Raw genomic sequence first — 143,252 nt, 5'->3', positions numbered from 1 at the left:
CCCTCTCCCAGAAAAACAGAGGCCAAATCAACACAGCATCTGGTGTTTTTTCGTTTCCATAGCTTGCCTGCCCCCGGGTGAGGGTATGACCACCGTTCACCTCCTCACATCCACCACAGGCTGCATGGTGGAAACCCCACATCCCACAACCTGTCCCTTCTCCAGCCCACACTCTCTCAATTACAGCGATGTTTTCTAAAGTGCATTCTGCGGCCTGAAGTCCTTGGGTTGGGGGAGAAACTTGGTCAAAATGTTTAGGAGATGCTGGACACTTTGCTTCCTCCTTGGGAGTTTGCAGTACATATTAGCATATTAAAGGCTCTGAGAAATCCTTCAGTTTGCAGAGCTGTTTAACTTGAGCGAACCTGGAGTTTCCCAAATTACTTAGCCACCAATTCTTTTCTTGGTTGTGACATCCAATGAACTAGCCTATCCTAGTCGGGCTTTGGGGAAAGTTACAGAAAGAATTATGTGTGTTTCACTCCAGGGCTGTCCCCAAAGCTCCTGGATAACATGTTTGCCCAGGTCTGGAGACGCAGAGTCATATCTGAACCCCAGAACTAGAAATGGATGAAGCCCAGATCTGGGGGAATGAAGAAGGCAGTCTAGGATGACAGAGGAAACCTCAGTTCCTGTGAGTTGACCTTTCCTACATGCTGGCCCAGAGGGCTGGGGACCTCAGGCAAGGCCCATTGGTTCCTGTGCTCTCAGTTTGCTCTCTGCTAAAGCTGGGTAAGAACCTGCTCTGAGGCTCTTTTGCAGATCGAGGGGGAGGCATATGTGAAAACATTTAATTAAAATGCGTATACAAGGGTGGGATTGTCAGTATCTCCAGAAGACCCACCGCTTCCTGAGAAGAATCTTGAATCCACAGTCAGGACTGGACAGGCCTGCCGGGGTTAGATACTCCAGCCACCCGTCTGCACTGACGGAGAGGCTGAGGGCCAGGATCTACGGACCAGAGGCTGGGGTGGTAGAAGGAATGAAGTGGAGAGCAGGAGTAAAAGCGGGACTAGAAAGGCTGGGGGGCTGGCAGAGCAAGGAGGAGAAAGATCAAGTCTCAGATCGGACCTCCCAGAGCTCGGGGAGGAAGAAAAAGTACAATAAGGTAAAACCTGGATGACAGATGAGGCCCCAGTCCTGGCTCTGTGGGTCCGCTCCCCACCTCGGTTTCCTCATCTTTACATGGATGAGGTTCCAGCTCTGGCTGCGGAGGGTACTCAGATCCACTAGGTGGCCCCCGTGTCCTGATGGCACTGAGGCTGAGGGATGGGGAGGGCTGGGAGTGAGCCTCTTCCCATCCAGGAGGAGCAGCTCTGGCCGTAACCCCTAGACTGAACAGACTCTGGGCCCGGGACCAGTGGCATGCCCGATGCACTGCCCGGTCAGCTGGGCCTCCAGTGCCCCCTCCCCGTGTGATCCACAGCATGTGGCCCTTGTCCTCCCCTGCCCCCACCCCGGCCCCTCGTCTGACATTCAGACGAGCCTAGAATGGGACACTGAGTGACTCAAGGGCCGTCTGTTCAGTTCCCCCAACTGATGTAGAGGCTGAGAAAAGGCCCGGGCGGGAGTGGGGGTGGGGGGTGGCTGGGGGAAGTTAGGTCACTGATGAGCTGGCAGCAAAGCTGACAAGTTAGGACCAGGGGGGTGTCTCCTCTTGGCCAGATGGCCAGTGTGGCACGGCTGCTCCTGGAGAAAGCCTCAGAACTCCCCGATCTGAACAGAGAGAACGGGGAGGGAGGAAAGGGCTTCTCTTGCTTGTCCCCTGCACCAACTCCAGGGAAGGTGCTGCTCTGGGTCTCTGAAGCCCTGTGGGTGATTCTACGTGGCCCAAGCCCCCAGGACTGACTGGGCACACACCCTGGCTCCCCACCTCACTCCTGCCCTCAACCCCTCCTGGGAAGAGGACAAGAGGCCCCTGCTGTCTTCTCTGCCAGGTCCGTGAGAGAAAGCTGTGACCACAGGCCTGCTGGTGGCTCGGGCCCTACGTGGCGAGGAAGGAGACCTCGGTGGGGGTGACAGAGGCCAGTGGGAAGGCGGGGGAGGCATCAGCCCCGAGGACCCGGTACAGCAGCTCCTCCTTCTCCTGCTGGAGCTGCAGCCGTGACTGTCTCTCCTTCTCCAGGGCCTCGCGGGCGAGAAGCAGGTCCTCCGAGAGCTGCCTGTGGACACAGACAGAGCCCAGGGTTGCCTGCGGGGAACTACCTGTCGGGGCCGCCATCCGCTGCAGCGACCAGCCCACGCCTCCAGGAAGCTTGCCCCAGGGGCCCCGCCACCCCATCTGCCAGTCCCCAAAAGGCAACTGCAACTGTCGACCAGGGAGCGTGGCCCTCACAGGCAGAGAGCTCTGGGTTCGGATGTGCTCCACCACTTAGACGTGTGACTCTGGATGAGGTATTCACTCTTGGCAAACTTGTAACATGGGAATGATGACAGGCCTGGCTCCTAGAGTAATTATGAGGGTTGGATGAGATAATGTGTAGTCAACCAATTACATCTGACACATGATCTGAGCTCTCATTTACTGATCCCTGACAACGGATTCATTCATTCATTTGGCCTCTTGAATCCTAGGCTTCCTGTTCCTTCTTCCTGGATTGGGCTTTCCCATGAAGCCCACTCAGGCAGGATGGGCACAAATAGATACTAATCAGCCCTGTGACTTCTGTTTCTGGGCGGAGCTGGTCCCTTGGGATTCCTGACCCGCCAGCAAAGAGGAGCCGCATTCCCCAGACAGGCCTGGGCCCACGTGTCAATGCACTCCCCCGGCCTCTTGGAGCCTCTCCCAGCTGGAGATTCACACACAAAAAAAGCAGTAGGGGTGGGAGGAGAAGGGGCGGGAGTCGCTACCTTGACACAACCATCTGGTTGCGGCCTCGGGCGTGGAGGTCCTCGTTCTCCTGCTGCAGGGTGGTGATTTTCTCCTCCAACAGCAGGTTTTTTTCTTTCTGTAACAAGTCAGAGAGAGCTCAGAAAGCCACCGACCTCACTCGGCACAATGTGTGCCGTCACCTCCCTCTTATCTGTGGCCACTGAAAACACTGATTCACTAGAGACCAAATGTTACATTTTGTGAAGCAATAAGATTACTTAGAACAATACAATTAAGGCGTGAACACAGAATGGCCAACTTTTCACTTTGCCAGAGGAGTATTAAAAAAAAAAGAAGACAGCCACTACTATCTAGACTCTCCATCAGTTCACAAGAGAAAGGATATTTTGGTTCACCAAAAGTCAGGGGTATATAATGTATGTAAACGTAAGTGTATCTGTTAACGCTGTTCCACAGAAATGGCTGAACAAAATTTACAGGGAACCTCTGAGGTCTGATTTAAAATTTAGGTTGTGTGGCACACAAGAGGCCAGGGAACTTCTTCCAGGACAACGTAACATAATTTGTTTGGATTCAACCCTAGGTTCCCAAGGCCTCCCTTCTCCTGGAGACAAAGCCACCTGTGTCCCCAAAGCCCACCCCTGCCCAGGCCTGTCCTTGCTGACTCTGGCTTCCCACATCTGTCTGATTTTCCTTTTTTTTTCAGCCTTGACTTCTTCCTCAGCCCCTGCCCGACCTGTGACATCTGCCAGCCCCTCCTGATTAGCCAGGCTACCTGCCCGTGTCACCCAAGTGACAGCAACATACGCAGTCAAGAAAAGTACAGGACCTGGATGAGAAGGAGCCACTGTTGGACCCGGACCAGCCTCAGCGGCTCAAGGACCAGCACAGGTGGCAGATCAAAGCTGGTATGGACCAGGCTGGGCCCTCCTCAAAGTACCTTCCCTCTGCACACTTGACGGAGGAAATGCCCAGAAAGCGGAAGCGTGAGGCCACCTCCCCCCAACCCACCCCCGGCCGCTGCCCTCCACGAACCACCGTCTCCATGAGGATCAGCCGCTTGTCTAGCTCGTGGATTCGCTCATTCTTCATCTCGATGACAAAGTGTAAGCTCTCCAGCTCCTGTTCCCAGAACTGGCTGGGGCTCCCGTACTCCTAGACAGGGACACACAGCGACCTCAGCAGACCAGCCAGCGAAGGGGGAAGGGGTGGTGGTGGTGGTGGGCTACCTCCCTCCTTCCTATTCTGCCCCCAACTGTGTTTGACTTTGACAAGTAACTTCCCTCTCTTGGCCCCTGGCAAGTGCTTAATGTGCTTTATCTTACTCTATTCTAACAGTGCATCTTGTGCTCGCGCCATCCCGGATGAGGAAACTGTCATTCACAGAGGTCAAGCCGCTGTGCTAAGTGGTAGGTTTGCTCTTTGCACTGAGTTCTGAGTCCAGAGCCTGAGCACTTGACCATCCCATATGCCTCTCTCTGATCTTTACCTTCCCCCTCTCAGTGACATGGGGACACCGTTTCTTCCAGACCCTTGGGAAGGTACGAGTGTCAGGTCTGAGCCCTGTCCTTGAAGAGGGTTTGGTCTTTCCTGTTATCCAGAGCCAGACCTCCCTGGACACTGAAGAAGGAGAGGCTGTGGGTGAACTGCCGCCTACCTGGATGTGCTTCTTGTAGTCTCGGCTCAGGATGGATTCCTCTACCCTCTTCATCTTGGCCTGGAAGGCCTCCAGCTGTGTGGTCAGTCCATCAATGGTCTCCTGGAGAAGGGAGTGGGATGGAGATGATGAAACTCTGGCCCATAAGGCTGGAGGTAGACGTCTCCACCCCCCAGGGAGGGGTCAGCATTGGGTTCTTCAGTCTGTCCTTGCTCTACCCAGCAAGGCGCCCTCAAGCTACTTCAGCCACTGCTCTAAACACACAGCACCCCCTCCCCATACCCTTGGGGACAATGTCGTGGTATTCAAGGCTGGTGGTAGTCTGGCATTCAAAATACATGCAAACACAGGCTCGGTGTCCTCACCCTGTCTCTTCTCTCACTGCTACCTCTACATGCCTTCTCCTGCAGCCAACATCACATTCTTCTAGCTGCCAGGTGCTTTCCTATCTCCATACTGCTCCCCTGCCAAGGATTTCCTCCACCTAAACCTTGCCCATTGCCTGTAGAATAGGGCACCCCCTTATGGCTCACAGACTCCCACCATTCCGTCCATGCCTCCTTCTCTGGCCTCAGCTGTCTCCCACTTACACTGTATACCCAGGCATCTTGGACGTGTTTCAGTTCCACAAGTACTCTATATCTTTTCCCTTTCTGCCATGCCTTTAAACACTTTTTTTTTCTGCCTAAGGCACTCTTCCTACCCTTCTTCATCCAAAAAATTCTAACCCAGCCTCAGATTCCAGCTTAGATCTCATTCCCTCTAGGAAATCCCTGACCCGCCAAACTGGGTCAGACGCCTCCTTTCAGGCTTGCACAGGACCCTGTGCGTCCACCCCCTGCTCTAACCACACTGTGGTACCAGGCCCATCAGGTCTCCACGATGCTCCCAACAGTTCCTGAAAAATAGGCCAACCTTAATCTCACACCAAGTCCTCCTGAGCTAATTGCATGGTGGTGAGCTAATTGCGTGGTGGCCACATCACAGAGATTGACACAGCCAACCCATCTCACCTGCAGGGTCACCTTGGCCTCCTGAAAGGAGTGGGTAAGGGCTTCTTTATCCTGCTCATAGGAGGCCTGGAGGACTGGAGGAAAAGGAGACCACTGTGAGCTCAGACCCCTGACATTTTACCCTAAAGCCTTCTGGCGGGACCCATGAGGGCCAGAGAGCCCAGGTGACGCCCTGGGATCAAAAGGGCCAGGAGTCTGAGAATGCTTTTATTCATCCTTCTATCTCATGGGCTTGGGGCTGTACCAGAACTGTAGTAGATATTTAATAGAGCTCATGGAAAAGGAAACAAAAGAGACCGATTCTGGGAAGAACTCTGAACCCTACCAGATTGTGGGTGCCACCCACACCTGGCTGAGGGTAAGATCCAAAGGTCTTGCAGCAGACTGTTCATCCCCGACCACAGCACGCTGAGGAAGGTGCACAGGGCCAATCACAAAATCACTGAATCATTCGTTGTCAAACTATGGCATAAACCTGCAGTTAAGTACATTAGATTTGGGGCCAAAAAATCTACCTGGTCCTAATTCTGCTTCTTTAAAACTGAGAAACCTGGAGGAGATCATGTGAAATACCTAAAATTCCTGTTGCCTTAACTGTGAAAGGGGTCAAAATAAGCCTGGCCTAGTTGTCTCTAACAATTGGAGGTGAGAAAAGGACACGCAAGGGCTCTCAGGCTGGGTAGCGCCGTGCAGAGCTGGACTTATCATTTCTCCAAATCCACAGAGTTTATTTTTCATCCTGCCTCCTCTACAAAGTTCCTTTTGGAAAATTCCAGCCTTGTCTCAGCTGAAAGAAGACAACAGGGAAATGACCAGTCACTGGGTGGGATGGGAAATGGGACAGAGAACAGGAAAGTGTAATACAGCCAAAGGCCCAGGTATACAAGGGGCCTGTGTCACAGCATGCACTGACACAAGGAAAGGAATGTCCAGTAATAGATATATGGTAGAGCTGTCAGGAATTGATAAGATCAGCTATATAAAACTACAGGCTTAATTTTTATAAATTATAGGCCTAATTAATTGGCCTATTAAGACAGGTTCAGTGCCAGGTAAGATGGAGGAGGCACACTCCATCCAGTCTACTGAATTTAGCTATAAAACCAGGACAGAATGAATGGAGCAACTATTTTCAGATTCTGAAAAGTAAATGGTAGCAGGAAGACTCAGCAAGATCAGAACTGGAAGTACCACTCAACCAGTATATTTCATCTAAACAAGACCCAGAATCTGATGTATTCAAATATACAAAATGTCCAGAATGCAATACAAAATTGCTCAGCATATAAATCCCAAATTCCTCAGCTTGCAATTCTAAATACTGAAGTATATAAAGAAGTGGGAAAATCTCAACTCTTCTGAGAAAAGATATTCAACAGATGCCAACACTGAGGTGCCACAGATGTTGGAATTAAGGGACTTTAAGGAAGCCATTATACAAATAAGGGTGAACCCTCTTTAAAAGAATGGAAAACTAGAAAGTGTACCCAAACATTAAAACCAGGAGGGAATTTTAGAACAAAAAAGATGAAGTAAAACACTGACTTGGTAGGCTCAGTAGAAGAACAGAGATGACATAAAAAAAGAGCTAATGAACTTTTGAAGATCAACAGAAATTACCCAGTCTGAACGAAGTGAAAAAATATTGAAAAAAAAAAAAAAATGGACAGAGCCTCAGGGACCCATAAGACAATACCAGGATGTCTGACATTTCTGTCAAAGACTCAGAAAGATGCAGTGCAGAAAACTATTTGAAGAAGGAATGGTTGAATGCTTCCCAGATTTGGCAAAACATAATCCTACGGATTAAAGATGCTCACTGAACACCAGAGTAAACCCAACAAAATCCACACTCAGACATATTTTTAAAAAAAGTAATGACAAAAATATCTGAAACAGTACCAAAGAAAAATGGTGTATTACATAGAAGAAATAAGTTTAAATGAGTTTTGGATTTCTCATTAGAAAGCTTGGAGACTAGAAGGAATAAGAACATTTTAAAACTGCTGAAATAAAAGAACTATAAGTTAAGAATCCTATCTTCAGTAAAAATATCCTTCAGGAAAGATGATGAAATAAAGACATTCTAGATGAAGAAACTCTAATAGAATTCATCACTAACAGACCTGCTCTAAAAGAATTGCTCAAGGAAATTCTTTAAACAGAAGGTAAATGGTACCAGAGGGCAACTTGAAACTTCAGGAATTTAGGAAGAGCAACAGAACTGGTAAACACCTGGGTAAATATAATAGACTACTCTTCTTCCTTTGGGCTCTTTAATATATGATGGTTAAAAGCAAACATTATAACACTGTCTGATGGGGTAGTCAATGTATATAGATGTAATACATAAGACTAAGTACAACAAAAAGGGGAGAGGATAGAGAGACCTATATGATAGTAAGGTTCATATATTCCACTTGAAGTGGTAAAATATTAGTTCTAAGTAGACTGTTATGCATATTGTAACTCTTAGAGCAATCACTAATGTGTACGTACACATACACAAAGAGATATAGTAAAAGAGAATAGCTAAGTTAAAAAGGAATAGTAGGGATTTCCTAGGTGGCACAGTGGGTAAGAATCCACCTGCCAATGCAGGGGACATGGGTTTGATCCCTGCCCCAGGAAGATACCACATGCCGCGGAGCAACTAAGCCCATGCGCCACAACTACTGAGCCTGTGCTCTAGAGCCCATGAGCCACAACTCTTAAGCCCATGTGCCACAACTACTGAAGCCCATGCGCCTAGAGCCCACGCTCTGCAATGAGAGGCCACCGCAATGAGGAGCCCGTGCACCACAATGAAGAGTAGCCCCCATTTGCCACAACTAGAGAAAGCCCGTGTGCAGCAACGAAGACCGAACACAGCCAATAAAATAAATAAATAAAATAAATTTATAAAGAAAAAAAAAGCAAAAGGAATAGTAAAAAACGCTCAGATACTCCAAAAGAAAGCAGGGAAGGGAAAATAGAGGATAAAAAACAGAACAAATGGAAAACAACTACCAAAAGGACAGAGCTAAATTCAACCATATCAGTAACAATATTAAATTGTCTAAACACTCCAAATGAAAGAAACCCCAGCTATGTGCTATTTACACGATACCTACTTGTTTTTGTTTGGTTTTGGTCGCACGGCGCGGTCCAACCAGGGATCAAACCTGTACCCTCAGCAGTGAAACCAGGGATCAAACCCGTACCCTCAGCAGTGAAGCGCAGAGTCCTAACTACTGGACCACCAGGGAACTCCCTACAAGATACCTACGTTGACTATGTCATAGATATGTTAAAAGAGTGGAAAAGCAACATTTAAGAATAAGGAAGATTCTCAGGGATGAAGAAGTACACTACATCATGATAAAGGGATTCATTCTCCAGGAAGACATAACAACCTTAAATATTTTTACATGTACCGTTGTTCTTCAAATTACATGAAGCAAAAACTGTCAGAACTGAAAGGAAAACAGACAAATACACAATTACAGTTGAAGACTTCAACACTCCTCAATATTTGATAGAAAAGGTAGACAATCAGTAAGAATATAGAACTGAACAATACTGTCAACAACTTGTTTCAAGTGATTCACTTATAAAATACTCCACAGCAGAATACATGTTCTTTCCAAGTGTACATGAAACATTCACAAGATAGACCATATCCTGAATCATAAAACAAGCCATAAAAAGTTATAAAAGGAATGAAATATAAACTATGTTCTCTGACCATATTGGAATCAAACTGGAAATCAGTAACAAAAGGAGAACTGGAAAATGTCCAAACACTTAGAAAGAAATATACTTCTAAATATTCAATGAGCCAAAGAGGAAATCTCAAGGGAAATTAGAAGATATTTTGAACTGAACAAAAATAAAAATATAAAACATCAATTTGTAGGATGCAGATAATGCAGTGCTTAGGGGGAAATTTATAGGACTAAGTGTTTATGTTAGAAAAGGAGATAGGTCTCAAATCAATAAGCTTCTAGTTTAAGAAATTAGAAAAAGAAGAGCTAACTAGATATAAAGCAAGCAAGCAGAAAGAAGGAAATAAAAAGAAGTCAATGAGATTGAAAATAGAAAAATATGGGGAACCGAAAAATCAATGGAACCGAAAGCTGATTCTTGGAAAGGATTAATAAAATTGATAAACCTCAAGCAAGACTGACAGAGAAAAAAAATTGAATGCACAGATTACCAATCATGGAAACTTAAGAGGAGATAGCATTATAGATACAGAAGATATTTAAAACAATACTAGGTCACTATGAACACTTCCTATGCACATAAACTTGACAACTTAGATAAAAAGTACCAATTCCTGGAAAAATTACAAAATACCAAAACTCATCCAAGGAAAAATACTATTGAAATTAAATTTGTACTTAAATACTTTTTGGAAAAGAAATGTCCAAGCACATCTTTTCTTGTGTTTATCTGCTGTCTGTATATCCTCTTTGGTCAAATATCTGTTTAAATCTTTAGGTTTCTCTGACAAATATTTAAAAATAATACAGTACCAACTCTATACAATCTTTTTCAGAGATGGAAGAGGAAGGAACATTCCTAACTCATTCCACAAGGCAAACTTTACCCTGATACTAAAACCAGATGGATGGTACAAGAAAACCACAGACCAGCAGCCCTTATGAACATGGACAAAAACATCTTCAGTAAAATATTAGCAAATCAAATTCAGCGATATATAAAAAAGACCAAGTGGGGTTTTATAATGCAAGTTCAAAATTTGAAAACTCAAATCAATGCAACCTACCAGTTTGAAAGTATAAAGAAGAAAAATCACAATTGTATGGATCATAGATCTAAATGTAAAACTTAAAACCATATAATTTTTGGAAGAAAACATAGAAGATCTTTGTTACCTAGAGTTTGGCAAAGAGTTCTTAGACATCACACCCAAAGCATAATTGATAAAAGAAAAAATAACTTGGAATGTATCAAAGTTAAAAGCTTTGCTTTGCGAAAGCCATTAAGAGAATGAAAACAAAACAAAACCAAGACACCCACACAGACTAGGAGAAACTATTTGCAAATACAAAGGACTTGTATCCAAAATATACAAAGCTCTCTCAAAACTCAACAGTGAGAACAAACAAGCTACTTAAAATTGGCAAAGGATTTGAACAGACATTTTACCAAAGAGGTTATACAGACAGCATATAACACAGGAAAACATGTCAACATGATTAGTCATTACTGAAATGCAAATTACACTCACAGTGAGACATCACTGCCTGTTTATTAGAACAGCAAAAAATAAAAAGTACCGACAAGTGCTGGTGAAAAGGAACCGTGGAACTCATCCATCACTGATGGGAATGTAAAATGATGGTCCCTTAGGAAAGCAGTCTAGTCATCTCTCATAAGGCTGAACATACATTTATCATATGACCTATCCTTTCCACTCCTAGGTGTTTACCCAAGAAACTTAAGAACACGTAGAAACCTGTACATAATTGTTTAGAAGAGTGCTATTCATAACTGCCTCAAGTTGGAAACAACCTGAATGTCCTGGGACAAGGGGATGAATGAACACTGGATCACAACTCAGCCATGAAAAAGAAGGCACTATTGATACACCCAGCCACTTGGATGACTCTCAAAGGCATCATGATGAGGGAAAGAAGCCAATGTTAAAAATTATATTGTATTATTTTGTTTCTATAACAGTCTCAGAAAGACAAAACCATGGTGGAGAAGACAGATCAGTGGTTGCCAGGGGTTGGGGTGGTAGAGGATGTGAATACAAATGGGCAGCCTGAGACAGTGTTGTGGGGGTGATGGAGTTATTCTATATTGGATTATGGTGATGGTTGCACAAATCTATACATGTGTTAAAGGTTATGAAGCCATACAAAGTCAATTTAATGTATAAGAATTAAAAAAATAAAACAAAAATAGAAAATCAAAGACAACAAAGGGTTATCAAATATAAAAAACCACCAAAAGCCTCTCCCAGTGATACTTCCCCCATGCTATGCTTTTAGTCATTCAACACACACTTAAGCAGAACCTAATAGGTGCCAAGCAATTTAAAAATAACTATGAAAGAATTCTGACGGATGGGAAGAACTCAAACAGGCAGTCCCTTCCCCTCTGGGCTTTTTACAACAGGAAAATTTTCTTATCAATATATTTACAATGCTAAAATTAATACCAAGGCAATGCTCTGCTTGGAGAATAAAGCTGTTTTCCTTGAGAGGGAGGGAAGGAAGATTTTAGAGATGATACTGAAATGAGATTCAAGGTAGGTTTTAGAGATACAGAAAGTGAATTAAGGTCAAATGATAGACTGGTTTCACAGGGTGTATTAGTATAAAATGCAACCCTTCAAATTCCCAGGGCAAAGGCTTAAATTCTATTTCAAAACATTTTGTGCTAATGGTGCAATATATTTCAAGATTCTTAAAATTGTTCAGACCTCTGTTCTAGTTATTCCATTTCTGGGACTCTAAGAATATAATGTAAAATGTGGGCAAATCTTTATGCAAAACACGTTTAGTGCAGTGTTACTTACAGTAATTAAAATCTATATGTCTAGACTCATAGGAAATAAGGAAAACCACGTACTCAATGGTCTAGACTTTACAAACATATTAGTAGCAGAAGAATTACTTGGAAATATGTTTGATACAATGTTAAATAAAAAACAGGATAGAAAAATTTGCATATAAAATAATCTTAACTGTATTTTAAAAAGATAAGTCTGGGGAAAAGGCATCAAATTCTGATGATTAAAGAAAAACTGGGCACTTGCCAGGTGGTGCAGTGGTTAAGAATCTGCCCGCCAATGCAGGGGACACAGGTTCGATCCCTGCTCCAGGAAGATTCCACATGCTGCGGAGCAACTAAGCCCGTGAGCCACAACTATTGAGCCTGTGTGCCACAACTACTGAAGTCCGTGTGCCACAACTACTGAAGTCCATGTGCCTAGAGCCCATGCTCCACAACAAGAGAAGCCACTGCAATGAGGAGCCTGAGCACCACAATGAAGAGTAGCCCCCACTCACCACAACTAGAGAAAGTCCGTGTGCAGCATTGAAGACCCAACATAGCCAATAAATAAATAAATAAATAAATAAATAAATAAATAAATAAATATTTTAAAAAAAAACTGGTATAACATTTTCAAAGTCAATTTCAAAAGCATCAAAAATCTAGATAACCTTCCCCCAAAGAAGCTATGCAAATGCCAACATGCACGTGGGAAGATGCTCAGCAAAATTAGTCGTTAGGGAAATACAAATCAAAACCATGATGAGATACCCCTTTGTACTCACTACAATGGCAATAATAATAACAGCAACAACAATGGAAACTAACAAGTGTTGGCAAGGGTGTGGTACAATTGGAACCCTTGCACATTGCTGTTGGAACTGAAAAGTCGTACAACCACTGTGGACAACAGTTTGGTGGTTTCTCAAAAAGTTAAGCACAGAATTACCATATGACCCAGCAATTCTACCCCTGGACATACACCCAGGGGAACTGAAAGCAGGTGTTCAAGCAGGTGCTTGTACTGGTGGCACTGGTTCACAGCTCAGGTACCCATCAACGAATGAACAGATAAGAGAGTGTGGGGTGCCCAGGCAATGGAATATTATTCAGCCACAAAAAGGAATGGAATAATTTTTTAAATGGGGGGGAAAGGAATGGCGTGCAAATGTACACTGCAGCATGGATGAGCCTTGGAAATGTTATGCTGGGTGAAGGAAGCCAGATGTGGAGGTTGTATGATTCCATTTACATGGGTGTCCAGAGTGGACAAAGCCATGAGACTCAGAGCAGATTGGTAGTTGCTGGGGGACTGGAAGGATGAGGATGGGGTTTGGGAGTGACTGCTTAGTGGGTATGGGGTTTGCTTTCAGGATGAGAGAGTTCTAGCAATGGACAGTGGTGATGGTTGCAGGGCACTGTGAATGGACTAAATGTCACTAATAGTAAATCTTAAGTGTATTTTACCAAAATAAAAGATATATGTGCATAAAGTCTGCCATACCAACCCTATTAGGATGTCATTCTAATGATAAACTCATGAATGTGCCAAAGATTTTACAAAATGGGGTTCACTGTGTAAGTATCACTGCTATTATAAACAATGGCAAAAGTTTGAAATTGCCGAAATGCCTAACCAAAGGGGCTCAATTAAATAAACAAGGGTAGGGACTTCCCTGTTGGTCCAGTGGTAAAGACTCCATGCTCCCAATGCAGGGGGCCTGGGTTCCATCCCTGGTCAGGGAACTAGATCCCACATGCTGCAACTAAGACCCAGGGCAGCCAACTAAATAAATATATATTAAAAAAAATAAATGAACAAGGGTACACTGGAATGCTATAACCTGTGCTACAGGAGTTGAATGACAAGATAGTAATATAGTTCAAAGCAAAAAGATCAATTTATCCCCTCCCCCCAAAGTCTGTGTGTACGTGGATGTATATTCTAGGTAGATGCACACAAAAGAAGTAAAAAGGATCTATATCAAAGGGGTAGCAGTGACTAGTCCTGGGTGGAATTACACACAATTTAAATTTCCTCAGTAATAAAATAATAAATACTAGCAAATATTTGCTAAGTATCTTGTGAAATATCAGGGACTGTTCTAGATTCCTTCATCTATCTATAAATTAAATTGATTTTCATAAAGACCCTATGAACAAGGGTGAACTAACTTCTTCAGGGTTACACAGCTGGTAAATGGTGGGGCTGGGATTCAAACCCAGAGACTGTGACTGCAGAGTCTCAGATCCACCCATTATGCTAGAAGGTCTTTTTGTTTTATCCATACATTCTAAATTTTCTGTGATGAGCACATCACGTGTAAAAGGGAAGAAAGTTATTTGAAAAAAACAGTCAAGCTACCCATAAACTGTAAGAGCCATCATCACTGTGGGGAAGGAAAACAGATATTTAAAAATTCTTCTCTCTGTCAAGGTTTTCCAAATTTCCCATATAATGAATACGAGTTGCTTTTAAAGTGGAAGGGAAAACACCTCTCAACTAAGATACGGGGTCAGATTTTACATGCCCAAAAGGACAAGTTGAAGGACCCTGCAGACTCTAGCTGTGACGTGACCAACTGCTTATGGACCAGAGGTGGGAGGCAGAGGCCAGTGAGAGTTCCCTGTGAACGCGGCAGGTGGAACAGAAGGCGTGCGTTCCACGCCCTCTCAAGTGCATCTCATCTTACCTCGGAGGGCCTCCGCATGCTCTCCCTCCAGGACTCTTCGCTGTTCGTTGAGCGCCTCTTCAAGCTCTAGCTGCCTCTCTTTCTCCACCTGGGGGCAGAGGGTCCCGAGCAGGATGAGACTGAGCAGGTTGAGGGCAGCATCTCTTACCCACTCACCAGTCCTGGAGCCTTTTGGAGGCTGGTGATTAGAATCCTACTCCCCGATCTGAGGGATGGGAATGACGTGCCCGGAGCGGGTACAAGGCCTCCAAGGCACAGCAGGTGTAGCTGACTCTGCCCTCTTTAGGGCTTAGAAGGGGGCTCCTAGAGAATTACCAGGGGAAAAGGCATTTTGGCGGCTTCTAGTCCTAACGCCACTGAAGGCAGGAAGCCCTCTGCTATGTTAGTGTTTCCCTACCTTTTATTGCATAGACTCAATATAATGAATTACATGCCAGCAGTTACAAATATGTGTTCAACAGATAAAGGATTCCTTTCTTGGCAAAAGGAGTAAGAGAAACGTACACCAACAATAAAACCAAAACGTGGCCTCACTCTGGGATTTAACAAAGTTAGCAGAACAGGAGGAAAAGAGAGGGGTTGGGACTTACCTGCTGTGCCCATTTCTTCTTGTCCTCTTCGTGTTGCTGGAGAATTCTGGTGAGAGCCTTCTGGTGCTGCTCAGCCTCCTCCGATGCACAGAGATGGGCAGTCGTGGCTACAGGTGAGGAAGGAAAAAAAATATCACAGAGCAGAGGCTGGGTCCAGGCCTAGCAGAGAGGGTGTGCGAGGCTGGAATTAAGGGGTGGGGAGCCTGGTTTCCCCCTCAAGAATGGTTTCAGTTGGGGGATAAACCTCCAGAGGCAGCCCCTTAAATCTCCCTACCTTTGGAGACCCTCCTTCATGAAGTACTGGAGCCAGGGGTCTTATTTTGCCCTTGGGATCTACAGCAGAGCCAGTAACCCACTGGACACATTCGGCCTAGAAAGGTGCTATCTGCTCTACCCCAGGGGTCCCCAGCCCCTGGGATCTGATGCTTGCTGACCTGAGGTGGAGCTGATATGATAATAATAGAAATAAAGTGCGCAATAAATGTAATGCACTTGAATCATCCCGAAACCATCCCCCTCCCCATCCTTGGAAAAACTGTCTTCCACAAAAATGGTCTCTGATGCCAAAAGTGTTGGGGACCGCTGCTCTACCCAATATCTACATTAAAAACAAATAGTGGCTGATACTTAATACCTGGGCAGCTTTTACTTAATATTACAGATTTCCAACTTTCCTTGAAGAAGCCAAGGAAGTGGCGGCGTGTGCTTAGTGTTGAGCAGGGGCTGGGCCGAGGAGCGGCTGCCACCCCCTCCGTCCAGGACGTGGCTCTGCCGTTTGCCACTGTCCTCACCTCTCCTCACAGAGGAGGCATGCCAGGGGCCACTCGGTCACACGCTTTACCTGCTGGACCCTGTGTCTACGTGTGTGACCCCTCACCTTCAGCATCCTCGAAGCTGGGGGTAGAGAGGCTGCTGTGAGTGGTGAGGAGATGCAGACAGGAAGCCTAGCCCTCGCTGAGGGAAACCCCAAAATAGGCCTGGTGACGCCACTGTGAGTCCAACAGGCTCTGGGTCTCACCTAAGATACGGACCCACCCTTTCTGGGTCTCAGTTACCCAATATGTTGAATCAGGAAATGATAATACTTACCTCATGGGGCTACGGAGGTGATTAAGTCAGGAAACAAGGGCAATAAAAACAACAACGGCAGGTAAAGAACACTGAGAGCTCACCACGCTCAGAAACATGCCCAGCTCCATCCCAAGCGTCTCCCAGGCATCACTCACTGAATCCTCCAACCACCCAGAGCGGTGGACGCTATGATTATCCCCGTTTCTCAGATGAGGGAACTGAGGGACAAAGACATTATGCAGCCCAAGGTTACCCAGTTCACAGTCGGGATAAAGGGCTGTGAACGGACCTACGCAATTTGATTCCACAGCAAACACTTCCGACTACCACCTTGCTGTGCCTGCTTGTGCGTGAAAAGCAGTCAACACAGGGAAGCAACCTAAGCGTCCATCGACACGTGAATGGGTAAAGAAGAGGAAGTACACACATACAAAGGGGTATTACTCAGCCATAAAAAAGCACGAAATTCTGCCATTTGCAACAACATGGATGGACTTAGAGGGTATCATGCTTAGTGCACCAAGTCAGAGAGAGACCAATACTGTATGTTACCACTTACATGTAGAATCTAAAAAATACAACAAATGAATGAATTTTTTAAAAAGCACTAAGTGTAGTGCCAGGCATTTGGAGGTGCTCAATAAATGCTCTCCATCGTTCACTAAATGTTCTCTAAATATTCCTCGGTGTGTGTGACAAGCATTGGAGGCTAATACTAGCATTGTTAGTATTATTATAAAACTAGTAGTAATATTATTACAGAACTCCATAGGCCAGGTTGGGTACAGGATATGTCAAGAAATGTGAGGAAAGAGGCTGTGGTCAGTCCATCAGATAGGAAGTCTCAGCCCTGGGTTCTGGCGGGGAGGCAGTGGTCATGATCAGGGAGTTCCAGGCTCTCGTAAATCATTTGGCTCAGGGTTCCAAACATCGGTCAGCAGTACCAGACTGGCCCCAGCCAGGGAGAAGCTTATTATAAAGATTTATCATCACTAACAATGCAGAGTCTTCCGCCCCATCCCAGAGATCCTTATTTAGTTGGCCTGTGGTGGGGCCGCAGAATCTGTATTTTTGAAAATTCTTCCCTCCCCCCGGGGAACTTTTATGTACAGTCAGATTGGAGAACCTCTGAATTCTGACCAAATTGCTTATCTGGTACTTGAACTTCATCTACAATATCCCTGACAGCCTTCAGGTGGTAATTAAACACTTTCAGAGATGGAGAGCTCATTCTCTTACGAAGTAGCTCTGATGATTTTAAACCAACAACCGCACAAAAAATCCTTTGAGGTTGAACTGGATTCTGCAGCCTGTTTCTGCTACATTGAGGCCCTCGTACTGATCTCTGGGTCACACAGAACAAGGCTCATCTTTCTTCTCCATAAGGGCACTTCAGTCACTTGCAGAGAATCGTTGTGTTTTATTGCAACATCCTCTGTTTCTTTAACTGCTCCTTGAAGGACAGGGTTTCCAGATTCCTCACCAGCCTGATCTCTCTCCACTGTACCCTTTCCAATTTTTCTGGACTCCTCTGAAAATGTACTTTCCCAAAATAAACTCAGCGCTCCAGGTGTGGTATCAATAGCAGGGAACAGGGAAGAACTATTGCCTTCCTGATTTTAGACATGATACTCCTATTAGTGTAACCTAACTAAAATCTCATGAGATAATTAAATAACCATACCATGTTTGTTGATTACAAAGCAGGAAACATCACAGATGTCAGGGAGGGCATTTATAGGGCTGGCTACTCACTTGTATCGCCATTGAGGGGACCCAGTTCCTGCAGCTCTGGTTTGGGTGACTGATCTGGTCCTTGGCGCCTCTGGAAGAAATGCCACAGCCATGAGGATGAAGGTAGAAGGTAGGATGTGAATGTGAGGATGGGTGCTGTGGTAAGATTCTTCTAAAGACAAAACAGGAACTCAGTTATGCCAAACCCTTCCCTGTGCCCAGTTCACTTAGGCTTCCTTCCTCACCGTCCCAAGGCAGCACTCTCCCTGCGGGGAAGGTTCCTCAGAGCAGAATTTCTCATCTTGGCCAGGGAAACCCTCAGCGGGGAGTTTGATGCTGGTTGACCTCTCCTTAGGTTCTTGTGGTTTGGCTCCTGCCACCAACCATGGGCTCCTTCCTGCCCTTCTCTTCCTTCTCCAGGGACTTGGTCAGACCTTCTGCTATTATCCTCACCCCAGTTGTGGTCTCTAAGTGTCCTAAAACTTCCCAACCCCCAGTTCAGAGACAATTCCCCTTCCCTCTCAGGACTTGTGGCTACCACAACTTCCAGCCAAGTTCCCTGTACCGAAGGCAGAGCATCAAAGTTCAAGCCATGGTTTTACTATGTTCCTTCTCTGCGAGAAGGGCTGTTTCCCCAACTAAAAGGAAGCAGCAGTACTTACAGATGGGGGTGAGATACTGCAGCCAGGAGGTACGAGGCACTGTGCTATCTCATCTATACTGTCTTAGCTAATCTTCAGAAGGATCCTGGGGAATATGAATGTCCCCCAGTTTAAAGATGAGAAGGCTGATGCTGGCAAGGTAGATCAGGGAACAACTGGCAGAGTCAAGTACTGGAGCCAAACCTAGTAGGAGCTTTAACCAACCTTGGCCAGTGTGGGTTGAGTCTGATCAAAGGAGAGAACTGATGCAAAAGGGCTTTCTATACCACAAAGCAGTGTCAGTGGCCCCCAGATTTCAGTTTCCATAAGTAATATTTTTAAATAAAAGAGCTTATATGGGTTGACAAGCAAGGATGCTGAAAAAATTATTTGCAGAGCGTCACTATCATTTCATAAAAGACATTTTAACCTTCCAAAATATATTAAGGAAAGCTCAAGACAGTTCTTCCAGGAAAGGCAAAGTAACACTTTAATGTGACACACACACTCACACATTTAATTTTCTCATTTCACCCCAGAAAGGTGAAAAGTTGGTCAAAGCCTGGCACTAGCTACTGGACCAGGATCTGGGGTAGAAAAAAAAATTGAGCCATTTTGTATACTTTTCAAAACGTTCTAGGATGTTACCTAGACTTATTGTGATCATTTCACAATGTACATAAATATTGAATCATTAGGATGTACACCTAAAATTAACATGTCACTTGTTAATTATACCTCAAAAAAGTGTTCTGATAAAAAAAATGATATTCTAGGCCTCATATTAAAAAACACTTCAATAGGAGCCTGTGAAAAGGCTATGAAGGACTTCCTAGGTGATGCAGTGGTTAAGAATCTGCCTGCCAATGCAGGGGACATGGGTTTGATCCCTGCTCCAGGAAGATACCACGTGCTGTGGAGCAACTAAGCCCGTGTGCCACAACTATTGAGCCTGTGCTCTAGAGCCTGAGAGCCACAACTACTGAGCCCGTGTGCCGCAACTACTGAAGCCCGTGCGCCTAGAGCCCATGCTCCACAATAAGAGAAGCCATCGCAATGAGGAGCCCGTGCACCACAATGAAGAGTAGCCCCTGCTCGCTGCAACTAGAGAAAGCCCATGTGCAGCAACAAAGACCCAATGCGGCCAAAAAATAAATTTTAAAAACAAACAAAAAACCAAAAAAGGCTATGAAAGCATTCAATAATGAATTATCATTGTAAAACTACTTTTTAATGTGATAAAAGATTAATAGAATAAAAATTATCAACAACTTCCTGAACTCAAGAATGAATCAAATGTTGCTAGAAAGCATACTTCTGGTTGAGGAAGGAAGAGAAGGGAAGGCTTCTAGCATATTCTGCTCCTGCCCCACAGTGCCCGGCACAGGGTCTGGTGCAGTGTGAAACCCTGGCAAACTAAGCAAAGCACAGTGCCTCCCCCAGGCCCTGGCCCCCAGATCTGCTCAGTGGCTGGCATGCCTGACACTCTCCACCCACCCTGTGAAGTCTTGGCCCTCCTGCCCAGGGGAGAGGGGACGCCTGGCTCAGGAACAAGCTGTCAACACAGGGCTCTGGGGAAGTGACAGGAGCCAGCCTCTCCAGCCTGGGCTGGAGGAAAGAGGGAGTTAAATGCCAACGGTTGTCTTGTCCCTGCTGCCACCACTGGTCACACTGATATGGTCAACGTTTTTATGGGAGTGAGATTTCCGGAATTCCAGTCTCGGTCTGTCCACAGACTTGGAGAAACCTCTTCCCTCCTCTGGGCTCCCGCTTCCTCCTTTGTGAAGTGGAGGTGAGGAGGTCTTGGTTTCACCCCACTATGCCCATGGTGTTCAAACCCTGAGTGTCTGATCTCAGCTCTTCTCAGCTGCACTGGGAGGAGACTGGAGCTTCACACGGAACCGCGATGTCAAAATCGAGCACAAGAACCAGGTCTCAGAACAGCAGAGATGGAAACAGGATGGTTAAGAACCGTGGGATTCTAAAATCACCCAGCTCTGGATTCAAATCCTAAATCCAACACTATGCGATGACATGGCCTCTCCAAGCCTCGGATTCCTCATGAGGTTATTTTAAGGATTAAATGAGATAAGGCACCGATAAGCGTAATCTAAGAGCTCAAACATGACATTTTGACATTTATCACTTTATGTTTGAAAAGCATGGCGAGAGCAAAGACCCACAGTGCTTTGCTAGATCTCTTAGGCTGCCACTGGCCTCAAGTAAGTTCACAAAGCTCATGAGAAACTGTCTTTTCCCAAATAACCACCACAGAAGGTGAAAAAGTCTCCTCCACTAACAGCTCCCAGACCTCAGGCAGGACATGGCCTTGTGCTTGAGCGTTCAGATCTTGACAGCACCCCTGTCCCCAGGATAACTCCTCCAGCATGACATTCAAGACTCATCATAGTCTGTCCTCACTCTACTGTCCTCCTCTCCATTTTCTTACTATTTAAATATTGGCAAACATCTTTTTCCAATTATAGTGGTAATAAATAATATTTATTCATTATTGGAATATTATATATACTTTCTTATATCTTTTTCAAATATGAACAGTTACTACATGGCATTAAATATATTGTAAATATATTAATTTTAATGACTTGAGTATGACATCCTTATGGGTGAATTCAATCATTTAATCAATAATCTACTTTTGAATGGTTTTTTTTATCCATACAACCTCCACCGGTTTTAAATAATTAATATTACAATCTAACTTAGTGCTTCATTCTCAAAATAGTTTGCAAGAATATGTTGACCACAAAGAATTTGCTTCTTAAAAAAAATAATGCCTTCACCTATCTCCTTCCACTCTCTAACATTTCTATGAACCTCTCACTTTGAGTAGTTTTCTGGTAGTTGTGATCTAATTGCAAAATGTTATTCCCTCCTACATGTGAATAAACATAAATTCAAATGTGAAAAAAAAAAATCCACCATTGAGGGAAGACCCCAGTGGTCCAGGAGTTAAGACTCCACACTCCCAATGCAAGGAGCTGGGGTTCGATCCCTGGTTGGGGAACTAAGACCCTGCATGCCACATGGCGTGGCCAAAAAAACAAAACAGAACAACAGCAAGAAACGAAAAACACCACTGTTGAATATTTACATTATTTCCATTTTTTAATTTCCAAATCATGCTTTAGAGAACATACTGATTTATAAGACTTTTTTACACATTTGAAATTACTGGCTCTACTCTCCAAAATGTTCTATCGTGAAATCACCCACTAATAGCACACAGAATGCCAGTTTCACTGCAACCTTGCCAACATGAACTAGTATCTTTTTTATTTTATTTTCTTAATGTTGACCAATTTGTTAGGCCAAAACCAAACCAAAACAAACTACTGTGCTCCTGGCCACAACACACACAACTGTGTGTTCAAGACCGTCCCAAGTTGCTCATCCCAGCATGACATATGGTCAATAATTTCTCAGGCCTCCAAGCTCAGCTCATATATTATTTCTACTTGGTCTCTCCCCAGGGCTGAGTTAGCTCCTGTCAGCTCTACGCTCCAGGGCCTGCTCAGTCACCCATGCGAGTAGCTACCCAGTTACCTGTGCTTCTCCTGCTAGTCCAAGGGGGCTCCTTGAGGACAGGGACCATTTTTAAAATTGACTTTGGATTTGCCCCAGTATCTGTTCTGATGCCCAGAACAGTATTTCTCGGAATTTCTAGGCCTCACAGAGGGTCTCCTGTATTAGAATCACGTGAAGTACTTGCTTCATATAGCTCCCAGGCCCAGTTCTAGACCTACAGAACCCGAGGGTGGTGTGTGTGTGCTGGGAAGCTCTGCTCGACCCATCCATCCAGGTGACTTTGAGGCTCCCCAGAGCCCGAGGACACACAGCCCAGGGCTGAGCGGGAATCGACAAGCAACTCCTGTATGGAACATTCCCACGGTGGGGCCTGGCTGCTCCCCCCTCAGAGGTCGTGCAGCAGAGTTCACCCTGAAGTGGGAGAGGATGGGAGCTGGGAGGGGGCCACAAAAGTTTTCCCTTCCAAAAGTAGAGCGGGGCAGGCCTCAGACTGGGAGGGGCATCCGGCCTGAGCTCTGGAAGAGAGATGGCAGCTTCCTGCGTCAATGGAAACTTGGGAGAAGAAAGGTATGAGGTGGCAGCTAGCAGTACGGGATGGAGGGAGAACCCAGGACTGGGGGAGAGGCCAGGAGGTCCACGTTCCAGCTTCACTGTGTGACTTCAGGGAAGTGCTGTCCCCTCTCTAGACCTCAGTTTCCTATGTGTGATGGGTCAGGGTTGGAACAGACGTCCTCTTCGGTCCTTCTGGGCTCCAGGGCAGCCCTTCAACTAAGGGGGCTGGAAACAGGGCCCTTCTGTCCTGGTAACATGCACAGTTCTGGGGCCCAGATTCTTGCTGTCAAGCAGACCAGAGCACTGCTCTGGGGTCAAGTGGAAGCAAACCTGGTCTAAGGTAGAACACGGCTCCCAAAGCAGACAGAGTCCAGGCAGAGCGGGAGGACGGCACCCAGAGCTGTGAGAAAGCCAGATAAGCTCGGACTGGCCTGGCGAGACCCCCTTGAATATGCTTGCATTTTGGAGGGTAAACTGACCAAATGGAAGGTGTCCAAGAGGAACTGACAGGATGTGGTAGGAGACAGAAACCAAATTACAGGAGGGACTGTTAACAACAGTTGATCAGCCTCAAGAACAGGCAAAAAATGAAAACAAAACCAAAAAGCTCTTCATTACGTCTTCAGATCTCTGCAGGACTGCCATGAGGTAGAAGCTGCTAGTGCGTGGTCCACAGCCTTGAACGTCAGGATAGTAGCCAAGGACTAGAAGTTTCAGGGAGAAGTTTCACTGCAACATGAAGAATCTCAGAACTGCCCCAAACAGAGATAAGCTGCCTTGTTAGAGGGTGACATGGTAGTGAGCTCTCTGTCACTGGTAGCATGCAAGAAGAGGCAAACTTCATTTTGCAGGTTGAACGGAGTGATCTCAAAGGACCCTCAATTCCAACAGTCAATAATTCTATAAAATATCCCTAATTTTCAACAAGTAAAGACCTCCAGTAAGCAAAGGATGTAGCGAGTGCAGGCAGTACGTAAAACCCACCAACATAAACAGTCTCAGGGGGTTCTGTTGAGTATTATTCAGGCGGCAGTACTTTGGGGTGAATTTTCATAATCTCATACTGAAGCAACTTCCCTCAAATTCTGAGCCTCACCAGGAAAGAATGAGGGAGGCAGAAGCCACTTGGATAGAAGCTGCTTAGCTATTCCTTCCCTTGGGAATCCTGCTAGGATGGAAGCCAAGCCCTGAGGATGGCTCAGCCTTCCCTGCAGACACGGCATCTAACCTTGCTTTAGGGACCATCATCCATCCTTTTCGTGGGCCTTCAGGTGTTGTGTATTTCTGATTGAGTGGTGTGACTTATGGCCTCATTGTTCTTGCTTAGCTTCGAGAATTTCGTAATCAAAGGACGCTTAAGAGTTCATCAAGCTCCTCCGCTGTCCCCATGAACCACAGCCCTGGCTTCCCTTGGCCGCATCGTTCTGTCACACCCACCTTGGCGAAGAAGGTTTACTGGGACCCAGGAGACAGGGTTGGAAGGGCCCCTGGGGACAGTTTATTTCAATCCTCACCTCCTATTTCCAAAGGGAAAAACTGAGGCCCAGAGGTGGGGTGGGCAGTGCTTGTCAGAGGCCACAAAGCAGAGAGCAGAGCCCTAGTGGGAATCCAGACTCGAGGCGGAGCCCCTCCCGCTTCCTTCGCGCACACGCCAGCTGGATCCAAGCAGCCAAATGTTTAGGGGATTCTGAGCCTCAAGGGGCTCATGTCAAACTCCTCTGCAGTATCAGAGCTGCCTTTCCGGCGTCAGGACTCAGCGTGGGTGGGGCTCCGGCACCACTAGTTTCGGGAGCTGAACAACCACAGGCAGAGCCCATTGGCTGAGGGTAGAGGCAGGAAGGAGGTGGGGGCGGAGGCCAGTGGGGGCAGAGGCCCAAGGGGCCCCCTCCAGGGCTTCGGGTGGAGGAAAGGCAAGGCCTAAATGTTCAGGGCTGTTGAGAAATGTTAGTGTTCACATCCAAACTACAGAGGCTCAGATGTAAGAACACCATGACCACAGGCCTCAGCTTCCTCATCTCTAAGGTGGGCAGAAGTATTTTGCTGAAGCAATGTCTGAAAGTGATTTCATTTTCACACAGCCAGGGACTCCAAAAATTCACTTCGACGCGTTCATTTTACACATTACGGTGTCAGCATCACCCAGTGCCTGCCTGGGGACACAGCAACATGACCACACAACCGAATGAAAGGTAGGCACGCCAGCCAGTACCTCTCAGCCGTGTCGGCAGGCCCCACCTATTCTCTGAACACCTGCGATGCCCCCAGAACACCCCAAGTCAGGGGCATATGTGGTCTCCAGCCCTCCTATCTGAGAAGCTGACGAAAGAGGTCTCAGGGGAGGACAGAACCACTTCCTTCCCAAGCACCTGCTGAGCCTGCCCGTGGCAGACAGTGAGTGCAGGGCCCAAACCATCGTTCACAGATGGAGAGGCTGAGGTCTAAGAAAGGGTTTCCAATATTCCATATCCCCTTTCTTTCTCCCTAGAGCCCACCTCTTCCTGTCCCATATCAGCCTCCCAGGGGGTCTGCGAGCTCTGATCACCTGGGAGGGCCCGGAGCTGGCAGAAGCACTCGGTACCATGTCTGGCATTCGGGTCAGCCTGGCAGGCAGAAGGACCATGAAGGAGTGGGACAGGAAATGGTGTCAGTGGCCACGGTTGGGGAAGAGACAGCCTGAGGGCATAGATACCCAGCCAGATATCCACTTATCTCGCCAACCCAATGGCAAACTCCCCAGTGGGAGTCCAGAGTCAAGCCCCTGACTTGCTACTTCTTGCTGTGTGACCTTGGGGGAGCACCCTCCCCTCTCTGGGCTTCTGTTTCCTCCTCTCTCTGGCATGGAGTTGGGCAACGGGATACATCAGGGCCCTTGTGGTTTTGGCATGCTGTGGATGCAAAAGAAGGGGCAGAGTGAGGTCATCCCAACACCTCATCCTCTATCAGTCCCGGCACGCTCACTGGCTCCAGGCAAGGCAGGACTGGCGGTTGGACACACTCAACTGTCAGCCCCTGCATGGAGAGGGCTTCTCTGCAGGACAAGGAAGGAGGAGCCCTTGCTCACAAGGGTCTGGGGGGGTGTCCTGAACCTTCATATCACCCTCTGTTCTTGAGCAGCCTCTCTGGGGAGGATGTAAAAAGGGGGGAGCTGTAATGCCTGGAGCAGAGGATGACAGAGCCCAGCAGCCACGTCCCAAGGTACACACGGCAAGTGCTCCCACCCTGCCAGAGCACTGCCAGCAGAGAGAGGCACCCATTAGTGAGGACAATGACACCTCCAAGGTGCTCGGTGGCGGGGAGGGGGGTTGTCGCTTGTAACAGAGAAACACTAGAAACCAGCCTCACATCCACCATAGGGCACTGGCTCAATACACTAAGGTATATGACACTAGGCAATGCCACGCGTATGTTTAAAAAAAGTAGGAAAGGTGGAAAGTCATTTGGTAGAATATCAATAGGCAAAATAAACTTTCTACTGTATGTAAATGCACAGGAAAAACTACCTAGAAAAGCACACACTAATGGCAGTCAGTCGTCATCTCTGGAGAAAGGACTAGAAATACTGCAGTCAAGGAGGGGGAGCTTCAGCTTTGCCTAATTTCTTAGAATGTTTCAAACAATAGTGTTTTCAGCTTTGACTTGCGTATGAAGAAATTAACAACAACGGGCAGAATAAATACCTCTCTTGGAACCTAAAAGCAGCCAAGGCGATCATTTTACAGGTGGGGAGATCAAGGCCTGGGGAGAAAACCAGCTGAGATCACACAGCAAGTTAGTGAGAGAGGCAGGAGTAGGACCCACTCTTGACCCCCTGCCCAGTGCACTTTCCTCTGCAGATGCTGCAGCTGGTGTCCAGAAGCATTTGGGCCTTGTCCAAGCACCTCCTTGTTTGCAGCACTCCCTACTCTTCTGCCAAGCCATGGTTGCAAAAGGGAGGCACTGTGTTCTGCCTGCCCATTGCGACTGGTGGCAAGGTGGGGGAGGGGTGAGAGAGGGTGAGGAGTAATTAACCTTAAAATATGTTTCCTAGGGTTGCTGTAAGAAACTACCACGATGTCGGTGACTTAAAACAACAGAAATGTATTCTCTTCCAGTTCTGGAGGCTAGAAGTCCCCAACCTAGGTATCAGGTGAGTTGGGTCCTTCTGGAGTCTCCGAGGGAGTTTCCGTTCCATCCCTCTCTCCTAGCTTCTGGTGGTCGCCAGCAACCCCTGCGTTCCTGAGCTTGTAGCTGCATCACTCTGATCTCGGCTTCTGCCATCACATGGCCTTTTCCCCATGTATCTGTGTCCAAATTTCCCTCTTCCTACGAGGACACCAGTCCTTGGATTAGGGCCATCATCCAGTGTGACCTCATCTTGACTGATTACATCTGCAAAAACCCTGCTTCAAATAAGGTCGTACTCATAGGTCCTGGATGTACATGAGTTTGGGGAGGTGGGGGGCGGACGCCATTCAACCCGTTACAGGGACTTTCCTGGCGGTCCAGTGGTTAAGACTCCGTACTTCCGCTGCAAGGGGCAACAGTTTGATCCCTGGTTGGGAAACACGATCCCACATGCTGTGTGGCCACAAACAAACAAACAAATAAAAACCCATTACAGATAACTTTTCTGATGTCAGAGCTGTTCCCTCAAGGAGAGGGCAAGGGGTAGGGTTGCACAGGGTGGTGGAGAAATGACAAAGTTTGTTGTACACTCTGAAAAAGAACTTCACTGCTGGCGAGGAAGGAAAACTATAAGTAGGTCAGTTTGTACATCACTTATCTGGGGGGGAAAGCATGGGTGTGGGATGGATGTATTGTGAGGCGTTTGGCCTAGATGTTTTGGAAGATTTAGGTTTGAAAATAAAGTGACAGGATAAATGATTTTTAGGGATTCACATTTACCTGGTGAGAGAAGTTGGATGGCTTGCCTTCAGGTGATGGATAGATTTAGATCTATCTATGCTAAAGATGGATGGATTTTCTCGTTTTCTCTTGCTCCTTCCCTCTGCCTGCCGTGAGGTCCCAGGAGCTCCCCCTACCCCTACCTGCAGGTCCTGCTCCCTGTCGGGCCTTGCCCCTGGTCATCGAGTCATCTTGGGTGGCTCACAGTGCTCTGAGGGTGGAGGACACTGAGAGGACAAAGTGCAGGCCTTGAGGATGGAAACCCAAGTGCACCCTGAGATGTCAGAGCCAGGACTCAGGCCATCTGCCAGACTCTTCCTTTTATAGGGGCCATGGACTTTTTCCAAGTTTGGTTTTTAAATATGAACACTCATGAATGTTATACTGAAGCCCCTCGGAGCTCTTTTTCAGGCAGATTTTAAACTTTTGCTTACTAGCCGACCTAGGAACACTGAGATGTCTGGTGGCAGTCCCTCCTGCCAGGAGTGTCACCATCTTGACTTATACAGCAGCCTGCTTGTGGACAACCAATTTGAATTTTTATCTTTTCAGCCCATTTTGTAACAAAAAAAAATACAAGTGATGACGTGAAGCACGGGCCCCCAACTCAACACCCAACTGAGGCAGCACTGGAAGTCCTGAGGGGCATCTCAGGCTCTCAGGGACCTATGCTAGCTACCTGGGAATTCAGCTACAAGGGAACAGAATTTAGAGACACAGATGTAGAGAACAAACATATGGACACCAAGTGGGGAAAGTGGGGAGGGGGTGGGGGGGTTGGAGGGGAATGAATTGGGAGATTGGGATTGCCATGTATACATTACTAATAAGAAAAAAATATCAAATTGTACACTTTAAATATATGCAGTTTATTATATGTCAATTGTATCTCAATAAAAGATCTTAAAGAAGAAAAAGAAAATTAGAAAAAGAGATGTGCAGAAAATGTGTTACCAAAGGTTGTGTCTCCAAGATAAGGATTATTAGGAATTATTCTGATGGGTTTTAGGTCACAGGGCACGGATGTCTCTTTATAATACAGAAGTCTGGCACTGAACCTCACAAAGTTGTCAGAGGTCCTATATATGGAAGCCTGTATTGGCTTTCACTAGGATGATTTTTCTGGTGGGGTGGGGGCATCATTTTTTGGGTTGAGCAAAAACCACCAGCACAGAGGCCACATACACACCAACGTCCCCGCAATGTTTGGGACAGAGGGCTAGGTGCCCGGCAAAGGCAGTTTCCTTTCACAGACCCTCTGTCCCACTGTCGGCAAAGCAAGGTAAGATGTCAGATTTGCCCCGCCTCTACTGACCAGGTGTCAGGGGCTCTGCCTCTTGTGCACCCCACTCGCTCTGATGCAAGTATCTGGCCCGCACCCACCTTCAAAACCTAGCCAAGGGACTCCCCTGGTGGTCCAGTGGGTAAGACTCTGCACTCCTCCTTCAGGGGGCCCGGGTTCCATCCCTGGTCAGGGAACTGGATCCCACATGCCGCAAGGAAGACCCAGGGCAGCCAAAATAAATAAATAAACAAATATTAAAACAACAACAACAATAACAACAAAAAAACCCCGCCAAGATTGACATGGCTCTCTGGAGACCTTCCCTCCCCCCACCTCTCCCCTCTGACAAAAAGGCACAGTCTTCCGGCTTAGCATCAAAACACAAAGGTGGGTAGGAGTGGGGAGTGTAAATAATCAAGTGTCCACACTGGTTAAATAAGCCTCAGAACATCCACAGAATGTTAGGTGGCCGTTAAAAACCACATTTCTGCGGACTACTTAACATGGGAGAATGCCCCCAGCAAAATATTAAGTAACTCGAATATAATCATTTAAAATATATTCCCAGGGACTTCCCTGGTGGTCCAGTGGTTACGAATCTGCTTTCCAGGGTTCGATCTCTGGTTGGGGAACTAAGATCCCACACACTGCGGGGCAACTAAGCCCGTGTGTCACAACTAGAGAGAAGTCTGCACGCTACAAGGAAAGATCCCGCGTGCCACAACCAATACCTGACACAACCAATAAATAAATAAATAAATATTTAAAAAAATAAGCTATATCCCCAATTCTGCAAAAATATTCACATATATCATGCATGTAGGAAAACAGTGGAAAGAATGACACTGAAACATACACAGAGGCTATCTCTTCACGGTAGGATTAAAAACTATTTTAAAACTTCTTTATACTTTTCCAAATTTTGAAATTTTGCCTCAAACATTATAAAAATCACAATCATTAGATGTCTCAAGTGAAATTCTAAGTACTTCCTAGTCCTAGATTTGCATCCCCTCTTCTATTTCTGCCACAATCACATCTGACCTCTGCTTGAACTTCTCAGGATGGGGAACTCACTACCCTTCTTCCTGGTAAGAAACAGAATCTGGCTCCCTTTAGCTTCCCCTCATTGGCCACAACTCTGCCTTCTGAAACAACAGAGGACAAGGCTGCGCGCCATGCCCATGCCGCTTGATAACACTTCAGAGGTTGGAAGGCAGTGGTCAGGCTCCAGGCTTCATCTTCCCAACCCAACAGCCTGCCAAGGATGTCACTGTCCTCCTGTCTTCCTCATTCCAGTCCAGGCGGTGATGTCCTCACCCACATGCTGTCTTATCAAGGGTGTGCCACGTACCAGTCAGTGTATTACGGACTCTATTACATGCATTCTTTAATCTTAAAACCCTATGACTCAGGAGCTAGCATCACGCCTATTTTACAGCTGAGGAAACTGAGGCACGGAAAAGCCAAGTCCCTTCCAGGGTCACTTACTGGATCCACGATGGAGCCAGGACTGGAGTGGCACCTGGTCCAGAGTCTGGAGAGCCAAGTTAATAAATGAATATGCGGACCCAGTTCTAAAGCCCATGCCCGTAGTGTCCATGGTTCTGTTTCAGAATTAGTTGTGCCCATGCCAGGCTCTCCCATGGAGTTTACTTCTGCATCTCTGCCTCTCTCACCTGGCCTGTTACCTGGAAACCCTCCAGAAGGGTTACTGACAACTGAGAACCTGGTGCCCGAGACCTGGCTCTGGCAGGAGTGCTGAGCCTGGGTCTCTGACGCTGCTCAGGGCTGTGGCGCCGGGGCCAGAGCCAAAGTCCTGGGGACACCAGGCACACACACACGGGGTTGAGCACGAGGCACTAGCTGTTCCTCCCCACCCTGGCGGGCCCACGCAGGCCCCGTTGGGGATGGAAGGCCCTGCATACCCCCCATTCACTCTTACAGGCAAGTCCACCTAGGGCTTGTTTCCTTAGCCCCTCCCCTTCCTGTTCGGCCTTCTCCCAAGTCCTCCCAGGGATGGGGCCACATCAGCCACGGTCTCTGCCAAAAAGGGTTTAGGAAGGACCACACAATGCAGGTGATTCTTCAGTATCCACACCCAACCTGCCACGGACGCCCACTCATTTTTCCCACCAGGATTTCAACATGTCCCCAAAAGTCCCAGTAACACTTGGCCCCAGGTCAGGCCTCTCAGTGGGGTCTAGGACAGCTGATCAGCTAAGGCCAGGCACTGTTGACCACAGGACTCAGCAAACCCTTAGGGCCTGGCCCCTGGAGGGACCCTGAGAAGTCCTAGTGGTCAAGCCCCTGTCCCTAGCCAGGGAAGTCCCTGCTGAAAGCCCCGGCCTCATTCCTTGCAGCTAGCCACCTCCACTCTCCACAACCAGCACTGCCACTCTGTACTGCTTGGGCTCGGCCTCTGCTCAGACTGTCCTCTCTGCCTCGACTAGGTAACTCCTACCAAACCTTCAGCACCCAGCCAAGGCATGCCCAGGCCACGTCCGAGAAGCCTTCCTGTATCTCTCACAGCCGGATGAGATACTCCTGCTGCACCCTGGGCTAAACCCGGGTCTGGCTCTTATGCAGCCCTCATTCACGCCCTCAAATATTTATGTAGCACCTGCTCTGGGCTCTGTGTGGGGCAGTGAGCCCTGGGAGGGGAGGGCAGAAAACTAGGCTCCACCGCACAGCTTAGCCACCAACTGACTATGTGACATCACTCCTCAGTGTCCTCACCAATAAAGTGGGGAGGAGTCCACAGCTCAGCCTAGCTTCCCCGCTTCTGTGAGGTCGGCAGGATGTGAATGTACTCTGTCAACTGCCATTCTGGGTGAGTCATTGTTGTCGTGACCTGAGCCTCCTGTGGTCTGAGCTCATTTTTGTACATCCCATCCTCAGAGGCCCCCCCTTCCCCAGGGGGATGAGGGGCGGAGAGCCTACTGGTGGTGAGCTTGGAAGCTCATGCCTTCTAGGGGTTGGCACCTGGATGAGAAACTGGGCAGGAGCACAACACAGAGGGAGGGAAACAGGCGTGAACTTCAAACACAATCAGCTTATAAATCCTGCCACTCAGGGGCAGGGGCCCCTGGCACTGCTGGGGCAGGAAGACAAGCCAGGCTGCTGTGAGGCAACAGGGTGAAGGCTTTAATGCCAAAGGGCTTTGGAATCAGCAAGAAGCCACTGGAAGCACCGAGTAGGGGCAGATAAAGAACACTGGGCTAGGGGAATGGATACCTGGGTTCTGCTCTAAGTTGCTCTGTTACCTCAGTCCAGACCCTTCCTTTTCCAGGCTTTAACCTCCCATTTTTATTTTGGGTGCATCAGCCCAAGTGGTACTCAAGGCCCTTTCCCACTAGGATAGTCTTTGTTGACTTTACTTGCCATTCACAGCTTGGGACACGGGGTCCAGTTCAGGCTGTGCCAGGGACAGACAGGGACAGCTGGCGAGGCTCTCAGAAAGGCCAGGAGGCAGGGGAACCCACGTTCACTCTGATCTCCTCTTCTGGACTATGGAGGAGTCAAGGCCTGGAACAGGGCTCCTCCTCCAGTCTCCTCCCGCCACTGCATGGATGGAATTCACCCTTGGCCCACTTTGAAGACTGAGAGGTTGACACAGGTGCAGAGATCACAGACTCTCAGACTCTTAGAGATCATCCTGCTCGTCACCCTCCCTCTCCATATAGAGGGAGAAACTGAGGCCCAGAGAGTGCTAATGGCTTACTTGGGGTCACACAGCATGTTTGTGGCAGAGGCAAGATTAACACTGAGGATCAATGCCCACCTATCACCAGTTCATTATAAGTCTCAAGCCAGGCTCAGGTTTATCTGCTCATCATCCCATTAGCCAGCCTTCTGCTTCCGCTGATGGAGACAAGCCTCAGTTTCCCCACTGGAGCCAGGGAAGACATGAGGGTTTCTGGGTCAGAACTAGAGGAGGTTTTTTGAACTGGGAATAAAGCAGGAGCAAGGAAAGCTGGGGAGGCACTGCACTTGGGACAGAAACTCTTCCCTCTGAACTAGGCACAGGGCAGGAAATAGAATCACCCAGGTTGGGGACAGTACTCATACTCAATAGGCTGAAAAGCTTGTGCTCAGGCACAAGCAGCAGAGACTCGAGTTCAATGAAGAATTACTAAATAGTGTCACAATGTGTGTGTGTGGGGGGGGGGGGGCGGCTTCTTGAGGTCTCAGGGGACTGATCATCAAGTTTATAGGACCACTTATTCCCACCTGGCTGGAGGGCAGGCAGTCATAGGAAAAAGGCTCAGGATTTGAGGGTCCTCCCTTTGCTCTCTGTGCCTCAGGTTGTTCTCTGGCTCCAGGCTCTGACCTTCTGGGCTTGTCAGAACCCAAGGGGCAGCTGATCCCACTGCAAGAAACCCGAGTAGAGTCTCCTGAGCCCTAACCCAGCTCGGAGGCCCCTTGGGGGAGGGACAGGAAGGGCAGCAGAACGCGGTAAATCTGCCCCCCCCCCCGCTGGCCCCTCCCAGCTACCCCTAGGACAGCCCACATGCACCGGCTTTGGGGCCTGAAAAGGCTCTAGACCAGCACTTTTCCAACTTTAAAGCATATTGAAATCACCTGGGCATCTGGTTAAAGGCTATTTTAGCACTTCTGGGGCACAGCCCGAGAGTCTGCATTTCTAACAGGTCCCAGGTGATGCCGATGATGTAAATCCGTGGACCACTCTGCGTGCGAGCAGCGGCCCTAGAGATCATCTGCCCCTTCATGGTGGGAAAACCCACGGCGCAGAGAGGGCAGATCACATGTCCATGGCCACACAGCGAGCAGCCCCAGACAGAAGCAAAAAGGCACCTGCCATAGGCACTAGACGTTTCCCCAGCCTGCCAGCCGGAATTAGCTGCCTTTCACGGGCCCTGGGGCCGTGTTTGTAAACTCTGCTGCCCCGCGCGGCTCAGCCCAAGGCCGGGGGAGAGAGCACCGCCCGGCCGAGCCTTCCCCGCCTCCCTTCGAGCCGGCCTCTAGCTGTTCTCCGCCTGGCATCCCCGGCCGACCGGAGGGAACCCGGGGCGCCGAGGGTCCCGGCGGCGGAGCGGTTCCGCACCCTCCTTTCCCTCCGAAGGCAAACTTCTCCGCCGGCGCCCTTTACCTTTTTGCGGGGTTTGCAGCAGCTCAGCCTGCTGTGTCCGCAGCCCATCCTCCTCCGGGGGCTCCCGGATGCCGCTTCCCAACTCCGGGGCCCCAGGGGACCCTGCCGTCCGGGCCCCGCTGCTCGCTGCGCGCCCGCCGGCCGGGGCTGCCGGCGAGACCCTGAAACTGAACCTGGAAGCGCAGACTTGAGCGCGAGCAGGGGCGGCCGCGCGCCGTAAATACCCGGAAAGCAGGGCCTTCAGCGAAGCCCGCCGGGCTCGCGGAGCCACCGCCTGAGGCAGGTGACCAGAATCTTTGTAAATGATAGAACACTCAGGCTAGGGCCGGAAAGATCGCTACGAACAATGGATTCCTTTCCAGGCCCTCAGCAGAGAAAAGGCCAGGAAAAAAAACTAAAGCAATTATTTAGTAAACACAACAGCGACCACTTATTGAGTGTTGTTTCTGTCCCGGGCTCCTTTGCACATATTGTTTCTATGTCTTGCCATCTCCTAGCAACAAAGGTATTAGTGTCTCCATTTTACAGGTGAGGAAAATCAGGTTCCGAGATGTGATTTGTCTGAGCTTACATAGCTAGTAAGTACCAGAGCCCAGATTAAAATCAATTCTAACTCCAGAACCTAAGCTTCCAACCATTTGCCTACAAATACATAATAATGTGAAGTTTAATTGTGATACCCCCGCCCCCCCCCCCCCCCCCCCCCCACTCCTGGGTCCATAGCTCCTTCCAGCTCATAAGCATCTGTAGGATTCTGCTCTATCCATTCTGATTCGATCTTACCCATCACAACATTTTTGTGAGGCAGACAGGCAGAGGCAGGGAGAATAAGGGAGGTAAAGTATGAGTCTGGGAAAGAGAAGTTTTGTTTACCTTTGCTCTGTTACTAGCTGAAGTTTCTGGGAGTGGCAATGCAGGGAAAAGACACCTAATGCTGAAAATCAGTGTGAGTGTGTATGTTAGGAAATTATACACAGCCCAGAGATATTTGGAAAGATGTGCTGATGAAAGAGACACAGTCCTGAGTGGGAAAAGAACGTGAGACCACTGAAGAACTTCCCCCTCCACAGAGTAGAAACCCAATTGCAGCAGGTTCAAAGAAAGGAAACTGAGGACACAGGTGATATTAGGTTTTGGGAAAGAAGAAAAATATAAGGTGGTGGTTCACAAAGTGTAGACCTAAACTGGCCACATCAACACTACCAGAGATCTTCGTTAGAAATACAGATTCTTAGACCTCACCCAGACCTACAGATCCTAAACTCTGGAGATGGGGCTTAGCAATCTCTAGCTTCCCGAGCCCTTCCAGTGATTCTGAGCCATGCTCAAGTGTGAGAACCACTGCTGTAGGATGTGCTAAACAGGTAAATGACGAAAGAGTGTCTACCGAAATTAACAATGATTAGGAAACAGTGCTTGTGAGTTACTAAAAACCCAAACCAACAAATGAGCAAGAAACCAGAACAAACTAAATACCCAAGAAAAGGAGCTTGGTTAAAAAAAAAAAAGATATATCCATAAAAATAGAATATCACCTAACTGGCTAAAATACTGAAGAGGATGAAGTTTTAAAATGTTATAAAATGTAACAAATTCATTCTTATTTTAAATCTTATTAATTAAAGTGTTAATAGAGATTACCTCTACGTAAGGGTGAGATGTCAGATATTCATTTTCTTTTATTAAAAAAAAAGAGTATACACTTACTACTATTAAGAAAATTATTGTTGTGATAAGAAAAACATTTTCTAAAAGCTCGGTTTTTAAACTTAGGCATGAGATTGAGACTAGTTTTTCATCACCATCAAGTGGGTAAGTTTGCAAAATCCCAGGAAATAAACAATGATTGTGATGAACTAGGTAGAAAAGCAAGGTAAAGGGCAAACAGGGCCAAAAATGTGTAGGGAGATTGTAACCAGTAATGCCCTATGTGATCGTGAACCTATTGTTTCTCCTTTTGGAGAGTTGCTCAACTCAACATTGAACAGTTGAACTTTCTAAAATTGATCTCAGCAGTTGAAACCAAAAACTTGGGCTGGTGGGTAGGAACCAGGAAGGCAAATTCTGTTTCCAGAGTCTCTGTTTTCAGGAGCTCTTGCCTCCCGCTTCTTTAAGCTTCCTGGGAGACCAGGATCAGATTTCCTGCATTCACACAACTGGCTTTTTGGTTATGGGCTTTGAAGTTTCCCTCTGAGAAAAAACCCTAAGGAGTTTTTTTTTTTTTTTTTTTTGCTTTAGCAACTTTGAATAAGTTGCTAATGAGATTTTTGGTGGTTGTTGTGCCAGTCAGGTTAGGTTAGGTTTTGCTGCAGTGATGAAAAACATACAAATCTCAACAGCTTATTATGAGTGAAGCTAAGTTTTGCTCACACTACCCAGCTAGCTTGGGGATGCCAAGGGCTCTGCTTCACAGAGACATCTGATACCATCCTAGGCAGCCATCCCAATGCCATGGCTTCAGGGTTTGCCAGGTCAAGAGAAGCCAGTGCATGGAGAATGGTGCATGGGGTCTTAAATTCTTCCACTCAGGAGGGACACATATTAAGTCCACTCACATTTTGTTGGCTAAAGCAAGTCACATGGTCATGCGCAACTTCAAGGGGATGGAGAAGTGTAATGTGTGCCCAGAAGGAGAGGAGAACCAGAAATACTGGTGAACAGCAGAAATGTCTACCATAGTTAGTGATCAACAACCAGGTATTATGATGTGCCCATTTCTTGGGCAAGTAGGGTAACTGACTTATCCTGGTCTGTTCAGGATTTCCCCACTTTCAGCACTGAAAGTCCCATGTCTCAAGCAACTCTTCAGTCCTGGGCACACTGGGATGGTTGGTCACCCTATGGACAAGGCACAGTGAAGACTCAGTTCTTGTCTTGAATTAGTTAATAATCTATTTTCTTTTCCTATACATAGGAAAAGATGGGAAACTTACAAAAACAGGTTATAAAGCAAATGTCAAGTTGCGTATTCCATGTGGGAAGTATTAGCATTAAAAGGAGATAAGAGACAGTGGTGGATAGGGATGGGTAAGGAGGACTTCCTGGAGAAATACGAATGCCAAAGGCCATTCATGGCAAAAGGAATCCTAGAATCTCAGGTTGGGATGGGATCTGACGCTTCACTTCTGTTGCTTGCAACTCAGATAAATCTCTTTTATAATTTCCCTTCTATAATTACCTTTCCTATGGTGTTTGTGCAGTCTATATTTGAATACTTCCAGTGATGGGGAAATCACTACCTATCTTTCCATATCTAGGGGGAAGAGGAGAGGCAGGAAGGAGTAATCACAAGAGGGAGGAACAGCATGAGTCAAGAAAGGGTAGTGTGTCGAGGCTAGGAGTGGGGAACGAGAAATTAGCACTGATGACTAGGTTGTGTGTAAAGGGACAAAAGTTGAGGATGGGGTGAGCAATTTGGAGGAAAGATTGGAAAGAATATGGGCGTGATCCTGAACACCTTTCATATGAAAAGTACAATATACTCACATAGAAAAAGTTTTGCCTAGAATTTCAGGAAGTTCAGGGCCCCCTGCAGCCCACACACTGGGGCTGTGTGTGGATCCCAGGTTAAGACTCTCTCAGTGCAGTGGTTGCTAAACATCATTCTAGTGCTGAAAGCTTTCTCTGCCTGAGTTCTGATTGAGCCCAATTGTTTCCCAAACATGTCTGCCTGCAGTGACTTTCTTCATCATCCATCCATGTGGGTTATCATCCTACCTATACATCAGGAAACACTGCAAATTCCCTCTCCTTACAGAAGCCCTGCAGCACCTGTTCTATGGCTCTCATTTGCGTGCTCTGTGAGTCCTCCCTAATGGACTAAGGGTTACACAGCTCTGCCGCCTCCCTCCTCACATCACCTGGTCCTTAGTAGGTCATGACAGAGACCTCCAGGCACCTTATTCAACTTCCATTCTTCCCTCTTCCTTAGTGATGGAATCTTCATATTCTCTGGGTCAGTGGTATGCTACTTACTCAGCTTCACTTGCATCAAGGGACAGTCAGTGATATGTAAGGGGACATTACTGGTTGGGGTTTCCAGGAAAACATTTTAATAGAAAAATGACTCAGCTAGGAGCAGGTCTCTCCCTTTCCTTGCCCCCACTTTTCCTGCCTGGAATACAGACATGATGGCTGAATTCCAGCAGCCACTTTATTACCCTGAGCAAGAAGGTGGAAGGAGCTTTGATCTCTGATGAACTGATGGAGCCCAAGTCCCAGCTTTGATCAACTACTTCCTAATATTTTCACTTAATAGAATAAACAACAAATTTGTTTAAGCCACTGCCACTGAGATTACTGCCACTGAGATTCTATCACTAGCAGTAGAATGCCATTTCTAACCAATTCATAGGTCACTAATTAAGGTTTGTTATACTAAATTTAATTAGAATAATTTACTACTGGAGATACTGTATGTACCCCAGCTTCAGTTCTGGAGGTGGGACATGAGGCTCTGCTGAGAAAGTTACCCTGGATTTGCCAGACTCTTGATGGAAATGTTGGTTTGGATAGCTTCCTCCTGGAAATATATGTAAGAGAAGGAAATGAGATGGGACCTAAAATTGTTGTGTTCTTAGGTTTCTATTGGAGTGTTTCTCAAGGAGTAGGAAGGCTCATGTGCCTCAGAATCATCTGGGTCCTTTCCCCATCCTTTTGCACATCTATTCAATCAGGCCCTAGAGGGCTGAGTCTGAGGAATTTTCACACTAAAATTTGAACCTTGTTGCTCTGGTGGTTGTGGTGGGTCATCTTACCAGGGAATCAAATTGCTACATTAACTATATTGAATTGCATTGAATTTAATTAATGGGGAGGTCCTTGGAAAGGAGAATTGAGTCTGAGTGATGCTAATTAGCAAGAAGCCATCCCTGCCTATTTTCCCATGAGACCTGTGGTTTGGGACTTGGGGCTGCCTTGGGAGAGGCAACAGGATTCACTTTACCACTTTCTTTATACCAAGGGTGAATTCACGCCACTAACCATTGGTTAATGCTTTTTCTATTCGATGAAGTTTGGATGGAGGTCCTCAAGGAGCTTCTATGGTGATGCAAAGTAGGAGGGTACAGAGCATCACCTAGGGATCCTAGGGAAAATTACACACCACCTCTTTAAGTGGGCCCTAGGGTCTGGAGGCTGCTGGTAAACATTTCTTTACATCAGCAGTTCTCAAAATGTGGTCTGGGCATCAGCATCATCAGCATCTCTTGGGAAATGGTTAGAAATGCAAATTTGGGGGCTCCACCCCAGACCAGCTGCCTCAGAAATGCTGGGTTTGGGGCTCAGGAATCTGTGTTTTATGAGTCCTCCAGGTAATTCTGATGTGTGCTTATGTTTGACCTGCTTTCAACCTTTATGTCCCCCCATCAGCCATTTTTTAATTGGCACAAAGATGAGAGAGGGACTGGGGTCCAGGGCTCAGCGAGTCTACGGGTAAGCCCCATTTACCATGTTTGAGACATCCTTGGCTGCGCTGAGTGTCTGGTGTCTAGGCCACCACTACCTGTGCCCTCCATGTGACACACAGAGGACTGTTGCATGGGTTCTGAGCCATCTGAGCCAGGCCCCGAGCCATCTCATATCTAGGGACTAAGGGTGAGTCCTTCCAGATAGTGTCCTCTGATGATCAGCTTGTTTGTTTAAATGTAATTAAATGATGGGATTCCCTGGTGGTCCAGTGGCTAAGGCTCCGTGCTCCCAATGCAGGGGGCGCAGGTTCAATCCCTGGTCAGGGAACTAGATCTCACATGCTGCAATGAAGATCCTGCATGCTGCAACTACGACCCAGTGAAGCCAAATAAATAAGTAAATTTTTTAAAAAAAATGTCATTGAATGAGCAGGACTTCAACAGTAGCTGGTGGCTTTCCAGGCCCAGATCAGGGATGGATATTGACTTGTCTGTCTGTAAGTCAGCCATCTACCTGTTCCCTCCTATGTGCCCCAGACTGTTTGCACCTTCTGCATGTTCCCACCCAACATCATGTTCTCAATTCCATTTGGTTCCAAACAAACTTACTGTATATTTTTAGTGCAATCTCTTGTTTCCAGCAGCCCATCTCATTTGAAAAATGAGTAATTTCCCACCTACATCACTTGCTGTGTGATCAAAATTTAAGCAACCTTTTTCAAACAGATAACTGCCTTAAACCCCTCCTGATGTCACCTTCCTTGCTCCACTCCAATGGGAGCATCTTACCCACAGGGAACCAACTGGAGTGAGAGTTGGAAGATGGTGAGGCAGGGACTGTTTTCCAAGTCAAAAACTGGAGCACATGATTTAGCAAAGGAATTTGTGACATTTACATTTTTTATTCTGATTTTTTACCTGATTCTATTCACTTACTCTTTGCCAATATATTGGAATTTCTAGGACATCTAAATAGTTTATGGGGACAAAAAGGCAGAATATTTGTAAATGGGATCAACCTAGAACACATGAGATGTATGATCCAGATCCAAGGCTTAAAACCTAAATGTCTACAAGGCTGAGTAGGTACAGAAATGAGGATAAGGCATAAGACAGGGGTGGGGTGTAAACTGGGGACCAATACCCCTCAAAAAGGAGCACAAGTGGATGTGTTGCAGTTGATGGACATTATAAGGAAATGAAGCCCCAAGCTGACCCGACTTTCCAATTTTTCAAGAGAAACTAGAAATCTGGGGCAGGGTGGGGGGGTGGTTTAAATGTAAAATTTCTCTCTCTCTCTCTCTCTCTCTCTCTCTCTTTCACACACACACACACACACACACACACACACACATGCCATCATACAAGCTAAACAAAATATTTGCAGGGGGTCACATGCTTCTGGTTTAAGTAGACAAATAATGTAACAAGGGGTATGGAAAAATACCATGGAAGCAAAAGGAACAGCGGACTCTATCTGGGAGGAAAGGGAAGGGCAGGCTTCCCCAGGGATGTGATATTTGACCTGAGCTGTGTAGATTAAGCCAGGATTCTTCTTGTCAAGAAAGTGGAGAAGTGTAACTCTGTGCGGAGATGGCTGTGTTAACTAACCATATTTTGCTGATCATTTTGCAATATATATATATAATTAAAAATTTAAAAAAGTGGAGAGAACATGTGTGCCCAGTGCACAGTACTGCATGGGTTTTCAGGGGGGCTCAGCTGCTCTGTGTGGCTGGAGGGCTGGGCAAGAGCAGGGAGGGAAGGAGACACAGATAGAGGGACAAGACAGCCTCCAAGGCCCTTCTTGCACCCACATGGCACGTGGGATCTTAATTCCCAGACTAGGGATTGAACCCGTGCCCCCTGCAGTGGAAGCATGGAGTCTTAACCACTGGACCTCCAGGGAGTTCCCCAGCCGGGACCTTCTTACTTTACCCTGTGGGCTATGACAGTGGCACCACCAGACTGGTGCTATTCACAGTCACTCTGGGGGCTCAGGTGGGGGGTGGACAGAAAGTGCTTTCCTGGAGCCGTTGAACACCTCCTGGAATGGTTCAGGAGGGAATCGGGGTGGTTCCCAAAGGCACTTTGGTCCAGAAGGTCTGCAGCCCCCATGCAGCTCATGTCCTGTCCCCACTGAGCTCGCAGCCTGAGATAATATGGTAACAAGGCAGGCACTGCAAGGAGGCAGCAGAGCATGGGTGCCATGGGGTAGGCGGAGAGCAGTTGCCTCTCCTCTAGGCCTGAGAGGTGGCTGTAGCAGCCGGCAGTGTTGTGGTTACCAGGGCCTTGGGTTACAACACATGTTTGTTTTTTGAAAAAACGTTGCAATACCTTTTAAATCAGGGTTTTGGAAAGGATCCAAGGACAGTAGCGAGGACCAGCCTCTGTGGTGCTTCTTAAAGAGGCAGCTGCAGAGGAAGGGAGCCTCGGAACATGCATTGCTGGGAGAGCCCCAGTTTAGGCAGGGCTTGGAGGCTGGGCAAGGCAGGAAGGAGATCAAGTCTTCAGGTCACCCCATTTTCCCTCTTCCCTCCTTAGAGCACTTTTGTATCTGAAGCACTTGAAGATGATCAGTGCTCTGAGCTGTCTTGGAAAGCTAGAAGCCACAGCAATGAGAAGCCTGCGCACGCAGCAGTGGGTAGAGTAGTCCAGGAATGTGGGGTCTACCTCCTTGGGAAGAAAGACCCTCCAACTGGTCTAAGATTCAGGGGTCTGGCTTGACAGAGAGTGAGATCCCCATTGTGGGAGGTATGCAAGCAGAGGCTAACACAGTGATAGGGCATGTTGGAGAAAACACTGCAAAGGCCTGCTGGGGTAGGGGTCCTGAGGGAATGGATGCTCAGATCCACTGTGATTGTGACTGGAAGGGGTCATTATTGTGGTCCCCTTGTGGAGAGACTGAAGTTCTTCTTCAAAGGAATCAAGATTGGCATTCAAGAGACTTTCATTCTGGTACATGTTGGTGGGAACATAAAATGGTACAAGCATTGTGGAAAACAGTATGGAGGGTTCTCAAAAAATTAAAAAATATAGTAATGTGACCCAGCAGTCTCACTGCTGGATATATATACAAAAGAATTAAAATCGGGATTGTGAAGAGTTATCTGCACTCCCAATGTTCACTGCAACATTGTTAACGAAAGCCAGGATGTGGAAACACCCAAATGTCCACTGACAGGTAAATGGTTGTATGCACACAACCAAAGCGCAGTTAGCCTTTAAAGAGAGAGAAATTCTGCTACTTGGGACAACATGGCTGAACCTGGAGGACATTATGCTAAGTGAAATAAACCAGTTGCAGAAGGATGCTGAATGATTCCACTTGTATGAAGTATCTCAAATAGTCTCAAAGAAGCAGAGAATAGAAAAGTGGTTCTAGAGATCTGTGGTACAACATAAGGTCTGCAGTTCTAAATCACTAAAGTATTGTGAACTTAAACATTTGTTAAGAGAGTGGATCTCATGTTACATGTTCTTACCACAAAAACAAAATCAGGGGCTTCCCTGGTGGCGCAGCGGTTAGAATCTGCCTGCCAATGCAGGGGACACGGGTTCCAGCCCTGCTCGGGGAAGATCTCACATGCCCCGGATCAACTAAGCCCGTGCGCCACAACTACTGAGCCTGCGCTCTAGAGACCGTGAGCCACAACTATTGAGCCCATGTGCCACAACTACTGAAGCCCACGTGCCTGAGCTCCACAACGAGAAGCCACAGCAATGAGAAGCCTGCGCACCGCAACAGAGTAGCCCCCCGCTCACCACAACCAGAGAAAGCCTGCGCATAGCAACAAAGACCCAACACAACCAAAAATAAGGAAATAAATTTATTAAAAAAAAACAAACCAAAACCAAAACCAAAAAAACAAAGGGGCACAAAGAAACTTTTGGAAGTGATGGACATGTCTGTTACCTTAACTTTGGTGATGGTTTCAGGGGTGCATGCACATGTCCAAACTCACCCAATTATATATGTTAAATACATACAGGTTTTTTTGCATATCATTTATACCTCAAGAAAGTTGTTTTAGAAAAGAGAGATACTTTCATTCTGATCTTTGGCTTGCTCTAGATTTGCATTTTGACCCTGGATAATTCACATACATTCACTTTTCTGGCCTCACATCCCCTACCCCACACTTCACCCAGTGCCTAGCATAGAGTAAGCTCTAGCAAAGATTTGGTTTTTGTTTGTTTTGTTTTTTAAATTTAATGTAGAATTTAATAAACTCCTACACTATATATACATACTCTTTTTTGGCCGTACCACAGAGCTTGTGGGATCTTAGTTCCCTAACCAGGGATTAAAGCTTCATGACCCTCCCCCCCCGCCCCGTCCCCACCCCCCAACAATGGACTCATGGATTCCTAACCACTGGACCGCCAGGGAATTCCCAACAAAGTTTCGTTGAGTAAATGAATGAATGGATGAATTAGCTGGATTGGGTCTGAAGTTGGACTGGGATCAGCAGGCTTCAGAGGCTACCTGAACCCCCTGAAATTACATTCACAACTGTGCATGCATGTCTGTAGCTTTAATCACTGTTGCCATCATTTATGGAGGATTTGTTATGACAAGCTACGGTCTGTACATATTTTATTGCATTTAATCTTCAAGAACCATGAGGGAGGTTGGAGGCGTTACTATTTGCACGGTACTAAAGTGTGAACGCAGGTTTGGGGACTGTAAGGACTTGCTTAAGGTCATATGCTGGAGTTGAACCCAGGTCCATCAGACTTCACACCATAAACTCTAAACCACCTTGGTAAATTACTACAGCTTCTCAAAGGGATCTGTGACCCCAGAAGATGAAGAGAAGACATTCTAGGACCCTGGAGCTCTATTTCTCTGCGGGACTGTCGGGAATGGGGAGAAAGGGGCGGAGGTGGAGGAGGAAGCCAGCCAGCCAGCCAGCCAGCCGGAGCAGGACAGCGCCCACGCCAGCAAGGGCTGCTATTTAGAGCAGCCCCAGAGCCCCCAGAGAGGATGATAAGGGGTGGGTAAGGAAGAGCAGTTGTAAGAAGAGCCCAAGGAGGGGGAGGGGGCTATCTCCTACCCCGCCCCTGCTGCCTCCAGCTCACCCTGTCTCCTGATGTCTAAATAAGGCTTAGAGGCACATTCTAGGCAGCTAAAAATAAACTCTGGCTCCCCCTCCTGCCCTTGGGCTCTGGCGACCTCCCCAGCCCCGTCAGGGCTCCCCTGGGCAGGACCAGCTCCTGGAGCACGCCCTTGCCGGAGCTGCAGAATCTCGCTTCGCTGAGGACCCCATGGTTTTGGTGGGAATGGCTCCCACCGCAAGAAGACCTGGACCAGAAGTCAGGACTCCAACTCTTGGCTCTGCCCTAACAAACCTGGGCAAATCCCTCTATTCTCTGAACTTTAGTCTCCCCACATGTCAAATGCAGGCGTTAGACACGATGTACAGTGCTGGCATTTTTGAATGAATTTAGAATCCCACCCTCTGGGGTCAAATTTCAGAGTGTGCCCACTGGGCTTCTTTAGGGTACATCTGTCCTGCAGACTCATTTTTATTCACTCAGTCTTTTATTAGGATCTGAATTCGCTGCCCATTCCTTAACAATCTGGAACACTCACATAAAAATCTGGATTTCCAGCTTCTCTTGAAAAATCAGGTCTGTCCATACTGGGCCAGTGTGTCAAGAAACAAGAACCCCGAATTGTGTAGCGGTCGCCCCCTGCTGGCAGTGTGAATGTACTACAGGCGGCAGCTGACACCCTCACTCATATTTCCGCCTAGCCTTGCAGGTGCGCGAGGCACTTGGCGCAATAGGAGTGAGTACTGTGAGCGCCGGTGGATTAAGTTTTGCAGCCCAAAGTCGGGACATTGGCACTGCTCTGCCCAGCAAATGCTTGTTGAATAAATGAATGAGATAGCTAATAGAATGCTCCTTCAAAGCCAATGTACTGACACTGAGTTGTGGTGAAGAAAAGAACATTTATTGCAGGGTGCCAAGGTAGGGAGTTAGGAGACAAGCCTCAGGTCCACTCCAATTTAGTCTTTGATTAGGGGTTTTTGTAAGGGGAGGAACAAAGAGGCTGGGATTAATCATCCTCTTGTGACATTTCTGTGAAATTTCTTAATCGTAATTTCAGGATGTCAGGATATCTCTGGTTTATGATTCTCTGCCCAGGTGGTCCATGGCTCGGGGGTCTATTAGCTCATCTTGCCCCGGAGAAACAACCTGAGTTTGTACCTTAATGATGATATCTATAATAGTAGTTTTGGTACATTAACCTGTTATCGACAGCAGCAATTTTAGTTATCTGACTCTAGCTGACTAGTGTTCAGTTAGCAGAGGCTTGAGGTCAGAGGGAACAAGAAAAGGAATAAAGTTTTGGCTAGAGAAGGAACTCAGTTTTGGGGGGACTCGGTTTCAGCTGCAAAGGCCCTCATGAAGGGATTTTCACCATGGTGCTGCCCAGCTGAAATCTGTTGCCAGCGCATTGCGAGCCTGCCCCTAGGTCCAGGTCCAAAGCCCTCAGAAGGGACAAGATCCTCATACCGTCCACCTCAACCCCACCCCTGCTGGGAGTCATCAGACAAATAAGGTTCTTAGGCATTGTACCTCCTTCCTGATAAGTCAGTAAGATTGTCCTTGGTTGGAAAATTACTGGCAAAACAAATCAGGGTCTGTTAAACTCAAATTATCTTTGAGTGCCACGTTGGAGGCCAGTGAAGGGGCAGGGAAGGAATCAGGAGGAAGGATAGGAAAGGTTGAGCAGAACTGTTCAAAGAACAGGCCTCAGGATAGCCAGCTTGGATTCACCCAGCTCCCCTTGGGCAGCTCACTGAAGCTAGACACTTCACAGAACCAGAGGATGCTGCATGTGGACTGACCTTCAGACATCATAGAATCCATCCTGCCTCAACACACAGTAGGGCGATGAGGTGTAGACTGAGAACCTGGGAGCAACTGAGGCTTTGTCCTTTCTGCTCTGTTTCAGTAAACAGATGGGAATGGGAAAGTTCACCAGATACCATCCTTGGGAGGAAAGTGACTCCATCTGTCTCTCACCCCTGCAACTCAGTGGTGGAGAGAGTGTCTGGTCCTGACTCTTGCTACTCTGTGGTCTTCTGGGTAGCAGCCTTGGCTTCATCAGCAGCTTCTTAGAAATGCAAATTCTTGGGCTTGCCCAGGCCTGCTGAATCATACTCTGCATTTTAATGAGATTCCAGGTGTTTTGCATGTGTATTATCACTAGAGAAAAACTGCAGCAGTCCAGCAGTTCTCCAGGTTGGCTGAACCTTGGAATCCTCTGGGGGTTACTTTTAAAAATGTTATTGCCTAGGTACCACCCTGGGGTGCAGCCTGAGCCTGGGCTGCCAGGTGATTTGTTTAAAGCTCTTCAGGTGATTCCATTGTGTAGCCAACATTGAGAACCACAGCTCTAGGCAAACGCTCTAATGAGATGAAAATCTGGGGGAATCAAAGCAACGCAAATGTGGATGGGGCTTCCCACCCTGGGCCCTCCCTAGGCACCTTCCCCAGCCCAGCCAGGCCTGCCCGACCAGTCCAACCCCTGCTCCCCAAGGCATTGTCAGGCCTCCAGCAGCTCTCGGGTTTCAGAAGGGTGAGGTGAGAAACGGGCTCCTGTTCTTATCAGCTTTGCAATTCTGCCCAGGGGTGTGGCCCTGAGCAGGGAGGCCCAAAACCTGGATTCTCATCCCATTTCTGCTGGGTGGCCTTGGGCAAGGTCTGTCCCTCTCTGGGCTTCAATTTCTTGATCTCTAAAATGTGTTAGAGGGGATTGAAATAACTTCTAGTGTTCCTTCCAGTTTTCTACTATATAGACAGACTCTCAAAGTTGAAAGGGACTTTGGAGATCATTTAGTTAATCTTACCTTCTTACAGATGGGGAAACTGAGGCCCAGTAAGGTTAAAGACATTATTTAAAGTGAGAAATACCATTACCAACGAGGGAAAAATTTTGACTTCAATCGAAAACTCTTCACTGTCTAGAGCATACCCTTCAACATGGAGGGTAGACGGCTTCTGGCTCTATGGAGACTCTGTGCCTGTCACTGAAGGTTGTCTACACCTGAAGTTGAAGATAACCCATGACAATGGAAAATCATCTTTGTGTATAGCAATGTCATTTTTGTCCTGTGGAGGTTAATTTGGAGGTTAGATTGACTTCCCTCCCCCACTACGGAAGAGGCCGATTTTGCCTCCACTTGTACTTTTATCTCAATATTCCTGATCCATACTTGTGTTTGCACTGATTGTAACATCTCACAGGTTCCCTCATTGAAGCAGTTAAAAATAAAATCCCCACTGCACGCTCATTTCAGATCTGTATGAGAGTTATGATTTAACCTTCTTTTTAAAACTTACCCTTTAGCGACTTCTCTGGTGGTGCAGTTGATAAGACTCCAAGCTCCTAATGTAGGGCGCCTGGGTTCAATCCCTGGTCAGGGAACTAGATGCCACATACCTCCTGCAACTGAGTTCACCTGCCACAACTAAGGAGCCCATGTGCTGCAGTTAAGATGCAGTGCAACCAAATAAATAAATATTTTTTTAAAAATTATTAAAAAATTACCCTTTAATAACAAGAATAGTCAAGATTTAAAACCAGAGGTCCAGGCTAAATTTGGGATTGAAACCCACAGAAACCAGGCAGTAACAAAAGTGAGAGATGCACAGCCTGTAGGGGAGGCAGAGGCTGCAAAATCCCATTAATGACAACTCAGCCTCAGTGGACTGTTGTGCTATGGAAATGCAGACAGCTCTTTCCAGATTCTCTGAATTTTTCAGGAAAGCTGGAAATCCATAATTTGATGAGAAGTCACCTGCTTTTATTATACACAGGCAACCAAGTAAAAACCAAGTATACACACTACTACAAATAAAATAGGTAAATAACAAGGTCCTACTGCATAGCACAGGGAAATATATTCAATATCTTATAATGAACTATAATGAAAAAGAATCTGAAAAAAGAATACATACATATATACATGTGTGTATGTATATATGTGTGTATATACGTCTGAATCACTTTGCTGTACACCAGAAACTAACACATTGTAAACCAACAATATTTCAATTAAAAAAAAAAAAAGGAAAAATTCTAAGAAACACCACACAAACAAATGGTGTTTGAGGCTTGTGTTGCAGTCTGTGACTTCTTCCCAAGCATTTGAGGTGACAAGCATTCTTCACTAAATCTGAAAATGAGCAGGACCCTGTGGGACATTCCTGGGTATGAAAACCTTTCCATGTCCCTCGTTTCTTGTTCGTAGAAAAAGGGCTTTAGTCTCCTAGACCTTCCCTAAGTTCCAAGGAGCAGATTCAATCAGTTACTAATCAGGGAAGTGAGGGAGTGCAAAAACAAAGGAAAAGCAGCCCCAAAATAATAGTTCAGCAATGAAACAGAGTCCTAGCTCCTCAGGGGATAAACACAACAATCTGATACATACCATTGCCTTGTTCTAAAGCAATTAAGGCCCCCACCCAGGTGGAGGATGGCAAGGACATGCTGAGGCCCCAGACTGGTCAAAACCAGAAGGTTGATGACTGAGATTCCTGGGACACCAGCCGGTGACCTCACCACCAACCAGCTGGAAGAAAGTCATGCACCCTGCAGCTGGCTCCCCAAATGCTGCCTTTAAAGACGATTCCTGAAAACCATCGGGAGGTTCTGGGCTTCTGAACAGAAGTGTCCAGTGTGCCTTGCTTGGCCCTGCAACACAACTTTCTCTGTTCCAAACTCCAATGTTTTGGTTTGCTTGGCCTCACCGTGTGTCAGGTACATGACCTTTGGGTTCAACAACAAGGGCACTTCCCACCCCAGGCTTTATGCTCACACTGGGTCTCCAACTTACCCCACCGGACACAAGCAAGGCTGAGAGGGCATCCTGGGCCAGGTTACTCCAGGGCTCAGACCCAGTTACTCCTCCAGGAAGCCCATGATGACGAACATTAGAGCAGCAACAATTTCCAAAGTTGCAACCCATCACTCCTAGAATGTGGGTTCTTCAAGGACAGGACTTTGTTTTAGTAATTGCCACTTTTATGTATGTGTGTATCTACTGTATGCCAGGTGCTTTATGTCAAGCTTGGTCATACATTTGAATCACCTGGAATTAGAACAAAACAAACCAAAACCAAAACCAAAATCAACCTTGGGTCCCACCTCCAGAGATTTAAATGTAGTTGGTCTGGAGTGTGGCCTAGGGATTGGGAATTTTAAAAGCCCTGCAGAGAATTGCAGTGTGCAGTGCTGGCTAGGAATGATGGCCTGATGATCCGGACCATTAAATATTTCACATTGGCTCTTCTCCCAAATATTTCTGTTTCTCCCAGATGGTCTGACTCAAGAATGCAGACCACCTGCACTTTGTATTACTTTAACCTGATTTCTTGTCGTTTGGTATTAATACTCTTGGATAGAATCTTGTTTATGTCATGTCCACTAAGAAAAGAAAACCAAACCAAACCAAACCAAACCAAACCAAACCAAACCAAACCAAACCAAACCAACAAACTCCAAAATGAGAGCTGCAAGTTTCAGTTTTATTTGGGGACTTACTGAGGACTATAGCCAAGGAGACAGCCTCTCAAATAGTCCTGAGGAACTGCTCCGGAGAGGTGGAAGGGGCTAGGGAGAGGTCAGCATGTGTGTACTTCTGGCGAAAGGGATCATGCCGTCAAGAACACACCTTGGTAGAAGGTCGCTGCTAGTCACGAGGAATAGATATCTTAGTTAATGGTTTCAGTGCTTTTCTAATTAAGGGAACATGCAAAAATCCAGGTTCATAAAAATTTTTCCTGAGAATATCTACCTATCTGAAGGCCTGTTCTGTCAGTTTTCCCAGAGCACAGAGTGTCTCATCTAATCTCCTACCTGACCTTCTTTCAGGCTGTACTCTAGGTAGAACTGGGTGGGAGGCAACATTCTTTGTTTTACTCTTTACTTGATGATGGCTTTTCTTGAACAGACCCTAGATTTTTTGTGTCTGTGTGTGTGGGGGGTGGGTATAGGAGTGGGGGCAGAGCCTTTATTTTGTTTGGCTTGAATCTATAAATATTTTTTGAATGAGTTAATAGCTTAGTACTGGGAGGTAGTTTCTTATTATTCTAGGACATTTTCTCTGTCTGATTTAACTTCATTCAGTGTGACAGTATCTAGGTCCATCCCTGTTGTTGCAAATGGCATTATTTCATTCTTTTTAATGGCTGAATAATAGTCCCTTGTATATATGTATAAAATGAATGTTTAATCAGCAACTACCTGCATGATCAGTTGGACTAATGGAGCTAATGATGTTTCTAGTCCTCGAACCAGAACAGCTCCAGTATGTTCAGTCATTGACAGGAAACAGTGGCCCCCTTGCAAGGGTCCCTAATCCAAAGAGCTGGGGGGGGCGGGGGGGGGCCGGGTGAGCGCCAACAGTTCCCCTGGCAACCAAGAAGCCCTTCTGATGTCATGCCTTCTATAACTAATAGCCTCCTCCTCCCCTGATTGCAGCTGTGTCCTGCCTGCTGCCAACCGTACACAGTGGCGGGCGGGGGTCACTCCAGGACCTTTGCCTCCGACTTGTAAGATTCCCTGTCCAATGGTTGATGTCTCTGTCCCTGACTCCCTCCGGGTTCTTTCTTCAGTCTTATGGCTGGGTGATTGCAAGGACTGGAGGGCTGCAGGGTGCAGCCCTACACCAATTCCTCCCCACTCGCCACAACTATAGAAAGCCCGCTTGCAGCAGCAAAGACCCAACACAGCCAAAAAGTAAAAAATAAAGAAATGAAATGGATAACCAACAAGGACCTACTGTGCAGCACCGGGAACTCTGCTAAATAGTATGTAACAACCTAAATGGGAAAAGAATTTGAAATGGAGTGGATACATGTATATTTATAACCGAATCACCCTGCTGGACACCTGAAACTATCACAACATTGCTAATCAGCTATACTCCAATATAAAATAAAAAGTTTAAAAAAAAATAAAGCGAACAATTAAAAAAATGAAAACAAATAAACGTTCACTTAAGAGGGGGAGGCAGTCCTGTGGAGAAGGTAAGGGTGAGGCCGGGCCAGGTTGGGCGGGGCATGTACAGGGAGCAGGAGAGCAGCCACTGTGTGCCGCCTGACCACACAAATGGGTAATAGGGTAGAGGGGCCTGGGCAGGTGCAAAGATGAAGAAGGAATGATGCTGGAAGGGAGCTGTGCAGCCTCCTTCTGGCTTCCCAGTGAGGCTCCAGGACACACCAGTGTGGGCATCCACTTCCCCCACCCCCCACCCTCACGTCTACCATGGAGCACAGTCCCAGGACACCTCTTATACCTCTGCGGGAGCAGCCTCAGGAGAAGTGAGTTCTGGTTTTGCTTCTGCTACGTGACATTGGACAAGTCCTCTCACTCAGGGGGCCTGAAATTGCCCTTGTGTGTATGAAGAGGTTGTGCTAGAGGAGAGAGAGAAGGGATTATCACAAGAAGAGGAAGGTGTGCAATTAGAAAAGTATATTAGAAGATCAGGTGAAGTCTGGAGCTTAGTTAATACATCAGTGCTAGTTCTTAGTTTTTATTAAAAAAATACCCTTATATCTTAATGTTAACAATGGGGGAAACTAGGAGAGAGTTTTGTGCTATTTTTGCAACATTTTCATAATTTAAAATTAATTCCAAAATAAAAAATTTCTTTAAAGGATGATTAGGTAAAGTTTTAACTTCTATTAATGTGTTCATTTATTCAACAAAGATTGATTCCCTAGATGTGTCAGGCACTGGATACACACTACTAGTGACCAAAAGTCATGATTCCACCCCTTGCAGGGTTTACAAGCTAGCGGTAATTTGGCAGAAGTAGTATCCCTATTGCTTTTTTTTTTTTAATTTATTTTCTTTATTATTTTTGGCTGTGTTGGGTTTTCATTGCTGTGCGTGGGGCTACTTCGGGGGTGCTCAGGCTTCTCATCGCAGTGGCTTCTCTTGTTGCGGAGCACAGGCTCTAGGGGCGCAGGCTTCAACAGTTGAAGCATGTGGGCTCGGTAGTTGTGGCTCGCTGGCTCCAGAGCTCAGGCTCAGGAGTCGTGGCTCCCGGGCTTAGTTGCTCCACAGCATGTGGTATTCTCCTGGACCAGGGATCAAATCCATGTCCCCTGAATTGGCAGGCAAATTCTTAACCACTGTTGCCACAAGGGAAGTCCCCCTATTGCTTTTTTAAAAATAAAAAACCGGACCTCAACTACAAAGTGTAGTAGCTTAAGGAAATCTTGGCTGATGAGGTATATATAAGCAAATTCTTGCTCTATCACTTCTTAGCTATGTGACCTTGGCAAAGCTAACCTGCCTTATCATGTATGTTTTCTGAGTGGTAAAGATGGGCAAAAAAATGGATTCCCTCGTAAGTGCTCAACAGCGCTTGGCATGCATTAAAGCACTTACTAAATATTAGTTATTATGATTATAATAATTATTAAAAAGACACAGTGCTTTCCAACACAGCTACGGGGAAGGGTAGCATCGACAGGGAGCATATTTTTAACAAGAAGTACTTCGGTTTGAAAATATGACGGCCCTTCCAGCTGTGAAGGTAACAGCGTGAGCTCGGAAACAGCAGCCCCGCCCCAGTTAAGCCCCGCCCCTCCCTCGAGCTCTGGTTCCCTTCCCCGTGGCGCGCTCATTTCCCCCCGCCCCCCCACTCAACCCGCCCCTTTTCTCTTCAGACTCCGCCTTCTCCCCGAAGGCGGGGCCTGTCGCCCACGCGCGAAGTGCGGGGCTAAAGGAGGAAATACTGAGGGGCGGGGCCGGAAGAGCTCTGTCCAATCCCCGGCCCCGAAATCTCAGATCCGGAGGGGGCGGGACGCACGGCGAAGTGGCTGCTCTCAGCTTTGCATCGCAATGCACAGCTTTGGATAACCAACACTGGCAAGCATTTAAAGGCGTCGTCGCCTCCTCGAACCTTGTAGTTAACCCGGCGGGGGACCCACCCTGGGGACACATCCTTTGCGATGAGCCCCTTGATGATGGCTCTGTTCCTGATCTGCCTGGGCTTGCTTCTCGCCGGCCCAGCGGCTCCTGCACGCCTCCTCTCGAACCGGGTGAGCGCCCTCTCCTTTAGCATCCCAGCCCAGCTCGGGATGTGAGGGTTGGGGTGGGACATGGGGGTGGCCTCTCCAGTCTCTAGGATTACTTCCTTGCAGCAGAGGCTCCCAAAGTCACTTACTGTGACTCTGAGCGGGCCCTTTTCTCTTTGCGGATTTCAGTTTCCCTATCTGTACAGAGGATGGGCTGTAAGGCCTTGCTCTGCTCCAGACTATTTTGGAAGGGTTAATCTCACTCCCCTCTGTACTCTCCTGCCCTCTTTCCAAACGTCTGAGTGAAGTTTTACAGAACTGCAGGACCAAGGCTCTACTCCCAGGCCCAGAGACTCAGCCCCGTTTACATGTCCCCTCTTTTCTGCCGTGAAAAGGCCTGGCACCCTTCCCCTCCCCTCTGTGCTGCTCTGAGGCGCTGCTTGTCCTGGAGGGTGGGTGGGTTTGAGAGGCTCTTCAGACCAGGCGGTCCAGGTCCAGACTTGCTCCTCTGGCAATGAAGATGCAGCCCTGCTCCTGGGTGTCAGTCATGGAGAGGCTTCAGCCTACAAGCTTCCCCCTTGTCTTCTCAGTCACCCCATGCTCCAGACCCTTGGGAAAGGGAAGTTCTGTCATTCCGAGAAGTAGAGAAGCCGAGTGCCATGGACTCTTTGCTGCATAGCTGGGGGCCAGACACTTAATATCTCTGGCAGCAAGCAAAGAGAGAGGCCCAGCCTAGGTCCCTTCCCTACAACTTCCTTGGAAATACTTGTCAGAGCCAAGAACAGGGTGGTGTGGGGGAAAGTGGAATAGGACTAGGAGGCTTGGCTTCTGATTCTTCTTCCTGTCTCTAATCCATGGGCATGGCATTTGGGCTCCTTAAGGCTTGGTCTCCTCATCTGTAAAATGGGCTTGATAAACCAACCTGCCTTTCTTGATGGTTGTGCCTGAAGGGAAATGCTTCCACGGATGGAAAAGCTCTTCAATCTTTAACTCATAAAGCGATAGAAGCCAGTGGGTTCGGCCTCACCCTGCTCCAGGGTCAAGGAGTCTATTTTGCCTATTGAGTGGAGGAGCAAATAGCTCTTGGCCTTATTGTCCCGGAGGAGTCACAGTTAGTCCCTGAGTGTAGGTTGAGAGTGTTTCTCTTGGCTCCAGGTCTGATCACTATGAGGTGGAGTCCGGCTAAAGCAGGAACTGACCCAACATCTCTGCTCTGCTATGTGTCTTGGCTGTGGATGCCATCCCAGACCAGAGGGTCTTATGTTGGCAGTTTTGGAGAAGCCATGAGACATCAGGGAGTTCACCTACCTTACCCAGCTGCACAGAGGATAGGGGACTCATCTGAGGACACATAGCAAGGGGCACTTTCCATTGTTATCCGCTATCATCCTGGTCTTCTCTGGGTTCATGTGATGTGGAACCCTGACCCAGAAACCCTGGGCCACAAGAAGGCTGTGGGGTGATACTGTGTGTTTGAGCATCAGGAAACTGGAGTTCCCCTTCCTCTTCTAGCATTAACCCAGTCTTGTGACCCTGGGCTGTGGTGAGCCTTAGTTAACAGCGGAGAATGTCCAGCCCCAGGCTGGGCACGTAATAGGTGCTTAATAGGCTCTTTGATACTGTCTAATGTCATTTATTGTGCACATACTATGTCCTATGTGTTGAGCCATGTGCTTTTCCCCTAATAAACTTTTTTAGGGGAGTAATTTTAGACTTACAGAAAAGTTGCAAAGATACTACAGAGTTCCTACACACTCCTCACTTCATTTCCCCTAACGTTAATATCTTGTATTACCATGGTACATTTGTCCAGACTGAGAAACCGACATAGGTACATTCCCTAGCTAAACTCTAGACTTTATTTGGATTTTACCAGTCTTCCCACTAATGTCCTCTTTCTGTTCCAGGATCCAATCCGGGGTACCACGTTGCATGTGTTGTCCTGTCTCCCCAATCTCCTCTGGTCTGTGACAGTTTCTCAGTCTCGTGTTTTCATGGCTGTGACAGTCTTGAAGGGTTGTGACCTGTACTTTCTGTGGCCCTTACAGTGGCTGTGGAAGATATAATTATGCCCATTTAATAGATGAGGAAATTGAGCCTCAAGAGGGGTCCGCTGACCCATGTTCTCAGCTAGTGAGAGTGGCTGAGGTATGATTTTAATCCAGGTCTGTGATTTGGACCCATATTTCTGCCTCCACGGCTGTGCCTTTGCCCTCTGCCATGTGCTGCCTCTTCCCATGTTAGCCTAGGCTGGGGTGACAGATATCTGGTGCCCGGCCTGCCCTTAGTGTGTATTGCTAACCCATCATATTTCCTTTTCCGGATGAGACCAGACTCAGCTGCAGAATTCGTTTCGACAGAAGCCTCTAGCCAGTCATCGAGAAACCACCTTTTTAAGTCTCCCCAGGGCCTGGGGAAAGGAGGAGCAGGGCACTCCGGACACTTCCTCCAGCCTGGAATCAATCTTTACTTGGAATCAGGCTGCCTTAGAATCTATGAAAGCAGCTCTAGAAAATAGCTAGTCTTCCCACCCACCCTCCAGCCCAACTCGTAATCCCAGGCATTCTTCCATTTGATAGTGGCCCCCCAACTGGGCTCCCCCGTTCTAAACTCGACCCTCTGCAATCTATTCTCAACCATAAACCAGGACGTGGCCCTCTCCTGCAATGGCATTCCATTGCACTTGTAGGAAATGCAGCCTCCTGATGATGACCTATGAGATCTTGCATTAATTAAATGACCCTGCCACCCCTCTAAGCTTCTCTGGGTGCCTTGTCCACTACATCTAGCCCTTGTAGGGCCCAGAGCAGCTGAGCGTCTTCCCGATGCAGGGCCTTTGCCTGAACATTCTTTCTTTCAGTACTTGCATGGCTGACTCCTCATCTTGTAGGATTATCACTTCCTCATCACCCTATTTAAGTGAGTCCTTTGTTACTCTCAATATGACCCTCTGTTTCTTCTGTGGCACCCAGCGATCTCAGGGGATAATATTTATTTACGTTAGACTGTAAGCTCCTTGCCCGCAGGGCAGGCACATTGCTAATTGTTTACCTCTATGAACAGCACTTGCCCGCAGGCCTGTGAGCACTGCTCCATAAATATTTGTGGAATGAATGTCGAAGGAAACATTTGCTGGTCCCTACCCTGTCTAAGGGGCTGTGGGGAATGCAGGGATGAATCAGGCCTTTCTTAGTCATGGCCTAATGCTTCATTCCATGGAACAGAAGCCCATTCCAAGAAGCTCAAGTAAAGGGGAGTTTATTCTAGGTACACAAGGAATCTCATGGAACTAATGGCAGGAAGTAGGGGCTGGGATGTCTAATGGTTATCATTGTGCCTGGCATTGTGTTATGAGCTTTATGTACATGCTCTCACCCTCGCAAGAGGTCTGAGAGGAAGAGAAATGACTCCAGTTAAAAGATGTGGAAATTGCAGTTCCAACTGGCCTATAGAGTCACATGATATGGAGGTCAAACTATGATTTCAAGCCACATCTACTGATTAAAGCCGTGATTTACCCCATATCTCACTCTAAAACCATGCCCCTGGCTGCTCCCCCTCACTGCCTATTTAGACAGGGGCCGGGGGCAGGGGGCGACTCTGTTCTCTTTTCCACAGACCAGCAGAGACCTTAGTTCTTGTCCCTTTGACTTGGTCATGGGTCTAGGTGTTCTGGCTCTCTGGCTCTATCTTAAAGCTTATGACCCCATAACAGCTCAAAGTCCAAAGTCCTCTGAGTGATTTTGCCTCTGTCTCACTTCCCAAATTGGGGGCAGAGAGAATCTCAGCCTAGCCTGGGTTAGGTATTCTCTTTTGGCCCGCCTACCTGTGGCTGTGATGACGGGGGTCAACTTGGGGATGTGGAACTGGCAGCTTTAACTTCTGAGATGGGATGTGCATGGTGGGAATGATGAAAGTCTCTCAGAGGGGGCCTTCAGGGGGCTGGGAAAGGTATGAGTGGGTGGGCAGAGTCTACACAGTGTAGGAAGTGTTAAAGACCATAGACAGGGTTCCGTGGGAGGAGGGAGGCAGTGGTCGTGTGTAGCTGGACGAGATGTCGGAATCAGGAACCAGGGGACCTCTTGGGGGATGTGGAGGAAGAGGAGGAGATACGGCTCAGCAGAGGGGAGGGGGATGACTTGGGGTATGGCACGGGGCAGGGCATGAACAATGGGAGTTAAGAAAGCACTGGTCAGGATTGGGGAAGTTTGTTCACCAGGGATTGTTCATCAACAAGTGACCCACTGGGGATCTTTTCCTGTGTGTCCTGGTCCCTCCCTGGGTGAACTGTACCTCCTTGAGGGTGGGGTGTTAGATGCTGTCATGTTTCCCACTGTGTTTTGTGTTCCCTGTTGTTCCTGTCCCTGGATTGGGCCTGGGGTGTGATGTGAGTAAGGTTCTGGGCATGGGCTGCAAAAGCGAATCCTCCAAAAGCTTCCCTTTAAGGAGATGCCAGACTAGCTAGAGAGGAGTGGGGAGCGGGAGAGGTGAGAGATCAGAGAAGCTATCTACCAAAGGCGAATATGGTTAGTCTCCTATTTTGAAGTTCAAGGTCTATGATATTGTGCTCTGTAGTTCACGGCACACTTTTGGGAGATTGCCTTTTAAGTCTTCTAGTTTAGTCCTGCCTGTGAAATGGGTAGGACCAGCATTATCCCAGTTTTACAGATGTGGAATTGCAGATGAAGCTCAGAGAGGGCAGGTATCTCACCCACGGACACACTGTCAGTAACCTGCTCTGTTACGTCTTCTAACCTATGAGTTGCTTTTGTCAACTTTTCTTTTCTTTTCTTGCTGCCTTATTGTCCTTGGCTCTCCCAGGTCAGTAGCTTTTCCTGGGAAAACTGCGATCAGGGGAAGGACCCTGTGGTGATCAAAAGCCTGACTCTGGAACCTGACCCTATTGTCGTTCCTGGGAACGTGACCGTTAGTGCTGAGGTCAAGACCATTGTTGACCTTGAAAGTCCTCTGAAGGTGAGCCCGGGGGCTGGGGGGGGGGGGTCGGGGAGGTGCTGAAGGAAAGGTGCTATGGGCCAGAGGGCAAGGGCCCTAAGGTATGTACGCTCAGGGAACTGAATAATTTTGGAATCCTGGAATCCCAGAGCAGCAAAAGAAGCATAGATTTGTTAAATGTCCTTTTATAAGGACATCTGTATTTTTCTTTAGCAATAACCTTTTCACTCATGCCTGTTGCCTGTTTTGGGGGTGGATATTTGCTTGTTTTCTATGTAGCCATTGCAACTCCATATACTGTAGTCCTTTCCTCGCTGGTTTGCACTGCTACCATATTGTATGCCTTCAGCTTGTCCTGGTGCAGATCTGTTCTGGCATTAGTTTCCTTTTGACTTGTTAAAAGGTTTTCTGATTTGGAATCTGTGTTGCTGAAACTACCCTTTGACTTGGTTAATCACAGCCCCTACCTCATGTTTCTCTGAGCGATTACTGAGTTAATAACACAGAGAGTGCCTTGCATAGGGCCTGGCACACAAGACCAGCTCTGTACATGTTAGCTCTTGTTAATATTTCCGTTAGTATCAGTCTCTTCCTGTGGCTCCTTTGACCCAGACAGAGTCCTGTATGTGCAGACAGCTCTCAGGCTCTGCTTTCCCTGCACCTCTTCCCAAGTCTTCTTCGGGCTAGGTCACTGCATTTTCTTTAGCTGTTCTTCAGGTGATTTTCTACCAGGGTCACATTTCTGTGCCACCTCCACTGAGTCTGGAGCAAAGAGCTGTTTGGTGGGCTGGCCACCATGCTTGCTCTCCTGTCACAGCCATGCAAACTGCAGACATTTCCAAGAACGCTGATGCAGTACAACTGACCTGGAAGGAAAAAGCTGGTGAACTCTTTTTTTCTTTCCCCAGCCTTTTCCTGGCTTCTTTGTAGGCCATTAAGATGGGTTCCGCTCACCCCTTTGCTGTTATAAATCTTCCTCAACTTAGGTCCCAATGAACCTAGTTGAAAATATTGTAAATCGAAAATGCATTTAACACGCCTCACCTACCAAACATCACAGCGTAGCCCCGCCTACCTCAACCACGCTCAGAACATGTACATTAGCCTACAGTTGGGCAAAATCATCTAACACAAAGCCTGTTTTGTGCTAAGGTATCCCACATCTCATGTAATGTATTGAATGCTGTACTGAAAGTGAAAACCAGGATGGTTGTCTGGGTACAGAATGGTTTAAGTTGTTTGCCCTCGTGATTGCATGGCTGACTGGGGGCCGTGGCTTCCTGCCATTGCGCAGCATCATGAGAGAGAATCGTACTGCATATCACTAGCCCTGAAAAAGATCAGATTCCAAAACAGGAAGAACAGTTTCTACTGAATGCGTATTGCTTCTGTACCATCGTAAAGTTGAAAAAGTGTAAGTTGGACCATTGGCAGCCTGTACTTTATTACCTGTCATAAATTTGGGCCATTGAGCTTTTTAAAATTGGACTCAGATTCCCATTGCCCCTTCCCTTCTTCCTACATTTCTCTTATGTATTTTTGATGTGGTTCCTTTATCTTTTCAGGGTATATGCATACTAGCTATTAAATAAAAGCCTCTAACCGCGTGTGTAGAAGAAAAGATGAGTCTCCTTTTATAGATAAGGGACACTGAGGCTCAGAGAAGGATATAACTTGCTCTGGGTCAGCATTCAAGGCTGGTGTCCTTATCTATCTAATGTTTCCTATTCCTGAGCTCTTTCTGACAGGGAGGTGGAATTAGTGCTTGGAGTTTTAGCAGGGGAGTACCCCAGGACTTTCCCCTTACCAGCAAAGACCCCTCCTAGGAGAGCTGCCCGGACTGTATGAGCACTGTTTGAGCCTGAAGGGCTCTTAAGGGCAGTGGCTTCTCCCCTTGTTACTGGGGCCCAGAAAGGAGTGACTGGTCCAGACCATGCAGCCTGTTAGTGGCAGGAGAGAAACCTCCTCCTCCTCCTCTGACCTTGCTGAAGTGAAATTTCTTCAATCAAAAGTCCCATTTAGAACCTGGATGAACTTGATGCCAGCTGCAATTTTTAGAAGTTGGATGCTCCAGATTCTGTAAGCCATGGGCAAGTTTGGAGTCTGTCCAGGGACGCCTTTTTCTTCTTTTGATGTGTTACACAGGATTTGGCATAATTTAGCAATCCCTTCTTTGAGTTCTCAAGTTCCAGCCTCTGAGACCTTGTTTCCCCATCCTCAGGAATCATAAATTGCCACCACATTTGGCATGTACACTTATTTTAGGCTTTTAGACACACGGCTTTCAGCCCTGATGGTTTAGGTTTTTTTCCCCCTCTAAAGTCCTGTACCTGCAGTGCCCCTGCCTGAGCCCTGTGACTGAGATACAACTGCCCCCTCCCCAGTCTCATCAAATGGCTCCCCTTCAAGTCAGTTGCTATCAGTGGGTCTTTATCTAGAGCTTGGTGTGCTAGAGGCCAAGAGAAAAGTCATTGTTTTCAAGTTGCAAGAAACTTTGGCTATTAGGATGTCAAAACTGGTAGGTCTCTTCAAGATCATGAGATTCAAATACTCCATGGTCAAGATGCAGGAGCAGAGGCCTGAGGGGGGAAGGGACTTGCCCAGGTGCCCTGGTAGGTGCGGGGATCCTGATTCCTTTACACCTCAGTGCCTCTGTCTGTCCTGTGGAGCCAGGTCCCATGACACGTGTTTTATTTAGGTTGAGCTGTGGAGGTGCTAAGGAAGTCCTGGAGTAGAGGGATTGATGGTCCCTTATTACTCAGCTTTGCATGACTTTTTTTTTTTTTTTTTTTTTGGCCTTGCCACATGTCTTGCGGGATCTTAGTTCCCCGACCAGGGACTGAACCCGGGCCCACGGCAGTGAACGTGCCAAGTCCTAACCACTGAACCGCCAGGGAACTCCCCTTGCTTGCTTTTCTGAGTCATATGAGACTGGGAACAAGGACTGGAAGATCAGTCACGGTTTGTAATCCCCAAATGGCAGGTATGGCTGTTGCCTTAAGTTTGGGGCGCCCCCACTGGGTACCTCCTGTGCTGTGCTTGTCCTGGCTGGGGGAGGCCTGGCTCTCGGTGGATGCAGCCCACAGGCTTCCAGTCTGGCGGGAAGAGCCCAGGCAGGACTGGGTCCGTCCCCGCTGTCCCCTCAGCTGGCTGTTCTTGTTCAGGGCAGAACTGGCTCAACCATTTTCACTGCAGTGTTGGCAAAACAAGGAGGGGTACTGGCTAAGAGGGGGAGAAGTCTGGTAGGAAGTAACTTTTGGATTTCAGGCACTATGCTAAGTGTTTGACAGGCATTGTCTCACTCAGTGGAACCTTGTGAGAGAGGCGGACCCTCTAAAACATCCCATTTTGGAGATGAGGGAATGGAGACAGAAGAAATTCCCCAAGGGCACAACACTAGGAAGTGGCCGAGGTAGCGTTCCACTCCAGGCCCTCGGCGCTTCCTAGCAAAGGGGTTGAAGCAGGCTTGGCAGGAGAGGAGAGGGGAGGGCTGGGAGGGGCCGTGCACGACTGGGGGTGGGGGGTAACGTGTGGTCAGCAGAGTGGGGTGAGGCAAATCTGAGTTTGTCCACTCAGGACACCCACTCAGAGTGGCTGCGCGGACTCCTCCCTTCCTCCTGGACCCGCATCCTGACAGCGGGGGCAGTTGGAAGCCTGAGTTCACAGCCTGAGGAGCCAGCCTGAGCCTAGCAGGCTCAAGGGGACTAGGTGCCCATACAGGATGTGTCTCTTAGAAACAAAAGCCCTGAATCAAGTGAGCCTGGAGACGAGGAGTCGTAAGATGCTGCCATGTTACAGCCGAAATGCTGTCTTCCTGGCATGACACCCATGAAAAACTAGACTTCCTCCTGCCCTCTCCTGACAGTTTTCCCTGATAGCTTTGGGGCGACACGAACACGGTCCCTAAGGGACAACTCATTTGGCTCTTAGGCTAATACTTAGTGAAAGCTTAGCCCGTGCCAGGCGCAACTGTCAGCCTCAACCTCCAGAACAGGAGCAGAATCGTGGCAGCACGGAGGTGGGGAGCGCTCACAGATCCCGTCCAGCTTCTCTCTGGGTGCGGGAGTTCCTCTGTAGCTTCCCCAACTGGGTCCAGGGAGCCCACCTCTTCTTGAGGTGGGTCCATCTGTGGCACCCTCACTATGATTGTTAAGATGTTCCTCATAGCAATCCCAAAATGATCTCTCTGTAAATTCTTATCGTTTTCAATTCTGTCTTCTATGGCTGTACAGAGAAGATAGGATCCAAGAATAGCAAATAGGTTTCATCTTGGTAACCAACTCCAATCACCTGGTGGGAGCTGCCTGAAGTCCTCTGAAGGAAAAGGTTCTGAAGCCAAGATTGGGCTCAGGAGGAAAGTCTAGAAGCAATTCCACAGTTAGCCAGGTAGCAGGTAGATGACAAGTGCATTTCAACTTCAACCAGTGGGCAGGTGACTACCTAAAGAACTCTAAGACTGTGTGGTTCGGTGCAGGGGGGCAGAAAGTCATATTTGATTATTAATGTCTGCCATGGGCACAGGAAAGGATAATACTGGGGCATGTGCCACAATATTGTCATTTCTGGATCAGAACATCTCCAAGATCCCATCCAATTAAAAACTCTGTGTTAAAATAAAATGCTGACCTTTTTAAGAGACAGAGGAACTGGTATGTTTGCCTTGGAATTTTACACTTTCTCCAACTCTCTCACCAGGTACAAATAACTGTGGAGAAGGAAGTGGCTGGCTTTTGGGTCAAAATCCCATGTGTGGAGCACGTTGGTAGCTGCACCTACGACGACTTCTGTTATTTGCTTGAAATGTTAATTCCTATTGAGAATCCCTGCCCAGAACCCCTGCACACCTATGGGCTTCCCTGTCACTGTCCCTTCAAAACAGTAAGTATAGGGAGGGGAGAGAATTCCCCCTGTGACTGGAGTAGAGACATGGGGTTTGGAGACAATCTCTTGCAGACCTGGATGTCTGTGGGTGTAAATTATTACGATCTATCCTGAATCACTTATCTTTTGGGGGCCTCGGTTTACCTATCTGTGAAATGGAAGACTTGAAGCTCGATCTGACCTCTGGTGCCCTTTTACTATCACATTCTATGCTCTACATGGCTCTTAGGAGAGTGGGAGGAGGGCAGTTTGTAGCTGCAATCCTAGAGGTCACTCCAGAAGACAGTCCCATCTGTAGGCTCCCACTGACCCGTGGTCCACTGTCTTTCCCACAGGGCACCTACTCACTGCCCACGTCTGAATTCCCCTTGCCTGAAGTGACTCTGCCCAGCTGGCTCAGCACTGGGAACTACCGCTCAGAGACCATCATAAGCAGCAGGGGGAATCGTCTGGGCTGTATCAAAATCTCCGCCTCCCTAAAGGGCAAATAAGGTGGCACCCGCCACAGCAGAAGGAAGGGGGTGTGACGAAGGCATCCTCTTCTTCTGTCTTACATTGGCCAAGGCCAGATTCCCCTCTCTGTCCTTTCTCAAGCCCCTTTCTACAATGATGACACGCCCGCGCTGAAAGTCATTTTATGCCACCTGCAAAACTTTTCGGTGTGGGCCTAACCTACGGGAGGATGAGCCTGGTGGTTTCTGGTAGCCCAGGATGTCTATGGGGCTGGCGGCTGCATTTTCCTCCTCGCACGCATGGCTTTCTCTCTAAGAGCTCAACTCATTTTCTAAACAGTCAAGGAAGGGTGCTAATATGTTTTGTGACCCCGTAGTTCACACTGACCCAATCTTGGTCTCCTCAAGTACCTTTATGATTTTTCTCATTGATTTTTTTGTGTCACTGACCTAAAAGCAGAGTGAGAGCACTAACAGTTCTCATTTTATTCCCACCCCCTCTTACAATGAAGGGTCTGAAGGAGTTGATCTCAGTCTATTCTCCATTTACTTCTATGATTTAGTGTTCTTTTCTCGACTTGCCCAGTTGACAGTGGGGCACAGTGTATCCTAGAGAGGCAGGGCGTGTGGTGGGAGAGAGACCTGAGAATGCTCTGTGTGTTTAAGAGAGTCTGCAAACTCAGGTGTCTGCAGGGCAAAGTGCAAGGCATCAGGGACTGATGAGGACCACAAGGAACACGCTGTTTCTGGGCACATCCTCCATTTTTCCCTTGTGTAACACAATTGATCCGAGGCAGCTGCTGCCCAGTCTCCAGCTGGGGGTATAATCAGGGATGTGGGGACTTGGGTGAGTTGAAAAGGGCACATCTGGTCCGTAGGGACAGCTGCTGTCTAGCTATAGCCAGTACGTACCACAGGAGAATGTGGGCCCGGCATTGCCAAATATCCTCAATTTTTTTTTTCCCTCGAGAAGCCAGAAATCCAGACTTTTATATGAAATCGATTTTTAAATATTGGCAATGAATTAGTTTTTTAAACACTGATCAGGCTGAAGGGGCCAAACTGACTTGTCAGTGGGGACGTCTGGTGGCTCATGAGTGGCCGGTTCGTGGCCTTGGATATAAGAACATGCACGCCTTGTTCTTTTAACCTGAGACAACTCCTGCAGCACAGTTTCTCCCTCTATGAGGCCAAATCCACAGTGCCCAGCCCTAGAAGACTCCTCCAGTGCCGGGGGAGTAGAGGTGGCCTCAGAGCTGTGAGCTCGGGGGTCACGAGGCGGCCTGCCCTGGCCCTGGAGCGCCACCAGGGTGAGCGGGGCAGAGGCTGAAGCGGTGGACTCACCAGCAGCCACTGCGGTGGCAGGGATCCAGCGAAGAGAGGGGGACTCATGTCGGTGCCTGGGGTTGTTCACTGTCCTGTGCTCCCATGACAGCTTAATGACCCATGACCAGCCCTGGCTTCTGGGCTCACAGGAAGCCTGGGATGGCAATAAATCTTTTTAACTTGCTGAGAATTCCTCCTTTGTCGTGGTTGCCTGTGTTTCCGTTGATCACATCTTGGGATCTCTGGAGCTTGTTTTCTGGGCTGTTTCTGCTGGAAGGGTCTGTGGCAGCGGCACAGGCGAGTGGAGGCGACACCAGGAGCCGACGCTTCCGTTTCTGTCTTACGTGCTGCTCCTTGTTTCTGCTTCATTCTGTCTCATCACCATGCAGCCTCCTTGGTTTGTTTTTTGGCCTTCCCATCGCAGTGTGACCTCTCCGGCCTTTTTTTCCCCCTCCTGGATCTTTGGGCATTATTCTCACTACACCACCAGGGAACCCCCTAAGTGAACTTTTTAATAAATGGTGCTGGGCTCCCCTGGTGGTGCTGTGGTTGGGAATCCACCTGACAATGCAGGGGACATGGGTTTGAGCCCTGGTTCGAAAGGATCCCACGTGCCTCGGAGCAACTAAGCCTGTGCGCCACAACTGAAGGCTGCATGCCCAGAGCCCATGCTCCGCAACGAGAAGCCACTGCAATGAGAAGCCTGCGCACTGCAACGAAGAGTGGCCCCTGCTCGCCGCAGCTAGAGAAAGACCCACGCACAGCAACGAAGACCCAACGAAGCCAAAAGTAAAATAAATAAATTTATAAATAAATAAATGGTGCTGAGCCAAATGGAAAGCCATTTGGAAAAACTGAAATTAGATCCATACTTAATGTGATGTGCAAGAATAAACTCCAAATGAATCCAGGATCTAAGTGTTAAAAATGAAACCATAAAAAAAATACTAAAAGGAAACATGGGTGAAACATCCAGAGGCAATAAAGATTGATAAATTTGACTACATAAGAAAAAAATTGCTTGGCAAGAAATACCAGTCAGAAAACTGGAAGAAGATATTTACAGCACATATCATAGACAAAAGGTTAATAATATTCCTACTATAAAGAATTAAGTGTCAAGGGATCAAAAACCTGATAGAAAAATTGGGAAAAGAAATGAACAAATTCTCACACAAAGGTATAAAAATGACCCTTAAACATGAAAACATGTTGTGACACACTTCAAGACCAGAAAAATATAAATTGAAACAATATTGACATAACATTTGTCGTTTCTTAGGTTGGTAAAAAATAAGTACACCACCACAACCCACTAGGCAAGGCTGTATGGAAACAGGTCCTCTTACACACAGCTGGTAGGAAGGCAAACTGGTTCAGTCCTTCTTTAGGGGAATTTGTCAGTGTTACTTGTCATGTAAGAAAAGAGTGTAAGAAAAATAGGCATGTGTCTGCTCATTTGTACATAAGGAAAAATGAGCCAGAAATGAATGAATTGCTTATTTACAGAGTGGAAAGAAGAGGGAAATGATAACAGGTTATAAAGGATGAAGAGGATGGGATACTTCTGAGTATATCTTTTTGTGTATCTAAGAATCATAATAATGTTTCTGATTCCTGAATCATGATCAACATCCACCAGGAGATAAGGGGAATTCAACATGGAATACTAACACTAACAAAATCTGTTTCAAATGAATAAAACAGCCACACTGAAGTGGGTAAGAAACAAAAATAACTGCAGTTACAGTATTCTGATGGGGTACGATAAAGCAACAGAAAAGTACCACACACAAATACTGTATGTACTCTAGTTACTCAATTTTTCACAGGAGTAGCAGTTAGCAATTCTGAAAGTATTTCATGTGTATATTAGTATTGAGAAAATCAATAAATATATTATGGATACTGAAAGCATGGGGGCATATTGAAAGGAACCAACTTGAAGGGGCTTTCAGTGGCCAAATCTTGGACAACTTGAGCAAAAATAGAATGACAGTAATGGGTTATAATCCACTGAATAAAAATCCATGTGTCCATACACATCAGAATCCCAATTAAATGTAGGAGCAATGGCAGAAATAGGGGGAAAAAAACATCATTAGGCAAATGCCATTGTAAGAATTATTGCAGACAAGAAACATCTATCGATCCCTGGGCTGGGAAGATCCCACATGCTGCGGAGCAACTAAGCCCATGCGCCACAACTACTGAGCCTGCGCTCTAGAGCCCGAGAGCCACAACTACTGAGCCCATGTACCACAACTACTGAAGCCTGCGTGCCTAGAGTCCGTGCTCCACAATAAGAGAAGCCCACACACTGCAACGAAGAGTAGCCCCTGCTTGCTGCAACTAGAGAAAGCCTGCACACAGCAACAAAGACCAAACTCAGCCAATAAATAAATAAATTTTTAAAAAAAGAAAGAAACATTTATGGATGCTAAAATTATTGGATAAATGTATGATGAGAAACAGGATTTCACATGGTCTCAAGATATCTCCTCAAAAGATACAATTACAAAGGGGAAAATATAGTGGAGAAACCGGGCAGATACCACTTAGCTAAATGATCACAGTTAACATCACCAGTAATAAGACATACTGACATCGTGCACCTCCCAATATGGTGCACTGATAAAGGTCAGTGACACTTCTCTGGTATTGCCCAAAACGTATAATCTCAATCTCATCACAAAAAAGATCACACAAACCTAAACTGAGAAACACTACAAAATAAATGGCCAGTCATCTTCAAAAGCGTCAAGGCCATGAACAGTGAGGAAAAACTGAGGAACATCACAGATCAGAAGAGACTACAGAAATTGTGAGAACTTGGATTTGGATGCTGGATTAGAAAAAGGACCAGAAATAGGATTTCACCAGTGTTAATTACTTAGTTTCGATAATTGTGCTATGTTTGGGTAAGATGTTAACATTATTGAAAACTAGGTATATGGGGACTCTATTATTTTTGCCACTTTAAAGTTTTTCTTCCAAAATAAACAGTTGTAAAAATATACTGCTGAAGTTTCTCTATGACAACTGAGAAGTGTTAAAATAGAAGCTTATCTGGGATTGCAGAGTCTGGGTCAGTAGGTGAAGTCAGGGAGGGTTTTCCTGAGGATGTGTTAACTGAAATCTGACACATGAGTAGGAATTAAGTAGGTGGAGAGAAAGGGAAAGAGTTCCAAATGGAGGGAATAGCATATGCAGAGGCCCTGCAGCAAGGAGGAGCTGCTTTTTGGAAACTGGACAAAGGCTGGTGCAGCTGCAGGGAAAAGGTGCTATTGGTGCCAGAAGAAGCGAGAGAGGTGGGGAAGGACTAGATCAAAGGGCCTGTGGTTCACGTGTGACTCTCCCTGACCAGCAAGTCCAACTTCCTAAGTTATAGTCCACCTGAAAATTTTCCCTTAAGAGGGGTCATGTCACTGTGATTTCACTTCCAAGTGGTGTCAGATGCCAGGTAGAGGTTCTGTGCTCTGCTCCCCGCCCCCGGCCCCCCCAGCCTTTTTTTTTTTTAACCTTTGAGCTCAGATCAGGAAATTGCTTGAGGGGCTCCTGTGTGGGTTTGAATCAGGCACTGTATGGACATCGTTTGCTAGTAACAAATCTCCTGAATCCTTAGAGCATTCCCTGTCAGTTTCATTCCCAGGGTCACGGTGGCTTACAAACCACTCATGTCACTTGTGTTCACTTGGTAGCCAACTCTTAATGCCTCAGTTTCTCATGAAAAACTTCTGCCACTACCCCCACGCAGGGCTTGTGTTGCTTAGCAATCTCAACTCTCTCATTCCCCTTTCTTTCAATGGGCTTGTTGAAGATCCGAATTCAACCTCTCCTTAAAGTGATTTTGTATATCATTCCCCTCAATGCCCCAACCACAGTCCATCTCAGCCATGTTAAGACAGATCACGTTTGCGGTGTCAAGAAATGCAGTGGCAGGACTTCTCTGGCGGTCCAGTGGTTAAATCTTCCCCTTCCAATGCAGGGGGTGTGGGTTAGATCTCTGGTAGGGGAGCTAAGATCCCACATGCCTCATGGCCAAAAAACATAAAACAGAAGCAAACTTGTAACAAGTTAAATAAAGACTTAAAAAAAAAAAAAAAAGAAATGCAGCAGGAGATGATTCTGAAGGTTCTGGGGGTCAGAAATCCCCCTACAGCCTCTGTATCCTCCCAAACATCTCTATCCCAACTACCAGGTCCGAGTTTTTGCCAAAGAAGCACATGGCAGCAGAAAATTCAGTATTCACTGCTGAAACTGGAAAGGCCAGTTTGGGTCCTATCAGTGCTGGCTGCAATCAGAAAGTGTGTTCTGTACCAATCATATGGGGGCCTGAGTTTCCTTGTCTGGTAGCTTACCGCCCCCCCCCCCCCGCCCCGTCTGATTTTGAATATCGCCCCATTCTGCATTCAAACCTTAGTGCCAGGGTTGGGTATCCACTGTCTGCACATTATTATTCAATGCCACGAGAAGCAGAAATTCTTGCATTTCTTTTTCCAGAGGTTCTTTTGCAACCCAAGGTCTGTTTCATGTGGTTTGTCATTGCTCTTAAAGTTGCATGCAAAATTTAGTATGTATGCATATATGTGAATGTTATGGAAGGAGGACCCATGGCTTTCATTAGCATCAACAAGGTGTAGGACCCCTCCAAAAGTTATAAACCACTGTCTTATATGCATTTTATTGTTCTATATTCTACAGTAAGGCTTCCATATATTCCCTAAAAGCCTTACCTGCTCCAGGCTCATGGTCTGAGTCCCCAAAGAGCAAAGATCTTACTACTGGCATATAGCTTTCTTACATAGTGGTAGGATGCTCCTCTCTACCTCCGTTTCCTTCATGATGCCATAGCTACTTCACATCTCCTCTGAGAGGTGGTTGCTTGACATCTGACCATGGAAAATGAATGGAGACGCATTGCAGGCTGAGAACTCTGCTAACCCTAGCTGGGATTCCTGTTATTTAGGCCATAGAAGGTGAGGTTGAAAGTGATGTTACCTGGAAAGACTCATTCTACTGTAGATTTATGCTTTGCATACCCTCCTGTATGGGTATTATAGTTCACCATAAAATGTTTTTAAAAAGTGGTGCTTGCATTAGAGTGCACCAATCATTAAAATTTTCCCTCATGTGAAGTTTCTTTAGTTATAAAATCAACACATTGCTAAAAATATAACACAGGTAAGCAAAACAAAAACAAAAAAACCCCCCAAACAACAACAAAACGTAAAATTTCACTTATAATTGAACCCAGTTGGAGAAAATTCCCATAACATTTTGTTATGCATATCCTTCAAAACTGTTTGACTATATGCAAATGACTGCTTTTTTAAAAGGAACCAAAATGGCATCATGCTTCACATTCTATTTTTCACATCTTTGCGTTATAATTGTTATATAATAAAACTGTACATACTGTACAATTTGATAGACTTTGACATATATACACACACGTGGGAAACAATCCTCACAATCAAAATAGTGAACATATTATCCATCACTTCTGAAAGTTTCCTCATATCTCTTTCTGTCTCTACAGATTAGGTTGCATTTTTTAAACTTTTACATGAGTAGAATGATAAAATTTCTACCTTTTTTAAAAAAAAATCTGGATTCTGTCACTGAATATGATTATTTTAAGATTCAACCATGTTGGGACTTCCCTGGTGGCGCAGTGGTTAAGAGTCTGTCTGCTAATGCAGGGAACAACAGGTTCGAGCCCTGGTCCAGGAAGATGCCACATGCCACGGAGAAACTAAGCCGGTGCACCACAACTACTAAACCCGTGTGTTGCAACTACTGAAGCCCGAGCGCCTAGAGCCTGTGCTCTGTAACAAGAGACGCCACCTCAACGGGAAGCCTGCGCACTGCAACAAAAAGTAGTCCCCGCTCTCTACAACTAGAGAAAGCCCGTGCACAGCTACCAAGACCCAACGGAGCCAAAAAAAAAACAAACAAAAACAAATAACAGAAACTCCTCTCCCCACAACATACACTTTTCTGAACCTGATGCTTTAAGGGCAGTTACTGCAGAATAGAGAAAACAGCTCCTTTTGCATTTATATTTTTGCTTTGTCTCTGTTTCCAGGAATGTCATCGGCACATGGCATCCTTTTTCCCTTTAAATGAGGCTGATAATATGAATGGTTGAACGTGGTTTTGGTTCAGAGGGACAAAAGGCCTCCAGAGAAATCCAAAAACCAGAAAAGACATAGCCTGAGAAGTATCAGTACTGACCTGTGTTATCTACATTTCTCTTGGAAAGATGAAGCCGCTAATTAATATAGAGATGTTGCGGTTTGATGAATGTACATAACAATCACAACAGAAGTCAAATTGGGTACGAGAGTAAGGGAGAACTATCAGAATAAAAATAGATAATTATGCATAGACACCTGTGGAGTTGGCTATGGAACGGTTGATGGGTTGGATCAACTCATAGAAGGCTTGGTACGTTCCAAATACACACCCCAAAAGGCCCAGGATGCTGATCATGATGTCCTTTGCAATGGTGACACAGCTCATGTCTTCAGGGTAAAAGGTGATGAGCTCCAGGAGGGGTGGGATGATGAGGGCCAGGGCACTGCTGCTCACGGAGCCCACCAGGGAGATGACCAGGTCCAGGCGGGGGATGCAGATGGCCGAGACACCTGCGGGGAGAGAATAAGTTTAGACTCACTGAACGTTTCTGCAGGAAGGGAGCCCACAAACAAAGCATTTCTTTGGAGACTTGTAATTCCACAGGTGCCTGATAGACCATTTGGAGAGGTGGGAAAGGAACCCACTGTGAACTGGAGCAGCAGAACAGGCACTGTGCCTCTGGACGCCCACCTCTGTTTTAGCTGCCAATATACATGCTCTCCTTTTATATTTTATCTATTGGGTTTTTCACATACAATATTGAAAAGGATCCTCTACCACCTATCTATTATAACCTTCTCATCACAGAGATGGGGAAATCTAGAGCTCTAGACGGAATGGGTCATGCCCAAGGTCACACAGAGCTGAGATGAGAAGTCACTGAAAAGCCCAGTCTAAGGCCCTTTCCACCCTACTAGGTTGCCTCTAATGTACATGAAAGAATTTGATGTACAGTAAGTGCTCGATAAATGCCTGACTCTTGCCCAGACACTGCATCTACAGTGAGTCTGTACTAACCTACACGATATAGTTGCTGTCTAGAAGCAAGGATGGAAACACAATGAGAGATGGCTCTGCTGCTGTCAGAATCTCAAGCACTAGTTTTCCTACTCTTAGAGGGAAACTGGTAATTAAGCAGGACCTAAAACATGCAGACAGCATTAGGCGGCTCACTCACATCTCTTCTCTTCCATAAACACTCTTAGATTTCCATCTTTTATACAAACAATGAACATATCTCACGGATTTTCTAGAGGAGCTCAATTTTGATAAAATTTGAATGAATAAATATATAATTTATGTGACTTATACAGCCATATGATTTTCCTATGAATAAATTAGGAAAAACCTGTTTCGGAAAGCACTCAGACTAGCTTGCTGGGTCTTGAAGAAAACATCATCTCTTTCTGAAATTGCTCTAGGACATCTAATCAAAGAACAAGAGAGACTTACAGACTCTCATGGTTGAGAATCCATCACCTCTCTGATCGGATGATCCTCATTAATAAATTGCTTACTGGAGGAGGTACAGAGAAAAGCCAGTGTTTGCTCTTTAGGAGAGCTCACGCAGACAGGACAGAGAGAAGACGCACTCAAGGAAAGCTTAATGCAAGGTGGACTGGAGGAGTGCTCTAGAAGAGTCAGATCTGGTCATGCTAACCCACTGCTCCGGGCCCTTCCACCGCTCCCCACGGCCTGATCTCCTTAGCACAAGTCCCTTAGGACTTGGGCCCTGCCAGATCCTCTGGCTTTGTGTCTTATCACTCCCTGCTGCTTTCAGTTTTCCAAAGAAGCCATATGTAATCACTTGCCTCCAATCTGTGCAGAGCCTGCTCCCTGCACGCAGCACATTCTCCACTCCTCCACCTGCCTCCTAATTATCTTTTAGGTCTTAACTGAAATATCACTCCAGTGGAGAGGACTTCCTGACCTGGGCCAGGCTAAGCTACAGGACCTTCTCAGGTGGTCTTATGGTAGCCTCTTAAAAAAATATATATATATTTACTTATTTGGCTGTGTTGGGTCTTAGTTGCAGCGCGTAGGCTCTTTGTTGTGTCACGTGAGCTCTTCGTTGTGTTGCGTGAGCTTAGTTGCCCTGTGGCATGTGGGATCTTAGTTCCCCAACCGGGGATTGAACCCGCATCCCCTGCATTGGAAGGTGGATTCTCAGCCACTGGACCACCAGGGAAGTCCCACAGTAGCCTGTTCTTAAAGTCTTAACTATCCTCTGGTGCGTCATTGTGTACCATCTTAAGGTTCATCATCATGTGCTATAATTATTTCCCTGTGTATACTTCCCACTCAAACTGTAAGCCTCATGAGGGCAGGAGCCATGTTTTTTTCATGATTCATTATTGTATCCCGAGCACCTAACACAATGTCAGGTACATAGTAGGTGCTCAACAAATGATTACCAAATGAAGGATAACCGAATTGACAGATGAATAAAAGAGGAAGAAGTGGTCATTCCACAGGACAGAAGTAGGACATGCCATTGAAAGTCAGCTGTCTCTAGTGATGCTCTTTCCCTGATACCAAGTGGCCTGAACTACTCAGTGTTTCTCTTCAACGTACACCCTTCCTATTGGGGATGATCTCAAAACAATATATTTACAGGTTCCTGATGTCTTGGTACAGACTGGGAACTCTCTGTAACACCTTAAGCCAAGCAGGTGTGCTGTTTCTGCTTACAGAACTCCAGTTATGTGGAGCATGGCATCTGATGGTATATTGTTTTGCTGGTCTGCTCCAAGACTTACACACTTTCTCCTGACCCTGAACTGAGATGGGATTCCCTCAGCTTTAAATGCTGACTCCTGGAGACTTTAAGATGAAATTTGCTCTCCCTCTTGTGCAATAATCACACAGGTGTTTGAGAACAGATAACAGAATTTCCCCAAGCCTTTGCTTCTCCAGGCAAAATTTCCCTAGTTCTTTCCCTCATTCCTTTTTTGATCTTTCTCTGTAGGTTCAGAGAAAGAGCTTCCCTGTTCACAGTGTTTCCGAAACATCTACAGTGGCACCTGATGTAGACTGAATAAATAAATAAATGAATGAATGAAAGGAAGCAGGAAGGAAGGAAGAAAGAGAGGGAGAGAGGAAGAGAGGAGAAAATGACTTCCGAGGCTTTAACAAAGTGGCCCCTTGGGGTTTTTCTCTATAGTTAAATACCACTTTAAGGCGACTTGACCTTAATTTATGATGGGAAGGAATATGGCACAATGGAAAACACAGACTTTGGTGCTACACAACCTGCATTCAAATCCCAGCTCTGTCACTAGCAGCTATTTATGATATGAGCATGTTACTTAATTTCCTGGGTCATAGTTCCTTCAATTGGTAATATTACATAGGCTGTCATGAGTGTTAGCTAATGTCTGTGCTGTGCCTGACATATATGAGACATATAGAAAAGACACTTCTTTTTCCCACAAACCAGCCAATGTATTCTTTCTATGTGTAGACAGTAGAGATTACTACAACATTTACTATGTGATCATTCTGTTAAGCCCATTTTTCAGTTGGAAAGTTGAGATTCAGGGATGTGAAATATCTTGCTTGGCCAGTAGCCAAGCCAGTGATGAGGGGTAGCTGTCAATGCGGCTCCCAGCCAGCTTTGGGCAAAGAGAGCCCCTTTTATCCTACTCACAGGTGAGACAGACCAAGGCTGTGCGGACAGACAGATCTGCAAACAACGCCCAGCTCTCTGACACCTGAGAGATGACGGCGGGGATGATGATCTCAGCTGGGACATGGAACTGGAGGGCATAGGTGAAGAAGATGCCAACGGAGTACATCAACTTGACTGACTGGTACAACCTGCAGAGAGGGGGACAGCACGTGAAACTCGATGTGGCTCCTGGGTAGGGCTCACCCACTGCTTGGAAGCTGGGACTTGATGAGTTATAGAACTGCCTAACTTCCACTGACTCAGCCTGGCCGGCCACCAGAGCCACGTGGGAAGCTTATTAAAAGTGCACATTCCTGGAGATTCTCATTCAATAGGCCTGTGGCTCAGGAATCTGTGCCTTTATTTCTTTTACTTTTCAAAAAAGGTATACCTACCTAGAATAAAATTCACAGTACAAATGACTGTACAAATACCATGACTCCCACTTTTGATTCCCAGTCTCTAGTTCCTCTCTCCACAGGCAACTCCTCTAACAATTTTGTTGAAGCCCTTCCAGAAATAGCATAGATACAAACTGACACACACACACACACACAGAGAAGCACCCTCTACACACCATTGATCTCTGGTTTTATTCATTAAATATTTCTTAGAGATTGTTCCCCATCAGTACACACAGATCTGCTTGATATTCCAATTTCATGGATCTGCTATAATTTTTTAACCAGTCCCCAGTTAATGGATACATTATTCCTAGTCTTTTGCCAGTAAACCATGCAGTAAAGAACCTGCTTGCACATACACCTATGCACATATAGTATACAACCCCAGAAGTAAACATGCTGGGTAAAAGTACATGTGATTTGACATTTTGATAGCTCTCAGAAAAGGGGAACTTCATACACTGTTGTAAATTAGTGCAGCCACTGTGGAAAACAGTATGGAGGTTCCTCAAAAAACTAAAAACAGAACTACCATATGACCCAACAATTCCACTCCTGGGTATACAACTGAAAAAAAATTAAAACACTAATTCAAAAAATACATGCACCCCCATGTTCATCGCAGCATTATTTACAATTGCCAAGATATGGAAGCAATAGATGCACACACACACACACACACAATGGCATACTACTCAGCCATAAAAAAGAATGAAATTTTGCCATTTGCAACAACATGGATGGGCTTGGAGGGTATTATGCTAAGTGAAATAAGTCAGAGAAAGACAAATACTATATGATATCACATATGTGGAATTTAAAAAAGAAAACAAATTAGCGAACATAACAAAAAAGAAGCACATTCACAGATCTAGAGAACCAACTAGTGGTTACCAGTGGGGAGAGGCAAGATAGGGGAAGGGGATTAAGAGGTACAAACTACTATGTATCACACAGATGAGCTACAGGATATATTATACAACACAGAGAACATAACCAGTATTTTATAATAACTACAAATGGAATATAACCTTTGAAAATTGTGACTCATGAAGTTGTACACCTGAAACTTATATAACATTGTATATCAACTATACCTCATTAAAAGAAATAAAATAAAAAATAAAATTTTGATAGCTGTTGACATATTGCCCGTTTGTTGTCCTGGAATATTGGAGTGCTTGCTTCCTACCATCCTTGGCAAAATACAGTGTGTGAACACATGCTGGTGTGTGCTGTTGTGTTTTATAAAACTGGCATTTCTATTACTGTGAGGGAGACAGAGCAGATTTTCAAATATATAAAATGCCATTTTAAAAATTTTCCTGTGAACTGTTTGCTCACACACATTTCTTCTTGGGTTGTTGGTCTTTTGCTCATTGGGAGGGGATATTTGTTCATTCCTTCTTTAAGGCTTTTCTGGAGAATCTCATCACCAGCCAGATTCAGCGGTGTGAGGTCCTCATGGCACCTGAGGCCTGTTTTTTTTCCAGCTGATATTTCAGAAGGAAAGCGCCCTGCCCAAGGTAGCTAGTGGCAGCCCGAATTACCCAGAATAGGGACAGCATATTAGGTCGATACCTTACGGGTGTAAAATGTCACAACTTCAAAGAAATTCCACATTTATTATCTCATCTAGTCATTACCGCAACACAGTGAAGTGGGTGGGACTGGTGATATTTTTCTCTCTTTACAGCTATGGCCTTGTGGGAAATGAACGCCCCACCATCCTACTCACTTCCAAAAGATAGAGGCTGTGGGGAGATGTAGCAATGATAATAGCTAACACACAATGAGCACTTACTGCGTGCCAGACACTTTTCTAAGCATTTTATGTGTATTAAGCCAATTCACCCCCAGAGTCACTCCCTGAGATAGCGTGGCGGTCATTTGCACTGCTCATGGTCATTTGCACCAAATACTTCCCAGTCTTTCAGACACGTGGTAGAATTTCACTTCCCTGCCCCTTGGAGTGAGGTGGGGCCACTTGCTTTGACGGATGAAGTGTGAGCAGAAGAGATGTATGTCACTTCCCAGAGAAGCTTTAGCAGCTTCATGGTAAAGGGTATGATTCAATGTACCCTTCGCCATGGCAACCACCAACATTTCAGGGAGCAGCTGTTCCATCAGTCTGGGTCTAGGAGTGGGGATGGCGCAGAGCTGAGCCCTAGCCATCTCATAACGGACATGTAGCACGAGCACACAATTAAGCATTTGTGTATGTTCAGCTATTGAGATTTTGGAGTGGTTTATTTTACTACCAGAGCATAACCTATCCTGACTGACACAAATAGGCAAGAGTACTATCCTTATTTTACAGAGGATGGAAATGAGGTCTGCAAGATTATCCGAGGTTGCATGAGAACCAGGGTCGAATCCCATTGCTATGGTGTAGACTCTGTGCTCTTAAACACTTGGTTCTACTGACTGCTTAGTCATTCTGTACCCATTAGTGCCAGCATAATGACAGTAGCTAATACTCGATGAATGCTACATGCCAGTCCCCAAAATGCTTCCTGGATGGATGAATGAGTGCATGAGTAAGTGAATCAGTGATTAAATACAAGAACTCCAGTCCAAGTTCCAAGTGGGACACAGCAATAGTAGCTAAGGCCCATTTCTGGAACTGGGGGCCTGAGTAGGGGTCCACAGGCAGGACCCTCAATCACTACTCCAGAGTCATACTTTTTGTTGTTGCTGTTTCTGTTTCACAAGCATTCCCAGATCAGTCTTTTTGAGGGCCTTCGAACCACAGAGTCAGACAAATTCAGTTTCAAGTTTTAACTTCTCATGAGCAATGTGAGCTGAGAAAGTTACTTACAGCCTCTCCACATATCAACTTCCTCATCCATTCAATGGCATCGATAATAGAAATGCTAACCATAGGGCTGTTGAGAGAATTAAATGAGATAATACACCATGCCTGGATTATTAAACGTACCTGTTACCATAATACTAATACTAGCAGTCAGTATTTGTTGCCACATTCAGTTTGCCACATTCTGTTGCTGAGGCTCAGACCCTGTGACTCCCCTCTCCTTCCCCGTCACCCCAGATGGTCAGGGACGTACCAGCAATTGGGCAGGTTGAGGGTGATGCTGGCCTGAGTGTTCGACCCAAACTTCATGTAGCCCAGTGTCCCCAGGCAGATGTAGAGGACGATGACAAGGGACATCCCCAAGTACAGAACAAAAGAAAACTGCTGTGGATGCTTCATCTGGTTTTTGAGAGACAGAACCTAGAGATGAAAGGAGATTGAGAAAGAAAAGGTAGAAAGAAAGGTAGCAGGCTCTCCCCCAAGCACAGACATCCCTCTCCATGTGGCCCAGTGTCAGCAAGGGGCCACCTTGCATCTTCTCCCACATTTTCTACAGCCAGGAGTGCCTTGCTCCATCTGGGCTGATGGTAAATTCTCACTCAGTCTTCAAGGCTTGGTGTGGTGTATGGAGCAAGTGGCGCCCTGTAAATGAGTACTGACTTTCCCTTCCACCTGAAGAAGATCATATTCTGCACTTCTCATAAACACTACTATTGAAACACCTAGAACAATGACTGGCTTTCATAAAGAGCACTGGGGACCATTCCCTCCAACCCCACAACCCATCTTACCATACCGACGCCTTCAAACGTGAAGATGGCTGTTCCGAAGAACAGCAAGAAGGTCTTCCAGCTTGCCATCAAGGGCAGGTTCCTGGGATCTGGAATCTCCTGAAAGGAAGTAGAAGAAGGGGATTCATTTTGTCAAGGTGTGAAAGTCACCCCAAATCTGGTAGAGAGCTGGGCTCTCCCGACATCAACAGAGACAGTGTTAGAAGCACCCGTGAGGGATCTACAGCTGAGTCAGCCTTCTCATATTTTAAAAAGGTTACTTATTTTTTTTGTCGTAAAATACACATAGCATAAAATTTACCATTTTAAACACTCTGAAGTGTACGATTCAGTGGCATTAAGAACATTTCACATTGTTGTACAACCATCACATTCCACCTCCAGAACTTTAGCATCATCCCCAGCTGAAACTCTGCACCCGTTAAACAACAACTGCCTATTACCCAGCCCCCTGGGAACCCCTATTCAACTTTTTGTCTCTATGAATTTGACTATTCTAGGTACCTCATATAAGTGAAATCATATAATATTTGTCTTTTTGTGACTGGCTTCTTTCACTAAGCGTATTGTCCTCAAGGTTCATCCATGTTGTAGCATAAAGCAGAATTTCATTCCTTTCTAAGGAGTACATTGTATATATTTACATTTTGATTTACATCTTTACATGTGGTGAAAATGGAACCCGGGGAGGAGAAAGGAATTGCCCCAGGCAACTCTGCAAGTGAGCGGTACAGCCCAGATAAGAATTTAGGTCTTCTGTTTTCCAGTTCTCTAACACCCCTTTCCCATCACTTCTCTCAGAGCCATGAAGTCTCCTGGCTGGCACAGCAGCTATCACAGATCCAGAGGGAATGGTTATTTTAATAGCCTCCTGTGGGCAGCATAATGTCCACATTCTAATCCCTGGAAGCTTGAATATGTTACATTACATGGAGAAGGAGAATTAAGTTTTCAGACTGAATTAAGGTAGGTAATCAAGCAAATTTTAATTACTTAACTTATTTATTTATTCACAGTATTACATATTTTACTTGAGAAAAATTATTCCTAAGAGATTCATGTAGTCCCTTGAGATAAATGGGAATTTCCAAATATTTCAAATCCAAGTTCGGGAATACAATTGGGAGAGTATGAAAATGACAAAGGGAAAAACTCTTGGATATCGGAGTTATCACAAAACTTAAAGGTGAGTTACATGAATTGTACAGAGTCAAAATCAAAGTAGAAATTCCAAGAAAAATAGAAGAGCCGTGTTCCACTTCCACAACTGGATCAAAGACTGGCAACACTGGGCTCAGGCTTTGAGCTCTGCTATCACGGGCCCTTCTTAAGCCCTTAGGACAATAGGCCCTTTTATAGTTTCCTTTCCAAAGAGCAATTTCAGACCCCTCTTTAAGTCTTTATTTCTCAGCCTGTAGATGGAGGGGTTCAGCATGGGTGTGACCACAGTGTACATCACTGACGCTACTATACTTGAATGTGAGCTGAGAGTAGCAGCAGAGCTAAGATACACTCCTATGGCTGTACAATAAAATAAGGAGACAACTGAGAGGTGAGGCGCACAGGTGGATAATGTTTTACACTTCCCCTGAAGCTAATTTTAAAATAAGGAGGTTATCCCGGGTTATCTGGGTGGGTTCAATGTAATCACAAGGGTCTTTAAATTGGAAGAGGGAATCAGAAGAGAGAACCAGAGAGATGGCAGCATGAGAAAGACTCAGCCTGACATTGCTGGCTTTGAAAAGGGAAGTGGGGCATGAGCCCAGGCATGAGGGCAGCTTCTAACAGCTGGAAAAGGCAAAGAAACAGATTCTCCTCACAAGCCCCCAGAAAGAAGTGCAGTCCTGCCCAGTGAGACCTCCAGAACTCTATGATAATTCTGCGTTAAGTCACCAGATTTATGGTAATTTGTCATGGCAGCAGCAGGAAACTAATACAACCCCAGAGACTTTCAAAGAAATGAAACTATAAGGGTGGAATTTCAGGGCCTGTACTGAGAGCAAAGCATGGGCTTGGGAGGCAAAATGACTGTAATAAGTGGAAAAATTACTTTCTGTTTATCAGTTGCCTTGTCTGTGAACTGAGGAAACAGTAGTACTACTTTCAAAATAGCATCATTGTGAAGATTTAATGAGTTGATCTGTGTAAAGAACTTGGCACAAAGTAAATCAAATTCCTTTATCGTCTACGTATCCCTTGTCAACCTATCACTCTTACAGTTTTGGTTGGTTATTTGATTGAGATTTATTGCCCCAAGTGCTTGTAACCTCCATGAGAGCAGATGCCCCGCCAGTGGTACTTACCACTGAATCCCCCACTGCTTGCACAATGCCTGGATCATAGAAGCTATTGATAACTATTTGCTGAATGACCCACTGTTGTCCAGTGTGACGATAATGATGACGGTGACCAGCTTTTATAGCCTCTGGGGCAGGTGTTCACAGACATCACTTTGGCAGGGGCTGCTCAGAGCAGGTGGTCACCTTCCTCACTCTCATCTGGCCATAACGACAGGGACCCTCCCCACGTGTCTCAGAAGCTCTGGACACGGACCCCCTTTGGTGGTGGTTTTGGGCACGGACCTGCACGATATGCTCAAAGATCAGCGCCATGCTCCCCAGGGTGGTGATGCTGGCCAGTGTCGAGAAGACGGACAGCACCCTGAGGTTCTGGATGAACACCAGCAGGATCAGGAAGGGCAGGATTGTCAGCATGTAGACGCGAATGTCCAGGATGGGCGTCGGCACCAGGATCTTCCTGGGTTGGCAGGTGTTGGAGGTCACGTGGGCTTCTTCTACCATCTGACGTGGAGCACGGTGATGGGCAGCATAGTTAGAGGTGCCGCAATACCGCACGACGCCCAGTTAAATTTCAATTTCAGGTAATTAACAGATAATATTTTAGTAAGATATGTCCCAAATATTACATAAGGACATACCTGTAGTGAAAAAATAAATCTGCTGTTTATCTGAAATTCCAATTTAACTAGGTGTCATATATTTTTATTTCCCAAATCTGGTAACCCTAAACGGTAGTACCCATGATTGTGACAACCAGAAACCCTCAGAATCACCAAATCTCAAGGCTGAAGGGTCTTTCATCATCTAGCCCAACCTCTTCTTCTGTCCTGAATGGTTTTCTTTCATACATCGAGAGAACAGGAATTGATTACACATACCTTTCTTCAACTTTAGGTAGTCCTAAAAGTTAGAAAGTTCTGAATATTGAGCAAAATCTGTCTGCTTGAATATTCCATCTATCATGCTCATCATAATTCTGGCTGAGTGCACAAAAACAAGTATGTCTCCTCTATTCCATGAAACTGAGAAAGGATGCTATAATTGATTTGTAATGCCTGTTAGGAATGCAATGAGGGCAAGGTTGCAACTTGTTTGCCTTAATTTCGTCATCTTCTACATGACAACCTTGAGAAAACTAAACAAAATCTCACCAACATTTTTCAGGCTAAAAATTCTCAATTATTTCTGATTGGACATGATTGCAAGCCTCTCTCTCCATCCTGGTTACACTTCTCAGATGTTGCTTTGGCTTCCCTTTGTTCCGTTTAAAGAGTGATTTCCAGGTTGGAAAGAACTTACAAGTGTAGTCTGATTAGGGAGTGGAAATGAAGCTGTCTCTTCCCACAATCCCAAAACTGTACTTTTGCTAATGCAACTCTAGCGGCAGGAGGTCTGCTTTCCCCTACTCTGCCCAGAAGAGGTCTCATTACCTGCTGTAAATTGTCTGCCATAAACATAAAATAAACACTGCAGAAGCCCAGTTGCGTGATGATTAATAAGAAGCTGACCGTGTACCTGAGAAGGAAAAGAAGAGGCAGACAGAGGAGAAAGAAATTATTGTTAATGCACTTATTTTTATTTTTTGAGACAATTATTTCTTTTGTTATTATTTTTAGTATTTCCCCATTTTTTTAATTTTGAAAAATTTCAAGTCCACAGTAGAAGGTGAAAGACTAGTATGATTAACATCCATATATTCTTTAACTAGATATGCTGATTGCTAATGTTTAACCCTAACTGCAGTGTGTTTATCCACACACACACATACACACACACACATGCACGTGTGCACTTTTCAGAGCTACTTGAAAATTAATTGCAGATATTATAACATGTCAACCCTAAAGACCATAACATACCTCCTTTAGGACTATGATATCCAGAAAACAACTTCCATATTGTCAAATATACAATCTGTATTTTAAATAACCCAATTCTCTCCAAAATATCTTTTACAGCTGTTTTAAAGGTTTTTTTTTTTTTGATTCAGGATCTAATCACAATTCATATGTTGCTATGTCTCTTTAGTCTTTTTTTCAGGTAGAGCAGCCCTGTATCCATTCACCTTTTTTTTGTTTCCCATGACACTGACTTTTTGGGAAGAGTCTAGGCCATCTGTCTTGTAGAATGTCCCACACTGTGGACGTAACATGACTGTTTCTTCATGATTCGGAGAAGCAAGCATACCACACAGGTGATACTCTGTACTTTTGTTTCATCATATTGGGAGGCACAGGATGTCCTGTGGTTCCACTGTGATGACAAACGCTAGGCCTCTCCATTGTAAGCGTACGTTTCCTACTTTGCAACCTGGAGGTAAAACTTTGAGATGGCATGAATAGCCTATCCTCCTCAAACCAAGCATTTTAACATTCATTGATGATCCTTGCTGAATCAATTATTTCATTGGTGGTTGCAAGGTGGTGATTTTCTAGTTCTGTCATTTCATCTAAATTTATTAGCTAGCATCTAAGAAAGATATATTCTCCCTTCCTCTTTTTTTTAACCACAATAAATTCACATTAATTATTCTTTATTTAATATATCATACTCTGTTAGTGTCATTATTCCCTTGGATTCTTAAATTGTCCCAATTTTGGAGATGCATTTCTTTTTTAAGAGAACAAAAGTATGCTCTACTACTTAGGTTCTAATGTTTAGATCCATGCTTTTCAAGACTGGGTTGTAGTAACCCATTGTATCAGAATCACCTGAGGTTTATGGTAAGAATACAGATTACTGGCTCTCACATCAGCCTATTGAGTCAGAAGCTTGGCAGTGTCATGTGAGACTTCAGAATAGAGATGCTTTTTTTTTTTCTCTTTATAATGGAGATTTTCAAATATACAAGAAAGCAATGATAACAATTCAACGACTCCTCATGTGCTCATCTCAGCTTCAACAATTAACTTTTTGCCAATTCTCTTCCAACTATTCCTTCACCCCCACTGCACACAAGCTTATTTGTTGGAGCATTTGAAGTGAACTAGAGACCAAGTCATTCCACCTGTAAATAATTCAGTACGCAGCTCTAATGGACAAGAATTTAAATAAAATATAACCATTATGCCCTTAATCACCCCTTATAAAACTAACCATAATTTCTTACATCACTTAATATTCCATCCATAGTCAGAGTTTTCTAATTTTTTCAAAAATGTCTATTTCAAAGTTGGTTTCTAAACAAGTCTATTCATTGCATTTTGTTGTTAAGTCCCAGGTGTTTTAATCTGCTATATTCCCCTGGCCTTGTTTATTTTTTCCGTTGCAACTTCGACTTTTTTTGGATGGTGTTGAAGATACCAGAAAACTGCCCTGTAGTATGTTTCACTTTCTAGATTCAGTTGATGAATTCATAATGTCATTTATCTTCTTCTTCTATCCCCTGTGTTTCCAGTAAACTGATATTAGATCTAGTGCTTGGATAAGATTGAGGTTCTTCGTTTATCTTTCTGGCAGGGATATTTCAGAAGTGGTTCTCTGTACTCCCTAATGTATCCTCTTATGAGACACATCATGTCTGGTTGTCCCATGTCTCAATATGAATCAGTGACTACATGGGGTCAGGTGATGCCAGCGTATTCTTCCTTTATAGTTTTCCAGTGACCTTTCACAATGAGCATCCATTGATGACTGTTGCTTACATGGAATAGGTCGTTTTTAATCAAACTCCCCAGGTTTTCTTAGCACACTAAAAATTACAAAGCATTGGTTTAAATAAAACAGTTTCCCAATTCTTTCTCAGTTGCTGGGCCGCCAGAGAAATGGCACAGTATAGTGGGTGAGAGCTGAATGTTCTGGATTTCAGTCCTTGCTCTGCCATTAAATCCCTGGGGAACCTGAGCGGCCTTCTGGTTCCAACTGCTCTTCATCTTCCTCCATTTGAATAGACATGGATATAGTGATCTCCAAGGAGCCTTCCTGCCTGAAAGTTTTATTCAGTGTGTCATCAGAAGCTGATAAATCTTGGAGAGAAAGGATGGACAATTGTGAGATCTCTATTATTACTGCCCTGTGCCTTTTCTGTCTGACTATCAGAGTGACTCCTGATCAGGAGATTGGTGACCTAGTGACATTCCCAAGAGAGGAGCTGCAGGAGGGATCTTGGCAGGCAAAGAACTGACTACCTCCTGAGGGGCTCTGCTGGGAAGGCTAACATATTAGGTAGCTATCTATGTCTATAAGCTTGGACATGTTATTCTGTCTCTGTGAGCCTTGGTCACCATATTTCCTTCCAATAAAGACACACCTGCCTACCTCACAAGGTCACTGAGATGATCAGAGGAGATCAGACAGAGAAGAGCATTTTGTACACCATAAACTTTTTACCCAGCGAGGGAACAACCTAGATGTTTACCATTAGGGGGAGAATTAAATAAAACCACAGGATCCACCTCTATTGGGGAACACCATGAGCCTTACAAAATAATGAGGTCAATCTCCATGTCCCAACGTGGAAAGAAATTAGACACATGTTATTACATGAAAGAGCAAATTTCCAAAAAATATTCCAATTAATGTACAAGGAAATACAAAACAAAATATATATGTTTTCATTTGCACACATATATCATGTACCTGCAGAGAAAAAGTCTAGAGGAATGTTTACTAACTAGATATCAGTGATTACTTCTTGGGTGACGAGTGGGATGGGGGATGGAGCTATTGGAGGAGATTTTCTATATGGTTCAACAGCTTTCAACAAGAACATATTCCTTTAAAACGTGTGTTGAAAGAAAGAACAGGTGAGGATTATTACTACTGTTGCTATTACTACTACTACTGTGACTTCTACGGCTACTACCTCCCCCACACCGAGTGGGTCCTCAGCCAGGCGTTTGGGCAGGTTTCGAGGCCATACATCATGGCCTCTCCGTAGTTCACAAACGTCTTTTGCAGTCTAGGGAAAGGACAAGCAATGCATAACTTAAAACATTTTTTAAAAGTACAATTTACTCCCGAAGTGAGTAATTATTATCTATTCATGTATTAAGATGGAACATTCTGGTAATTTTCTAGCAACAGTATTACTGAGATATTTTATAATGGTATACTTTTAAAAGTTTCAGAATTCTGCCTCTTTTCCTTTTTGTAGTTGTCTTTTTTTCACACTAACATTTAAGGGGATATTAGTGTTATTATTTGGGTAGACAGTAGCTGTGAATTGATTAGGTCTGCAAACAAGCACAGAGAGGATGCGAAAGCTGTGAGGTGTGCACACCTGGTAAGGGGGAGGAGGAGGGAGGGGGAGGGGGTATAGGTATGGCCAAGACAGTGGTTCTGTCTTTTCTGAACTTACATTCCCTTCTTCCCACTGTTGAGGGTGTTGGAACATTTGAGATGCTTGCCCTGGACCAGACCCCGTGCAAAGGTGATCTTTAGCCTCCCGCCTAGCACCCCCATAGGACGTGACACCCCAGTTCCAGCCTATCCCTCTTCCTTTGTCCTTCCTTCCCTAAGTGGCCCTTCTTAAGGGAGGGGAAGGCCCTGCTGAGGACTGTCAACAGAGCAAGTGGAAGCAAGTTGCCACATCCCTGGAATGAATTGCATGACTGAGGGGAGTAGCTTGGAGAGGGAGAGGGCTCCATGCTTGTCAGGAAACCAGGGTTTAAGTCCCAACACGCCCCCTTAGATGGCTGGGAGAAGTTGAGCAAGTATCTTTATACTTCCAGGCTTCAGTTTTTTTCACACGCAGTCTGGATTTTGGGGAGGAGACAGTGGGAGATGAATGTGGTGATATACTGGGAACATGGCATGATGCTTCTGTTTTTATTATTAGCCAATGTGCTTGGCATTTGAAATATAGATGAGGTCACATTGCCTAGGACTGGCAAATATATTACTCTGAAGACGGCAAATTCGAAAGCAATGGGGAGCAGAAAGGTATGAGTAATGTGGAGGGAAGGGCTGGGTGTGAGACAGAATAGGGCACAGTGGAGACAGCGGCCTAGGCTCTGGTACATGTCTTGCTCCAAAAGGGGTTGATCAGGATGTGGTTCCAGCTGAGTGATGAAGGAATGAAACCACAGAGGTGGCAGAGTGTCTAACTGGCAAGAAGGTGCAGATTATTTTTTTATGTGAAATCTCCAGGTTTTCAAATGCTGGCTTAAAAACAAAAAAACAAAAAATGTAGAAGTCCTCCCAAATATATCTGAATGCCATTGTCAGCTTTTAGGTCATGAGTCTGTAACCTCTATATTAGAAAAAAAAAAAAGGAAAACAAATCATCAAAAACAAAAATCAGGGACTTCCCTGGTAGTGTATCGAATTGACATGCCAATGCAGGGGACACGGTTTCAGCCCTGGTACAGGAAGATCCCATATGCCATGGAGAAACTAAGCCTGTGCACCACAACTACTGAGCCCATGTGCTGCAACTACTGAACCCCACATGCCCAGAGCCCACGCTCTGCAACAAAAGAAGCCACCGCAATGAGAAGCCTGCACGCCACAACGAAGTGTAGCCCTCACTCGCTGCAACTAGAGAAAGCCCGTACACAGCAGTGAAGACCCAATGCAGCCAATAAATAAATAAATAAATATTTTAAAAAATCAGGGAAAGGCTGTCATAAGTGATATAGATGTTAGAAGCCTGCACGGTGATAAAAGTCCTGGCAGGCTTGAGGAAAGAAAAAAATTTGCAGATAGGTTAAGGGGCAGAGTCAGAAAGGTCTTGGAATACTGGCTCTGCCACTTCCTAGTGGTGTGACCTTGAGCAAGGCATTTAACTCATCTAAGTCTCAGTTTAATCATCTATAAAATGGGAATAATAGTTCCTACCATAAAATTTTACTGCAAGGAGTAAATAAAAGAAGATTTGCAAAGCTCTTGCCATGTACTTGGCACAATGTAATTGTGTAATAAATTTAATTGATGAGTGAGTAAATGCTCTTAAGTGTTTCATGAGCTGGAAAGTACCACACAAGTTAGGTGTGACTGATATATACTCCAGATACACCTATTTGGATGATGATAATTTGACTTTATGAGGAGCTTCATTTAATATCCTTACTTTGACTCATGAGGCCTTTCTGCACACCTATGAGGGCATATTTAGATTTGCCTGCCTTGGGAGCAGCTGAGCCCTGTGGACAGAAAGCCACCAGGCTGTTGGCTAAGGAATTGCTAGTTTATAAATATGAAATTCTCAGTACTGTTTGTTTTCACTGCATTTGTCTTTTCTTTCTGGAACTTTGTTTTGCATTAAAATTTTAAATATATGAACATTGGAGCTTTCCTGGTGGTGTAGTGGTTAAGAATCCGCCTGCCAAAAAAAAAAAAGAAAAAAAAAAAGTCAAGAAAAAAACAACAAAAAAGAAGAATCCGCCTGCCAATGCAGGGGACATGGGTTTGATCCCCGGTCTGGGATGATTCCACATGCCATGGAGTAACTAAGCCTGTGCACCCCACCCACTGAGCCCGCGAGCACCACAGCTGCTGAAGCCCACATGCCTAGAGCCCGTGCTCCGCAACAAGAGAAGCCACCGAGATGAGAAGCCCGTGCACCACAATGAAGAGTAGCCCCTGCTCACTGCAACTAGAGAAAGCCCACATGCAGCAACAAAGACTCAATGCAGCCAATAAATGAATGAATGAATGACTATATAAACATTGAGTGTTGTATGTATATTTTATTAGGGATTGAAGTGAACTATCCCTGTATTAGGGATATCCCTAATATCCCTGTGGAATATTCATCTCATTGCTGACTATGTTTTTTTACTGTTACTAAATTGTCCCAAGAAGGGTTTACCTGGAAAAAATTCCCCTTCCAAGGTGTGTGTATTGGAGTTGGGGGAACATGGGGGTGGAGAGGTTAAGAGGAAAAGGACATCCTAAGTATCTCACATATACATGGGTATGTATAGAGCACGTTTGCATCTTTTATCACTTTGGATCTTCCTAGGTACGGGGATTTGGGCTCAGAGAGTGCAGGAGCTTGGCATAGTTGTCCAGCTAGTTAGCAGCAGAGTTGGGCCGAGACCTAGGAGTTCCCAGTTGGGATTTTAATCACTCTCTCCACTGCCTCTGTAGTATCTATAGCAGCAGGGGCGGTGGCCTGGAGATGGAGTCAGCTAATGGGGTCAACGATCCAGGGAAACAACACCCTCCAATGAAACTCGGTGCCTGAGAGGGAAGCAGGGCTCTCACCTCTGACTTAGGTGATGAGCGCAGTTCAGCAGGATGACCATGCAGTGCACGGTGAGGATCCCAATGGCCAGCAGGCTGATGGGACCGACCTGGAGGGGGAGGGAGAGGTGGGCACGGTGAGCCACAAGTGGATTGCTCCCATACCTGGCCCTCTCCCCGCCTGGGTGCTGGGGCCCCTCTCATAATAGAGATTTTGGGATGAGAGCTCCTGCCTGAATGTCCTTGTGCTCACAAGATGCTCTAGCCTGAACGCCCTCCTTGGTATCACTGCAAAGTGGCTGCCCCACCTGTACTAGGATACTTCTAGTAACAAAGAGCTCACTACCTCCCAGACAGCCATGCCTTTCCTCATCTGCCTTTAGTTTCACTTCCACATTCCTCATTCCTTTTCACATCCCAGGGCTTACCTCCTCTGAGATGGCTGAAGACCAAAGTTCCTCTTAGGGAATAGTTTTCTTCCTCTAGCACAAGGTTACCCAAAGCGGAACTATTGACATTTTGGGCCAGCTGATGTTTTTGTTGCAGGGAGCTGTCCTGTACATTGTGGGATATTTAGCAGCATCTCTGGCCTCTACCCACTGGATTTCAGAAGCACTCCCTTCTCTTCCTCCCCAAGTTGTGACAACCAGGAATGTCTCTAGACATTGTAAATGTCTTTGGGTGAGGGGGGTGCAAAACTGTCCTCAGTTGAGAATCATTGCTCTAGTAGTTTAATTTCCATCTCCCTTTTATTTTTTTAACTAAAAATTGTGTGTATTTAAGGTGAACAGCATGATGATTTGATATACATACACATATAGTCAAGCTAATGAACAGTCTTCTCACATAGTCTCCAACTTTTCTGTGTGATGAGATTAAAAAGCAGGGCTCATTATTAATCACCATCTTCCCGATGTAATCACAAGGGCATAGAGCAAAGAGGGACTCTCTCACCCTCTTCGTGCTGGACACCTGTGCCTTTATAGATGTGACCTGTGCTAACATTATCACAAAGAAACAAATGAGAGATGAAGAGTGCCACTAGGTTGCACCAGGATGTAGCCTCTGTATAGCAGAGGCTTTTTTGTCTTGTTTATGTCTATATTCCTAGGGCTTAAGAATAGTTGGTGCTCAATGTACATTTCCCAAATGAATCATGATTAGAGGTTCTGATGGGAGATGGAGGGTAAAGAAATCACCTAATAATACTTAGGAAGCAAAAATCAAAGGATAAAAGAGTTATCTTAGAAAGCAAAGACCACACTGGCAAAGAGAGTTTGGCTGAGGGCCATGTGGTAATAATGCTCTTCAGAAGTTCTAGAACCCTGAGAATTCTAAAGGGGAACATCTCTTCTCTGGGTTGGAACTGATACAGATTGGAAGTCATGTCAGAAGCCAGGGTCTCAATGTGCCTTTTTTAGACATGAGGGCCACTTACCAGGCCTGGAGAGAAGGAGAAATTTGCTTCAACTAAATGAAAATCATCTATCTATTCAATTCCATGGACACGAACTGGGACTTCCAGCATGCTGGTCTCTACAGCAGGTATTGTGGGGAGGTGTAGCGATGAATCAGAGAGTTCCTGCCCTCAGAGCTTTCAGGTAAGTGAGGAAGATAGGTATATTAAAAAATAAGCATGTTTCATCTTTGTAAGTGCTAGAAGAATTCCAGGTTAGGTAGATATAAGTTCTAGAAAAACACAAGGTGAAAGAATTTTAATAGGAAACAGACAAATTTTACAGAGGAGGTGGATTTCAAAAGATAGAAATAAGGGAGAAGGGAACAGCATTAGCAAGAAGACAGAGGTGGGAGGGTACAGGAAGTCAGGGGATTGGGGGAGCCTTTGTTATCCTCATCTTCTAAGACACTTTCTCACAATCAATCACAAATAGGAGCCACACACTCAAATGCCTGGAAGGGCCAGGCTGCTGATATAAATGAATGACAGCATGGATGTCACCCTGGGGAGACTGTGGCAAAGTGGATTCCGCATCAGTACGTGAGTATGGTGAGTCCTTAAGAATAATGGTGGAGAGGGGGAATTGGACGGAGGTGGTCAAAAGGTACGACTTCCAGTTATGAGACAAATGGGTACTGGGGATGTATTGTACAACATGATGCCTGCAGTTAACACTGCCATATGGTATATTTGAAAGTTGCAAAGAGAGCAGATCCTAAAAGTTTTCATCACAAGGAAAAAACATCTATTTTTATAACTATATGGGGAGACAGATGTTAACTAAACTTATTGTGGTAATCACTTTGTAGCATACATATGTCAGGTCATGTGGTACACCTTAAATTTATACTGAGATGTATGTCAGTTATATCTGAATAAAACTAGGGGGGAGAAAAAAAAAAAGAATGGCTTGTCCCCTCCAGGCATGCTTCATTTAGCTCTAGGTTGTCTCCAGCGTATTGATGCCAATAGGCTCATTTCCTATTGCAAAGGGTGCCCCTAAATTCCCCATTGATAAACAGTGCCTAAGGCCTTAGGGACCCACCAACCCTTTCCCCCAAATGGGCAGACCTGGTTCCCATTGCACAGGTCCATCTTACCAATAAGCCGGCATTTTTCATGGCCAGAGGAAGCCCCAGAAGCCCTGTGCCAATGTTGCATTTCAGTAAGTGAATCAAGGTTTGCATCATCCTGTAGGGGGAACATAAGGCAATGGAAGGGTATGTTAGTGGAGGGAAAGGTGACCCCGTGCTCAGGCTTCTTTCAGCCTCTCCAGCACCCTCTGGTGGGAAGATGGACAAAACCAGATGAAGTGGACTCTGGTTTAACTCAGTTCCCAGGATCTGTTCCGGAACCTCTGATCCAGGGCTGGTGCTAGTTCAGGTGACTCAACAAATATTTAAGACACACTAGGCTCTAAAGAAAAAAGTTAATAGCCATTGATATTACTCTGGATAACTCCCTAGTACCAGTTTATTCATTGAGGCATCCAATGATTTCTTTCGTGATACATTCACTCAAAATTTATTTAGATCTACTAGATGTTTGACATTTAGATAGACAATGAAAAACATAGTGTTTCTCAATTTACAGAGTAATTATCACTGCCCAGTCATTTATTCATTCACTCACTAGGAAAAAAAACAGCAGTCTGTCACCACATGGGGAGTATTTATTGGTTCTAGTTCACTCTTTCATCCATTCACTCAACCATTATTCACTGTAAACTTATTCCATGCTATGCATTGGATACAATCTAATAGCAATTGCTCCTGCACGTACAGAACACTTACTATGTGCCTGGCAGCGTGCCAGGTACCAAGGTTCTAAATGTTCACACCGGTGCTGGCAGCTCCTGCTCAGGCACCACCAATCCACTGGGGAGGGGGAATGTGGAACAGGATCATGAGAAGAGAATCAAAAAGGAATTGAGGCTTCCCTGGTAGCACAGTGGTTAAGAATCCACCTGCCAATGCAGGGAAAACGGGTTCAATTCCTGATCCGGGAAGATCCCACATGCCACTGAGAAACTAAGTCTGTGCACAACTACTGAGCCCATGAGCAAAGAGCCCGTGCTCCACAACAAGAGAAGCCACTGCAATAAGAAGCCCGAGCATCGCAACGAAGAGTAACCCCTGGTCTCCACAACTACAGAAAGCCCGTGCACAGCAGTGAAGACCTAAAGCAGCCAATAAATAAAAATAAATAAGTAATAAATTTATTTTTAAAAAAAGGAATTGAAAAGTTGAATGCAAAGCTCTGAACTGAGGTAGGAGCACTGGATTCTGAGTTCCTGCTCTGCCGTTAACTGACTGTGTTTGGTCACTATTTGGGGAAGGCCTTTGGCCTTCTGTTTCTTCATCTTGCTCTGCCTACCTCCTAAGGATATAAGAATCAGAAGAGGCAATGACATGATGAATCTTGGAATCACAAAGTGCTTCATAGATGTGAGACATCATCACCACCATCGCTATCACCTTTGGTTTGGCCTTATAGTGCTCACCTGTTAGAAAGGGCTTCCTAAAGAGGAGGCAGAGCTTGGTTGATAGACAAAAGGCAAGCAAGGGCTGGTTTAAGCAGGTAGAGGTGCCCCCTCCTCCTGGAACAAAAGGTATCTGGAGGAGGCCATTGGAGGCACCTCCTTGCACAGCCTTTGAACTGTCTGTAGGCATCCCGGATGTGGAAATAAATTGACCAAGGTCACATAGCAAGTCAGTGCCCAAGTCTCCAGGTCTTGTCCTCTTGGTTAGGGTGTCAGGGCTCTGTGAGGTTTTTACATTTTAATCCCGACCAGGGAGAGGGTTGGGGCAGAGAGAATAGGGTGACTTCCTGCATCTCTGTGAGTTCAGTCTTCACCTAAGCAGTGAGGGGGTGGGGTGGAGATACAAGCTGTCCCTTCACTTCCAACAGTAATTTATATTTTTTGGTAACTGCAATTGTTGAAAAATATGTCAAAGCAAAAAAACAAAACAAAAAAACAAAAACCCCCCCAAAAAACCCCACCGTATTTTTTTAAAAATCTTTTGTCAATTCTTTGATAGTAATTTCTCCAAAAGATGTGCCCCCTTCCTGTCCTCCATCACTCCATCTCTCATTTCTTTCCTACAGCAGTGTCTTTCCCCACCTGAACCAAATCTCTTGGGAAGGGTGAGATAAGGGTTTGGAGAAAACATTGCACCTTAGTTAACATCATAGATCAGGGCTGTGGGGAGTAAAACACATGTTGGGAGCGCCTAGGCACTGAAGAAAAATGATATTATTGTCATTATAAAAGAAAATACTCAAATTCCACCAACTGGAAATAACTACTTTTAATACTTTAACACTTCTCTAGGCATCCTTACTTGTCTTTATTTTTTTAAATAAATAAATAAATTTATTTATTTATTTATTTATTTATTTTTATTTATTGCCTGCGTTGGGTCTTTGTTGCTGCACACGGGCTTTCTCTAGTTGCTAAGAGTGGGGGCTACTCTTCATTGTGGTGTACAGACTCCTCATTGTAGTGGCTTCTCTTGTTGTGCAGCATGGGCCCTAGGTGCGTGGGCTTCAATAGTTGTGGCACATGGGCTCAGCAGTTGTGGCTCACGGGCTCTAGAGCACAGGCTCAATAGTTGTGGCGCATGGGCTTAGTTGCTCTGCGGCATGTGGAATCTTCCCAGGGCAGGGCTCGAACCCGTGTCCCCTGCATTGGCAGGCGGATTCTTTACCACTGCGCCACCTAGGAAGTCCCTTACTTGTCTTTAAATGCACACAAATTTTACACAAGGACAACTATTACAATACTTATTTTAATTTTCTTTACGATTAGTATGTCCTACATATTTTCCCATAACCATAGATTTCCTTCAATGAAACCATTCATTTCCAATACTCCTAATGGCTGTATTGTATCCCACTGTATATGTGTATCATATTTTATTTAAATAATCTCTCATTGTTTTTGAATTGTCAGTATTACAACCAGATCTGAGGTCAAGATCTGGCTTCAATAACATGATCATGCATACCTGCATTATTAACTCATTCAGAAAAACTCCTGGAAGTGGTATTATTGATCAAAGAATTTATTTATTTACATTTACTTATACTTAAAAAGCCCTAACACAGTATGAAATCCAAAAGATAAAACAAAAAAAGAACCCCCCAAAACCTTACAGAGTGAACATAAATGTTTCTTCTATCTCTGCCTCCCAGTCTCCCAATTCTCTTAGCCAGAAGCAACCACTACAGCCAGTTGTGTGTGTGTGTGTGTGTGTTTTAAAAGAAAGCATATGCCAAGTATTTGTATGTTTTATATAAATACGTTAGGATTTGACATATATTACAACATTGCCATCTAGAGAGGTACCAGTTTAATTCTTCCCAAAAGGACAGGAAAGAGGGCACTTCCTGACATCCTTATCAACACTGGGTGTTGTCATTTACAATCTCTTTATGCGTGGATATTATCTGATCTGATTACTAAATAATAGTCTAATTGGCAATAAAGCCTTAAGGAAAAGAGCCATGTTTCTGAGTTTACGGCAGTAAAAGTAGGACATGGGGCTAGGAGGTGAACTTTTATTTCCTGGATGGGTTCGTATGAGGAAGGGAGAGAATGGGTGTGGGGTGGGTAGAGAGAAAGGGAGAGAGGGAGAGGGAGAGAGTATGAATAATAGCAGATGTCGAAGGAGAGGAAAGCAGCTTGAAACTGCTGAAGAAACAGCAGCCAGCCTGAGACACAAAATTGTTCTGGGAATCAAGAAGCTCATCTTGGGAATGACTGTCTGCGTTTTCTGCAAAACCTGTGAAATAGGTGTAATACCCAGAGCTACATGGGTCAAACTTCTTAGATTCTGAAGATTTCATCTTTAATACACGTTTCTCCCGTTCAATGAGGATAAATGTGTTAAGAGAGAAGCAGGACGTTGTGGCCCAGCGCTGTGAAGGCAGCAGTGCGTGACCTCAGACAGGGAAGGGGCAGTGCAGCCACTTACGTTAATCCATTGGCTTCCTCTGGGGGATGGACATTCTCTGAAGTGATGCTGCTGCTACTCTCCGAGAGTGACTTGGACCCATCATCCAAGGACTTGGGCTCGCTGTTGTTGTCCCTTGCAAGCAATGAGATCTTCAACATGGTGGGTAGGTGGTGGTGACTCAGAGTTAAGAACTGTAACGCCTTGAACCAGCCTCCCATGGGTGTTTCGCCAGAGAAACCAAGGCTGCAGCACTGAGATGCTGGCTCCTAATTCCTGAAGGTGCCTGGCCCTGGGGCTGGTGAGAGGGGGAAGCGATGTCGATTATGTGCCTCCCCTGGCTTTGGGGACTTAGGCGAGTCTCATCTCAGGATGATCCTCAGTGCCCCTTGTGATTGCCCGGCCACACGCCGGGACTCGCCCGGGCTTTCAGCCCCTCCCAGTTTAGCCCTTAGTGCTTTAGGGCAAAGTGAACTGTGTGACTGGGAGGAAGAAGACACCACTGGACTGGAGGTCTTGGTGCCTGGATGTGGGGCCAGGCTCAGGGCTTGTCTCTCTTTGGTAAGGAGGAAACCAGAGCTACCTCACAATGGAGGCTGCCTGGCCAATAAGGTGCTGCTGAATGGCAGGATGCAGGTGTGGCCCGACAGGGGGTAATCTGGCTACCACCTTCCCTGAGTGGGGGCAGAGTGGCTTTGTTTTTAAATTGATGTATAGTTGATTTACAATATTATATTAGTTTCAGGTGTACAACGTAGAGATTCAAAATGTCTATAGATTATTCTCTGAAGTTATTACCAAATGTTGGCTATATTCCCTGTGCTGTACAATATGTCTTTGTAGCTTATTTATTTTATACATAGTAGTTTGTAGCTCTTAATTCCCTACCCCTATCTTGCCTCTCCCCCTTCCCCTCTCCCCACTGGCATCCACTAGTTTTGTTCCTTGTATCTGTGAATCTGTTTCCTCACAGAATGTGTTATATTAATTCGTTTGTTTTATTTTTTAGATTCCACATATAAGTGATAACATACAGTATGTGTCTTTCTCCATCTGACTTATTGCACTAGGCATAATACTCTCCAGGTCCATCTGTGCTGTTGCAAATTGCAAATTTTCATTCTTATGATTAATATCCCGTTGTGTATATATTTATATACCACATTTTCTTTATCTACTCATCTGTTGATGTGCACTTAGGTTGCTTTCAAATCTTGGCATTTGTAAATAATGCTGCTATGAACATTGGGGTGCATGTATTTTTTCAAATTAGTGTTTTTGTTTTCTTCAGATAAATACCCAGGAGTGGAATTGCTGGATCATACGGTAGTTCAGTTTTTAGTTTTTTGAGGAACCTCCATACTGTCTTCCACAGTGGCTGCACCAATTTACATTCTCACCAACAGTGTACAAAAGTTCCCTTTTCTCCACATCCTCCCAACATTTGTTATCTGTGGTTTTTTGATGATAGCCTTTCTGACAGGTGTGAAGTGATAGCTCATTGTGGTTTTGCTTTACATTTCTCTGATGATTAGTGATGTTGAATGTCGTTTCATGTGCCTGTTGGCCATCTCTATGTCTTCTTTGGAAAAATAAAGATACATATGTATACATATTTTAATGGCTATTAATTCTTTGCCTTTTAATATTTAATTTTTAATTCTTAATAGAATTCTGGCTTTGCCACTTACTAGCTGTGTGGCATGGCCAAGTCACTTAACCTTTCTGAGCCTTATTTTCCTCATCCGTAAAATGGGTATAATAGCAATACCATAGTCAGAGGATTTTTAGGAAGATTAAATGAGTTAATAAGTGTACAGCGTTTAGAATACTGCTCAGCTTCTGGTAAGCACCAGTAAGTTATTACTGTTGTTAATACATTTTTTAAATGGCTAGCTAGTTTTTCCAACACCATATATTGAATAATCTATCTTTTCCCCATTTTATTTGAAAGGTTTCCCTCATCATATTAATCAAATTTCTTTGTAGGTTTGCATCTGTTTTTTTATATATATATATAAATTTATTTTTATTTTATTTATTTATTTTTATTGGCTGTGTTGGGTCTTCGTTGCTGCACACGGGCTTTCTCTAGTTGCAGCGAGCGGGGGCTACTCTTTGTTGTGGTGCACGGGCTCCTCATTGCCATGGCTTCTCTTGCTGCAGAGCACGGGCTCTTGGTGTGTGGACTTCAGTAGTTGTGGCACATGGGCTCAATAGTTGTGGCTCACGGGCTCTAAAGCACAGGCTCAATAATTGTGGCACACGGGCTTAGTTGCTCTGCGGCATGTGGGATCTTCCTGGGGTAGGGATAGAACCCGTGTCCCCTGCATTGGCAGGCGGATTCTCAACCACTGTGCCACCTAGGAAGCCCTTGCATCTGTTTTTGTATTCTCCTTTTCCATTGGTTAGTCTTTTCTAATGCTAATACCACATTGTTTTAATTATGTAGCATATTTAATATCTGATAAGAAAGGGCCACTCACTTTACCTTTTTCATAATTTTATTTTCACCCCCTAAATTAATTCTTCTAGATAACTTTAAGAATCGTCTAACCCCCCCGATGAAATCTAGTTGGGCATTTTATTGAGATTAATTTATTTTATTATTTTATTTTCTTTTTTGAGATTAATTTCGATTGATAGATTATATTGGGCAAAATGATCATATTTACAATCTGAGTTTTCCCATCTAAAGCATGCATTATGACTCTATTTATGCACATCTTAATTTACGCCTCTTAGCAGAATTTATTTTTCTTCACATAGGTACAGCACATTTAAAAAGTTTGTTTCTAGGTACTTTTGTTTTCTATGGCTATGTATAGGTTTTCTAATAACCCCCCTTTATTTATTTTTATTATTTTTTAATTGAAATAACTGATTTATAACATGTTTCATGTGTACAATATTATATTTCTACTTCTCTATACACTACAGCATGCTCACCACCAAAAGTTTAGCTTCCATCCATCACCACACAGTTGATGCCCTTTACCCATTTTGCCCTCCTCCACCCCTCCCCCTCTGGAAACTACTACTCTATTCTCTACATCTACAAGGGTGAGTCAAAAATTATCCACACTCTTGGCTGTAGAATTTATTTTAATTAACTTTTAGAAAAGACAAATACATCATTTTTTGACATAATCTCCTTGCTTCTCAATACACTTTGTCCATCTGTCAACAAGCTTTCGTGTTTCCTCATTAAAAAATGTTTTAGGCTGAGCTGTGAGCCACGGATGCACTGCTTTCTTCACTTCATCAGAAGTGAATCTGGCTCCTTCCTGATGGCTAATACTTGTGCGACCTTCCTTGAACTTCTCTATCCATTCATACACACTTCTTCACGAAAAAACACTTTCTCCATACTGCACACCAAGTCTTCAATAAATAACGGCACCAGGTACACCCTCAGACCACAAAAAACAAATCACTGTACGTTGCTCTTCTTTCATGCAAATCACAAGTGGGGCCTCCATTTTTGCTTGCACCACAGTTACAAATGAACTGATGTAACACGTTCACACCTGCACAGCAGTGACTGGGGAGACAGTAGCCTTGAATGGAACGTGCTGATAAGACAGTGCGGCCAATAGGAGTTTTAATATAACTAGGGGGTGGATAATTTTTGACTCACCCTTGTATGTATTTGTTTTTGTCCAGTTTGGTTTGCTCATTTGTTTTCATTTATTAGTTTTTAATACTCCACATATAAGTGAAATCATAGGGTATTTGTCTTTCTCTGACTTATTTCACTTTGCATAATACTCTCAGGGTCCATCCATGTTGTCACAAATAGCAAGATTTTTATCTTTTTATTCAACTGTATATATATATATATATATATATATATATATATATATATATATACCACTTATTCTTTATCCACTCAGTTTCCATATCATGGCTATTGTAAATAATAACACAATGAACACAGGGGTTCGTTTATCTTTTCAAATGGGTGTTTTTATATTATTTGGATAAATGCCCAGAAGTGGGATAGATGGATCACATGGTAGTTCTGTTCTTAATTTGCTGAAGAATCTCTATACTGTTTTCCATAGTGGCTGCACCAATTTACATTCTCACCAACAGTGCACAAGGATTCCCTTTTCTCTGCTTCCTTGTCAGCACTTGTTATTTCTTGTCTTTTTGATGTCATTCTTACCGGTATGAATTGATATCTTATTGTGATTTTGATTTGCATTTTCCTTATAATTAGTGATGTTGATCATCTTTTCATGTGCCTATTGGTCATCTGTATGTTTTCTTTGGAAAAATATCTATTCAGCTCCTCTGCCCATTTTTTGAATGGGTTGTTTGGATTTTGTTGTTGTTGTTGAGTTGTATGAGTTCTTTATATATTTTGGATATCAACTTATTGAATATATCATTTGCAAATATTTTTTCCCATTCAGTAGGCTTTTTCCTTTTATTGATTGTTTCCTTTGTTGTGCTTTTAGTTTTATGTAGTCCCATTTATTTTTGCTTTTGTTTTCCTTGCCTGAAGAAACGTATCTAGAAAGATATTACTAAGACTGATGTCAAGGAGTGTACTGCCTATGTTTTCTTCTAGGAGTTTTAATCCACTTTGGGTTGATTTTTGTGTATGGTATAAGAAGTGGTCTAGTTTCATTTCTTTGCATGAGACTACTTATTGAACACTATTTATTGAAGAGACTATCTTTATTGTATGTTTTTTGATCCTTTGCTGTAAATTGTCCATGTATGTGTGTTTATTTCTGGGCTCTCAATTCTGTTTCATTGATCTATGTATCTGTTATTCTGCCAATACCATGCTGTTTTGATTACTATATTTTCATTGAAATCAGGGAGTGTGATACCTCCAGCTTTGTTCTTTTTTCTCAGGGTTGCTTTGGCTATTCAGAGTGTTTTGTGGTTCCATATACATTTTAGAATTTTTTCCTTTTCTGTGAAAAATATTGAAATTTTGATAGAGATTGCATTGAATCTGCAGATTGCTTTCGGTAATATGGACATTTTAACAATGTAAATTCTTCCAGTCCATGAGCATGGAATATTTTTCCATCTATTTGTGTTTTCAATTTATTTTAGTAATGTGTGATAGTTTTCAATGTACAGGTCTTTTGCCTCCTTGGTTAAACTTATTCCTATGCATTTTATTCTTTTTTGTTGAGATTGAAAATGAGATTGTTTTCTTAATTTCTCTTTCTGTTAGCTCTTTGTTAGTGCATAGAAATGCAACAGATTTTTGTATATTGGTTTTGTATCCTGCAACTTTTACTGTATTTGTTTATTATTTGTAATAGTTTGTGGTGGAGTCTTTAGGGTTTTCTACATACAGTTTTACTTCTTCCTTTCCAATTTGGGTGCCTTATTTTTTTTTCTTGCCTAGTTGTTCTGGCTAGGACTTCCAATCCTCTGTTGAATAAGAGTCGTGAGAGTGGGAATCCTCGTCTTGTTCCTGATCTTAGAGGGATAGCTTTCAGGTTTTTACTATTGAGTATGATGTTACCTGTGGGGTTGTCATATATGGTTTTTGTTATGTTTAGGTACGTCCCTTCTCTACCCACCTTATTGAGAGTTTTTATCAGAAATAGGTGTCTTGTCAAATGTTTTTTCTGCATCTATTGAGATGACCATATGGTTTTTATCCTCCATTCTGTTAACATGGTGTAGCATGTTGATTGATTTGCAGGTGTTGAACCATCCTTGCATCCCTGGAATAAATCCCACTTGATTATGGTGTATAAACCTTTTGATATATTGTTATTATGTGTCTTGGAGAGGTCTTTTTGCATTGAAGTAATTAGGTTTTCTCTTAACTTCATGGACTTGTATATCCAATTCCTTCCCCATGTTTGGGAAGTTCTCAGCTGTTATTTCTTTAATAAACTCTCTGCTCCCTTCTCCCTCTCTTCTCCTCCTGGGATACCCATTATTCTAATATTACCTCCCCTAAAAGCATCAGAGAGCTCTCACAGAATTTCCTCATTTAATTTTTTTAATTTTTTTTATTTTTATTTTTGGCACACGGGCTTAGTTGCTCCGTGGCATGTGGGATCTTCCTGGAGCTGGGATCGAACCCGTGACCTCTGCATTGGCAGGCGGATTCTTAACCACTGCTCCACCTAGGAAGCCCCCTCATTTTAAATATTATATTTCTCTTTCCTCTTCTACTGGTATCATTTCTAGATTTCTATCTTTGAGTTCTCTTTCTCTTCCATAAGGTCTGCTCTATTTCCAGTGCTTTCTAATGCATTTTTCATCTTATTTACTGAGTTCCTCAGCTCCAGAATTTATGTTTGATTCTTTTGTAGAGTTTCAATCTCTTGGGCAAAGTATTCCTTCTGTTCATTTATTTTATTCATGAGCTCAGAAACTACCTTTCTTTGTTTTCTTATAGTTCACTAAGTTTCTTCATGACAGCTATTTTGAATTCTCTAACAGACTGCAATATCCCATCACTTGTCTATGGAGAATTCTTTTTTTTATTTTGGTGGTGGTATAATGTTACCATTGTTCTTCATGGTTCTTGATGAATTATCCCTCTACTGGCACATTTGAAGTTAAAGACAGGTTAGAAGTTAGAGTCCTTTCTTTTGTTTTCAGGTAGGTGGTGCCATAACACAAGGTTTTGGTTTCTCTTACCTGCACTGCCCCTGGTTACATTTGAGAGCTGGCACTTCCAGCCTCTGTGAGAGGTGTAGCTCCATGCCTTTGTTATTGCTTCTTGTGCCTCTGGCGTCCTTGCTGCCTTGCTTCTGCCAGAGCCACTCTTGTCACCAGGATGGTTGGCTCTTCCCTAGCATCTGTGATGCCCTGAGTTGTACGCTCTGCTGCTGTTGGGGAAGGGAGATGGTGGGGGAGGCGGTGGTGAGATGGGGTCTTGCAGGTGGCTCTACTGTGTCTGGGGTTGTAAGGTTCGAAGGCTCCACCACTGAAGATGAAGGGGACAGGCTGGGGTCATGCGTGCCTCAGTGGCTCGAGGGACAGGGCCCCAGGCCCCACTGCCACTGTTGCCCAGTTACCTGTGGCTGCAGGCACAGCTGTGGTCAGGAGGCCAGAGTTGTGTGCACCACCTCCCCTTCTGCTATTGGCTCTTTGAAGCTGTGGGCTTAGCTGCCATGGTCAGAGGACTGGGATTGTAGGCACCAACTCTGCTGGTCCCTTGGTTCTGCCTCCTCTATGTGTTTCATTCTACCTATCTTTAGGTATACAGATGTGTAGAATTCCCTGGTGTCCTGGTGTGTTGGGCAGAGGCACCTTTATTGAGTTGTGGATGTTTGACTGGTTGTAGACTAAAGGGGAGAGAGAGGTAGCTCTTCACTCCATGTTGCTGACATCACTCCATTCATTTTGTTTTTTGATGACAATTAGTATGTAGGGAAGATAATGATTTTGCAGATTCTGTTTTGTTACTGTCTACTTTACTGATTCCTTTTGTCTAACAGCATGCAGTTAATTCCCCTGAGCTTTCCAGTTAATTGCACTGCAAATATCTTTCTTTCCAAAATTTACACCTTATATTATTTTTGTGTTAATAACATACTGATATCAAACCTCCTTTTCTAATTTCACACTTTGCTGAAACTGCTTTTAGTGTTTCACTGTTAATTATGATGCTGCCCCTGAGATCACCTTCCTCTTTCTCCTCCTCAGGTCATGTTAAACTTTTTATATTTTTATAATATTACGAGTTTTCTTTGAAAGTTAGGATTACGTCATGAAATTCTATTATTTTTTTCTTCCCTGATCTCAAGTGCTATTTACAATAACAGACTTATTAATGTCAAATCATTTTTGCATTCATAGGGAAAGCTCCATGGTATACTGTTCTTTTATTATGCTGCTAGATTCTGTCTGCTATTTTTTTAAGATGCTTGTGTTTATGTTTATATTTGGTCATGGCTTTTCTGTGTGCTTTTGTCAGATTTTGGTATCAGAATCTTTGTATAAAAAGTAGGGAAGGAACTTCCCTGGTGGTGCAGTGGTTAAGAATCCACCTGTCAGTGCAGGGGACACAGGTTCGAGCCCTGGTCCGGGAAGATCCCACATGCCACAGAGCAACTAAGCCCGTGCGCCACAACTACTGAGCCTGAGCTCTAGAGCATGCAAGCCACAACTACTGAGCCTGCATGCTGCAACTACTAAAGCCTAGAGCCCGTGCTCTGCAACAAGAGAAGCCACCACACTGAGAAGCCTGTGCACCGCAACAAAGAGTAGCCCCCACTTGCCGCAACTAGAGAAAGCCCAAGCACAGTGATGGAGACCCAATGCAGGCAAATAAATAAATAAATAAATATTTAAAAGAAAAAAAAAAGTAGGGAAGACTTTCTTCTCTCTCTAGGCCTGAAAAGAGTTTAAATAACATCAGGCAGAATTGAAGGGTGGCAAGGAAATCCTGCTTTGCTCCTGATTCACCATACAGTCCCCAGAAACCCCCTCCTCAGTTCATAGCTGATTTATTACTATAAAGAGAGGCTGTGGGGTTTCTAATGTTTCAAAATGTACAATCCACTGGACACATTTTCCCCATTTTTACTTTAACCACCATCATTCAAAAGCCTCTCCTGGGCTCTATAAAGCAGTGACGGGTGTTGATGTGGAAAGGCTTCAGTCCTGAACCCAATCAAACTACATGTTTGATTGTCAGCAAGTTACTCAGTATCTCTAAGCCTATTTCCCTATCTGAAAATGAGAACAATGACACTACATACTCATAGCTTCACTGTAAGGATTAAATGAGACAATCACACGCAAAACACTTAAAAAGTGCTCATTGAGGGATGGAAGGATTTTCTCTGATCCTTGATTCAAACACAAGCCTCAAAAGTTACAGAATCAGTAGAGGGGTACAGAGGGGGAAGCCTCTATGTGTGTGTGTGTGTGTGTGTGTGTGTGTGTGTGTAAAAACCCCAGTATCGAACAATTAAAAAGATTTAATACCCCTAACACACACAATTCTAATAGTTGGTATCTTTGGTGTTGCTGACAATTACTAGTACGTTTCCCCAGATTGTTCTTATTGCTTATATCAATGTTGCTAAATTTATTTTTTCTTTTCAAGATTTAACTTCAGCCAGACTGATTATGATAAGATTAACCTGATCATCTTACATAGTAGGAGCTTGTCCTTGGAGAATGAACGTGACCATTTTTTAATAACAGAGAAAATCTTAAACTTAGCAAGGTTGGGTGGGTTGATACTTGAGCAGGGTGGAGGAGACAAGCTCAGAGAGAGGAAGACCACTTTGCCAAGGCTCTGAACCAATCAGTGGAAGTCCTTTGGGTGTTCCACATTTCTGATGTAGAAATGATGACCCAGCTCTCTGGCCAGGTGGGCTGTGGACCACTGCACAGGCTATGAGCATCCCATCTCCCAGCAGGTATTCTGCAGACTGTGGGATCTGGGTGTGGAGCTTGTGTTCATGAAGTACCTTTTGGAAGCCAGCAGGCAGAAAGTGACACACAAAAGAGGAGACCAGGACTTGGGAATTGGGGCAGACACTCCCCTCACCCCTCCACATCTTCCCTAGGCTGCAAAGGGAGGAAGATGGATAAAATACGCAGGAAAGGGCTTTTTAAAATGTTGTCTTAAAACCAAGGCTGAAACAAGCATGGGTCACTTTCCAAAACCACAGAGTGTAACGAGAAACATCCCTACCCCCCACTGAACTATAGATCTGCCTACAACATCTCATTTATCTATATGCCTTTCCCCAATTTTAGTGCGGAGGGAGGGAGCAGTCACCACCAAGAAGGCTGAAGTGCTGTGTTGGGTTGACGGGCTCCTGGCTGCCAGCCAAGGTCAGACATGACAAAAGACACGGGATTGTCAAGGCGGTAGGACTAAGTGGAAGAACGGTCAGATTCAGTGTTGGGAGACCCAAGTTCTCCTCAAAATCCAGCTCTAATGTGCCATCAGTGGAAAGTCATCCTCAGTACTCCAAAGCAATTAGTGTCTCCTGCCCTGATAAGGATCTATGATGGTACTGACTTAGCTGATGAGCTGTCATTATTCCCCACTGGAGAAGAGACTAGCTTGAGGATGGAGATTCTTTTCTCACTCATTAGTGTATCCCCTTTAGAGTAATGTATCAGTTAGCTTTTGTTGCATAAAAACGTCTGCATCTTATGGCTTAAAACTAAAAACATTTATTGTTTGTCATAATTCTGCGGATCATCTGAGGAATACTTATAGTCTGGGACAGCTTGACTGGGGCTGTATATAGTCTAGGATGCTTCACTCACATGTCTGGAGGTCGGCAGGCTGGCTGTTCTGGGAGATGGAGCTCAAGTGGAATGATTCATTTCCGCTCCCCATGATCTCATCCTCCAGTAGACTAGCCCTGGCTTCTTCACCTGGTGCTCTTGGCTCCACAGAGCAACATGATGAAAGTTCCTATGCATTAGCCATCACCAAACCTTGCATCACATTTACTAATGTCCCATTGGCCAAAGCAAGTTACAAGGCCAAGACAAGATTCAAGGGGTAGAGATATAGATTTCACTTCTTGATGGGAGGAGCTGCAACGTCACATTGTCAAGAGGAATTTGTGGCCATTTTTGCAAACTATTACAAGAACTTTGGACTATGCTTGGTGTGAGGTGGGTAAGCAAGAAGGCTTGTTGTGAGAATCAAGAGGTTAAAAAAAAAAGAGTCAAGAGGTAAATAATGAAATATTGTCATTGTCCATCCCCCCGCCATTGGCACATCCACTTCTGTGATGACTATCCTTTGTTGAGACCTCTGAACTGGGCCAGAACTTTATCCAGTTGTTTAGAAAGTTTAAATATGACGGCTCCTTTCTGCCTGAGATTTGCAGCTCACGTTGGCCCTCTGGATCCTATCCATCTGGATACTGGAGCTGTGCACACCTTGCTGGGTTCTAGATTATGTCCCTTCTCCTAATCTTTGCTCTCTAAACAGATGGGGAAAAGAGGACATCCTTTGTCTACCAAATCACCATCAGCTTTAGCTGGCTGCACCTCCTTCTGTCAGTTGTTGCCTCTTGGATGCCCCCTCGTGGCTTCCTCTTGCATAGCCCCACTCAAGGTGTGAAATTCATCACATGAATTGCCAAAAAGCTGGATGGAATCAAGAGCCTTCCGTGGGAGAGCTCTCAGTGTAGTGGAAAGCTAGAAACGGAAAGAAAATAAATTAAAAAAATTTAAGTCTAGACCTTGTAGCTGGTGAGTCCGTGCTTGTTTCACTGTGACTTGACCCAGAGAAAGGTAAAGCAGCAAAATATAGATAATGCCTATAAAAGAGATTTATATCATTAAATGTCAGGTGCTGGTGGGGAAGAAGCAGCGCCATTTTCACTGAATAAAAGTGGTGGAGTTGGAAAAGGTGAGAGGGTCTTCTGACCGGATCAGCTCGTTCAGGGCCTGGTAGGTCCCCATCACAAAGCCCACGAAGCCCAGGATGCTGATCAGGGCGTCCTTGATGATGGTGACGGGGCTCATGCCCTCCGAGTAGAAGGTGGCGATCTCCAGGAGGGGCGGGATGATGAGGGCCAGGGCACTGCTGCTCAGGGAGCCCACCAGAGAGAGGACCAGGTCCAGGCGGGGGATGAGGATGGCTAAGACGCCTGCGGGAGATGATACGGGACAGATGGATCTTCCCAGGCTTAGCCAAAGTTTTAAAGTTTGTTTTAAAAATCCTTTTCTTAAAACATACACCAGTTGTTTCTCACACATTTGGTTACAGAAAGAAAAAGTTGAAACTCCTGTAATACCCCTAATCACATGCACTGGAGGTTACACATTAACATTTTGGTGTGTCTCTTTTCAATCATTTTTCAACCAATTATTTTTCAAATATATATGTTCATATTGTTGGGGAGAAAAACTTTCCCTCTTGCCATTTTGGTTCAGTGTTTGGGGGCCTGAGAATTTAACTGACAATAGGCAGATTAACAGGAGGAAAGACAAAGTTTATTTAGGACTAGGAAGCCTTCACATGAATTGGCTCCGAAGATAGGGGTTCATATACCTACTTCAAAAGGGGAACTGGATGGGGGAGAAATAGCTTCCATGCAAGAACAAGTGAAAGGTATGACATTCTTTGACAATTTAAATAATTAGTCTGTGGTGATGGTTAGTCTTCTTTCTGATTAAAAATCTCCCAGAAAAGGGATTTATGGTGCCTGTATTTTTCAGAAGTTCCTGCTTAATTCAGCAAAGGAAGTTTAGATAAGGTTTTTTTCCCCCGTGGCTGCTTGTTTTAATGCTCTTTAGCTTAGCACAATTTTTATGCCACAGAAGTACAATTTGAATCTCTACATGTTCAATGATTAAGCTCTTACATAATAAATAACACTAAATAACAGTGCTGGGAAGTGTCCCAGCTGTTTAGAATATATCAATGTACAAAACAGACCAAAAAAACCTCTACCTTCATGGAACTAACATTAATAATTAACATGACTACAAGTACCTCTTACTTGCACACAATTAGAATGTGAAATTATTTACAGGACAAAGGGGACTTCAGTGGGAACAAGATCACAGGGTCCCTTTAAAGGAGTATCTTCTCCAGGTTTTACATTCAGGTCAGAAAATATCTAACAAAGAGACACTACAGGCTACAGATTTTGAATTTATATATATATAAAATATATATAAATTACAGTTTTATATATATATACATATATAAATATATATATATTTATAGGCTCTTTTATAGGCCTAGGCTTTTACATTTTTTATTTTACTCAATGGACAATTTTCCTAGTTACAAAGAAAGCCCAGAAGGTTCCCCCAGGTCTCCCAAGATGGAGTGTGGTATAACAGAACAAAACAGGACTGTAAGGCAGGATTCTGGTTTCTCCCTGTGTGGCCTTGGGTAAGTCTCCACCCATTTCTCAGCTTTCTTCCTCATCTGCCAAATGGGGTTAGTATCTAACCTTTTTAGGTAGTATGGTTCATACTGCAAATGATGTTAAGGTTTTATTTTATTTATTTGTTTATAAATATTTATTTCTTTATTTTTATTTTGGCTGCGCTGGGTCTTAGTTGCGGCACATGGAATCTTCATTGCGGCATGCACACTCTTAGTTGCAGCATGCATGCAGGATCTTGTTCCTGATCAGGGACTGAATTGGGGCCCCCTGCATTGGGAGCACAAAATCTTACCCCCGGACCACCAGGGAAGTCCCGATGTTAAAGTTTTAAATGAGTTAATTCATGTAAAGCACTCAGAAAAGTTATTTTTATTATTACTGCATTATTACTTTATTATTATTACTTGTTTGCAAGTAATTGCATATGTACTGATTGGGGCAATGCATGCAAAAGCTTAAGGAATTGTTATCTTCATATCTGGGGCAAATTCATTGATTTTTCTGGAGTCTCTGATATTCTGAATGGTAGTGTCCCTGCCTCCTAGGACACACTGGGAATAAATGACTTCAAAGGAAGAAAATCAATCAGTGTCCCATGTTTTATATGGGCTGGTCTAGCACGGCAAGAATCACAATTAAAAGGAGCCTTAAGGACAGCTGGGCCACGTCACACACAATGCAGGAATCTCTATCATTTTCCCCCTCAATAAAATACTTACAGAAAGCGGCACCCTCTATCATAGGGCCTGGAGCACAAGGAGGGCTGCCAAGGGGCCGAGTGGGGACAGCTAAAGCCAACAGGTGAACACCAGCCCACTGGAGGCCAAGGAGCGCCAGCTGACTGCTGCCAATAGGGATGTGACCCTAGGTTTGCCCAAATCATTTTATTTCCCCCCCAAACATTAGAAACCTGCATTTGTATGTGAGATCTCTCCCACATTTTTAATGTTGGCCCAAATTTATACATTATGAAGGTGAAACAACATACCTCTGATGTCAGATTAGACACTCACTGGTCGCCATTTCAACCTCTGTCCTGGAGGTGAAGGGTGACGGGTCTGGACGTGGGTTCAAATCCCACCTCTGGCACTTCCTGCCCACTTACTTATCGCTCCCTGCTTCAGCTTTCTCATTTATAAAGTAGGGTTTATTACAGTCCTACCTCATAAGAGTTCCTGCAAGGACTGAATAAAATACTATGAAATATGGAACCGAAAGGGCTTAGCAGAGTGGCTGGCACATAGTAGGTGTTTAATAAAAGTCAGTTCTTATTGTGATTATTATTTGATAAGCTGTCACTCCCCCAAGCTGGACACTGGTAAATCTGTCTAATTAGGTACACGTAAGAATTAAGTTGTCTCTAAACCTTAAATGAAATGAATTACTACTTGGAAAGCCTTAGCATGGCCCCTGAAATACAGTTAGCATGCAATCACGGCTGGTTATCATGACTATCGTCTACCATCTGGCGGATTCCTGACAGCCCTCAGGAGAAGAGCAAGCACGTGCTCTGCCTTCTACTCACATGTCACGCTGACCATGGCGAGGCGGATGCACAAGTCCAGAGGCAGTGCCCAGCGCTTTGCCACCTGGGAGGTGGTGAAAGGAATGATGATTTCTGCAGGGACGTAGAACTGCAGGGCGTAGGTGCACAGGATGCCACTGATGTAGAGGATCTTGACTGACTGGTACAGCCTGCAGGACAAACCAGAGCAGTGCTCTCAAGGCCAGTGTACTCTGACACCTGGCCTCTTTTTTTGTTTTTGGTTATTGTTGTTTGTTTGTTTGGGGGGTGGGGTTGCCTGTGCTGCAATGCATGTGGGATCTGAGTTCCCCAAGCTGGAATCGAACCCACGCCCCCTACATTGGAAGCACAGAGTCTTAACCACTGGACTCCCAGGGAAATCCCTGGCCTCCTTGTACATTCATCTCTGACCTTGGAACAGTCCCCTGGGCAAATGTTTCCTTGTCTGAAAATGATGGGGAGGGACCTTCTACAAGAGGAAGTCACAGCAGAGCCTGCAGTGGAAACAGAGTGATACATCACACATTCAAGGGGAAACAGTTGAGAGGATCACCTCTAAGTAAAAAGAAACTTGGGTATGGGTATATATAACACCTTCATAAACCATTATCACTTGATGCTGAATTTTAGATTTTAGGAAAGAGAGGCTCAGGCCAGGTACCTTGCTCAGGGAGATACAAGTGATAAGTGGTGAAGACCAAAAAACCTGGGTCTAAAAGATTTGGTCCTTTGTAATCTCTGTCTGTCCTTAGACATTCTCAGGTTCCCCCAAAGCTGTTGGCATATAACAGGCTCTCAACAAATGCTTCTCGTAGGTTGAAAGAATTGTAGAATCCTGAATCCCTGGGGGAAGAGGTTGTCTACAAAGAGGGTTGTGTGAGGGTTGGGAGATAAAAGGAGAGGCAGGGTTACTTGCAGGCCTCAGACTAGGGGCCAGGAGAGCATGTGACAGGGGATGTTGAGTTTTATCAATGCCTTTTCTGACCTATGAGATAAGGCTTTTTTCCTTTGGTCCACTAATGTGGTAGATGCATCTGGCATGTTTAATAAACCTGTATTTATTCAGTCCATTCCTTAAAAAGGAAAACTTCCACACTTCTGTGTTTCTTGCTCACACTAGTGCAGAGCTGGAACATGCTGCCTGGAACACCCTCTCTACTCCCTTTCCATCTGTGCAAACCCCGCCTATTTGTTTTGAAATTCCCATCCTTTGAGGAGGTACTACATGCCAGATGCTTTTAGATGTGTCCAACTTAATCCACATGATAACTCTGCTTTTTATAAGAGGAAACCGAGGGTCAGAGTAGTTAAATAAACCATCTGTGACCACGAGCTAGGAGTTGGTGTAACTAGGACTTGGACCCAGAGGTGCCTGTAGTTGTCCTTGTTTGGATGGAGTTGTCTCATTGGACAGGAAGATTCCCTGTACTCCCATTCCAATGTACTTTCTTTCCCCAGGAGTCCTCAAGGCCTCTCCACTATTCTGGAGAGTTTCTTTTTCTGCTCTGTGTTATATGTGTACATGCACTATCCCTTCCCCATTCCCACTGGAGCATGAGCTGAGGAAGATCATGAAACTCAAAATCACAGTCCATTCACGTTAGCACCCTCCACAGCCCCCATGCATCTGCACTGGCATCTACATGTAACTGGGATGCAGTAAATGCTTGATGAATGATAGTGATCAAACTGGTGAAGAAGCACCCTCTAGACAACTTAAGCCTCCAAGTAATGTTTAAAAAGATAGGCATCTCGTAATTAATGACATGCCTCCGTGTGGGAGGAAGTGCTGCACAATGTGATAGGGGTTAATCTATTTAAATATTGCAGCGTTGGGACTTCCCTGGTGGTCCAGCTATTAAGACTCTGCACATCCAATGCAGCGGGCACAGGTTTGATCCCTGGTCAGGAAAATAAGATCCCGCATGCCACATGGCATGACCAAAAATAAATACATACATACATAAAAAAATATTCCAGTGTTGAAGTCTGGGTCAGCTAACTGTTGCATGAACTGGGTCATTTGAATATAAACATTTTCCAGATTCCAATGGTCTTCCCCAGTTGGGTTTTGTTTTACTACTTTCTCATCCTAGCTATTCTGTAAGATTTGGTAGCGCAGTAAATGTAATTGGAGCCACCCACCGGCTCCTCTCTCTGCCTCTCACCCTCCACTGTGCCCTTTCTTTCTCTCCTTAGGTGACCAAGGACCCTGACTTCTCTCCCCTCTCTTCCTAAATCATGTCCTTCCTTACACTAAGCTATCAAAGCCTCACTCAACATGGGAAGCTGTTTTCGAAGAAGAGCTCCCTGGACCGAGAATCCAGAGCCTGGGGTTCCAGTGACAGCTCCGCTTCTCCCTGTGGAGGCCCTCCAGGCCTCAGTTTGCCTTCTGTGGAAGGGAGGAGAAAGAGACCTATATGTTCCCATTCCCACCAGTCCTGAGTCCCCACTGCGTGAGGGCCTGTGGCATTACCAGCAGTTGGGCAGGTTAAGGGTTATGCTGGCCTTGATGCCATTTCCGAACCGCAGGTAGCCCAGAGTCCCGATGCTGATGTAGAGGGCAGTAACGATGGACATTCCCAAAGACAGGATGAGTGGGAAGCGGCGGGCATCCTTCATCTTGTTTTCCAGGGGCAGAACCTACAGAAATAGCCCAACGTAAGAAGAGAGGAGGAGAAAGAGGAACGCAAGTATAAAAGAAAGGCATGCCACTTTTGGGGGTATATACACAAAACTGGAAGCAGGAACGTACATAGATATTTGTAAGCCCACGTTCATCGCAGCATTATTCACAGTAGCCAAAAGCTGGAGGCAACCCAAGTGTCCACTGATGAAGGAATGGATAAACAAAATGTGGTCCATACATAGAGTGGAATATTATTCAGCCTTTACAAGAAGGAAAGCCTGACACATGCCCTAATGTGGATGACTCTTGAAGACATTAAGCTAAGTGAAATAAGCCAGTCACAAAATGACAGGTACTCTGTGATTCCACTCGTATAAGGTAACTGGAGTAGTCAGATTCAGAGTCAGAAGGCAGATTGGTGATTCCCACAGGCTGGGGGGAGGGAGAAGTGGGGAGTTACTGTCTAATGGGTACACAGTTTCGGTTTTGCAAGATGAAAAAAAATGGATGGCAATGATGATGGTATAACAATATGAAGGCACCAGTAGTTTATGTCACTGAACTGTACACTAAAAATAGTTAAGATGGTAAATTATATGTTGGGTATATTTTACCACAATTAAAGAAAAAAAGAGAGATAAAAGAAAGGAAAGGAAGGCCTGGAGTCACAAGGTGAGTCCTAGACCATTCAGAGCTGGAAGAGCCCTGCAGTTTGACCAGATGAGAGCTCAGCACCCAGGGCAGCCCAATCTGGCCAGCAGGTGCATTTTGTTTGGCCAGTCTGTCTAAAGATAGTTGAATATGAATGCTTTCAAGCACAACATTCTTCCCCCACCTACCAGGTCCACCTTTCCCTCTCACACTGACATATACCAGGCCTCTCCACCCACACTGCCTTCCAGAGGCATCTGAGTTTGAGACTCCCAATTCTAGCGCACTCGCCCCTCTCTGTACAGATGGGGAGGCCAAGACTCAGCTTATGCGGTAGGCTGGTGGCAGCGCTGGGACTAGAGCGTCCTCATTCCCCGGAAGCATATTTCCCCACATACCGTGTTCTTAGGATCCTTCATCCCCAGATGCATACCTGGCTCTAAGAGAATCCAAATTGAGGCTAGCCTGCCTCTTGGGCCTGTTGGGCATTTCAGTCACTTCTATCTTTGGCACCAACTCTTTGGCCTCATCTCATAATCCCTCCTTAGGCTTCTATTGACCAAGGGCCCACCCTCACCTTCCCCGTATCCTTCATCAGGCTGTGTGCTAAGCATACTTCATGCACCATTAGGGTGCTCTATGCCTCAGTTTCCTTGTCTGAAAACTTACCTGTTAGAATCTTTTGGAGAATTACATGAGCATTGAAATGGTACATAGTAGGTGCTTAGTAAATGTTAGCTACAGTTATTTTTTAATACTGTGAAGACCACAACTCTGTGAAGCTGGTACCTATGTAATTCTTATTTTACAACAAGGCTCTGAAGATGATACAACTTGCGCCAAGCTATACAGCTTGGAAATGGCAGAGGCAGACTGCAGACCAGGGCTGTCCTCCGAAGACCAAGTACTTACTTCTACCTGATCTTGCCTAAACTCCTACAGCAATGGACTTGCTTATGACTCAGTGAGAACTTAGCACCTATTCCTTCGTATTGTTAAATCCTTTTTTGTCCTGCCTTCCCATGCAAATGGAAGATGTATAAGTGGAGTGCGGTTCTGGGTCTTTCCACTTTCTTCTGGGTTAGATGCACATTCCTAGTTGTAGCAGGTGCTTGGGAAAATGTCCAGGGGATTATGTGAAGAGCAATCCAACATGAGCTTTCTTACTCTGCAATACATTTTTGCTGCATAAATTCCCCAGGCTAAAAATGGTCTTTTTACAAGCCCAGGTCATACTAAGTACAGTAAGTTCCCTACATACAAATGAGTTCTGTTCTGAGAGCACATTCGTAAGTCCTACTTGTTTGTAAGTCCAACAAAGTTAGCCTAGGTACCCAACTAACACAACCGGCTACATAGTACTGTACTGTAATAGGTTTATAATACTTTTCGAACAAATAATACATAAAAACAAACCACAAAAATAAAGAAAACATTTTTAATCTGACAGTATGGTACCTTGGAAAGTACAGTAGTACAGTACACACAGGGGCTGCATCGGTGAACAGGCAAGAAGAGTTACTGACTGGAGGAGGGAGAGGAGGTGGGAGACAGTAGAGCTAGAGGATTGTCAGCAACAGGAGACGGAGGGCGAGCTGCAGTTTCATTCATGCCTGGCACTGATGGAATGCGTATTCACATCTCTGAAAGTTCTCAACTTGAAGGTTCGTATGTAGGGGACTTACTGTAACTGGCTTTCTCCCCCAGCCCCGGCACCTCTCCCAAATCAATCAAAGAGATTAAATGGCCATTCACATAAAGTGGGAAGGTCTCTGGATTTGGGAGTGAGTAGCACCAGCTGCAGCAGTTCCCAACTGGGGATGCAGCTCAAGACCCTGTCCCTCTTTGAGGTTAGGCTCCTCTTCTGTAAAATTGGAGACTGGGCTAGAAGGTTTCTAAAGGTAATTTGAACTCTGATACCAATAATCATTAGCACATAGTAGATGTTCATAAACACTTACTGAACACATAGAATCATCATCTTATAGTTCAAGAATTAAGGTTCAGAGATTAGCCTGTGACTAAAGTAAGATTCCAGTACATTCTGCCTCCAAAGTCATTTGCTCAATCACTGTACTCTTCTTTTTGCCATGACTGTTTAAAATTCTAAATATAAAGTGCTTTTGGGTTCCATTAAGATGGTGTAAGCACACTGCGTCATCTCTCTCTCACTGATTAAAACTAAAAGCCCTGGACAGAATACATAAGACAGCTATCCATGGACTCTGAAAGGTATGTAATAGAAGGTGAATTGCTCAAAACCAGTAAAAATGGCCATTATGGCAGTGAGTTTCCTGAGTTTTTTCTTCTCATATCTCCTAGTTTAGACTCAAGGGGAACCCAAATCCTAGAACTATAGTGGATGTAGACAGAAAAAACTCAGAAAAAAAACCCTCTTTCTGGCTAGAGAACCTAAAATAGGGGACCCTGTGGGACAGAGAGCATGGAGAGAATCCCTATTATTCTGTTTCCTCTTTTGCTCTCCAGGCCATACCCCCAAGGCAAGTCTCAGTCACAAAGCAGCAATCTGCTGTGTCAGTGATTGTGGTGGTTACACAGCCACCTAAAAATCGGAGACAGATTCCTTCTCTTGGAGCAGATGAACAGGGAAAGAGGGCTTTGGGAGTCCAAAGAATAAGGGGGGAATCGGACTGGCTACATAATTTGTGAGGCCCAGTGTAAAATGACAATGCAGGGCCACTTAATCAAAGATCAAGAAATTCAAGATGATGAACGCAGGGCAGTGAATCAAGTGTGGGATCCTTCTAAAGGCAGGGCCTCAGGTGACCACACAGGTTGCATGCCCAGGAAGCCAGACCTGGAAGGAATCCCTATTGCTCATTTCTTCTCTTCTTACTCTCAGTGCTCACCCTCGAGTTAGGCCTGGTCACAAGAAGTAGATAGGAGTATCGGGAGGCTACAACCCTGGCTTTCTAGCCAGAGGACCAGAAAAAGAAGCTGCTGGGTGTGTGTGTAGCACACGGGTGAGTTTGCAGGAAAACACGGAAATGAGAGGGAGCCAGAGAAAGTGATCCCCTAAATCTGTGAATGAAGTCTGGGCTCAGCCCTGAGCTGCACACCTATGGAACTGATGTGAAGCAACAAACAAAGGCTTTGCAAGCTAACCTATTGTGTAGAGAGACCACCATCTGGTCCCTGGGTAGCACACAGGCAAGGTGAAGCCAAATACCACTTCAAAGTCTTTGAAAACTAATCTGATATTAAAACCATTGTCTACTGAAGGTGGATCAGGACTTGTGGTCTGAATCTAATCAGACTGACTGCTTGCTAAAATAAAAAAAGTCAACATTCTCCAGAGGATTTTAACAGGCTCCGGAGTCTCATGAAATAATATACGAAATGTGCAGGATACAGTCTAAAATTAATCAGCATACAAAGAACCAGGAAAATCTCAATACTTCTCAAGGGAAAAGACAACAGATGCCAACCCTAAGATGAGTCAAACTATGGAAACATCAGACAAAGACTTGAAAGCAGCTATTATAACTATCCACTGTGAAGTAAAGGAGAATACTATCGAAACAAATGGACAGATAAAAGTTCTCAGCAAAGAAGCTGAAGGAATAAGAACCAAAGAAATTTAGAACTGAAAACCCCCACTGGAGGGGCCCAATGTAAATGAACACAGTGAACTTGAAAATAGATAACAGGAACTATTAAATCTGAACATAAAAGAGAAAAAACAATTTTAAAAAATGAATAGAGCCTCAGAAACTAGTGGGACATATATCACAGTGCCTAACATTCAGGTCACTGGAGTCCCAGAAGGGGAAGAGAAAGAGATTGGTGCACAAAAAAAAATTTTTGAAAAAGATAATAGCTGAAAACTTCACCAATTAGGTAAAAGACATATATTTACAAATTCAAGAAATTAAGTGAATTTCAAACAGGACAGACTCAAAGAAAACTAATCCAGACAATACAATACAACTGCTGAAAACCAAAGATTTTTTAGAAAAGTATCTTGAAAGTAACCAGATAAAAACAATGATTCAGATAACTGGAGATTTCTCATCAGAACCATGGAAGGCAAAAGGAAGGGAAACCATATTGTCAAAGTGCTAAAAATAAAGACTGTCAACCTAGAATTCTATATTGTGCAAAAACATCCTTCAGGAATAAAGGCAAAATAAAGACATTCTGAGATTAAAAAATGAAAAAAATTTGTCACCAGTCTAAAAGAAATGCTGATGGAGTTCCTTCACGTTAAAGGGAAATGATGCCACAGGGAAACTTGTGATTTTAGGAATAAAGAAAGAGCGACAGAAATGGTAGTTATCTGGATAGATACATTAGACTATTTTTCTCCTACTAAGTTTATCAAAAGGACTATGTGTGACTATTGAAAGCAAAAATTTTAACATTGTCTGATGGTATTTTGATATACGCAGATGTATTGGGTTGGCCGAAAAGTTCGTTTGGGTTTTCGGCCAACCCAATGATACATATGGGCATTACAACATACAGGGGGATAGAAAAGAGAACTCTGTAAGATTTCTATAGTTTACTAGAAATGATAAAATATTAACTCTAAGTAAACTGTGAAAAGTTATATATGTATATTGTAATCCCTAGAGCATCCATGAAAAGTATTACAGAGAGCTATATAGTCAAACCTCTGATGGGCAAACTAAAGTAGAATACTAAAAAGTATTCAAAGAATCCAAAAGAAGGCAAAAAGAGAAAATGGGAAAGCAAAAGGAAGGGTAAAACAGAAATCAAATAATAAAATGCAGACCTAATAAACATAATAATTACATTAATTGCAAATGGTCTAACCACACCAATTAAAAGACAAAGATTGTGGTTGCCAGGGCTGGGAGCAGGGGAATGGCAAGTGACTGCCTAATGAGCATAGGGTCTCTTTTTGGGGTGATGAAAGTGTTTTGGAATTAGACGGTCGTGATGACTGCACAATGTTGTGAAGACACTAAAAGCCACTGAATTATATGTCTTAAAATGGTTAAAATGTTGAATTTTATCTCGATAAAAAAATTAAAAGCATGGGAAAAGATATATCACACAAATACTAATTCGGACAAAGTTGGAGCTCTAATATTACATGATTTTAAGATAAAGCTTGCGTTATCAAGATATTTTGGTATTCGTGAAAGGATAGACACACTGATCAATGAATCAGTATAGGAAGTTCAGAAATTGGCCCATACTCGTATATCAATTAGCTTTCTATAAAGATGCAAAGGTAATGCAATGGAGAGTAGATGGCCTTTCAACAAATGGTGCAAGAATAACTGGGCATCCTTAAAAAAACTGAACTTCAACCTATAAATGCTTTTAACAAAAATTAACTCAGAATGGATCATAAATCTAAATGTACAATGAAAACAAAACACTTAGAAGAAAATATAGGAGAAAAATCTTTGTGACCTTGAATTAGGCAAAGTGTTTTAGATAAAACACCAAAAGTAGGATCCATTAATGAAAAGTTTTGATATGTTGAACTCTTATCAAAATTAAAACTTTTTCTCTATGAGAGACACTGTTAAGAGAATGAAAAAAAAAGCTACAGACTAGAGAAAATATTTGTAAATTACATATCTAATAAAGGATTTGCATTTGGAATATATAAGGAATTTTCAAAACTCAACAATAAAAGAAAACAATTTTTAAAAAACTCTCAAAAGATTTGAACAGACACATACCAAAGACGGTATACAGATGTCAAATAAGCCCATAAAAAGATGCTCAAAATCATTGGTCATTAGTAAAATGCAAATTAAATCACAATCAAAGACCACCACACACCTATTAGAATGGCTAAAATTAAAAAAAAAACCCACTAAAAATACAGATAAAAACTAGCAAAGATGCAAAGGAACTCTAACTCTCATACATCCAGTGGGAATGCAAAATGGTATAGTCATTCTGGAAACCTGTGTGGCAATTTGCTATAAAGTTAAACATACATTAGCATGTGACCTAACAAACCTACTCCTAGAGAAATGAAAACGTATGTTCATAAAAAACCCTGTACACAAATGCTTACAGTAGCATTACTCATAATCATCAGAAACTAGAAACAACCTAAATGTCCTTCAACAGGTGATGGATAAACAAACTGTGGTACTGCTCATACAGTGGACACTCAGTGGTAGAAAGCAATGATGCGTGGTGCATGCAACCACGTGGATGCGCTTACATGCAGCTAAGTGAAAGAAACCAGGCTTAAAAGGTTACATACTGTATGATCCTATGTGGATGGCATTTGGGAAAAAATAAAACAATCAGAGAATAGAAGGTGGATGGCATTCGGGAAAAAATAAAACAATCAGAGAATAGAAGGTGGATGCCAGGGGTTAGAGGGAATAGGGGGAAGTTGAGTACAAAACGGGCAGCACAAGGGAACTTTTTATGGTGGGGGAGTTGTATTGTGTCCTGATTATAGTGCATCTATGACTCTGCATGTCTCAAAACTTAAAGAAATGTACACCAAATAAAAGTGAGTTGTACTGTATATAAATTAAAAGTAAACCTAAAAAACACAGAGGTGCAAGAGGCACAAACTTCTAGTTACAAAATAAATGAGTCACAGGTATGAAATGTACAGTTAAGGGGAATGCAGTCAATAACTATGTAATATCTTTGCATGGTGACATTTATCGTAACTAGGCATCATGGTGATCATTTCGAAAATTACAGAAATATCAAATTACTATGTTGTAAGTAACAGGAACTAACATAGTGCTGTAGGTCAATTATAAATATAACTGACACTATATATGAAAGTTAAGTGAATCTTAAGAGTTCTCATCACAAGGAAAAAATTTTTTCTATTTAATTTTGTATCTATATGAGATGCTGTATGTTCACTAAACTTACTGTGATAATCATTTCATGATATATGAGGGTCAAATCGTTATGCTGTACCCCTTAAACATATACAGTGTTGTATGTCAATCATATCTCACTAAAACTGGAAGAAAAAATATTATACGTAGCACTATCCTTCCTCAAGTGTGGAAGTAGAGACTATATAATAATCCATTGTAAATATACTGTACTTTCCAGTTTAAAACTTCATGTTTCATAAAAATCCTGTAATTTAAGTTGTACACTTCCATTTACCTTGATTTTTAAAGATTAATAAACACATGTTGATATGAAGATAAATGTTTAATAAATGTACTGGGATAGGAATAAAACTGTCCCCCGACTGCTCTAACCTCTCTGCTGTAACCTACTTTCTCCTGCTGGTGACAACTGACCCAGGTGAGGTCGGAGGTTAGTTTCTGCTGTGCACACAGAAACCCAGAGCTCCCAGCTCCTGTTCAGAAGGCCACCCACAACACCTTGGAAAGTCTACCCAATTCAAACCTTACCACACCAATGCTTTCAAATGAAAAAACAGCTGTTCCAAAGAAGAGCGAGTAGGTCTTCCAATTTGCTACCAGTGGCAAGTGGCTGGGGTCTGGAATTCCCTGTGGGGGAGAGAAATGTAGTAAGACATTTACTCTCAAAGCATGTTTAGTCTCCCTTGAGAGAAGAGTATTCTGAGAGTAAACCTGAATTATGAAAAAAAAGCTGAATGTCAAGAAACTCAGAAAACTTCAAAAGGAAGTAGACAACAATCAAAGTTGATTTTAACACTGCCCAATACCAAAGAGCCAGAGGAAAGAAAGACTGAGGTATTATCAAAGTACTGAAGGATCAGGATCTCACGGAGGGAGTCTGGTTTATCAAAATCCTCCAGGAGAAAATCTTACACAACACGGGTTAGTACTAGTCTAAAATGCCCCCAAATTTGGGCACTTTCCTTTGAATGTACCAGTGGTTATAGATGCTGGAAATTATTATGACTGTAGTTACAGTGATATTCTAGGGAGCCCAAAGTAATTAGTTAAATATGAAAGTCCCCTTTTCTTCTTCAATGAGCTGTACAAAGAAGGAGAGGAAAGTGTGTGGAATAAATATTTTATGTACCCTGTGACTTAGTATGTGAAAATAATGACAGCACCTTTTCTCTAATTGAGCAACCTCTGGAATAGTCCAAGCATAAATCAGATGTAGTTCTTTCATTGGGAAATTCAATTTCATAGAATCTATCAATATTGCCTTAAGACTTACCTGTGGTTATCCTAAAATATTTGGCTAATCTGTTATTTTCACTAAATTCCATGTACAATGTAATTTATTTTTTTCTTGTGCCTTCTGAGAGAGGAAAACAGCTGAAAGGTATTAGGGATGCCAAGGGTCTTCTGGGTTCAAATTTCTATGTAGTCTTGTCCTTTATAAAATGAAAATTAGAAAGGATAGAAAAGTAGGAAATTGAGGGGAAATCAATATCCATAACTCAACTCAAAGATATGTGATTCCATATAACATAAGATGTCAAAAACAGAAAAAATTGAATAGAGGGTATCTGGAACTCCTGATCTATATTTATAACTTTTTTGTAAATATAAAACCATATAAAATACAAGGTTTTTTTTTAAATGTAAAAAAAAAAAAAGATGTGTGATTTACATCATGATAGATTTGTTTGTGGTCTTTCAAGACTTTCTATTTATACCTTTGTGACTAAATATTTGTTGTTTTCTCTTGAGTTCCCTAAGGGTAATTTTATAATTACTTGGAATTATAGCTTAGAGGATGTAAGATAGTTCAATAAGGTTTAGCTGTGGGAAAAAAAATCCTGCTTTTTATCTGCCTTTTGCTGCTATCCATCCATTACAGGAATGGTCTGTAGTTCACCAATCAAGATATTTTCCTTGCAAAGCATAGTTTTTTTCTAAAACCAAGATTTGACACAAAATGAGTACTGGAGAAACAACATGAAAGAGGAGATATCCAGAAAAATGAGAGTGCACAGAGACATCTTTGAGGAAGAAATGCTACAATAAAGTGAGTTTTAAGCTGAAAAGTGAAGTGTGTACATACCTACCCTCGGGGGTGGCCCCAGGTGTCAGTCTATCACAGATAAAAGGATCTGCCCACGGGAGGAGTCAGAGTGCTGGTGTGCTAACCTGGACAATGTACTGGGCGATGATGACCAGGCTGACCAGCATGGTGATGTTGGCCAGCAGGGAGAAGATGGTCAGAACCCGGAGGTTCCGGATCAGGACTATCAGCACCAGGAAGGGCAGGAAGGAGACCATGTAGAGTCGAGAGTCCATGGTGGGCGTCAGGACCACCGTCTCGTTGTAGTGGCAGTTGGTGGTGGTGCTATTAACTGCTTCCACTACCTGGGAGAGGAATGGGAAAAGCAAGGGGAAGATTCGATGAATCTTCTGGCCACCTGATTAGCTCAGTGCCGGGCCTATCATCAGACTCCCTCACAAAGAGCCGGCATGTCTCAAGTGCCAGAGTCTCACAGTGAGTTAGAGTGACTTTAGGACTTCTTACTGCAAATCTTCTGCAGCATACTTCCTCAAAAGAAGCTGCAGAAATAACTTTAATAAGAAATGAACTTAATAAATATAAATACCTAAACTTTAGAGTGGCTATTTGTTAGCTTTTGGCAACCCAGAATCCATTCCTCCTGATTTGGATTTATTTTTGGTGCCTTCTCTCTCACCTGAACACAACCTTCATAGACTGTAAATCACAACCGCGTGGCAGAGCTAAAGCACTGGTCTTTGACTCAAGCAGAGGCACTCACATCTCTCCCTGGAATCTCAAACTAAATAGCAAGCAAAGGGTGGCGGGTGGGGGTGGGATGAATTGGGAGATTGGGGTTGACATACAGACACTAATATGTATAAAATAGATAACTAATAAAAAAAGAAAAAAAAAAGAAATAGCAAGCAAAATAACACAAGGCAGACCTAGAAAAGGGTAAACATTAATTCTGATATGGAATCCCTGAGGAGACTGCTCATCAATTGTAGCAACATCCCCCTAGCTGCCCTGGTTCCTGTTCCTGTCCTTTTCTGAGACCCAACCCTTTTTTTTTTTTTTAAGTTTTCTCTGTCATTTTGGAATTTAGCTAATATTCTTCCACTAAACTTATTTTCTGCTTAAGTTGCACTGAATCTGCTTCTTTTGCTTATAAACGAAAAAGCTCATCACTTAGTGTTTCTTAATTGGACCAACACTGACATTTTGAGCGAGAGAACGCTTCCTTGTGAGCATTGGACCATTCACTGCAGGACATTTAGCATCTCTGGACGCCACCCAATAAAAGCTATTAGCATCCCCCAGTCATGGAGACAAACAAGGAACACCCCTTGCACACTGTACAAACAACCCCCTGGCAGAGTGCGGGTAGGAGGGAGGGTATCACCCTCCTTTGGAATCAGCATAACTTAAGGAATACAGTCTTACTGTGCAAGCAACACAATCCACTGCAGAACAATTAGAAACTAGAGTGAGGGGAATTCCTAGGTGGCGCAGTGGTTAAGAATCCGCCTGTCAATGCAGGGAACACAGGTTCGATCCCTGCTCCAGGAAGATCCCACATGCCACGGAGCAACTAATCCTGTGCGCCACAACTATTGAGCTGATGTGCCGCAGCTACTGAAGCCCACGAGCCTAGAGCCTGTGCTCCACAACAAGAGAAGCCACCACAGTGAGGAGCTGCACACTCACCACAACGGAAGAGTAGCCCCCACTCGTCACAACTAGACAAAGCCTGTGTGCAGCAAGGAAGACCCAACACAGCCAAGGAAGGAAGGAAGGAAGAAAGAAACAACTTAGAGTGAGGCGAGAAGAAAATATAAAAGCAATGATAATCTCAGTACCCATGGGTAGCCATGGTAATGCCTTGCAATACATTCATCTATGCATCTTCCATGCAATATCACAAATTACATGCATTACATGCATTCTTCTTATTTTATAGGACTACAACCATAGCATACAGTTTTATTTTGAAATCTCCTTTTCATTTAACACATCATGAATACTTAAATGAATCATTAAGTCTTGTTTTTTTCTGATTCCTCACTACAGTGGAAAAATCCTTGGAACATTAGCCAGGTATTCAAGGCCTTCCATAAATGGACCCATTCAACTGTGAAGGCTCTTCCTCTCCCAAGGCCCCACCTTCTTCTACAACCACTCTCCTGAGCAAGTCCCGTACATTCCTGCCTCCAGGTGTTTATTTCTCCTCCCACATTGGCTGCCACCACTTCTCCAGCCGGCCCTTCAATACCCAGCTCAGATGCCTCTCCTCAAGGGAGCCTTCTCTTGTTCCAGTGATCTCTCCTGCTCCTATACATTTCTGCCCCTTAGTTCACAATTAAGCACCCCCAGCCTCAGGGTGTTAGTGGAGTCCTGACCCAGCACCAACATATTATATTGATATTTAGCTTTTTATATGTCTTAGAGCACATCTAAGACTGCAAACTCCTGAGACAAGGCTTACCTTGTCTCTAGACAGATGATTGATAAAGTTCTGCTAATGTCAGATTGATTTCCAAGCAGCAATCTGGCAATTAAGAGCCTTCAAATCAAACTCGTTGACCCAGTAATTTTACTTAAAAAACACATAAGAAATACTAAAGAAATAAAGGGATGTACAGAGACTTGTACAGATTATAGTAGAAAAACATTACAGTAAAAAAACAAAGGGAAACAGAAAATAACAGATGAAAGACTAAGTTGTCTGTGTGATGGAAAATTATAAAACTATTAAAAATTACACTAAAAATTTAAGGACATTGAAAAATGCTAATCAGTTAATACGCATTTAAAGCAATAACCCTGAGTGGTTGGATTAAGAATAATTTTATTTTGAGAAGCAGCATAGCATAGTGTTTAAAAACTTAAGCTGTGATGTTAAAAGGCCTATGTTTTTAACCTTTGCTCTGTGACCATATTTATACACATTATAGAGTTCATAACATTAGTTTTCTCATCTGGAAGATGAGAATAGTCATAGTACCTACTCTGATAAGACCATGGAGAGAATAAAATGAGGGAAAGCTTATAAAATGATCAGCACTGTACCTGATGTATAATAGAAGCTCACTCTGCATTCTTACTATTTTTTTCCTTCTTTAAAAAATTTTTTTTTTTACATTTCTGGTATTACTATGAACAGATAAAGAGCCCTAAAGAATAGTTTTCTTTTTTAAGCTTATTGATTGACTAACGATAGCCTCTGTTATTACCCATATTATTTTGCTCAAATTGCTAAAAGATAACTATTGGGTTAGATCAAAAGAATTTCTTGGGGACAAAAACTGTTAAACCACAGAGATTAAGCAGCTAAAGGTAGATAAAGATGGCCCGAAGATTAGGTATCATTCAAAAAGACCTGTATCAGTTTAAGAAGTGTTAAGGATGATTAAACTCCAAGGCAGGACGATTGACAAAATCCTGTTACTTCCAGCTCAATTTTAAAGACCAACCTTGAGGACAGGCCCAGTTTTAGAGACAACTCCTGGACAAAGGGTACTGTGGAAAAAGTAACCACTTACAGAAATCTGCAGATAGTGAACTAGGGGAAGCCTGAGTTCTTTGATAACATCTAGTTTAACTTCCTTCATTGTATGATGAGGACACTAGGGCCGAAAGAAGGCCATTTGTTGAACATCTAAAAAAAGAGGACCCTCCTTTTCCATGTTGTTTTCCCTCCCACCTTCTGTAGAAGACTCTACCTGTTTTAAATTATCAGCCAGAAACACAATGTACACGCAGCAGAAGCCCATCTGGGTGACTATAAGAAAGAAGCTCACAAAATGCCTGAAAGAGAGGAGAGAGAGACAAAGAAAAAAATCTGTTATAGAAGAAGAGTTGGCTTGTCATTTCCATTTCTGTCCCCAGGGGTTGGTGACCCTAGACCAGCACCCTCAGTCCTGCCACCACAATCAACAATGGGGCAGTAAGAAGGGATGTAACAATAGTTCTTAGAAAAACATGTTTCTCAACCACCCCCACACTCTCAGCTCAGCAAGTGGTAAAATTCTTCCTCGTCAGAAACCTTGCCCCATGCCCAGCTCTGCGTTGATACTAATTGATGTAAGGCAGTAGGCACAACTTATTAGCAATCATTAAAATTTTTTTCCTACCTTGTGCCAGACACCACATTAGGCACTGAGGATACACAGACAAATAACACGTAGTCCTTTCCTCTGGTGGTTTAGAGACTAGTGGGTGAGATGCATAAAAAATAATAGGGCACTAAGGGCCATGGTAAAAAAGGGCATTTTACCTAAATTAAAGAGCAGACAGCCTTCTTAGAAAAAAACAATACCTGAGCAGGAGTCCCTTGGGAAGAGGAAGAAAGAGAAAAAAAAAAAAAAGGAATGAAGAGGAGGAGCAGATGGTGAGGAAGAAGTGAGGAAAAAGTATTTCAGGAGAGGGATTAAGAAAATTTCTCTAGCTGCCATGTGGAAAGTCCACTGAAGGGGGCGAGACTAAGGATAGGAAGACCAGATAATGGAGGTGAAAGACGGCGGCCACCTAGACTAAGACGTGGACTTTAGGATGAGAGAACTGAAAGCATTTTAAGAGATACTAGGGAGCTAGAACTTACAGAACCTAGTGACCACCTACACCTAGGGGAAGGAAAAAGGAAATGACAAGGTGAGTGACAAGGTTTTGGCTTGGACAACAAAAGGAATGGGGAAACTCAGAAGGAAGAATAGGGTTTAGGGGAAGGGGAAGAAATGGCACATTCAGTACCTGAATTATTGAGCTTGAGGTTCCTACAGGCGACATTCAAGAGACAACCATATATTGGGGTCTGGAAATGTTGATTTGTCAGTAATGGATAAAGCCTTGAGAAGGCAAATCAGTGCTGGAAATTGTACAGAGTGAGAAGAGTTCCAAACCCTAGAGAATACCAACATTTAAAGGGAGGATAGAAACAAAGAAGCCCCTGTAAAGTAATGGCCAGAGAGGTAGGTGGGAAACTAGGGTGGAAAATGGTTTAATCGAAGCCAAGTGAAGAAAGAATGTTTGAGGAAGAGGATAGCCAGTTGTACCCACTGCTGTTGAGACATTCTCTAGGGCAAAGAAGATGCAACAGGGAGGTCTTCTAAGACATTGATGGAAAGGACTTCAGTAGAAGTATAGGACAGGAAGCCGGGTGACTCATGAAGGAGGTGTGAATGGGGCGTGTAGAAGAAGAGTCAGAGGGTGGACTATTCTTTCATGAAGCTAGAGTGCAAGTTCCAGTCTTGAAGGTGCCCATTTTGTTCATCATTGTAAACCTACTGCCTAAAGCACTTCCTGACACACTTCAGGTATTCAGTAGATATCTGCCGAATAATCAATAATGAATACGAGATAGAGGATGGTATAAGGTCCAGGAGGCTTTATTAATTTATTTTATTAAGATAGAGTACATGAACACATTTCAATGTTGAGAGGAAGAGCCCACTGTTCAAAAAAGAAGTTCAAGTTATAGGAGAGGAGATAATTAGTGGAGTGAAATTCCTAATTCAGTATGCGAATTCAGGGCGTTGGGTCAAGAGGTGCTAGACCCACGATGCTTGTGGGCAAGGCACACCTCAGATAGTGCAGTGTGGGTATCACAGTTCAAAAGAGACTTTGATAATCTTGAGGTGAGTAGAAAAGAGTAGACAGATGGGGTGGGGAAAGGTGGGAAAACAAAGACAAAAGAGTACATTTAGTCCCAAGTACCAGGAGGCAGTAGATGGTGACCGTTTCCATTATCTCCAAAAGCAAAAAAGTGGGAGTTGCAGGAGGACTTCAGCTCACCAAGGAATCCTTAACGTCTTGATCTTTTTGCTTTCTTTTCTTCTCACTATATACTCTCTCCCTAAGAGACCTCTTCTGTCCCTGGCTTCATAGCTGATGATTTCAATCCAGTGTCTCCTGCATGAAGATAGGTTTAAACCTATGCTTATAACTACCCACTTGACATCTCTGCTTGAATATCCAAAAGAGAAGTCGTCAGAAGTCCGAGTCAACCTTGACTCTTTCCTTTCCCCACAACCCTGGGATCCAAATCAGGACCTAATTCACTTTTCTCCTTCCCCACTGCCACCAGCTTGGACCCAGCCATCACTGCCACTTGCTTGGACATTGTCAGCAGCCTCTTCATGGGTCTAAGCCTACAATCTATTCTCCTTACAGAAGCCAGATAGATCTTCAGACAACGCAAATATGGTTAAAATAGGAAAGTCTCTGATTAAAACCCTCCAATGTTTCCTGGTTGCTTTTAAGAAAAAAACAAGACCTTGAAGAGGGTCTAAAATGTACAGCTTGTTTGGGCCCCTGGATCCTTCTTCAGTATCTCCCTGACTATCTGCCCTCAAGCTACCTGGTCTTTCTTTAGCCTGAAACTGTCCCGAATTCCCTCTTGCTTCAAGACCTTCGTATCTTGCTCCTATTCCAGGAAGGCCCTTCAGGCTCCTGCCCACTTTCCCCTAGGTAATTCCTCATTCCTAAGAATGCCTTCCTTCGGAACTCATCTCAATTGTTCCATCCCAGGAAGCCTACCTGAACCCACCCACATCTCCTTACCTGGCTGGTAGCAACTAGTACTTCTTTCCTTCATGGTACTTATCCCAGTGGCTATTAAGTAACCATGTCCTAAGCTGTTTCAGGTCTGTGTTTGCCACTGGACTATGGATTCTGCAAGGGCAAAGCTTTGTTTGCCTTGCTCCTGACAGTATTTCTAGGGCCTGGTACATAGTCACAACTAGATAAATATGGTTTAATTAAAAAATGAATGATATTAAAATTGCATACCAGAGGAATGAGCATCCTATATATACAAGGAGCAGGGCTGGATCAGGAAGATTGCCACTGAACCCCTTTTATGTGACGTCCAAAGTTCTGTGTTACACAAGTCAACTTTCTAGAGAAGAGGGCATCCCTGACAGCTGCATGTCCTCCCTACTTTGGGCAAAGCAAGAACACGGTACCTTCCCCAGTGTCCGTGGTTCCGGAGCCAGGCGTTGGGGATAGCTTCTAGTCCATGCATCACTGTATCCCCATAGTCCATAAAGGGCTTGTTAAGCCTGCAGGAGAGAGTGCATACAGCTACTAAGAGGCAGTTTAACCTAATATCATATACTAAAAAGTCAGGAGACACATAGCAAGGCAGAATCCAGCTGGAATGGAAAGAACACTGGGGCAAGTGGACCCAAGCGGACCCAAGTTCTAGTTCAGACGTTGACACCTGGTTATAATTCCTTGGTGGCTTGTTTTCCTTACCTGTCAAGTGAGGCGGTGGCCACTTAATAAGGGTAATAATACACACCTTGCAAGGGTACAGTAGTTCTCACATCCTTGATTCCATTGGATCCTCATGACAATTCTCTGAGGCAGGGTTAGGCATGGATTGTTTATGCCCAATTTACAGATGAGCCAAGCAGATAAGTACAACGGCCTAATTGAGATCACCTAATGAGTCACACAGCGGAGCCTCACTTTAGGTCCCCGCCCCAAATGCTTTCCTCTTTTTCTTGGCCTTGTTGGAGGAAATTAAGATGTGAACTCTGGGCTTCCTTGGTGGCACACTGGTTAAGAATCTGCCTGCCAACGCAAGGGACACGGGTTCGAGCCTTGGTCCAGGAAGATCCCACATGCTGTGGAACAACTAAACCTGTGCATCACAACTACTGAGCCTGTGCTCTAGAGCCCGCGAGCTGCAACCGCTGAAGCCCGCTCACCTAGAGCCCGTGCTCCGCAACAAGAAAAGCCACCGCATTAAGAAGCCTGTGCACTGCAGTGAAGAGTAGCCCCCGCTCTTCGCAACTACAGAAAGCCTGTGAGCAGCAATGAAGACACAACACAGCCAATAAAAATAAATACGTAAAATTTTAAAAAATTAAAAAAAAAGGATTACTAACATGATCAAAATTTCTCTCTCTCTCTTTCACACACACACACACACACACATGACGTGAACTCTTGTCATACATGGGATGTTTCTGGGATGTCCCTGAGAACCAAGTACCAAAGGAATTGACAAAAGGACAATGTTTTCCTCACCTGCGGCAGAAGTGCTGGGCACACCTGACCAGGATGTGCATGCAGTGGCAGGAGATGATGCCCATGGCCAGCAAGCTGAGCGGGCCCATCTGGAGGAAGGGCCAAGGGGCAAGGGAGAGAGAAGAGAATGCACTTGTGAATAACACGGCGGGGAGAGATTTGGTAGTGCAGATATTATTCAGGACTCAAAGAACTTTCTAGCAAACTGGTTTGCAAACCCTCTTTATCTGTAACAGCTATTGTTTCTTTTCTTTTTTCTTTCTTGGAGTATAGCTGACTTACAATGTTATACATTCTTTCAAATACGACCTCAAGTGGCACTCCAATAAAGCGCAGACGGCAGTTACAATGGGGTGTTGTGGTGGGAGTAAGGGACGCAGCACCGTGATCCTCAGTGGCCTCCGAGGTGTCCCTGAGAGCTAGTGCTCCATAGAGCACAACTGGAAAACTAGTTATAGTCCAATCCTTGCATTCCACAGGGGAGGAAACTGAGGCCTGAACAGTGGATGACTGATTTGCTAAGGCCACTCAAAGTCTGTGGCAGAGCCAGAACTCAGACCTAGGCTAGATGTCTAGACTCCAGGTCTGGACCGAGCCGCCTCTCAGGAAGACTGCTCACTGTAGGCCACTATCAACCTTTAGAGGCTGTCCTGCTACCTCCTTGCTCCCATCAGGTCGTACTGGCCCACCTGCAGCAGCCCCTCTTACCAGGATGCCCGCATTCTTCATAGCCAGGGGTAGTCCCAGGATCCCTGTGCCTATGTTACTTTTCAGCAGGTGAACCAAGGTCTGGAATGTTCTAAAGCAGAGGAAAAAGACATGAGCATGGGGGTGTGTAGAGGTGAGGAGATCCAACAGGCATTCTGTCCCAGTATGCGCACACCTCAGTTGAGCTGGATAGGTGGGCTCCTGGCTCTCAGTCTCCGTGGCCCTTCCTGGCCCTCTGGGTCTTGTGTAGGGTGACCAATCATGCTGGTCTGCCCAGAACTGTCCTGGTTTTAGCAACAAACACTCAATATTTGCCATTAGAACACGTACTATATAGCAGACATTGTGCTAAGGATTCCATGTAATAATCTCATTTCATCCTCTTGTCAAGACTAGGAAGCAGGCTATTGCCCTTATTTTGCACATGAAACTGAGGAATGGAGATTTTTTAAATGACTTATCTCAGGATATATCGGGGAGCCAGAATTTGAACCAGAACTGTCTCAGAGTCTTTGTTCTCCATCCCACTTCTACTGGACTGCCTCCTGGAAGGGAGCCCAGAGAGATGAGTTAAAGGGCCAGCCCCATTTCATAGTCAAGGGAACTAAGGCTCAGAAAGGGCAATAAACAACCCAAGGTCATTATACCTGTAGCAAATATAGGACTGAACTCAGAGAAAAGGAGAAAGGGCAGGCAGCAAAGAGAAATCATTGTGACTTCTGAATGAAGAAGTCAAATGACTTGGTTCCCCAGATGGGGTCTGTTGGGACAGGGTTATTTAGGGTTTGGACTCCAGGGGGACTTTTTTTCCCCTAGGCCAGGACATCAAATTGGGGAATGGCAAGTCTCCTCCCACTTCCAGCAAAAACAAAACCCAAAACTCAGACCTTTCTTTAGACAGGCGTGAAGGTGGTCCAGAAGACAAGGTCTAAACCACCACGGGTGAGGTTCTAGGGAGGTACCTACCTCTCTGGTGGTGAATTAACAATTTTTACACCTCTTTGTACCTGGACCAGGTTAAACTAAGATGAGTATCGGGTTAACATCTACAACTTGAAAAACTTTGGCAATTCCCCATGAGAGCCTTCCAGTGAGGAGACCTACTGTGCAGAACAGCAGAGGTATTCTGGAAGGAGCCTGGTCTCTGGGGTTGGACAATCCAGGGATTAAAACACTGGCAGTCCAGTGGTTAAGACTCCATGCTTCTACTTCAGGGGGTGTGGGTTTGATCTGCTACTTCACTAGCTGAGTTATCTTGGCAACATGTCCACTTTGCTGAGCCTCTATAAACATTAGGAGGAATGATATTTTTGAAGGAACTGCCCCAAACACCCGTATCTTTATATTAACCCCTGAATCCTCTAGCTTCCTGAGGATGTGCCTATTGATTTGTCAAGTGTTAAAAAGAAAAACTGCGGGAGAAAGAGGGTGGAGAGTCTCTGCGTTCCTTTCTCTCTCCCTGTGGGTGTCAACATCGCTGACGGAGCACTGCACCCCATGGCCCTCCAATGATGGGCTTGTTTTGCAACTAGGAAATTTCTAACTAAAGGACTTAGAAAATCTGAATTTAACTTTGGGCCACTCAGACAACTTAATAATGTGGTGAGTTGTGCAATGCACTGGGCTGGGAGGCAGGAAACCCAGGTTCTAGCCCTAACTCCTTTGGTGACTTTGGAACGTCACTGTAGTCACAGTTGTCAGCTTATGGGCACTGAGTTTGGGGGCTTCCTGCACAAAGTGCCTTTGTAGGCACCCTGGGAGGAGCCAACTGTTATTTCACAGGAGAGAAACTAGAGTACATTGTTCTGTCACTTGCTCAGGCTGGTAAGAAGCTACAGTGGGAATTCAAACCCAGGTGAGCTAACTCCACAGGTACCATGCTCACCCAACCTGTTTATTACCTCCCTCCAACCCAGGAGCAAGTTCCGACTTGCTTTATTTCTTCGATTCTTAAGTAGCTAAAATTGCCAACAAACCATGTTTTACTGGGCTGGCCAAAAAATTCGTTCAGGTTTTTCCATCCGCTGTTACTAACCCAACCCAATAGTTCAGGATGTGAGAGCTAACTGATTCCTTCAAGGCCTCTGATTGAGAAATACCCCACCTCAGCAGTGGATGGCTCCAAGGCCTGGAGGGCTCACCCTCAGGATCATGAATTCTTAGAAACCCCAGGGACTAGCCCTGGGGCAAGTGAACCCTGCCACAATGTCAGTCATTGTGTCCATCCCTGAATCATCCTGCAGGGTAGCAAAGGGGTGGAGCTTTGCCTCCCCCTTATCATAACTTCTTTTTTGCTGCACACTGTCTCCCTACCCCCACAACACTCAACCCTTCAGATTTAATCTTGACAGGCAACCTCCTTAAATTCACACTGCCACCAATGGATCCCTGTTTTGCATATGGGGAAAACTGAGGCTTAGAGAAAGAAGAAGCAGACTCACACCTTGGAAACGTGTCCTTTCTACGGTACCAGCGGGGTCAACCTTTTCTTCATAAAGCTGTGGAACTTTACCACCATGCCAGCTGGCTCCCCACCCATTCTTCGTCAGTGAACTAGCCATGCTGCTTGAGTGGTGGAGGCAAAGGGAGCTGGAGCCTGCAGCTTGGCTTCCCTGCCGAAACTCATTCAGTACACCTGTCCTTGCAGCTTTGAAAGCCTTCCAAGTGATCCCCCTTCCCCCTAAACGCACCCCAGGGAGGTGGAAGAAACTAGACTCTTCTACACATCGTGCTTTTGATGTTGTCACTGCAGTTCTCAATTGAAGTAGAGGTCCGGGTAACTGCAGGGAGGAGGCAATGCTTGGTTGTCTGTGGTTTTAGCTCAAGTGTCACCTTCTCCACCAAGAAGCTGGGGTGGAGAAGGTGACACTTGAGCTAAAACCGCCCCCCCAACATTATCAGGACTGGCCAGGAGCAAAACTGACTCTAGGACTACACTTCAGTAAAAAAACTAATAATAAAATAAACTGACTCTAGGGCTATACTTCAATCAAAAACAAACAAACAAACAGGCTCTAGGGCCAGCACTGGATTCCAGCCCTCACCCTGCCAATGAGCAGGTGGGTGGCCTTGGGTAACTTGCTTCAGTTTCCCCACCTGCACACATCGGGGGCTAGATCACTATATCCTAAGGGTTTTCTGACAGTTTCCCCTCCTGCCCCTTTAAGTTCTCAAGTTGACTCAGCCTCTGATTGTACCTTTTGCAGCCTTGGTTTCCCCAAGGCACAGCGGTTTGGGTGTCAGACACATCTCCCTTGAGGTTTTGCCCCTGCAAGCTTCCAGGCTGGAAGGCAGAAATGAGGGTGACAGAAAAGAACACTCACGTTATGCCCTTGGTCACCTCCGAGGCTGGCGACTTGGAAGGGCTTCCATCCAAGAAACCGGAGTCTTTGTTCTGCAGCTTCCTGGCACTTTCAGGAGGGGACCTGAGGTCCAGCTGGAGGTCAACAGTTCCCTGGGGACCCCCGGCACTCTTTGTCACGGGCATGGCTGTTCAGAAAGAGAGGGCTCCCAGGGATGCGCTGTCTGCACTGAGCAGGAAGGTGTCCAGTCAGGTGCAAACCCCAGCTCAGAGGCTTGTGCCTTAACAGGCGCTGGCCAAGCTGGAACGAGGCCCCACCCACCTCCCCCGGAGGGTGTGCCTCCTGCCAAGGAAGCCCAGAGGGAGAGGGGCAATCCCCAGGAAGAGGGAGAGGAAGCAAAGAGTCTGGGGAGGAAGTCATTCCCACTTACCTAACAACAGTAATGGCAACAGCGACGATGATACTGATAATTTTGATAACTAATATTTATGAATCACTTCACTAAGGAATGGATGCTCTAAGTGCTTTACCTATACTTTCTCACTTAGTACTATAAATTACATAAAGAGGAAATCAGGTTCTGAACTAAAGGGACCTGCCTAAGGTCACATAGCTTAAAAAATGACACAGTAGGGACAGAGCCCAACCTGAAAGCCTTTTTAGCCAATAACCTACTTCTACATCCAAGAGAATATCTACACCCCCACCCCCACCTCTGCTGGGGCAGGGGCTCCACCTCCCACTGGCTGCACGTCTGCTGTAAGGCATCCTTCTGGGAGCTCCCCTTTCTTAAGGTGGAAAAAAAGGAGCACTTATCCACCTCTAACTGCTTCTTAGCTTTTGTGAGGCTCCAGGGAGAGAGGGGTGGGGATTCTTTTGGAAAAGGGAGGAGAGGGGGGGATTATTCAACCCCTAACCTAGCCTCATTTCACTGAGTAGGACGCTGGCATCAGGAGAGGGTGTGAGTTGCTTAAGATTCACATGTGACAATCAGGATAGAATTCTGCAGCTAAAGAAGGCTTTGGAGGTTTCTCTAGTATTCCGTTCTCTGTCATTATCTCTGCTTCAGTGACAGATGAATGGGCCAAAATTTCCTCCTCCCTCAAAATTATAACATTTTACTCCAGCATTACCATTCCCCACACCATCATCTCATGTGCCACGAGCTTTATTTAAACGATCTCACAGCTAACTGGTAGCATCCAAGACAGATTTGTCTGGGCCCTCCCTTACATGGGACTGTTTCCAAGGTCCTACATGCAATTCTGAATTTGTAATTTTGTGTTCTTTTCCTTAAAGAGGTTCTCTCCACCCTTACTGCTACCCCCAACCCCTTTCCAGGGGTATAAGCTTCAGACCCCACAAAGCCTGTCTACTTCTCTGGGTAGCACTGTTACTTTGTTTTTACAGATGTGGAAAATGAGGCTGAGGGAAGTAAAGAATAGCTTGCCCAAGCCCACAGCAAATGCTCTGCAGAGCCCAAACTCTAAACTAGTCAGATTTTTCTATCTCTTAAGTCTGAGGCTTTGACCACTACACTGACCTTTTGGTGTGAATCCTTGCCGCACCCTTCAAGTTTCTTGCCCCGAATCAACTGAAACACTGTGTTTTGAGAAACGTCTGCTATTCACTTGTCTGGCATCATTACGTGGCAGTATTCCGGGTCTGTGAGGTGGCAAGATGCACCCTCTAGTCTGTTTATTCATAGCACTGAGATTCCATAATGCGATTTTTAATCTCAGATCCCATCTGTTCTTGCTCAGGCAACAAGATCAGTAAATAAGGTTGTCTTGAGATGTTCAGATATAAGAATAGTTCCTGAGACTTCTCTGGCACTCCAGTGGTTAGGACTTGGTACACCCACTGCGGTGGTTCCAGGTTCAGTCTCTGGTTGGGGAACTAAGATTCCACAAGCCATGCAGTGCGGCCAAAAAAAAAACCCAGAAAATAAAACACTAGTTCTTGCTTTCCTCTCCAGGTTGTGAGAGGAACCCTGAGTTAATCTTCAAACCTTTGGGAACAGGGCTGCTGGAGTATCAGAATTTGGCTGGGGCCCTTCCCAGATAGCATCACCTAAAAGAAAACCTGCAGAGCACTGCCTGCAGACTTTCAACTTGCTGTATGTACCACCTGTCAGCAGACAAGAGGGATTCTTCCAGGATGAGAGTCTCCAAAATAAGCCCTTCTAACACTGGCCCAGGTATCTGTAGCTCCGGGTTCCTCTACGGCTCTACCATAAAGCTGTTGTGATCCTGGGAAAGGTATTGCCCCTCTTTCCCCCTTGGTGAGATAGGTACTAGATTACAGAGGGCCTCCAAGGGACTGAGGATCCCAGGGCCTGTGCTTTTCACTCCCACTGGATGCTGAGATGCAGGCCCAGCTTCCCTTGGGTTGGGGGCATGTACAACTTATGTGAGGACTGCCAGGGTCCAGCCCAGGCAGGATCCAGGGAGTCCCTTGGGAGGGGTAGAGTCGGCGAGAAAAAAAAGAGAGACAGGAGGCAGAGAGAGAGAGAGAGAGTGAGAGTGAGAGAGCGTGTGAGAGTGACTTTAATTTTTGCTCCGGTCTTATATATCTTACATCTTGCTTTGTGGATTTTTCCATTAGGGGCCCCATATCCCTCCGCCAAATGTCCCATTGATTCCGCCGGGGGCCAGTCCTTAGTCAGGTGATGAGTCTTCTATGTAATCATTAGTTCTTATCAGTTCTTTGTGTTCTTGTTTTGTCCTTCCAGTGGTTACAAGGGGGAGGGGAGCACAGGATAACAATCTCTAAGGGCAGGCCTCTCAGGCGCCCAGGCTTGACGTGACAGACACATTGTTAGCAGGTTAAGCTTAATTAGTGAGCTACATTCTCTATGCTACGTGACAGCAGACATACAGGACATGGACATAACATAGATACCCGTACTATTTCGTTCTTATAAGGGAAGAGTGCATGGGATATTTTATAGGCAACTTTGGTCTGACGGACCCTCACTTCAGAGGTTTGGGATCATTGTGATTGGGTGAGGCAGCATTCCTGATCACAATGCATGGCCCATTACGGCCGGCCGAGTTGCCAGCATGGCCCAAGGGTGGGGATAATAAGTTTAAACATTCCTCCATTACCCGGGCCCCCTAAGGGTCTAAATGTGATTTGTTTGTGGCCCATAGAATTTCCACAACACCAAGAAAGCGGGGGGGTAGCCACCATTCTTGAAAGCAGCGTTGGCGCCCCTCACCCAGAGAGCTCATCATTCCTAGAAAGAAAAAGTACACAAAGGAGACTCATAGTAAAACTAAATCTCGGAGAACTCCGGTACTTCCAAGATGCCTGCTTTGCAGCTCTCCCGAACCGAAGATGCCTTCATCGGAATTCCCGCCTTGTAGGCCATTCCCGAAGTGCTCGGCCTTGCCTGAGCCTTTAGGCAATCCCCGGACGGCTCCCGGCAGAGGACAACCTAAACTGCTTGACGTCTCCATAGAGAGTCAAACAAATGAGATTCAAATAACGAGAGTCTTTTAGGACCCTTTAGAGTAAACTGAAAACCTTGTGTCTTTTATTCTTTTACGGCAGTTTGCAAAGTCGGTGTGTTATCAGAATCATCTGGGGAGATAAAAAAGCACACAGAGACCCAGACTTATTGAAGCAGGGAGAATTCGGGCCTCTTTATTTTTACCAAGTTCCCCACTGGCCAAAGTTTGAATTCTACTACTCTATGGAGTAGGTAGAATTGTTCCCCTTTAATAGATTAGAGAACTGAGACCAGAGCTGGGGAATGCTTTGCCTGAGGTTGTATTCAGGTTTCTGTAACCTGTTACATGGAAAAAACCCAGACGAACTTTTTGGCCAACCCGATAAAATCTGGTGGAGGTGAACACAAGTACTCTTTGGGGCTGCAAGTTAGGGACTTGAAAAACGACAATGAAACCAATACTCAGGTGGAATTTATTACCCCATCCTTGTTTCCTCAGGCACCTTTTAACAGCCTGTAGCTGTGTACTATGGCTCTCCTGTTGCCTAGATAAAAATAATACTCGCTCACACGTGCCTAGCTCTAGACTAAGTGTGCTACGTAAGGTAGGCACTATCATCACCCTCATTAGATGCGGAAACCGAGGCCTGGAAAAGTTTACTTCTCTTGCCTAAAGGCAGAGCTCTGATTTGAATCCAAGCCTCCGAAGCTGTAGTTTAGTTATCCCTAGGTCCCCTTACATGCCTAGTGCGTAGTAGAAACTCCAAAACTGAAAAACAACAACAAAACCCCTCCCATGTACAGAGATTATGTGGTTCAAGACTTTGGGGTTTCATGCATCGGTCAAATTTCCAAATGAATTTTAGGGCCTGCCACTCCAGTTCTACAAGGATTAGGCCACTAGCCACTGCAGGCGCCTACTGACAGCAAACCCTGGAGGAAATTCAGGAAGCATTTTGTGCTCTGACAGGCTGTAGATCGTTAAGATGCATATCTAAAGAATAATATCAATGAACTCAGATTCTTGCATCTTCTCATACAAAGAAAACCACTAAAATCGTTAGCTTGAGATGTGTGTTCTTCGGGATCATCTTTTGATGTTGGACTGCGTGTTTTGTTTTGTTTTTCCCCTAACAGAAAAACTCATATATCCCGGCTCTTCCCTGAGCTCTTTGGAGCAGTTCCTCAGAGGTATCTGAGAGGCCTTCTGCTGGACTACAGTCCCCAGTAAGGTCCCTGAATAAAACTTAGCTCGCAACTTTTACATGGTGCATTTTTCTTTCAGTCGATGGTTTTGGTGACCATGAAAGGATTTAGAGAAGACTTTTCTCCTTTGAGCCCTGTGAGGATCCAGAGTCTTGGTACTAGCAGAGGCCCCTTGTGCCTGTCTGCCTCCTCGGTGAGTCCAGACGAATTTGGGTGAGTCTCTCCTGGCTCTTTGCTCTCCCGTTATTGGCTGATGATCCTGTTTTATTTGGTGGTGGATAAACTCCTCACTGTGAGGAGCAGGTTCTCCTTGAACTTAGTTTCAAGAAGAGGAACATGAGTTGCCCCAGCTGAAAAACACTGAGTAGGTTTAGACTGAGTGAGGTAGGAGCGAGGAGACCTGCCTGTTGTTTTCCCTTGAATTGCCTGCTTTAATTGAGTTTGTCAGAACAAAAGTAAAAACGTTACACGAGAGTTTTCAGCTCTGTAGATGAAAAGGGACATCTCCTGGCCAGTGATGGCTTTCTCAGGCAACTGGGAAACTTGCAGGAGTGGTGGAGGAAAGCCCTCATACCATGTAGCAGTCCCATTGGGAAACTCAGTCATTTAATTTAAAAAACCTGCTCCTCTGGGGAAACACATATAAGAACCGGCCACTCAGTGATCTGAGCATCCATGGTGGTTTTAGACTGCCAGAGGGAAAAAGCCAAGTTATGTAAAAGAGCTGACACAACTCTACGGTGACACCTACAGGAGTTAAGCTCACAGACAGCAACTTGGCCCACCATACAACCATCAGTGGCAGTTTTTTTTTTTTTTTTCTAAATTATTAACTTTAGGCTGTGTTGGGTCTTCGTTGCTGCACGTGGCCTTGCTCTAGTTGTGGCGAGTGGGGGCTACTCTTCACTGTGGTGCTCGGGTTTCTCGAGCACCAGGGGACATGGGTTCGAACCCATGTCCCCTGCACTGGCAGGCGGACTCTCAACCACTGCGCCACCAGGGAAGTCCAGTAGCAGTTTTATCTTGACAAACCAACCCAGAATGGGAAACAAATCTTTCTTAAAATAAAAAAAAGGAGAAACAGATTGCCAACCTCCAACTAATACGCCAGCCTGGTTCACGTATGTTACCTATGAAAATTATACATGCAAATGCTTACTTAATTGGGGAAAATATATTAAAGGAGACCTCAACATAAAATGGCCAGTTGGGGTTCTTTTGACATTCCAAAATTAATTTTTTGTGTATGTGTGTCCACGGTTAAAGAAAGCTGGACATAAGATCAAGCAGACTGAATGGAATACTTATTTTGATTGGTATTTAAAAACTACTGAAAAAGGAAATGATAAAGTAACTTCTTTGCAGGAAACCAACCAAAAAATTGCTTGAAATCACATCGCAATTTTTAAAAACCTGGCTCGCCCTCTGCACCTCCCTCATAGCCTCTTTTATAGGAACTGCTTGACCCAGATGCTATCTCTCTCTCTTCCATCACCTTTGCCTCCTGCTGCTTCCTCTTCCCCAGGAAAGGAGGAACTTGCATTTCTCTCCCTGTGCCTTTAAGATGTAAATGTTCTAACTGATCTTTTTAGGCATTTTGTTCTGTGTTTCGAGAGCTTGGTCTCTGCCATCCAGAAGGTGCATATACATTTGGCAGCCAGTCAAATAGACTGGGATTCCAAGCAGTCTCTTTGTCTGAGTGTGTCAGCTTTCAGGGAAATTCATCATAAGGGGTCCCAGCCCATAAGGAGCCTTTGTCATCTCAACTGTTGTTGTATTGCCTCTACAATGCAGGCCTTTACTTTCTTAGACTATTCTGGAAAGTAAACTTTCTGGATCTTGTGAAGGCTGCATCTGTAACAGGGAAGAGCCTATTCTGACTCCATGTTGGATCTGTTTCTTTTACTTTGACCTTTGCTTTTTGTTGCTTTTGTTATTCTAATCACTATCTGTAGCTGTAAGCATCCTGCCACAGGGAACCCTGCCCCTCTGCCTGTTAACTCAAGTGCCTTTGTTCAGCTCACAGAGACATTCTGACCCTGCCCACCTGCTAATGGCTACAAAAAAGAAGATATTAATACATTCCCTCCTATTTTGCAAGATAAATGTCCTTTTTACTTTACTTCCTCACCTCCTCCCCCTCTCTGCTCTAAAAAAGAAACTGGCACCCAGACCCCAATAAGATGGTTTTTGGGGGACCTTAGTCTGCCATCTTCTCAGTCTGCTGGCTTTCCAAGGAAAGTCATTATCCCTTGCCTCAACACCTCATCTCCCAATTTATTGGCCTGTCGTGCGGTGAGCAGAGCGAGCTTGGACTTGGTAACACATCCTTTGCATTCTCTCTTGAGGATAACTCTGTGTCTATTTGGTTTGAGTTGCTATTAAAATACTTCTCATCAGGACTTCCCTGGTGCCGCAGTGGTAAAGAATCCACCTGCGAATGCAGGGGACACGGGTTTAATCCCTGTCCCGGGAAGATCCCACATGCTGTGGAGCAACTAAGCCCCTGCACCACAACTACTGAGCCTGCGCTCCAGAGCCCTCAAGCCACAGCTACTGAGCCGGCGTGCCACAACTACTGAAGCCTGCACGCCTAGAGCCCGTGCTCCGCAACTAGAGAAGCTACCGCAGTGAGAAGCCCGTGCACAGCAACGAAGAGCAGCCCCTGCTCGCTGCAACTAGAGAAAGCCCATGCATAGCAATGAAGACCCAACGCAGCCAAAAATACATAAATAAATAAATGAATAAATAAATAAATTAAATTAAAAAAATTTTTAAATACTATTCATCAATGGCCACACAATGGATCCTTTAAGCTGGAGAAAATTCTAAATTGGTAAATTTTTAGAAAGTTCTCTTACAAATAACTATTTTATTGGTACCTATGAAAAGACAAAATTACAAAGTGGATACAAAAAATATAACAGCTAATCTTAATACTCTTCATTTAAAACAAATAAACAAACAAGCAAAAAACGGTTTAGGAAGCCTTATTTGTAGTCTTGGCTTCCCTTCAATGGGTCTTGGAGATGCTAATAAAAATATTTAATTAACGTTAATAGGTTGGTTAACAGGGGGCAAAGAAGAAGCTGAGGGGAAAGTCAAGAGACTTCTTCCTAACAAGGCGGAAATTTTAAAAGTACTCCTCCTAACAGGATGGAAATCTTTAGATGGTTATTAAGAAGTGAGATAAATAAAATGAATTGATGGGATTAAAACAAAGGTTTTGATAGAACACCACCTAAAGTTGAATGTGCCAATGAGACCGTATTAGCATTCCCCCCTCAACATTAAAGGGACCCAAACAAATCTGCTCTATTTACCCCAGCTCAAAAAAAACTTTTAAGGCTGGAAGAAAATTACACTGAGATACCTGAGCAGCAATTACTTGGGGTAACAGATCAATTAATCAAGTTAAAAGACTGACAAAAGGGCCTGAGTCCCTTGGCTCAGCCTATCACTGTGGACTCCAAAGCTTTGTACCCAAAAATGGATAAAATGGCCTGGGGATAAAATGAAAGTTTCTGAGACTCCTTGTAAAACCAAGGCTTGTTAAGGGTCCTAATGGAAGCTAAAGTTAAAGGTATAAGAGTTAACAGAATTGAGATGAAAGTTGATAAAAATTGATGTATCTAAATAGGTTTTATATAAGATGGTTATATCTCTTTGGCCTAATTATATTGTGGGATAGACATTACGTCTCACTGGGGAATACTTGCCCTGCCTGGTACTGAGGCAGGAGATAGATGGGCCCCAAGCTAGGCATTTACAACTGGCCTCCCATTTACATTTCGCCAGGCAGGAAAAAGTGGGCTTCAGGCAGAACACTTAACAACCAGTTTCCTATTCACATTTCCTGAGACAGGAGATAGATGGGCTCCAGGTTAGACATTTAAAATCACCCTCCTGTTTGCTCCCCAAAATGGAAGTAACAACAGAAACAGGATAAATAGCCAGGCTTTATCTCTTGAGGACACTTTAAGATAACAGTCATGGCAGGGACAAAGAGGGGTTAAACCTTGTTTGAGTAAAGATCACGAGGTCATATATTTCCCATCCTTGGGGCAAGGGAGACATTGCACATGCACAGAAAGTCTCCTTGGGGGTCAAAAAGGAGGGGGCACCACCCCATAATATGTGATGCTAAGGCCATCCCATAGGCCTCTGG

General features: G+C 44.7%; 4 protein-coding genes across 8 annotated transcripts; 1 reads left to right on the top strand and 3 right to left on the bottom strand.

Moving 5' to 3' along the window:
* Positions 1–1,680: 1,680 nt before the first annotated feature.
* Positions 1,681–34,282, bottom strand: CCDC69 (coiled-coil domain containing 69). Of its 4 annotated transcripts, none has more exons than XM_057730701.1 (10): positions 34,132–34,282; positions 18,129–18,198; positions 15,303–15,409; positions 14,713–14,800; positions 5,504–5,577; positions 4,491–4,592; positions 3,869–3,988; positions 2,851–2,948; positions 2,336–2,445; positions 1,681–2,162 (listed from the first exon to the last, which is right to left on the bottom strand). In XM_057730701.1, the coding sequence occupies exons 1-10, from the start codon at positions 34,177–34,179 to the stop codon at positions 1,822–1,824; spliced, it is 1,158 nt and encodes a 385-aa protein (XP_057586684.1). In that variant the 5' UTR covers positions 34,180–34,282; the 3' UTR covers positions 1,681–1,821. The 4 variants fall into 4 exon arrangements, with proteins under 4 accessions (XP_057586684.1, XP_057586694.1, XP_057586702.1 ...); XM_057730711.1 differs by lacking the exon at positions 34,132–34,282 and adding an exon at positions 31,483–31,557; XM_057730728.1 differs by lacking the exon at positions 2,336–2,445 and having other exon boundaries at positions 1,865–2,162.
* A 19,073-nt stretch (positions 34,283–53,355) lies between these two features.
* GM2A (ganglioside GM2 activator) lies at positions 53,356–65,390 on the top strand. The gene is made up of 4 exons (XM_057730687.1): positions 53,356–53,612; positions 58,410–58,562; positions 63,237–63,419; positions 63,758–65,390. Exons 1-4 carry the CDS (start codon positions 53,523–53,525, stop codon positions 63,911–63,913), a joined length of 582 nt encoding a protein of 193 aa, XP_057586670.1. The 5' UTR covers positions 53,356–53,522; the 3' UTR covers positions 63,914–65,390.
* A 4,189-nt stretch (positions 65,391–69,579) lies between these two features.
* On the bottom strand, positions 69,580–96,320 carry SLC36A3 (solute carrier family 36 member 3). The gene is made up of 10 exons (XM_057730676.1): positions 95,896–96,320; positions 92,017–92,107; positions 89,479–89,567; positions 86,132–86,227; positions 82,758–82,842; positions 81,610–81,828; positions 79,028–79,126; positions 78,490–78,656; positions 74,994–75,163; positions 69,580–71,853 (listed from the first exon to the last, which is right to left on the bottom strand). The coding sequence occupies exons 1-10, from the start codon at positions 96,093–96,095 to the stop codon at positions 71,585–71,587; spliced, it is 1,485 nt and encodes a 494-aa protein (XP_057586659.1). The 5' UTR covers positions 96,096–96,320; the 3' UTR covers positions 69,580–71,584.
* Positions 96,321–104,957: 8,637 nt separating this feature from the next.
* Positions 104,958–134,683, bottom strand: SLC36A2 (solute carrier family 36 member 2). Of its 2 annotated transcripts, XM_057730657.1 has the most exons (10): positions 134,443–134,683; positions 131,120–131,210; positions 130,412–130,500; positions 129,340–129,435; positions 126,100–126,184; positions 122,521–122,739; positions 120,877–120,975; positions 112,712–112,878; positions 110,236–110,405; positions 104,958–107,456 (listed from the first exon to the last, which is right to left on the bottom strand). In XM_057730657.1, the coding sequence occupies exons 1-10, from the start codon at positions 134,604–134,606 to the stop codon at positions 107,185–107,187; spliced, it is 1,452 nt and encodes a 483-aa protein (XP_057586640.1). In that variant the 5' UTR covers positions 134,607–134,683; the 3' UTR covers positions 104,958–107,184. The 2 variants fall into 2 exon arrangements, with proteins under 2 accessions (XP_057586640.1, XP_057586648.1); XM_057730665.1 differs by lacking the exon at positions 120,877–120,975.
* Between the last annotated feature and the right edge of the window lie 8,569 nt (positions 134,684–143,252).

This window comes from Hippopotamus amphibius, chromosome 1 (assembly GCF_030028045.1).
Source record: "Hippopotamus amphibius kiboko isolate mHipAmp2 chromosome 1, mHipAmp2.hap2, whole genome shotgun sequence".
Classification (NCBI taxonomy): Eukaryota; Metazoa; Chordata; class Mammalia; order Artiodactyla; family Hippopotamidae; genus Hippopotamus; species Hippopotamus amphibius.
Note: the sequence above shows the minus strand (reverse complement) of the source record. Positions and strands in the feature narration are given on the sequence as shown.

What these genes read in the sequence shown, in the direction of transcription:
- SLC36A3 (XM_057730676.1), bottom strand. Translation starts at nt 96,095, where the DNA reads ATGGGAGGCTGGTTCAAGGCGTTACAGTTCTTAACTCTGAGTCACCAC. An exon ending in TCTTTGAGCATATCGTGCAG is followed by an intron (nt 79,127 to 81,609) that starts GTCCGTGCCCAA and finishes ACTTCCTTTCAG; the next exon opens with GAGATTCCAGATCCCAGGAA. An exon ending in CGTTTGAAGGCGTCGGTATG is followed by an intron (nt 78,657 to 79,027) that starts GTAAGATGGGTT and finishes TTTCATCTCTAG; the next exon opens with GTTCTGTCTCTCAAAAACCA.
- GM2A (XM_057730687.1), top strand. Translation starts at nt 53,523, where the DNA reads ATGAGCCCCTTGATGATGGCTCTGTTCCTGATCTGCCTGGGCTTGCTT. An exon ending in CACGCCTCCTCTCGAACCGG is followed by an intron (nt 53,613 to 58,409) that starts GTGAGCGCCCTC and finishes TGGCTCTCCCAG; the next exon opens with GTCAGTAGCTTTTCCTGGGA. An exon ending in ACCTTGAAAGTCCTCTGAAG is followed by an intron (nt 58,563 to 63,236) that starts GTGAGCCCGGGG and finishes CTCTCTCACCAG; the next exon opens with GTACAAATAACTGTGGAGAA.
- SLC36A2 (XM_057730657.1), bottom strand. Translation starts at nt 134,606, where the DNA reads ATGCCCGTGACAAAGAGTGCCGGGGGTCCCCAGGGAACTGTTGACCTC. An exon ending in GAGGTGACCAAGGGCATAAC is followed by an intron (nt 131,211 to 134,442) that starts GTGAGTGTTCTT and finishes CCTCTGCTTTAG; the next exon opens with AACATTCCAGACCTTGGTTC. An exon ending in CTTAACCTGCCCAACTGCTG is followed by an intron (nt 110,406 to 112,711) that starts GTAATGCCACAG and finishes TTTGTCCTGCAG; the next exon opens with GCTGTACCAGTCAGTCAAGA.
- CCDC69 (XM_057730701.1), bottom strand. Translation starts at nt 34,179, where the DNA reads ATGGGCTGCGGACACAGCAGGCTGAGCTGCTGCAAACCCCGCAAAAAG. An exon ending in AGAAGAAATGGGCACAGCAG is followed by an intron (nt 14,801 to 15,302) that starts GTAAGTCCCAAC and finishes CTCTGCCCCCAG; the next exon opens with GTGGAGAAAGAGAGGCAGCT. An exon ending in AGGCCAAGGTGACCCTGCAG is followed by an intron (nt 4,593 to 5,503) that starts GTGAGATGGGTT and finishes TCCCTTCTCCAG; the next exon opens with GAGACCATTGATGGACTGAC.